General features: G+C 37.7%; 5 protein-coding genes and 1 long non-coding RNA gene across 7 annotated transcripts; 2 read left to right on the top strand and 4 right to left on the bottom strand.

Annotated features, from left to right (window-relative positions):
• Nucleotides 1-33,383: 33,383 nt before the first annotated feature.
• On the bottom strand, nt 33,384-46,386 carry LOC6644392 (ATP-binding cassette sub-family G member 1). Of its 2 annotated transcripts, XM_002066629.4 has the most exons (7): nt 46,102-46,386; nt 41,963-42,433; nt 36,619-36,951; nt 35,239-36,557; nt 35,081-35,181; nt 34,732-35,020; nt 33,384-34,663 (listed from the first exon to the last, which is right to left on the bottom strand). In XM_002066629.4, exons 2-7 carry the CDS (start codon nt 42,202-42,204, stop codon nt 34,452-34,454), a joined length of 2,496 nt encoding a protein of 831 aa, XP_002066665.2. In that variant the 5' UTR covers nt 42,205-42,433; nt 46,102-46,386; the 3' UTR covers nt 33,384-34,451. The 2 variants fall into 2 exon arrangements, with proteins under 2 accessions (XP_002066665.2, XP_023032349.1); XM_023176581.2 differs by lacking the exons at nt 41,963-42,433; nt 46,102-46,386 and adding an exon at nt 37,029-37,290.
• Nucleotides 37,377-39,810, bottom strand: LOC111518806. The gene is made up of 2 exons (XM_023176582.2): nt 39,417-39,810; nt 37,377-37,449 (listed from the first exon to the last, which is right to left on the bottom strand). The coding sequence occupies exons 1-2, from the start codon at nt 39,686-39,688 to the stop codon at nt 37,377-37,379; spliced, it is 345 nt and encodes a 114-aa protein (XP_023032350.1). The 5' UTR covers nt 39,689-39,810.
• A 1,501-nt stretch (nt 46,387-47,887) lies between the features above and the next one.
• LOC6644391 (protein borderless) lies at nt 47,888-61,813 on the bottom strand. Its single transcript, XM_002066628.4, has 6 exons — nt 61,143-61,813; nt 53,255-53,762; nt 52,779-53,188; nt 52,268-52,496; nt 48,776-48,982; nt 47,888-48,684 (listed from the first exon to the last, which is right to left on the bottom strand). Exons 1-6 carry the CDS (start codon nt 61,425-61,427, stop codon nt 48,116-48,118), a joined length of 2,208 nt encoding a protein of 735 aa, XP_002066664.2. The 5' UTR covers nt 61,428-61,813; the 3' UTR covers nt 47,888-48,115.
• Nucleotides 61,814-65,470: 3,657 nt separating this feature from the next.
• Nucleotides 65,471-114,903, bottom strand: LOC6644390 (protein turtle). The gene is given in 15 exon segments (XM_002066627.4): nt 65,471-68,073; nt 68,075-68,122; nt 68,854-68,874; nt 68,876-68,924; nt 69,061-69,223; nt 73,097-73,510; nt 78,935-79,018; nt 79,495-80,385; nt 80,449-80,719; nt 83,279-83,520; nt 84,597-84,879; nt 91,294-91,415; nt 96,583-97,105; nt 112,535-113,141; nt 114,815-114,903. Coding segments are annotated over 13 exon segments (4,812 nt in total). The 5' UTR covers nt 97,016-97,105; nt 112,535-113,141; nt 114,815-114,903; the 3' UTR covers nt 65,471-66,282.
• Nucleotides 114,904-120,972: 6,069 nt separating this feature from the next.
• LOC124460333 lies at nt 120,973-121,379 on the top strand. The gene is made up of 2 exons (XR_006954266.1): nt 120,973-121,079; nt 121,135-121,379. It is a non-coding gene; the product is annotated as an uncharacterized LOC124460333 (long non-coding RNA).
• A 2,343-nt stretch (nt 121,380-123,722) lies between these two features.
• Nucleotides 123,723-125,130, top strand: LOC6644339 (protein arginine N-methyltransferase 1-B). The gene is made up of 3 exons (XM_002066626.4): nt 123,723-124,084; nt 124,140-124,369; nt 124,419-125,130. Exons 1-3 carry the CDS (start codon nt 123,812-123,814, stop codon nt 125,065-125,067), a joined length of 1,152 nt encoding a protein of 383 aa, XP_002066662.3. The 5' UTR covers nt 123,723-123,811; the 3' UTR covers nt 125,068-125,130.
• Nucleotides 125,131-126,198: the final 1,068 nt, after the last annotated feature.

Below are 126,198 nucleotides of genomic sequence, written 5' to 3'. Positions count from 1 at the left end.
AAAAATATGAAAAAACTTGGAACATAAAAAAGGATTGCTGAAATGTAAAGAGCATCAAACAGTTACACATAAAATAAATATGGAATTCCCATCCTAACAATGCAACCTGCAACCTAAAATCTCCTATCAACTGTCCACCAAAAGGAAAAAGAAAAAAGGAACGAGAATTCGTTTCAAATTGTCAAACGTAACAAAGTCTTCAGAGGATACATTAGGAACACACAAGCATGACAATGGCAGGCCAGAGTGCAGAGATTCTAGAGAAGCAGTAGGATGAAGGGGGATTGCACCAGACAATGAGTTGAATGCACAGCTGAAGCTGGATGAGGAGAACGTGGAGATGGAGCTGTATCTGGGTGTAGGGCGACTCTCAACACCGACACATTTTTAACTTTTATGGCATTTTATTATGATTTTTTATGATTGTTTACAAGACAAGCGGCTTTTAAGCAGGCTCCAGCAATGCATAAACCTCTAACCTCTCTGCACCATGTTGAAACAAAATGCTTTTGTTTGGTGACATCAAGTTAAGTACCTGAGACCTCCCTCTATCAGCACTCCGGTTCACTCCGCTTCGCCCACTTACTGAGAACAACTCAAACACACTCAACTTAAGGAGGGTGGCGGGGAGGGGGAAACTCAAGTGGATGCTTCCCTTTTTCCCCATTTCATGTACGAGTATGTATGTGACGTGACTCGAGTTCGTTTTGCATTTTGAAAATTTGCATTTTTAATGAAAAACGCTTTTAATTGCATGAAATTGTTTGACTTTGTTAAACAGAAGCAAAGAAAATAGAAATAGGAAAGAGACAGAGGGTGAGTCGTTGAGTCAGAGAGGATGAGAAATTTACACGCCAATGACTATCAACAGGAAACACAGGATGCAACACTTGGCAGCGCTGCCAACCACACCAAATTATAGCCAGGACAGAAAAATTGGCTGGCAAAAACTTGCCGAAAGTGTAGCAAACAGACAAACAAACAAACAAACAGACAGACAGACAGACAGACAAATAGACAGACACTAGCAACTGGACGCCAACTGATAGCAAATATGTTCTCAAGTACTTTTACCCCCAAAAAAGAACAAGTCGAAGGAAACGTTTTTAAGCCAGCTCTAGACACAAAACTTTTACCTCGACAGAGAACCGGGGACCGACTAGAATTCTGCTGCTCGTTCCTCTGAGTCTTTCACTCGCTAAGCTGCTTAAATCTTTCATGTAAACTTTGTCGTTCAACTCTCTTTTTTCTCTCTCTCTCTCTCTCTCACACTCTTTCTCTGGCTTTCTCTATTTTACTGCTTTTGCCCCGTTCTCTGTATCTGTCTGCTCATCATTTCTATAGTCGATCTTTTGGACTTAGTCACTCATCCGCCTTTAATGAAGCTAACAGCGTTTTGTTCGCTCTTTTTAGCCCATATATGTGTGTAAACATGTATAGCCTGGAATGGTTTGACTAAGATATTTAAAATGTATATAAGCATTGTTTACCTCAAATTTATCCATATTTTAAACTCTGTTTTGACTGCTTGAGAAATGGTTAACCTTTGTTGAGTGTTTTTCATTCGGTTGGCAGCAGCTCTATGATGACAAAAAGGCGACAGGAAGAAGGTTAGAACTTAAATTTCAAAGTTGAAAAATATAATTTTTTATTTTGTATCTACAGATACAAACTATTTGAAATCAAACTCAATTCTCTTAAAGGAAATGTAAAACTGGGCGTTGCAGAACGGAGAGGTTTTTCATATTTTTTGAAGATTTTATCCTAAAAGTGTTATTCAATTAATATTTCTTACACCTTTTTATCTTTGAAGTGTAACTTTTAGGGTGGCTTATATACATAGTATGAAATTTTGATGTTTAATTCATCAGATACCAAAATGTTTACTTCGATCGAATCTTTCTTTTGGAAGGTACATACATCATACAGTTGACAAACCTTAAAAAAAACTAAACGAATGTTGACAAGTAAATCGATATTAAATGTTACATATGAATTCAATAATTACTTTAGGTAGAAGATGCTTTCGTTTTCCCTTCCTTTTATCTTAAACTCTTTCAAGGTTATAAACATTAATCAAACTATCTAAAGAATTGCGATATAAGTTCTTAATACACAGGGATGATATTTTTCAATCCCCACAAAGCGCTGATTGGAATTACATTTCTAATATTTTTGGAGTTCTAGGGACTATTCCAAAGTATGACTTTTTATTTCATGATTTTTGGTGGACGCGAAATTAGAAATAAGTTTTATTATACAACTTTTTGACATCAGTCATGCTATGACTTAAGTCTCCTTGACTTAACTTTCTAAAAGATATAGAGAATCGAATATGGATAGTCCACTTTGTATAAGTTATATTGATTTCGAGGAAACCTAAATTTTGACAATTTTTCGTACGATCTTTCGTTGCATTACCCAGATAAAACATTAACCGATACGCAAAAAATTAACATAATTAAGCTGGTGCGTAGATAAAACATTAAAACCAAGCCGCGACTAAAATGCCACCTGTCAACCATTTGATTTGGGTCAATGTACGCAAATTAAGTGAATGGCGTAAATTTTCATGGCGCTCTTCATTCTTTTGCTTTACGCCCTCAGAAAACACACCGCAAAGGTCGCCAAAAAACGGTCAAATTTTTTTTGAATGGAGTTGCATGGAATGGGCAAGTACATATAGAAAGAAACCGAACAGAAGTGCCAAGGTTTTTTACTCCTTTCGGGTTTCTCTCGTTATGTTGCCCTAATTGAAATTACTTCATTAGGCGGTGGCGGAATTTTAGTTGTTATTTTCCTTACCGCGCAGTGCTTTTGCTGCTGCTGCTGCTCCTGCTCCTTCTTTCTGCACAAACAGATGACAGTTGTAATCAAATTGGACGTGCACCATTAAGAATGCCCTCACCCTTCGGTTGCCCTCCCCCTTCGCCGTACCGCTCCATGCCTAAACGGAAATGGTTTCTCAAGTAGCTTGGAACTTGGCCAAATAAAAGTAAAACGAATTGAAAATTAAATACAAAATTTATAGCATTCTCGCGGGCTCTTGTCACGAAGCAGCACCAACCAGCAGCTCTAACGGGACACAAACAACACAAGTTCTATCTCTCTCTCTTCCAAAGTACAGTTGGCCCCAACATATACTATTGCATTCTTCCATCTCTTTCTCTCTCTCTCTCTCTAGCTATCTCTCTTCTCTGCTCTTCTCTGCTCTGTTGCTTGCAATAAGTGAAAATTTGTTGTTCGTTGCACATAAATTTTATGCCAGTCCAAAAAGCGTATAGCGAAAGAGAATGACAAGAATGGCGGGGGCCAAGTCGGGTATGGGGCTACGGCAAATTAATATTTATTCGTAGACTGAAGGGTTGCAGGGAGGGAGGGAAGTGGGGATAGAAGAGAGGTGGTAGCTCGATGACGGTCTGCTAATTACAAAAGTCGAATGCAGTCATTACACGAGCGATTAAGTTTTTGTCGTGTGTTTTTGTGAAAGAATTTTTCCTGTTTGCCGCTGTTGCTGTTGCTGCTGTTGCTCTTTGGTCGGAGCATTTAGAAGTGGACATGAGTGAACATGAAATTTAATGGCTCTATTAAAGTGAGGAAACAGAAAATACTAGATGTTCTCACTATACATACATATGCATGCCTGTTCTAATGCAAGACATTAAAAACGGAACTGGAATTTCAAATTTAAGAGTATGAGTCACAAAAGAAAGATGATATTTAAAACATCTTAGAGAATGATTAAAAAATACTCAAAGTACTTATTCAATCGTAGGATTAATCCGTTAAGCCACTTCTCCTTGCCTTGTAACGGAGAACAATTATTTTTGTCAATTTTTTCATTTGTCTGTCAAGCGGTGTCAAGCAATTCTTAATCTTGTGTAGAAGTAATAAATAAGTTTGATCATTCAGGAAAATATTTCCCAATGGAAATGTATAAGAATTATCGTCCTTATGCCTTACGCATATATGCCCCACCCTGCGTATACGTAATTCTTGCTCTACATAACCTTTTTGGTGTATTTCTATATGAAAACATTTTTATACCCTTGCAAAATGGGTATATTAATTTTGGTCAAAAGTGTGCAATGCATAGAAGGAAGCATCTCCGACGATATAAAGTATATATATTCTTGATCAGCACGATGAGACGAGTTCAAATCGCCATGTCCGTCCGTCCGTCCGTCTGTCTGGATCAACGCAAACTCCTCCTAGACCGAAAGAGCTACAAAGCTGAAATTTTGCATGTAGGCTTGTATATACTGCAGGCGTTGTATATCTCGGATTCAGCCGGATCGGATCACTATATCATATAGCTCCCATACAAATGGCAAAGTCACGAACAGTGACTTTTCTCAATAACTTCGTTATTTTCTGAGCTGTTGTCATGAAATTTAATATTGGTGAGTTAATTACACATATAAACGACTGTGCCAAATTGATTGAAGATCAAGATCGGGTGACTATATCATATAGCTCCCATAGGAACGATCTTTCGAAAACAGTGACTTTTGTCAATAACTTCGTTACTTTTGACGCGATTGCTTTTAAATTAAACATTTGTTAGTTTAATATATCTGTTAATGACTGTGCCAAATTTGATAAGGATCGGGTAGTTATATCATATAGCTCCCATATCTTCGTTATTTCCTATGCTAAGATTGTAGGCCGTTCTTTCGGACACATTAGCCCTTTTAGCTTAAACGTTTTTCCACTTTGATGGCTATAGGTAAGGAAAAAGTTACCAAAAAAGTTGCAAGGGTATACAAACTTTGACGCGGTCCAAGTTAGCCCCGGCCCTCTGGTTCTATATAAAAACACTACTTACTTCTGGTTGTTGGTAAAAAGAAAGATAAAACATAACGGCTTTATAGCCCTCCGATGTCTGGATATATTCTGAATCTGAATGATTTGAAAATATCAAAGATGTTATCATCGATTCAGTCTTTGACCATTATATTTTTGAATGTTCCACGCTGTTTTTTTTTTGTTTCAATGCATAGATAAATGACATTTGTGCAATATACACAAATACATAATCTTCCAACACTCAATTTGTCCCTTTCTATGGGGATAGAAAATTTCATAAAGATTCTCCAACCACTTCATTTTTCGATTTTTCGCATAGCACTGTTATAAATTTTCACTAAAAGGGTAAAATTATAAAATTGATACCAAATAATGCTCTTTCCTCCCAGAACTGTTTTGTTATAACAACATTTTTAATGATTAATGAAAAATAAAACCGACAAATTGGCGAAAAAGTGTGAAAAACAAACGATTTCTCTTTTACTTGGCCATCAAACAACAATTAATGGCCGATTAATAGTCTTCACACAAACTTCTAATCGAGATGCCTCCTACCAGAACATTTCGTTCAGTCTCGAGTAGTCGTCCAGCAAGTTCAAGACAACGCGAGCAAGAAACAACACGTCAACAAGTAAAACTAATCTGACAGCTAAACAAATAATGGTGATTTTTATATGAAGAGAGGGAGACAGAGAGATAGGAGTGAGGACGAAGCTAGAGAATGAAAGTTGTCTGTCGAGAAGTGAAATGAGACAGTAGCCGAGGAAGGAAGACTAATGATGATAGTATACAAAACGAAGAACTGAGCGATGGGGTCACAGGGAATGGGGTTAGTAAGTCAGGTTAAATAAAGTTAGGTCAGTTAAGGTTGGGCAAGCATGTACATACATATGTATGTATGTATGTGTGTATGTATTTGAGGTTTGGGCTAATCAAAGTGTGTTTATTAATTAAACAAAATAAAGCAAATGAAATCAGCTACAAGCAAAGGCATTGCCAATTAAGGCTCAAGCCTGTTAACAATGCTCACTCGTTTGGTTAACCCCTTTCGTTTTTTTGTATTTGCAGCAAAACATGCAACTTGAAAATGGGGGGAACTTGGAGTTGTTGTTGTAGCTGGAGTAATTTGTGTGTACACAAAGCACATCTACCTACCACCACCACCATATACATATACATATGTACACATGTACATGTATGCGAAAAGGGAAATCTCACTCGGGCCCATTCTTGGACGCCAATTTCTAATTTATGCACTGCCAGGACTGGACTGGACTCAACTTGTTCCTGCAGCCTGCCACTCGAGGCCAAACAACAATTAGAAAACCTAGCATGTTGCATGCAAAAAAAGTATATATGTATGCACATGTCGACAGTGGCAAGGGGAGCGAGCACTGGCAGGTTACAGGCGCTCGAGCGTAAGCTGACAGAAAGAATTAAAACGGCAACAAATTTGTTGCATACTTCGCGGCAACGCGCTTCAAGTGGCCTACCCCAACACTTTACTCCACTCTTGACGGAGGAGGCTCATGACTGCGGCAAATTAACACACACAGAACATCTTAAAGCAAACGGTGACTCCGTGGATTGGTTAGTCACACATGAGCTCTTGCATTTTCATAAATTGTCGCCTTCCAGCCAACTTAAAATCGGCTTAAATTGTACTACTTATCGCATTAGGTGAACAATTTTCAGATTACATTTTGGCAGATTGCTGAAGGGGCAAGAAAAGTAGTTCAAGGACAATTTAGGTAAGAAACCTTTTCAGTAAAGTTTGGCCAAATCCGGACATTATTATTGTAATAATATATTTCGCTTTTTTTTTTTCTTGATTTGAGTTTACTGACATTAGATATCAAAGAGACTCTTGCATTTGGCATTAATTGGAATCGTTACAGCGATATCGTTGGTCACTTTGATGTGTAATTCTCAGAGTAAACAACAATAGCAACTACAAACGATGAGTCCTTCGTCGAAATACTCTTGCTCGTATACAGTATTCAGTGCTCGTTCCCTTACTATATGTTTGCATATATAACAAATAAACACACACTCCAAATACAAACAGATATGCATATTCACACCCAACATACACACATTCACCCACACACACACACACACACACACACACATACACAACCATTCCCACAGTACGGATCCCTGCAACATAACACCCATCTCTCTTCAGTACACAAATAAACTGATAAACTGATTGCAACCACAGTGGCTGGATGAGGAAAAGTTGGTCGAAGCCAGGGGAATGAAGCGCATTCAACCGAAACCGAAACAGTAGCGAAATTTATAACCAAAAAGGGAATTACAAAATCGCGTATAAATTTATGTACGACCAGGGAGATAGGGAACCAAAGAGGAAGTGCAAGGACTCCCAATAACAACAACAACAACAACAGCAACACGAAGCTGATAAAACAGATTTCGATATCAGGAGCGACAAAACGCCAAGCGAAGGACACAAAACGACATCGACATGCGATGCATTGCAATGTGAATGTGATTGTGATTGTGGATGTGAATGTGAATGGGTAAGGCTATAGTTATAGGAAAACGAATATAGGTATGTATGTACATACATACAGAGAAGTGTGCTGAGGCGTTTTGAAATGAAGTGCCAATAGGGCGGTGTCTTTTACAAATAGAGATGAACGCGTGAAGAAGATTAAACAAAAATTGAAATCGATATTTCGCACTTTAAAGTTAGTTAATAATCAACGTAATTTATCGATGTTTTAAACATAGATGTGAGTCTTCTATATATTTCGAATTAATAATTGTCAATATAATTTATCGATATTCTCCAAAAATATTGCTGTTCCTAAAGTAAAGTTTTATAAGAACTATGATCTTAAACATCGATGTGATTCTTCTATCTGTTTCGAATTTCTGAGACAATCGCGCAGAACTAAAAATTGAAAAATCGTTCGTTTGATGCCCTTATAGGCTTTATTCGATATTGAAATCGAAACTCTCCTCTATCGATTTGCTTAGTCGGTTTTGAGAAATTCAAAGTCACACCACCATCTCTTTAGCCAGGATTCTCACTCTCTAGACTCCCATAATTTACTCGCGTTTTCTTTTTTTCAAATTTGCCTTTCGGGGTAGTTACATAGAGTCACACACACACACGCACACGCAAATAAGAAAAAATATCAATTTCAGTGAAAATGCAAATTCCAAAAAATTGAAAGAACTGCCGTTGGGTGGGATGGGTGGATCGGTGGATATGTGTGATGTGGTAGAGGGGGGCTTGTGTTTATTGCTGCCTGGCAGATTGTTTCCGCTGCTTTTGGAGACGATTTTTTTCCTTTTCGTTTCGTTTCCTCCTGGCATTCTTGCACCCTCACATGTCGTGCGAGGCATGAAGCTTCAATGATACGGAAGTAAGTGCGAGAATGTCTATCCCAGTGCTTTACACTCGAACTCTATTTCCCCCTTCCTGCCCATGTATCTGTGTCATTTTCGCAGCTCAATTTGCCCCTCGCCTCGCCGCTTGTAGGGACCTAGCAACCGAAGTGTTAATTTACGAAATTGCAGGAGATTTCATTGAGTTAAGAAGTGTTGCCGAGCCAAGAGTTCTTCTTCCTATCTTTCCCTAACTGTTATTCCCACTCCCACTCCCACTACTTATTTATGCATGTAAATGTTTAAACCCCCCACCTCTCCGTTCTCTATCATTCTCGCTGTCTCTCCCTCTCACACACACACACATAACACATTTATTTCTTTTTCTAAATATTCCTCACTCTGAGCCTTTTCACTAGAGAGCTTTATTTTTAGCTCCATTTTCTCCCTTTTCTTCTCTCGCTTGCTCGTATTTAACTCATGGCCAGACGAAAACAGAGTCCAGGTAACTCCTCGCCCTGGCTTCTCTCCTCTCCCCGCTCTTACCTACTACTGCATGTTTATAGTGTCTGGCCAAGTTGTTGTTGGTCGTAGGTTGGTATCAGAGCGCTTCGATCTTGGTAAATGGAAATTTACACGTTAACACTTTTGGCCGCTTGTAAGTGATTTGGTTTTAATTCGCTTGATGGCATCTGTTGGGTTTACCCTTCATCCCCTACTCCTACTCCCAGCCACCACCTTGTTTATATCTATGCCAAAACGTTTGCGGCCAACAGCAACAACATTTTCGTATTTCGGTTCCTACCTCCTCTTCTCTTCCTCCTGTCTCTTTCTTTCTGTCCATGTCCATGTCCACGTCCTATCCGCATGTGTGGGTTATGTTCTGTAGGTGTAGGCGTATTCTGGTCTATGCGAAACTTCAGTCCTATGTTAATTTCTGGCTTGGCTCATGTTCTTTGCTGTTGTTCTTGTTTATGAAATAAATGAAATGCAGATAAAAATTCAGCTTGAGGAACCAGAATATACCAGGGGCGTAACAAACAAAAGTTAAAGCTTTTCCAATAAGGATTATTAATACACTTTGCCACTGAAATTTTTAAGTCACCTCTATCCATAAAGATAATTAGATAATTCTTTAAAAAAATCTGTTCTTAACCAATCTTTTGTCTTGGTGGCTCTCTTTGTGTTGATTATTTGATCGAGTGAAATAAAAATTGGATTCATTGTCAGATTTTATACAACTCCATCGAAATTTAAAGTCCAAATTCAAGTAATTAAAATAAAAAGCAAAAACAAAACCATTTCTATTGTAGAGTTTTGTATGCCAAATGAAGAATCCATTCAATTTGACAAAATTCATAGAAAATTATCAAGCAGCCCACTAAGATAGAGTTGATAGAATGGAAGCTTTTCTGCTATAATTTGCATATGACTTGGAAAACTGTATTTAGATAGCATTTCATAGAAAATGTGTCAAATGGATATACAGAATAAGAACATGTGCATTTTGGCCCACTTTGATTTAGGCATGCCAACAACGTTTCTAGCTGAGTCTGAGTGTGTGTGTGTGTGTATATAGTTAACTGGGAAAAAAGTCAAAATCTATTTTTGCAGAGCTCTCAAGCCCTAGCCAAAGGGCAATTCTCTCTTCCTCTTCGAGGCAAGTTATTCGAGTTTGAGGTTTTGTCTTGTCTTTCAATTTTTGTGTTTTTCTTTTGGGCTTATCTAACATTTAGCCTCCCCTTCCTATACTTACTTGTATTTGCTTTTGTGTTCTTTGTTTTCGCAGCATAAGGCGACAATCATGGGAAAATTTCATAGCCAGAAGGGGCGTGGCCGCCATTGAATGGGGGACATTTCAACATTTAACTAAATCAAATCGATATCGAATTTAGTTGTCAACGCATTCGCTAGGCAGATAACTTTTTTTTTGTCCTGTCACAGAATGAAGGAACCAAGATATGGCCGAGGTGGGGTGCGGCATTTAGTAGCCCGAGGGTTTCAATTTCTCTAGTGAACTTTGGCCATGAAATCTGAGAAACAGCAGCAGCAAAACGAAAGGCCAAAAGGGAAAACATTCACTTCTTTGTCTTCGTCTTCAACTAACCCAGTTGGAAAAAAATTATTGTTACGTTTGGGTTACTTCTTCTACCGATAACGATGAGAATGTTTGAGGTTTTATTTTTGCATTTCAAAAGTGATAATAAATGTATTAGTGAATTTACTTGTGTTTTCTATTTCAAGAATCACCAAATTCTATCATTAGCTGATTTTTATGAAAACGCTACAACTAGTTGAGAATCATAACTAAATTGCACAACCAAGTTTTCGTATTTTCTCTTTGATCTGAACTGTGAATTATATGGAAGATAATTGTAATATATTCTTCGGAACAGCTACATGACAATGGAAAGTGTAAGTGCCTATTAAAACATTCTGATACTGCAGTTAAGTGTATTCAAAATATAGAAGCTAAGTCAAAAGAATAAAGGCACCAAAATAGATCTTTAAAAAGGTTTAAAGAAAAGAATCTTAAAATAAGATTTGAACCGATCCTGAAATGAATTTCTAATACACGAGCATAACAAATTGTTGGTAGCTTAATTTCCATTGGGTTCTCGCTAGCTTGGCACTCATCTTCGCTGGTTTCCCTTTTGGCACAACTTTCCCTGAGCGGTTGAGTCTGACCGCATGACAGAAAGCCACAGGTTATGAGTTTTTCATTACATTTTAGCCCCTCTAACCCAGTCAGCGAAACCTTCGAGCAAACAACATCTGACACTTAGCAATATGAGCAGATTTTCTTTCATTTCGTTTGTGCTCGTTCTTATCCTCTGGCAAGTCACCAAATTGTTGGTAATTGTGTGAAATTGGTCTACAGTAGCTTTTTATGAACTAAATTCTAGTTGGATGGTTGTTACTAAGAAGATGGGAATATGTATATCTGGTATTTATTTTAAGTTAGAATTCAACTGTTGATATATTTTTTCGATTGAAATCTAAATATCGATGATTGAAAAGGAGTCACAGGAAATGACAGAGTTTAATCGGAAACTTCACTCCTTAAAATGAAAATAATTAACCCTGGGTTTTTTACCGGCTTGAAGCCAATAAATCTTACTAATTAATAAAATAATCATAGGTTGTCTGTTTAGTTATTTTAAGAACCACTAAGTTTGATCATCAGCAGACTTTGTTAAGGATTTGCCAAAAGTAGTTGGGAATTCAAACTACATAAAGCCAAAAAAGGACAGATTTCTAGACCTTAATTGAAATTAATTAAAACTAAGTTTTAGCCGGCTTGAGGTCAATTGAAAATAGTTTATTTATAGAGGTCCAATCAAACACAATATTTTACCACAAAAGCAAAATACGAACTTAAAAGCAATTACATAGCATTGAAAACTTCGGTTATTCGAATAACTCAACAAAACAGTATTTTATTGAAAATTAGGCAGCATTCGTTCCTTTTACTCAATCATTGATTGAATTGTTCCTTTAGTACTTGTTTTTATGCCCCATTTAATAGAATAAATTCTCACATAAAATCAATGAAATAAAAAGTGGAAAGCGAAATAGATTTCTCCTTTTGCAAATAAGGGATTAATAGAAAATTTCAGCTACCCCTGTTATGGGCAAAAACATTTAATTAAGGTCCTAGTTACTAGAGTTAATAAAGCAACTTAATTTAGGCAGTTTTGGAATTTCAACTTGGTGGAGGCTTGAGGTGGAGTCGCAGCAGCAGCAAATGATTCGATGTAAGCACTTTGTGCAATTTAGCTTTTTGGCCCAAAAGTCATTAAGTTTGATGTTAAAGCTTGTTGTTGCTGCCTGGATTTGTGCTGCCAGTCAGTCAGTCAGTCAGCCAGACCGTCAACGAGTCGGGCTTTACAGTCGTTGCTTCGTTCTCCGAGACCAAAGCGGATGCATTACAAAGGACATCAAGTCCAGGGAATATTGAGTTTGTATGCAACAAAGAAATGCGCATACAAAGCCGAGCGCAAAATAAATGCTTCTTTGTTGGATTGCCAAAGCCAAGGATGAGGATGAGGAGGAGGGAACAAAACGAATGAGAAGGATAAAACAGCGAAAGGAAAAAAAAAATTGAATTACATGCGAGTCTTCTTCCTTTTAACGCCTCCCACCCACCGCCAGCCCATGCCAAGTTTACCGCAGGCGCAAAACTACTGTGATTGCGTGTACCAAGTCCCTAGATTCGGTACGACGACGCCGACGACGACGGATATGATGAAGCAGCAGCAGCAGCAGCAGTAGCAGCGGCATAAAAATAAGCACAAAAGCAACGACTCCATGAGGAAGGGACCAAGAAAGAAGCGCGAATAGCAGCAAAGGCAAACGTGAAATGCTCTCCCTCTTCCTGCTTTTCCTGCTGCTTCATAAAAAATTTCCCAAGCGGAAATGCAATTTAATTAAAAATGTCCTGCTGCTGCCAGCTGCGGAGGAGTCGCACTCAGTCTCCGTCGCCAACTGCAACAGCCTGAAGGCAACGCGGCCGGCGCAACTACTACGCAAACATGATGAATCTCTTCCTTCACACAGATTTCCCGCTGGACAGGAGAAAACAAAATCGTTTAAGATTAAAAGCAAACGATAAACAGGCCTCCATTCAGAAAGAAAGGCCTCTCCCTTTTCCGCAGCTAAGTGAATTACCATACTCAATTAACGTTATACTTATTAAGCCTTACTCCATACAGACGTTCGGGCTCCCCGCATTCCATCTATTGCAATCCAAGCCGTGAATAGAACGGAAGAAAAACTTACAGACCGAAAACCAAATTAGGCTAAAACTCTATTGGAAAGAACAAAGATTAGCCTTAAAGCATGACCCCACAGCACAAATGTGCTGTGAAGAGTAAACCCTGGAATAGATTTAGGGGGGACTAAATCCCCGGCGTCTTCCCGAGAGAAATAGGCCCGGCTTAAGACAAAAGCGGAAAAACAAAAAGGGTTAATTTTAGGTCAAAATATATTTATATTAGAAGTATATAGAAGTATTCAAAGAGAGCTCAATTTCGGCACTGAGTATCAAACTATGAAAACTGCTTGGAAATTATGTTTATAATAAAATATCTGTAAACTTAAAAACTTTTACAGATTTTCCGGTCTTTATATGCAAATTGATAAGTGCACTATGTGAAATAATTTTGTGTAAATTTATAAGTCGAAACAGGATACTCTAACACTGATCAGAAATAGAAGCGTTACACATCTCCCAAGTGCGTGGAATTAGAATATAATACTTTGTTGTATAATATAGGACCTATTGATCTGTCTTAAAGCTCTAACAAAACTGAATGTCGAACATAATATTGAATATTAAATTACTGATAAGTTCTTATATTGTATAGTTTAATAAGCTTATTGTTAGGTAGAGGCAATTTCTTGAATCAAATATATGCATATGTAGGAATGCAACCTAAGGTAATCAGATTAACCTTAACAACAATATCAGGGCTAGATTTATCGACATTTTTGAGTTTTTGGCTGCTCGTCTATTGAACGAAAAGGTTGTTGGTTTCTCTATAATTTTCTGAAGTGCCCAAAGAGTTTGTTATTTTCTTTCAATGAATGCATTTATCATTGTACAGTGTACTAATAGTCCGTCTAAAGTTATTTCTGAGCAGTTAGATGAGTCAAGACCGATTGAGGGTTTAACAAAGGTGGTGCATAATTAATAAACAATCTGATAGGATGCATCTTAAATAAACGGTTAAGCCCATTTTAAAGCCATTTTCAATTTAGAATTCTAATTGGAATCAAAACCACATGTTGAAAACAACCCTGATGGATATTTTTGTGACAATGTGTTTCACAATCGTTTAAAAGAAGTATTGACCACCGTACTCTAAGTCAGACCATAGGAAAAGGAATTATCCCAAGTTGTATTTACAAACTTCTTAAAGTAATTTGTCTAAGTTGGCTAGATGACTTTGCAATCTTGAGAACATATGAACTTCTAATTTGAATACCTTTATACAACTGATTTATTTCTTCACTGAAAACTAACGTTTCTAAAACCACAGAACAATTTTTGTAAAAAATTTTACTCAATGTTGCTCAACGATATGAACTAACTTTTTTTTCTGCTGTAGGTAATTTTTTAATTATTACCAAAATATAAATATTTTATTTGTGACGACTGCTGCTGATTTTTTTTTATGAGAATTTTAAGCATTTGTCAAATAAATGTTGTTTGAACATAAAAACTAAATGTTAATAAACACAACGAACTATTTTACTTTTTTAATGTCGTTTTTTTTTTAAATTTTTGTTTTTGATGTCATAATTCAAAATCACCTGTTGTGTTTGGTGTTTGCAGTTGTTGTTGGACTATGTCCTTGTAAATTTACATGTTTACATAGGAATTTCGCATAAAGTTTCGCATCTATGTATTTTCTATACCTTGTATTAAAGAGTCCATTGAACTATAGGTGAAATGACTGTTTAAACTATATTCAATTTTTAGTATTCGATTTCAACAGACACCAAAACTAAGTTAATAGCAATTCAATTTTTGATTTTGATTAATTTAATTAATGTGGTGGACTAGTTTGTGCAGCAGGGTATCCTAATGTCGGCGGTCACCTTAAACGGGGTTTTTTTTTTGCAACCACAAATTGTAAAATGTTAAAGATAGCAGCTAGACCTCCTGCTGTTTTGTGGCTGTTGCTTGCGGTAACTTGACACAACGTTTTGGCCCTGTTGTGTGTCAATTTAATTATGCTATTACTTGAAATCCAGCCATTTGCCCTCCCTCGAATGTCTTCTTAAACTATTGTAATTTAATTTGGTTAGTGGAGGGGGCGAGGGGGGAATAAACAATGACTGGCCACACGTTGGCATATGGAGCTCATTACGCAGCCTTGCATGCCATGTAATTGAGCCATTCCCATCCTTATTTTACCTATCGCCATCCAGCGAGTGCACTTTTGTTAATTACGAAACAACGTAAAAAAAAAATCCCAGGAAAAAGCAAATTTACAGCGCTGCAAACGTGCTGTGAGTTTATCCAGAAGCTATAAGAACGCTATATTGAACTTAAATTCATATAATTAACCGAGAGGCGTGTGTTTGGAAAGGATTTTGCAGTAGATAAAAGATATCACTGGCAAGATGAGGAATGGCACAGTCTGTGGTATATGTCTGAAGTAACTGAAATTGTGGGCATCTCTTCATATTCGTAATTAAGTTGTCCCCTATTTCTGGTTCATTTTATCTCTACCATATGTAGTAACCGTTGCGAATAAAAAGTGGATTTATCACGTGATTTTTGGTTCATGCATCTGCAAATTGAATTACCACTCTGATTCACACATATGTGTTCTTATATGTCCACAGTATGCATTAATAATTATATATATTTATTAATGAAATGAGTGTCCTCCAGCGACATTCAAGTATTGATGCTTTCATTCATGACCAATCGATCACTTATTTATTCATTTTTTTTTTGTTGTGCTTTGCTTTTGTTCAATGCACCGTTTCCGTTTCCGTGCTTCGCTGTATTGTCCAGAGAGAACGAGAATCCAAAAAAGAATAGCCAGATTGAGTGGGCAGTATTATGCAATATAAATATTTTTCCCTATCGCATTAAATGAGTTTTGTGTAAAATTTAATCAACTCATCCTAAATTATGCACTCCTTTTTGCTATTTAATTCAATTAATTTTCGGCTTTTTGCGTTTGTTTTTTAATTGCATTAAAAATTTGTTCGCTAAATTCAAAGCACACAACATGTACAGCATGTCTAAACAATGTCTCTATTATTTTATTAAAATCCGTGCAACAACTAAACAAATAAATAAACATCAAAAATTCCATTAATTTCACAAAGAATTATGTGTATTGCACTTTAAAACCCATAAGTTATATTATTTAATTTTTTTGATTTGTTTCTAATAATTTAATTTTTATGTTTTAGATAAATTATACCCTTCTATTTATGTCTATGTGCTCGTGAAATTATTCAAATTTTACAATTTTTGGCTTATTGTCATTTTGTTTTTAAGGCTAATATGGAACTCAATCAGGAAAATGCAAAGTTTCAGTTATATTCCCCCAGATATTAATTCATTTCAAAATATTTTTTAATTATAAGAGTAGCCCTTTTCCTTGTTATATGTATCAATTATGAATAAACATTTCTTACTAATCACTTTTAAACATTCTAAAAATGTTACTCAATGAAAGGTCTTCAGATGTGTTAATTAACCTACTTATTCAAGATTCCATTACTGAACTAAGGTCCTAGTTTAAACAAAAGCAAGAAATTTATAAAATTTTCGAGAAATATTACAAAAAAAAATGGAAAAAAAGAATGCTCTAGCCAAAAAAATTATCTGATTTTCTATCAGTAAATTGTTGTTATGATCGAATTTAACAATAAATGATTAATTATGCCTTCAATATATTTCTAAAGTTTAATAGACAACTTTTCAAAGTTCTAATCATAAAACAATACAACAATTTTGATTTAAACGCAAGTTACATAAAGCAGAAAAATATATATTCAAATGTTTTTACATTTATTGTGGATTCCGGATCAAGGGGAAGCATTTCAAGATGCTGTTTATTAATTTATGAACATATAACAAATATATACCAGTTAACGGATATGTATAAACATATTGTAAAATTAATTCATGTGTTTGATTAGTTGAGTGTAAGCATTCAATGTGTGAACTGAATTCATAGTTTATTGCCTGGCAAAATGAATGGGATTTCAATAAGTAAGAGGCCAAGTTTCTCCATACTCACTTGGGGAATTGGGGAATCATCACTTTGGATATATCAAATGTCAAAAGGCAATCAGGAACAACAACAATAACTGCACAGATACAGCAGACCTTCATGGTTATGGCAAACTTCAATGCAATTTCCGTAATAGGAACGCGTTGTGTGGGCTGCATCTGGTAAAGGATGATAAGAACATGCGGCGGTATAAGGAGAAGGGGATGAAGAAGGGCGAGAGTGAAGGAGTATGGTAGGAAATGCCATGGCAAACGCATGAATTTAATTACCAAAGGCAAGGAGCGAGCAGGAAGAAGTGTTTGAGGGAGTCTGAACACGAATTGCTGTCGCCGTTCTGTGTCTGCTTGTCTGTCTGTCCGGCGCTCTGTAGGTCTGTCTGTTTGTCGTCGTTGTCGTAGTCATGTTGTTTGTGTTGTTGGTGTTGTCACTCTTCTTGGATGGCAATGTTAATCAACTTCATTACCACAAATTGCTATTAGCATATGTTAGTGTGGCATTGCCCGCCGCCAACGCCACAGAAGCAACACAGAAACATCAGATGCAAGAAGAACGATGGAAGCAACATACATACAAATGCACTTGAATGTCAAGCCCAGCCTCAGCATCCAGCAAACAAGATCAAATGATGCAATTATTACCATAGTGAAGGAGCAGCATCATCATCAGCTTCAGCTTCAGCTTCAGTAGGAAACCAACAAGTCACGCTTCGCTTGAAGTTTTCCCAGCGAAATTTCCTATCGAAATCGACCGTCGCTAATATAATTAAAAAGCCATTAAGCTCAAATAGAAAGACAACCTTGAGACTAAAGCCGATAACCGAAAGATGGGAAAAATAAACATTAGAGAGGGATATCAACAGATACCGACCAAAACCGAGACTGGGCATCAGATTTGGCTTAGCTCTTGGCTTTTCGTTCCATACCCTATAGTAATATCATAGCAGAGCATATTTATCTCTGTAAAGTAGATATAGAGTCCTCTTTTGTTTTTGCTTTACGAAGAATTCATTTAATTATTACGTCATAGAAAATGGACATCAGTTTGCTTTTTCGCTTGAATTTAAAGTTTTGTTCGACTTTGCTCAGGGGTATTGGTAAGTCGACGAACTGTCTGGTTTACAAGATCTGTCTTATCCATTATTAAAAGCGAGAGACACAGATGAAATTCCTATGAAATATATTCACTTGGATTTTATTTTTGAAAACGTCAATATACAAGTCAAAGTCTAAGGTAAAGGTCAACTTTAAATTCATAGCATACTTATTTGCGTCACATTTTGCTTATACGTTCAGCTCCCGGATATCCGTTTAATGTTTGTTGATAAAATGACACAAATTCTTTTAAAGCGTTTATTGCAAAAGTTACATGAAACTTTAAAACGTGATCTTGATTCGCCAATTTATAGAGTATGTGTAGTTTAACTTAGTAGCGCTTGGCATTTTTACAAATGTTAAAATCGGATATCAAAATTACACACTGAAATTATCTACTCCATTTTAAATAACTTTTATTTATTATTTATTTTCTAGGGTATTTCTGAAACGGTGGATCAAGTCGACAGATTTTTCAGTTTGCCAAAAAATGCCAACGTCGAGGGGCTTTCACCATAAATTATAAGTCATTGGCTGGACTTGGGACCTTCTGAATAATGGCGGCGGCGGCTATACGATGACTATGACTTTGAGTGAATGCTTCAAATTAAAAAGAAATTTACCGCTCCCCAACCCCCAACTCTCGCTCTTTCCTTACCACAATGATGTTGACTTGGATTAAAGGGACGCCCGCCAATGACAGCAAAAAAAAAAAAGGAAATAAAACATAAAAAAAGAACAGAAAAACCCAAAGAAAGAAAAAACAGCTGCAAAACGTGGCATATATGTATGTACGTAATGTATCAAAAAGTTGAACGCGCTTGTGAGGGAGATGTGAGGTGTATGTGTATGTAAGTGTGTGTGTGTGTGTGTATTCTGTTTAGCCACAGAAAATGATTACAGGCAACTAATGACGCTGTCTAAAATGATTTATCTCGTTATGCCGGTCCGAGCCTGAGTCGTTTGGAAAAGTCAAAGCCAGAAATGAGAAATGTGGCAAAAAAAAAACTTATTCTTCTTTTACTTTTTGGTCATAATTCAAATGTGTTTATAAACCATATAGGCCGATTTTTGTTCGCCTAGTTTATATCATTGATTGAAGCCAGAAACTTAAATTGCAAGTATGAATAGCATGGAAAGCACTAAAAGAGCTCTGAATGGAGTACTCAATGGTTGAATATCGTCAGTCGACTACTCCTACTACCCATTCCCCCCATTTTATCTTCATGCAGACACTTCTTGGGGAAGGAGAGAAAGACAAGAAGTCTGGCAAACGCAAAGCGTATTAACATTCCGACCAAATATCACAAATGCTTGTCATATACAAATTTGTATACTCTAGTGAACAGAGAAAAAGAGAGAGTGAGAGAAAACGGGAAAGTGTATCACCAGAAATTTTCACTGAACTACAATACATACATTTAACTACAATTTCAATTCTTTCGATCAGGAATATAAAAAATTCCTTAATGAGCTTCTTTAAAAAAAAAAAGCACTCAATAGTTTCTGTTTCAGAATTCATGTGACACAATTTTGGTTGAATAAGTATTTCGGTTTAGAATAATTTGAAAGATGGGAATGGTATCTCGAATCATATTCATAGCTCGGGCGTTGACCTTTGATATGATACTGATTAGGTTGATGGTCAGGGTATATTGGAGTTCGCTATCTTAGGGTTACCATCGTATGATATGTTTTCTTTATATGTATATATCTATACAAAATATATATATGTATGTGTGCACACATATTTGTCTATATATATTGTGCAGAATATGTACATATAAATGACGGCAGCAGCGTGCATATATGCCATTTGAATGTGAAGCTCTGGCTCTGCCTCTGCATCTGTTAGTGGCAGTAGTAGCATCTGTTACTAATGGATAGTAGCAGAAAACAAATGGACAAGCGCACAGATTCGCACACACACACATATACACACACCCAAATATACCCTCTTAGATGGACGTCAACAGCTCGTGCAAACATCTTTGTAGATTTTATTTCTAAATCTCATTACCAAATGGTGTCCCAATGGGTGCAGAGGGACCAGCATATAAAGGAAAGATGTAGAAAGAGAGCGAAATAGACGACATGTACGCACACGTGTGTGTATGTGTGTGTGTGTGTATGTACTTGTGTGTGCGTGTGAGTGACTTACTTACCCACACTAACAGACAGACAGAGGAGAGTTCTATAAATGCAATAAACTGTAAGTGTTTTACTTCTTCTTGGACTTTCGCTCGGCGTGTGTGTCTGTGGAGGGTGGGAGATGGGTGAATGGCTACCTAGGACCTAAACATTTCTCCCCCCATCAATTTACAACAAAAATATCAGCTGTCGCAAATGTTTTTATAATCGCAATGGTAAACGCATGAAATAAATTTGTTCAACTACAAAAAATGATCTTGTAATTGAAACAAGTTATGGCTAAAATTGAAGAAGCACTCTCTCAAAATGAATTTAAAATTTCTAAACCTACTAAAGTTAATCGCCCTTAGACATTAAGTGAATTTATAGTCAGTTCGGTTATAGGTCGACCATTGTACTGCAGTCGACTAGAGGCAGTTAACTATCAAAGGATAGAGATTTGCAATGTTTGAGAGAATAACTTCGTTCTGTTCTGTTAATTCTGATTTTGGGCTCCAAACCCGCTCATCATAATCTGTTGATGCCCGCCCATTCACCTTCCTATCTCTATCTCTCTATATGTTTCTATCTCGCTCCATCACTGTTTGGTTCAATTGTCTGAAACTCTCAAAATCCTGGGCCACAACTCATTTTCCATGCTGTTGCCTCGTTTTTGTATGCGCAATTAAAAGCATTGCCGGAATTACCGTTAATGGCTGCAGTTCAACGGCAGCATCCATGATTTTTTGCTCTAGGCTCTCTACAAGCACCGCTGTTTGTTTGCCTATTGTCCTTGTTGTTGCTGCTCCTGCTCCCGCTGCTAGACAAAACGCGATGCACTCTAGCTCTCTCTCGCCATCGCCATCGACATCGTCGTCGTGGACGTGGACGTGGCCATGGATGTGGATGTGGATGTGGACGTCCGTCGATTTCAGGCGATTTTGTTGATTACATTGTGGGGGCCATTCGCAGGCTTGTCGAACAATCGCTGCAGGAAAGCGGCAGGAGCAAAGGGGTCAGTGGGGTCAGCGGGGGGTAAGGGACAACAGCGCGTGTGTGCGTGCCTAATGAACAAAATCGTTGGCGTTGCAACGGCATTCGCCAATCGCCCCATGTGCGTGTATGTGTCTGTGTGTGTGTGTGTGTGCCTGACCAGAAAATTGAACTGAGGCCAAAAAACTGAGGCTGCGTGCAGGACAAATGACCAACTGAGGGTCTGCGGCACTGTCACTCCTAATGGGCAAAAGCACAGAAACGAACAACGCAGCAACTGGTACAGAAGCAATCGCCGTTAAATTTTGTTTATTACATCCTTTTTCCCAGAAAGGGTACATTAATTTCTATCAAAACTGCAATCTATTGGTAAACTTATCCAAATGGAATCGGTGGAGATATTCGAACTATTCCAGGGTATTAAAAATTCGGTTCAGTTCTCATAGCCCGTCCGGGTGGGTTTCTGTGGTTTTGTCGTTTTCACTGAATTCGACAAATATTTCAATATAAGCAAAATCATTGCCATTGCCTTGAATTGCAGGCAATCGATCAGAATCGTTGGTTATGGCGTTTGATTGCTAATCTATCGACACTTGAAAAATTCAAATAAATTGCAAAGATTCCGTCTGGTCAGTGTTTTCAGAGGCCACTCAAGTCGATTGCAGAAAAGAAGTTAAATCGAGATTCTACCTTCAAACATACACCATTCGATACGAGTATCAAACTCGTTACCAATGCCAATTCATTTTTTATATAATTCAAATGTTTTGAATGCAAAATGCTATTTCGCTTGGCTGCCTGCCGACTTTGGGTGCTTCCTGCTGCTTCTGGGTCTACCCTCCTCTCCTCCTAGTTTTCACCGCCTTCTTTTGGGTCTCCTTCTCCGTCTGGTGGTTATCGATGCTCCGATTCACTGTCAGATTGGCAGACCAACTAATAACATTTTGAGTGTGCGGCTCCATGCAATGGTCCTTTCGGCATATTTGGTTGAAAAATTGTAAGTACCTTGTAAGCTGTTTGCCTCTTTGGATAAATAATGATGTTACGAGGAGTCTACTGATATCTCCCAAATATGAAAACGAAAGTAAAGCGAAAGAATAAAAAGAAAAATTGAAAACACTTGACAAATACAAAAACTTGAAAACGTTTTATGGGTTTGAAATTTATATCTATCTATGGAAAGTTTGTATGTATCAAGCAGGGCTAGCTTGTGGTAAATATTGCGAAAAGGATTATAAAATCATAACTATTAACGATTGTTTCAAAAACCAACACATTCAAGCATCATCAGACTTTCTAAAGACTGCGGAAATCTAATGTTTACACTATAACTTTAACGCTTAAACTAATTAAGATTTAATCAAGATTTTCCTTTTATTATTTTACTCATATTTCAGTTTGGCTTATATTTGATATAGTAGTTAATACCTAGGTATATCTCTGTATTTATGGAAAACTTTAAAAAATCAAAGCGTTCATTTAATATTCAAAACCAATGCGGATTGGCATAATGCCCTCTTCCAATTTTTTTGCCTACCAATGCAAGATAACATTAATAATGTTTTTAATGTTTTTGTTCAAAACTTCTATTAAAAACCCGTAGAAGTTGTAGTATTGAAAAATAATAGAAACTAATAATTTCAATCCCATTCCTAAAGCTCCTCGTCTGCTTGGGTTTACATGTTCATGATGTTAAAACCAAAGTTAAGTCATTTTTTCCGCGTTTGTCCAGAACAATTAACTTGTAATGCCTTGTTCGCTCGTTCGTTGGTTCGTTTTGGCCAAATCAGAACCCAAAACTTTTTCACCTGAACAAAAAAGAGAAATCGAGAGAGGGAGAGAGAAAGAGAGAATGACAATGTGAGAGAAAGAGCTTTGGGCGCTAAGCCTTCGACCGTTACAACAAATGCCGCAGCATCTCGTTCCATTACCAGGGCATGACCAGCGCATTGCGCTATTCCTAACAAGGTGGCAACAGAACTGATTGAAGGAGTGGAGTAGCAGTGGAAGTGGGAGTGGAAATGCGAGCTGGATTAAGACCAGAGGAGAGGCAAAGGACGATCGCACAAAGTACAAGGCAACCAAAACTTGAGCAACCGGAAACACGTGAATTAGCGCAAATCGCGCAATGCGGCAGAGAATCTAGAAGCGACACAATGCAGTGGAATCAGTAGCTGTGGTAGCTGGTAGCAGTAACCAGCTGAAACAATGCAGCTGCGGCTTAAAGTTGCCCAAACAGTTGGAATCCACTGGAGGGGCAACTGGCGGGGCGGCTGTGCAGTGGGTGCGGATTCTGTCTAGTTGGTAACAGCTGCGTAAAGCTCATTAAACGAAGCCAACACGGCAACAAATGCACGCCACTAACAGCATTTTCTCTTTTTTTTATTTTCCTTGCAGACTTATTTCTTCGCGTTGTCGTCGTGTCGTGGGTTTTCATATTTTACACCAACATGTAACAGACGTCTTTTGGCTTCTGCTTCAGACTTCCTTCCTGTATGCAGCCAACAACAACAACAACAGCGATTGCAAGTCGTGAAAGTTTTTTTTCGGCTTTAGTTAAAGACGCTTAATTCTCTAGGCATATCCTTTGCATTTGGGCAAAGGGGAGGGGTATATCTGTACCTGCAAATTCAGAGAATTTAAGACTAATTACTTTGAGTGACTCCAAGCCAAGTCATTTTCTTCTCTGATGTTGTAAGATTTGCAGTAGACTTTAGCTTGGACTCCTTATTGGCCACCTTTTCTAGGGTGTTCGGCATTTCTTGTCCTTAATACTACTTTTGCTTTTTCTTAGTTCTCTATAGTTGCAGTTGTTGTACTGCCGAGTGAGTGGGTTGGTTGGCTGGTTGAGTGAGTCAAGAATCGCATGTAAAACATTCAAGCAAGTGATACGCACCATAAATTCCTGAATTTATAGCGGAAGTGCAAAATACGAAAATACTTGAGAACACTGCAAAACTCTGCAAGCTGTGTTGTATGCAGGAAAAAGTTAAGAAACCTGAAAGGATGGAGAGAGGGGAAGGTGCAGCAGATTGTGAAAGGATAAAGGGCCGAGTGCGGAGTACAGAAGCATCGACAATGTTTTTTTCCATTATATTTTGTGATAAATGCGGTTAATTTCGCCAACTTGGCGGCAATTATGCAAATAATCCGGCGACCAGGTTGGAGGGGAGAGAACTGAGTTGAGTAAACAAGTCATGAAAATCAATTAAATACCGTCGACAAAATGTTAGTAAATATATAAACTAAGCTAAAAAAAAAAAAAAAAAAAAAAAAACGGAAAAAATACTCGAAAAACAAATTAAACTCACCTTCATGGAAATGTGTACACAGATTGAATGCCCTGTAGAATGTTGAAACATATTTTTAATATTCTATTTTTAAAACGAAAAAAAAACTATATTTTCATGCATTGCAGTTTAAGTTTCCTCTAATACTTCCGTTGTGAAGCGATATCTGGAATATATGTAATCCCTTTAGTTTTTAAAACTAAAACATATTTTGCTCTACTAATGAGTATTGCAGAGTAATTCACTTCATTCTGAATAATAGATGTTGGGCATTGAAATTTTCATAAGATTTATTGATAAATATTATTTTGTATCGATTTTGTTTTTGTTTTTTATTGTATTTACTCAATTTATTTATAGCTGCATTTTTATAATAAATGTTTAATTTATTTAAATATGATTAAAAAATCGCATAGTCGATGGTGTAAATCAAAACGTTTATACGCATAAACCAATAAATACGTGTGTGTGTGTGTGTGTGTGTGTGTGTGGTGTGTGTGTGTGGTGTGTGTGTGTGTGCGTACACACTGTAAAGTATTATGTGCGAATATTTGTGCTTGCTGCTGCTGCTGCTGGAAACTGTTTCAAAATTTATGTGCGGTCAGATTACTGGCACTCCAAAACTCGTTGTAATTCTTCAATGGGAATATGAGACAGAAGGGATGGGATCGGAAGAGGTTGGCGGAGGGGGACAATGGGAATATGAGTGGCGCGAATTTTTGGTTATTCTCGTCTTTAACACATTGTGGCAAGAAGAGCAGCGGGCAGGAGGTGGAGAGCAAACAACTTTAGAATTCATTTGCTTGCCCAGCGGCACTCCAAAAAGTATGCTACAGAAATGCGCAATGTGACACAAGGAACAGCCGAAGGCGAACGGAGTGCAACGCAGGCAAGAGGGCAGCCGCAACAGCAGAAGATAAAAGCAGAAGCGATGCGGTTTGCTGCATGTCGTTGCGGTTGAGTGCATCAAACATCAATCAATTCAATGGTACTACAGAAACCAACACACACTCACACACACACACACACGTGCGATTTGAAACAGAGCGAGATGAAGAGTTAGAGAGACAGAGACAGAGATGAGACATGCACAAGGCATTGAAATTTTGGTAGAAACTGAACATACACATACAATGTACGTACATACATACATGTAATGAAAAGTGGAAGACACATATAACCACAATATTTAGTGCATGACTTAAGCAAACCCATAGAAACGAGGGGGAACCCTAGAGTTTCTGAGAACTCACAAATTGGCAAAGTACTCGAGGACTATTTTTGCGGTGACCCTTCACAGAGGAAGGTGGAATATTTATCCACAGGACCTCCTCGCTTGCTTCACTTTAACTCATATAAAGATAGACGCATCAACAACTACTCCTCTTCTCACTGCTATGGGCATTCCATCATGGCAAATCTATAATGACAGCTCTCTTCGATGGCTTTATCGTCTGTCATGTAGGTCGAGCGATGGTGAATGGGACAGGCAGAAAAAAGGTAGAGGTAGAGTACCAGAGACTGAGTGGAAGAGAGATAGAGAAAATATATATAACCTGGAGTCAAGTTCGAGCTCAAGTCAAGCTCGTTCATCTGCCGTCTCTGATAAATGTTGTAAATATGCAACATGGACGATGACTACGACGTCGACGACGACGACGACTACGACGAATAAAGTTCCGTAACGTAACGTATGTTCGTTGCCGTACCGGACTCTTCCTCTTGAGTCTTTTATAATAAAACGTTTCATGATTGCTGTGTTTTCGTAGTTGGTTGAGTTGGTTGGCTATTCAACTTCAACTTCGATAACGGCAAATTTGATAAACAGCCACCTCAAGCAGTGAAGGAGTTCACAGAGTGAGAGCGAAGGACTTCTGGAATGTAGAGATAAGTGTGTGTTGTATTTGACAAGCTGTTAACAGATTCCTTGGTCAAGTCAAAGTGGTGGTGGGTGGCGAGTGGTGGGTGGTGGGTGGTGCGTTCGATGGAAGATGGAGCCAAATCACGTAACTAATCAGTAAGGCGTTACAAACACCATAAATTGCCGCACCGCCAACCAACCGCTGTGCACTGCCTTTTGTCTCTCATAAACCGAAATTGCCGCAAATCTCAGCGACCGCAACTTTTTGGCCGTTTCCGTCGTTTCCTCGGCAACAATTTGTAAATAAAATTGTGGCGCAAATTAAGCGTATAAATAAGCCACATACAACGATAGACAGAGAGAAAGAGAGAGAGAGAGAGAGACAGACGAGCGGACCAGTGAGACATCCGGTCCTAGACCATTCTCTCATCGTCATCGTTATCATCATCATCATCCTCATCCTCTTGATTCCGGGGTCCAACCCTCTGCCACTTTGGAACTTTTGCGCTTTGGCAATTGATGCGGCGCGGTGTGTTAGTGCCGCAAGGTCCTCACAAGGCAGGATACGATGGGATAGGCTGGCAGGACACGCCAGTCGTCGCATCGTTATTAATTTATTATGAAAATCTAAACGACTTAAGTGGAATAATATGGGATAAATTATTAAAATTTATGTCCTTACCAAGGAGTAGCCTATGCTATGCCCTGCAAAAAAAAAAACGAGGCCATTTGAAAGGCAGCCAAAAGTTTTTGTATTCCAACTTGAATTTCCCGTAACGCTGATGCCATTCCGTCTCTGCGTGAGTTAGTGAGGAAGTAGTTTAAGTTGAGTGATTAAGTGGAGCTGTTTTTGTCTCTCTCACACTCTCGAGTCGTTGGTAGTTCGTGTGAAACGTCCTAAAAATACATAAAAATCGATCAAATTATTTGCTTCTTCCATATAAAGACAAGCATTTTAGCATCGTCGTTTATATTTGTTTCCTCTCAACTTTTAATTCAAGATGCTTTCTTATTTTGCCCCTATAAAGATTTAGGTTCTTTTCCAAGATTTTTATGTTCCTCAATGGACACAGCTCTGAGGGAGAGAGTGAGACAAAGAGAGAGTAAGACGGAAGAGACAACAACATATTGTCAACTGAACTGTAGCACTTAAAATTTTCGTTTTATTGAAATTAATCGAATAATGTCCCATCCCAGTCAATCTGAAGAAGGAAAAGAGGATGAAATTCCCTCTCTCTCTCTCTCTATCTCTCCCTCTCTCGCCACAGTAAGAGAAAGCCAAATGAACGAAATGAAACAAAAACGGCAAAAAGGAATCGTGCAAAACAAAAGGCGAAAAGGAACGAATTTTTATGGCGCACTTGTTTCGCGTTAATCGCAAATCGTAAACTAAGCATTTTTACGGCACCTGCGGTAATGGATTACTAAAGCAATCCCCCATTGCTGGCTTCCCCCTGGCACCCTTGGCACTCACTCTCCCAAAGGCTCCGACTCCGCTCTGCAATCGTCATCGGTTGGAAAATTAATAAAGTTAAGTGTCGGGCACAATAAAAATGAAATTTCAGTCGAGCCTCGAGGCGGCTCCTCTTCGTCCTCACCATATGTATAATGTGTGTGAGTGTGTGTGTGTGGAAGAGTGTGTGCTAACAAGTTAGCGAGGCGTGAAATGTCTGGCCGGAGGCAATGTCAAGCACATGGGTGCCCGTACTTTCCATTTGTTCCCCTTCGGGCTCCGGTTATTGCTTTGGTTTGCAATAATTGCAAAAGTGCAATAAATTTTCTTTTATTTGAAGCTTTTAAACTGAAACTTGACGAGGGGAATGGGGATAACTAGAAAATCTGGTCAAGAGTTCACTTTATGACAAATGCGTGCCAAATTTATGCACTTGCTTAAACCTTTGCAGCAACTAACTCAAAAACTAGATGTTAAAGCGAAAAATCCACTGTCCTGGCACAATTATTTTATTGAGTGTTTTAATGGGTACTACTCCTCGACACTTTCGATATTCTATATCCTATTTTTTCGTATATTCACGCTCTCATCTCTGATGGATAGGTAGTTTGTAGCATGCTTAACCCTCGATTGGAATGTGTATTGTTGATTGACAATGGCTTGATTTGCAACTATCTGATTGGAATTTATGGCACGTTCTCGGCTTGATACCATTTTGGGATGCGCGTCATAATGCAGATGCGGCGGTGAGAGCAGCAACAGCAACAGCAACAACAACAATGGAAAAGGCAGCAGCACCGGCAAAAGGCATTCACATTAGCCACCATATCAATGGCCATCACACGTGCTCTTTCCGCTGTCAATTACCATCGACACGGACATGACCATGGCTCGCGAAAAGCTGAGAAATTTAATAAGTAAAACACAGGCGAACCGCCGAAGCCGAGGCCCAGCCCCATGGTGCCTCGTTTCATTTGCTCCTTTTGAAGTCAGTGTGTGTTGCTTGCACTTGCACAAGCAATAAAAACTGTTGGCAATAAAACAAAAAACCAAAACCGAGAGAAAAAAAAAAGAAGAAAACTTCTGCCATTCGACCCGTGGTGTGAGTGAGAGACTTAACACGCAGTCGATGGGCACATTTCCGGCGTAAAAATCTCCGCGCGTTGCCTTGCGCTGCGTTGCGTTGCGTTGCGATGCGTTGCGTGCGGCCATTCGGTCGGCCATTGCATATAAATCACACAATAAAACCCATAAATTTTCGTATGCAGGGGCAAGATGAGAAGTGCGCAAGCAAGAAGCCAAACAACACCACAAACAAAAAGTGAAAAGTGTTACTGAACGTTAAAGAACTAACGGACTGAAAGATAGATCCATCCGCCCGGTGGCTGCAACATAAACTTTAAGTTTTTGCAATCTGCAATTAATGATGCCAAGAGTCCCCCGAGCAAAACGGCAACTGTCCCAGTTACTTGGTTATGCATTGCCTACATTTCATTTGATTTGAACGCCGAGCTGAGCTGGGCTGAGCTGAGCTGACGCCTGGTGCTGCTGAATCTGATGGTGCTGGCCGGACTGGGAAGTTGCAATTGGAGCTGTGGCTGTTGCCACCTAAACACATTGTGCGCAAATCCCAGACCAAATCCCAGATGTACTATGTTGCCTGGTTGCATTACAAAATGGAATTGCAGCATTGGCATGTGAACTGCATTGACAGCATTTTATGGTGGGCCGTTCTGCCGCCTTCAGGGCAGGTGGGCGTGCCATTTTAGTGGCATGTTTGTGCTAATTTATTACGCCTGCGAAGCAGCATAATGCTGCATGCCACCGATTCCTCGTGATACCAATGGGAACGACAACGGACGAAAAACGACAAAATGCAAGCACTGGACATAGTGATGCGCGTTTGTCGATAGTTTTCAACCAATTTGCCAATTAACTAGCAACTAGTGGGGACTTTTAATGAATATTTTCTACTACTTTTATCAGCCGTGGCAACGCTTAAGATACAATATGGTAATATTTATAATAATATTATATGGTAAATTGTAAGTTGGTTATTTGACTGGGCGTATATCTGTCTGACGAATTACTGAGTCTCTATTATTTCGATGGATAATGTTGTTAGAAGTTATGAGCAATAAGAATTTCATAATTGTAAATGATGCTATTAAGATAGATTCAGCCTGTAAATGGTCTGATTTTAGGTCCACATTTGGCCTTTTTTTGACACGAAATATTTTATTATACATTACAGACGGATCATTATTTCTTAATTTGTCGGATGAGATCATAGATTTAAAAATATTCTTCTTAATAATACTATATAGGGTTATATTTTGTTTACAGGCAATGAATATCTTTTCCTCTTTGCTCTGTTAGACCATTGTATTGTATAGCTCTCATTGAAACCATTGATCGAAAAACAGTTTCGGATCATTAACTTTGCTATTTTTCAAGCAATTCTAATGAAAAATGTACTGTTTGTTAGTTTAATAAAATTTTTAGTATCTGTCCATATTCGATAGACTGTCGTACAGTAGATAGCCTAAGAAAAACTATGTGAAAGCATAAAACGTATGCTTTACTTTTAGTTTAAGTATATTTTAGAAGTTTTAAAAATTCTTCCTTCTTGCTCTTAAAATTTAGTGTTTTAAGGTACACTCCTCATCACTTGAATAAAACAGTCTGTACGTTCATTGTATTTTTAGAGTTTTATCTCATTGATCTTGGACTAGATCGTATTGTTCCCATAGAGGCGTTGAGTTCAAAGAATAATATGAGGCAGGAGAACTCGTAAGTCACGTTTTTAAACAACAATTTACAATATACAAATAAATTTTTCATCAAAAAGGTTTATAAATAATGTATAATAGTTATTATACAACAATATAAATTTGGAAAGAATATTACACTGTATAGATTATTGATAAGCATGACTAGGCGAGTCCTTTATGAACACATAAATCTCTGAGACTTTCGGGCTATACAATTTCGTCTCATTTCAAGTTTTAACCTGGTTCGAAAAAACGGATTATATCACAATTTATAACAAATCTTTATTCGTTGTTAATATTAAACAATATTTCAAAATAAAGTAAAAGCTTGTTCAGCTGGGGAACCAGAAGAACGGAGTTGGCCTTTGAACTGTTGAGGCGCTATACCTACAGTTTTTTTGCATGGTGCAAGGTATAACAAAGTCATTTATTTCATAATTTCTTTGTCATATCATTCTTAGTAAAATCAGATTCTTAGTAAAATCACAAATGGCCCATGACCCCAATCCGAACAATGATTTTGGGTTTGAGGTATTTATAGTTATAATTCAGACCATAAATTTTGTTTATATTCAAAGAACTACACAATACATTTTGAAATAAGTATGACTTTTCCGGCGCCAATGAGAACATTGTTTGACTTGTATGAGATATCGTATACCTATATAGTTTCATTCATATCGTGTCACGCTATTATCTCTATGACCAAGTTATCGGCCTACCTGGTTTGCATCTGCCCCTAGGGAAGGGAATGGCTGCTGCAAATGAATGTCTAATTAATTAAAGTGCGAATAGCACTTTGGATGTAGTTGTTGTTGTTGTTGTTGTTGTTATTGTTGCTGGCTCGATTTTGCCTGGCTCGTCCTTTTGGCAGCGGACATTAATTGCCAGGCGCATAACAGTAAACATGTTTAGTTTCCATCCAAAAGCCAAATGTTTGATTTATACGATTTGCCAACTCACTTCCTTCTCTCTAGTCTCTGATGCAACAATATTCAATGCTAACAAACACACACACACTCACTCACACACACACTCCAAAATGCAATTTTATATGGGCAACCCATAAAAAAAATAGATTCAGGACGAAAAAAAAAGAATTTCAATTTCTTTTTTGTCCTTACTAAAAATATTATCATACGGCCTCGCGGGGCATCTGCAGGAGCCCAGCCAAAATCGGCGAAAAATTGTCGCGCAATGTTAGTTTTTGCGCACAAAGCTTAACGGCACATAAATAATAAATTTGTAACGTTTGCATTTTGTCTATGTATGGGTGTGTGTGTGTGTAGTGTGTGTGTGTGTGTCTGTGACATTAACAATTTATCAGTGAATTGCAAAAGCAACAAGCCAATAAAAATCACTCCGTTTGACCGGTGACATTGCCTCTATTCTGCAGACTCCTCTCATCGCCCCCTCCCCTCTCTCACCCACCGCCGCCCACAGTACCATTTTCCCATGGCTCCATTTTGGTTGATTTTTCTGCCTCTCCCGGACCCGTCCGTCAGTTTTCCTCCCGCCCCCGTTACAAATGTCAAATGGCATTGCAATATTGATGTTACAATACATGACTCACTTCTATATGTGCATAGAATTTAGCGTTCTTCTTGTGGGCTTGTGACTTTTACACTGAAAGATTAGGGAATAAGTATGTATATAAAAGAATTTCCAGATTACAAGTGTTCAGAAGATATAAGCTTAAACACGTCAACTTCTTTAAGAGACGATGGTGATACAACTTAATAGTTTGTTGATGCATTTGTGGTATAAGAATCTAAAAACTGAATTGATAGTTTTTTTCCAGAATGTGTGTTCTATTTTATAAGCACCATATTAAATATTTGCGGAAATGGTGTGTATAACGAGAGAAATTGCCCCTAAAGTATGCTATAGCCAGTCTAATAATTTAGTTTTTGCAACAAAGAAAAAACTCCCCGTCGCAAAGATCGCTTAAATACATTTTCTAAGCTACTGAAAGGTAAGTATCTGTTTAATTTTTAAAAAAATATTATACGACTGCCAATTGCATACTTTAAGGTTCAATTGCTTAAGTGTTAACTTTTTACAACTAATTAAAGCTTTTTCTAAATGTGTGGTGGTGCCATCTGTCGGTGTGACATTGCAACCTTGAATTTAGTAACAATTTAAGCGAAATTCTCTTCACTTTAAAGGTCTAAAAAGTCTATATTTGATCTGATTGAAACTTTTAGAACACTTTGCAGCGCCATCTGACGGTGGAAATTTTATTATATCACTCATAACACTCACTCAAACCAACATTGAAGCTTTGACTCAAAAAATATAGCTTTTACTCCAACTCAGACTGCTCGTTTATTTTTGAAATTTAACTCTAGATTGTGAAAGATAAATTAGCAAATAGAAAATGATTAATCAGATTAATCAGATTAAAAATGTTTTTTGTTTTTGACTGATTTGATTTTTATTCGTTTTATTAGTAAAAATATTCTAATATATGGGGTGTTTGTTTGTATGTATTTGTATTGTATGTGTGTTAACTTTAATATACAATTTTAACATGCACTAAAGTACTACTAAATGTACACATATGTATGTATCATAGCTATATAAATATGTATATATGTATATATATTATATATACATTTACTTTTGTATATCGGGGATTATTATTAAATGTTACGATGCTCCTCAAAGGATGCTGAATATGTTGCCACAGTTTACCGTTTATATTAATCGGTTATTCTCATTTGTTTCGTTATTTTCTTGTTAATTTATTTTATATTATCACAAAATCATGTGTTTGGTTTTTATTTGCAAATTTCTCTCTCCCCAGGAAGGATTTCAATAATGTCGAAAATGAAAATGTTTCATCAACTGAAAATGTAATTATTTATTTTGGCCATAGGTAGAAAATAAAATGAACATAAAACTATTTCATTGCTAAACTAAAACATAAAAATCACACATAAATTTGATTGAATTCATTTCGCACACGATTCGTAATAGTAATAATAATAATAATAATAATAATGATAATAATTATAATTGCTTTATATCACAAGCGATCAATTCTCCACTCGATTCAATTCGTCTCTTACTTTGCCGATTTACATATGGAACATTTACAATATATATAAGTATATATATATATACTAAGCTGCTCTTATCACAATAACTATCAATTGCTGCAAAACTAAAAATTCCTTCTCTTTTATATATATTCATTCAACTTAGATTCTAAAAGTAGCAGTTTGGAGTTGATAAAAAAAAAGGTGGTTTACAATTTTGGTTTGAAATTTTCTTTTTGTGTTGGTTAAATCTTTCTTTTGTTTGTTTTGGTAGACATATATAGGGACGGAGTGAAGAGAACGCTGGGAAAGTTTGGGAGAAAACAATTTTGGTGAGTGTGTATGTAAGTGTGTGTTGTGTGGTTGTAAGTGTGTGTTGCTATCAGGACTTGTCCTATAAATTTTCTATAATTTTTCAACCTATTTAAGTTCAGACTCTTTTCTGCTTGGTCACAAGTTTTAATTATGTGTATTTATGCTGTTGTATGTGTGTGTGTGTGTTGGTGTGTGTGTGAGTGAATGGGAGAACATTTAGTCGCGATTTAAACCCTACATATGCATATTAGTTAATATCTATGTATATATAAATTCCATTTGTGTAATTCAAAGTTTGTGTTTTCCTTCTTTTGTTTGTTTTGTTTTGTTGTTGTTGTTTCATTTGGTATGTGTGGAACAGCTACTAATTAGAACTTCTCTATACGTCGACGTATATAATACCAGTTGGAAAAGAAAAAACCAAATAAAAAATATGTATGTATGTATATCGTAAAACTATGAACATGAACATTATTCTCCTGCTACGCCTACTCCTATTACTTCTCCACATATGTTTGTATGTATGTACAAAAAACTTAATTCTATGAACCGTTGCTAACTTAACGTATCATATGCAATTTCCAACGCAACACAAAGTACGCAATTATCCGTAAAGCGAAGAAAATGCCTATCAGGGCCACAGCATCGACCCAGAATAGAGCATTATCCATAGACATTTCCTCTAGAAACTTTTTGGGTACACGATAATGGCAATACATTTGATTGCATTCCATTTTGGCCCGATCCATGCCATAGATGGCTACCATGGCGCCTAGAGAATTGAGATATTGACATAAGAAATTTAGAATTGAACAGAATCTGTGATTTTTATTTACTTACCCTCGAAACCGTAACGCACATAACTCACATAGGTGACCCATTGCAAATAGCCCGGTATGGTATCGAAATTGACAAAGAAACCGGAAAATAATATGGTTGGAATCGTTGTCACTGGACCCAGAAATACCCCCGTTTCGATATTCATGCCGGCACCTATAAGTAGACCCAGAGATTGGGCCACCAGCGAATTAAGCACACAGATGAGCACAAACATCGATATTCTTTCCAATTCCATGGGCTGGGAGGTTAAGTAATAGACAACTAGCACATAAACGCTTGAGAAGACAATCTGCAAAGGAGAAGTGATGAAAATTTACTCATGAAGATGATATGGTTTTGAGATCCTCACCTGAAATGGCATATCCGCTATGGTTTTGGCAAAGTAGAAAGCCTTCAACGAATACCAATAATTGAGATGCTCTCGCACAAACACCGACATCTCGGTTGGAACTACAAATGGATAAGTAATGAGTGACTGCTTATTGAGAAGACATAGAGCACACTTACATGTCAGAATGGTTGGCATCATGGCGGTAAATGTTGTGAAGAGTGACACAAAGAAGATGCAGCCGGCATTGCTCATAATTTTGCTAGCCTCATTGCCCACATCATAGTAGATCATGCCAATTATAGCACCAACAATTATATGCGAAGCCAAACGCATATGGGTGAGCATGCGATCCCGCATTATGGTGCGAAACGAACGCTTCAACAGTATCCAGAATTGGGTCCAGCCGCTGGTGGGGAAACCTGTCTTGTTTGGCAGGGTAATGACACTCTCATGCGAGTCGAGGAGCGATGTCATGCAGCCGGCCACTGCGTTAGTCCCAACTACGCCGCCCACGCCGCACGGTGCTGAACCGCCGGCTCCCTTGGATGAGCTGAAACTGCAGCTATCGTCATTGGCGATTGGCATATTGATATTCACACTGCAGTCCGAGTTCTGAGATTGTTGTGCCTCCAAGGTTTTCGGTGGTTTTAAGGCCGTTAGTTCTTCATCGACCAAGTCGTCGTGTTGAGCATATTTAGCTGGCGTCTTCTCATCCTCCAAGCTGATCGTAGCAGCGGCACTGCAATTACCATTACCATGGCCCTTCGCAATGTCGTTGATCGTCGTGCTGGCCTTGTGATTGTTATGATGATTGCTATGTCCATAGTCCTTGTGGGCATACTTCTTGCAGGCCCCACTCTTGACGGCGTCAACTAGTTTGGGCACCGCCTCGCCGTACTCGCCAGAAGCGACTTCTAGCACATAATCAGCGGGATTGTGGTACGATGGACACTCGTAGCCCAGGGAGGACAGATAGGGCACTAGGCCCCTAACTCGTCCCTCGTACACACACTGGCCCTGGGCCAGCAAATACAGATGATCGAACTTCTCGAATAGACGCGCCGATGGCTGATGAATTGTGCAGACAATAGTGCGACCTCCACGGGCCAGGGATCTCAGCAGTGAAATCAATTGAAAACACGTCGAACTGTCCAAACCCGAGGTCGGCTCGTCAAAGAACATCACCGGTGGATTGTTGACCAATTCGAGGGCAATCGACAGACGTTTCCGTTGTCCTCCCGACAGATTACAGGTCAGCGTATTGACCGACTCCTTCAGGCCAATTGTTTCCAAAATCTCCTCGACCACCACTCGCTTGGCATAGGTGATCATATTTTTGCCCAACTTAAGATTAGCTGCCACCATCATGGCCTCATGTACTGTCAGATTGGAAATTAGCACATCATCCTGCATGATGTAGCACGAAAGTTTACGGAATCTGCGGAGATTTCGTTCTTTGCTATTGATCAGCACCGATCCACTTAGTTGGGATGTTCTGCAATGTAGATTGAATTAAAAACTGTGATCAAAGTGAAAGATGGAACTAGAAAACTCACTTGTAGCCCGCCAAAATGTTCATCAGAGTACTCTTTCCCGCTCCTGATGGACCCATAATGGCTGTGATTTCGCCATTACGAAACTTGCCCGAAACACTCTTTAGTATTGTCTTAAAACCACGGGTATGGCCATCGGCCACTGAATATGATATATTACAGAACTCAATATCCACCGGCGGCCTTTGTGGGAGATGTGAAAGTGAAATGGTGCCCTTCTTTTGGCCATTCGGACTGCTATTGCTATTACTGTTTGGTATCTTTGGAGCCAGCACTTGGGCATTATTGTGATTATTGGAAACGCTAACTCCGCCATTGCACAGATTACTCTGGGATCTGAAAATGAAACGAAAAAAATGAAATTTAAAAACCTAGTTAATTTTCAATTCGTTCGGATGTGAATAAAATCCTACTTGAACCACCCTGTTGTTGCATTCTCCTCACTTCGTTGCAGGGCACTGACACATCCGCTCTTAGTGAGACGCGTCTGGACAAAGGACAATGATCGATGGTGACGAGTCGACTCTGAGTTAGCATCAAAACACGAGTTTTGTATGCCCATTGTCTCCTCAACAACACTATTGCAACGGGTCAGAGTCAGCTCCATTTCGTTTAATTAATATAAGTAAATATATATCACACAAATACACGCATATTTAATATATGTTATTCACACTCCCGCACGTGTAGGTGTTGTCGTCGTCATCGTCGTCGTTTATAGTAATTTTGTTGCCAGAATTGTAGGCCAGAGTTTGCGCTTTTCATTCATGAAATGGTCTAAATGCCGAGTGCATTCTCATTAGGTTGCATGTTTCATTTTCGACGATTGACAAACTAGGCAAAACGACCGCCAATTAATGTTACATTCGCTTGAACTAGTTTAGTAATTGATTGATCGGTGAAGATCTCCCGCCATCCCACACCACGCCCTACATTCATATACACTACAAATGCTATGTACTATGTAAATTTATGGAGTAAAGTTCAGAATATCTGTCAGATAGACTCGTAGAGTAGGCAAATGTGCGTGTTTATCTGCCGACAAAACTATTTGTTTACCACAGAGATCGAGGTCAGAGTCCACAGCAAATCTATAGTCAATTATTGACGAAGAGCAATCATTTAATAGACAACTAGAGAGAGGCACTTAGTGATAGAGATAGACATAGAGAGAGAGAGGAGAGTGAGAGAGGAAAAATGTAATTGTGCACGTTTCCGTATAAACAAAAATATCTGTATTTAGTCGATTCAACGAAAATAAGTATAATTTGGCAGCGTGGCTAATAAGTGAATACAGAGAAAAAGACACACGCAGAGAGAGTGAGAGGGAGAACAACTAAGCTAACAAAAATCCAAATCAGCTGTTGGCCTACTGCAATCGCAGCAAACGCCTTTGTTATCCGACACAAACAAAAACAAACGCAACGTCATCGCCTCTCGCCAATTCTATTTGGCGTTTTGCTTTGTATCCAGCAAATACGATAAAACATGAGTTGTCCCACCCCACCGCAAACCCCTCTACGACTTCGTCACAGACATTTCCCGCGTATATCTCGGTGCGAATGTACTGAAACTTGGGTACATTTTAAGTGCGCATGTACCCAACTCGCACCAAACTCGCAAGTGCACTGCACCGCACCGCATTGGGCTCTGCTCTGTCTCTGCCTCTGTCTCTGTGTTGACGAACCCGAGCGAACTGGTTTTTTCTTTGCAAAATGCATGCGATTTCTTAAAGAAGAAGAAGAAAGAAAAGACTACCCATCTGAAGATAAAAATTGAAGAAAGAAAGAAACAAATAAAGAGCCAAGTGAAGTAAGTACAATTTCGGAATTTTCGCATTCAGCTTTTCAATTGGTTATTAAATGAAGTTAGTCACGCGAACCTCGGTGAACCTTTCTCTGTGTGAACAGGCTTATCACTCTTAATGTCTTGTAATTGTCGCCATCGATTTGAGAGTCGATTTTAATTGATTTGATTAGCCGTCATAAAACAGGTGCTGCCAAAACTACCTACCTATAAATATATATAACTACCGTTTCAGTGGCTTTCAATGTGAAACAATGTTTTGTAATCTTTGAACTATGTCCCGTTTAGTTACAATGATTAAGGCCTACCGGAAATATCAGCAGACCTCAAAATACGAGAAAGAGTAACAACGAGAGACAGAGAGGAAGAGAGTCGCGGGATTAGATCATTCCCGCTTAACGACAATTAAGCGAATTTCTCAAACAGTTGCTCGGTCCGTATTAGATAATCGCACAAAATGCCATATTCATTGTTATTAATAAAACTAAAAACCCACAAAAACACAAAAGCAAAAGCAAAAAACGCTGCCTTAAGTCAAATGTGAAGTGAAGAGGTGGCGATTAAATGTTTGTGGAGTGCTCTATTAGATAAATGAAAAGAGTAACTACTCAAGACTATCTCAAATTAAAATTTTAAAGCTTATTCATAGTTACTTAGATTAGCTTAACTATTTCAAAGATATTTCCCAAACACCTTATGAGTTAGTCAAAGTAACTCAAGGAAATGAAAGAAACAACAACAAAGCAGTTTAGTTCTTGTAATTAAATCGATAATGGACATACAAAAGTTTTTACTTGACTACAGTTGAATTGCCTCAGGGTAAGAATGTGGATATTATTTAATGTTTAAAACATGTCCTTCTCCCTCATACTGTCCTTCCCTCCTGGTCCCCCTTACAGCTTGAAATTTGATAAAATGTACTAAAACATGTCAGTGTGTGTGTGGGTGTGGGTGTGTGTGCGTGTGTGGGTGGGGGCGGTACACGGATTTTATACCCAACGGAGGCGTGTTGGTAGGTCCAGGCCTCTTTGTTGTTCTTCAATGACTTTGGAAAAAGGACAATGCAGGACGTCGACAGACTATTGTTTGCAATCACCGCCCCCGGAGACTTTTGGCGACAAAGGTCAATATGCTTCACAAGGCTGCCGGATAAAACACCTTGAAGCTCTGCCATAGAAATCTCTTCCTTATGTTCGATACATAAAAACGGATATTTCTGGCGTCCATCAGTCTGCGTGAGATACGCAAGGACGTTTCTTTTGGTCATGTACTTTTCTGGTTACTGTTTTTTTGTTTGCCGGCATCAAACGAAATTACATAACAACCGTGTAAAGGACCGCTAACGCAACGTGCTGGCTTCAAATGCTCGGCAAACAAACACAAAACAAAAATCGAATAAGGCTGAACAATTTTACATTGCATTAAATTTCTTTTGCTATCCTTTTTTTCACACTCTTATATTTATTTATTAATGAAGTCAAAAGGCACAAGTCGTCATCGCTCAGAACCCGCCACTAAACTGAACTATGAGGGAAAATATCACACAAACACAAAATATACAGAGAAACTTTTAGACAGCTTATGGTAGCTTGTTCGATTTTTCCCAAGCAAGCGGCGCCGCGAGGTCCTTTCAGTTGTATTGCCTCACAGTCTCGTAGTTTTCACAGAATCAACCGTTTCCCTGTCAGTTGTCTGTGTGTGTGTGTGTGTCTAAGTATGTGTGCCTAGGATATACTCTATAGCAAATGGAAAAAGTTTACCAGCCTAGATCGAACTTGGCGGCATTTTGATTGGATTCATTAAAAAGTTTTTCAGCTGTGGCTTAAAATTTCTGGCAATTTATTTACAATTCCCAACTGGTTCTTGCAGTTTCTTTATCAAGCGCAATGGAAGATGAATAATATGTCTCGATAGTTCACAATCCTTTCCTCTATCCTCTATGGGATTACAGATTTGCTTCATCGTGGGGACCACGCCACCTACATCGGATTAACATAAACATATAAAGTTTGTTTACATTCTGTCGCAAGTTCATTTACAATTCCCAACTAGTTTAAGTAAATTCATTTTTGATGATGAATATATTTTTCGCCATTTACATTTTCTGCACTTATTTTGATTAAAGAATAGATTTTTAGTGTATATGCTAAACTATTGTTTCTCTTCCTATGGAATTACCTACTAGTCTAAGCTTTTATCAATGAAGCACTTCAAGTCTTTTTTTCGGCATTAATTTCTAAACGAGAGTATTGCCTGTTCGGCCCTTGAGATTAAGTTCTGTAGACAATATTTCTTTGCCAGTTTCGTTTCTTTATTGTTTAGTTTGTTGGCCTTTTTCTGTTTGGTGGTATTTCATTCACAGTTACGTGGCTGCTACGTAGGCTCATCGGTTCGAGCACCACCCGGGCCCCCGTCTAAGTGGTCTCCCTGCGCGTGTGAGTGTGTGTGTGTCTATGTGGCTTATTATTTATGTCACTTTATGGTTAAAGAACGAGAGGGTGGCCATTAAGGACGAAGAAACACTGTCGGATGCATTGAGTATTTAAAGCGCTGCTTTTATGTGTCCTTCCTAGCTTTGGCTTTTGTGTGGCGACCTTTGCTCTGATTGCATAGATTGACATACCAGCGAGTGGTTAGTTTAGTCCTGACATGGCGGAGGGAAGGTGAATTGGGTAGAATGGCTTGCAATTTTAATTACATTGTGGGTGGATGATGTTCCTCCGGATAGACCCTTGCATCCCGCCCCTGCTGTGGCATTGATTTGTTTGCCATTCAGCTGCTCTTTCTATTAGATTTTCCCATTAGAATTTAAATTACATACGACTACGGACTCAAGGCTGTACGTACGTTCGACGAGGATTATCTCGCACACACACACACACACACACACACACATGTTGTAGCTTATTAAATGGAATTTATGCTTAATTCCGTGTAATTATTTCTGAAGTAATTTGATCTAATTTTCTTGCTATTCTATTCTTTTTCTGCGGACTTTTCTTGTCTATTGATTTTTTTATATTTAGTCTTCCTTTGTCGCTCCTTTTTTTGCGTGATTTTGTTTTTGTTTTTTTCTCTACGGGATAAGCTAAATTTAGCTTTGTGTCGTTATTAGGGGCCAAACCATTAATAGATTCTATTTCATGGCTAGGATTCTCGTAGATTTGATTAATGCTTCGGAAGGTAAAAGAAAGCATAACAAAGCCAACAATGAAGTGTCGGGGCGTGATTTTGGTGTGACCGATGACCAGATGACGAGACCACCTACTTTTTATCACCTTGGAAAATGTCGATATTTCCTTTTCCGCAAGAAGCAAAGGCAACATTTCAATATGCAATTGGAGGTGGAGCCCCATTTTGGCCCTATTTTCTACGTGCTCAAATGTGGCACTCATGGTTCGCATATCATGTTTCGCACACTCTTATCCTTGACAGTTGATATGTGGTTCTTTCACCCCTCATAGACATAATCTTGGGTAATCCCATTAACGGGGCACTTAATGTGTGTATGTCTGTGTGAGGGCAATGATGAAATACTCACCCGTGGTTGATATTCTGAGTGTTGCACTGCTTCAGGTCGTTGGACATCTTTTGCAATGGCAGAGCTTGAAGTTGATTTAAAAGTGGAACTGGTTCCGATGTCGATGAAATTGTTGTGCTATTATTTGAGCTCTTGTAGAGCACTGCCTGATTCTGGGGAACAGTTGCGCCTCCAGCTGGCACTATAATTGCTGCACTCGGGTTGCTGCCCTTCGCAGAGGTATCCATCAGCGGCACATCCATTACGCGTTGCAGTTCAATACAGTTCAGTTCAGTTCAATTCAATTGGCATTAGATTTTGCGTCAGCATTTGGCTTCTCTTCTGGATTGTTTATTTATTTATGTTGTTTTTGCACTCCCCCCTACATGAACATGATAGTTTTTGAATGCATAATTTATCGCTTCAGTTGTTCACAATTGGCATCTCTGATGGGTTGGGTTGGCTGATAAATAATGCAGTGTATATTCTATTCTGCAAGTAAGAAGGAAAACGTAGAAGTGATGATGGAAAGAACGAACAAAAATTCAAGTAGGATTGAGAAATCCATAACATTTACAATATCTGTATATATAGTCGGATTCATTGCATCACACACACACACTCTCACACACAATTGCTGCAATCTCAGGAAGTAGTTACGACAAGTTCATATTCATGATTCTAACGCCTCCCATAACACAAGCAACAACAACAGCAGCAACAACAACAGCAACCACAGTGGTGCCCAATGTCCAAACAACAATAGAGCACTCAACATGAATTTTTAAACAAAAACCTCATCATGGGCATAGATTGGAAGCGCCGCTCATCTATCAAATTCCCCCTCGGATATCTACATTTACATATATGAAAATCAGGAAATATCCGAAACATGATTTACAATAAATCGCAGTAAATAATTACTCAATTGATGAGCTGCTGATTCAGCTGTCGCAACACAATATAATTATTTTATAAAATACTAATACTACAGAATAAATGAGTTAATAAAATTCATAAAGTGAAAAATTATTTAATTGGCCAAAGACGGAGCAGACGCCTAATAATTAGACTATTTGCCATAATAAACATTAGACCTTAATCGTTTTCAAAATCCGCAAAAATTCTTTTTTAATAAGTGACTTTTCTATGTATAATTCAATCTGAAAACCTTACTTACCTATCAAATATCATATACGTTAGAATAAACAAGATAAAAGTATTGAAAAATTTCAGTTTTCGAATTAAGGACGTTTTATATAACGTTTTAAAGTTAGTTGCTGTCGACATGACAACGGTTGACCTAAACGAACAAAAAAATTTGACTGTCTAGGATTCAGAATTGAGACTTCAAGTTATTTTATTATATTTATACCTCTACTGATATGAGACAGCAATGAATATTTTTAAGTAATCATTTTACTAAGAGAATCTCTAAATACCATAATATAATGTAATTTCTTTAGTTTAAGGCCTAGTAGCTATAGCTAGTAAAAGATTGGCTGTAATTTACAATTACTGCCCAATCACATTATAAATAAATAAATAAATAAAAATGTAATTTATTATTAAAGATCTCGAAAGATCTTAAAATATTTAAAACTAAGGAAGTAAATACCTATGTATAGGTTGGCTTTAAATTAAATTTTCTCGGATCTTTAAACTAGTCAACGGGGAAGTCATTTCTACTAACTTACTAGATACGCTATATTTTTGTGTTCCCTCACGTCGGACCAGAAACTTTTTTCCTATTCACCATAGTAGATGTCTGACTAACTACTCTCTTCACGAACCTCTTCGTGTTCTTTGCCAATCTTTTAACAACCTTTCTCACCTAATTTCTCCTCATCTTTCTGTCACTTCTCTTCGCGCTATACTTTTTAATCATCTACAGCGAAACCAATGAAAATATTCTGGACTTGGATTGGCTGCAACTCATCCCTGACCACATTGGCTGTGAATCGGGACATAGCTGGCACCTTGTGCAGATAAAACACCTCCACCGAGTCGGGTATGTTTAGTTGTGTATAAAGCTAAGCTACCTTCTTCAATTAATTACTATCTGTCTTTAGCTTAAGCTTTTTCGTCGACTGCTGTGTTAGTTGACGTAAATAAATAAATAAATAAATCTGATAAGTCGATGTCATTTAAGAAGGACCGTAATATAGTAAAATTACTTCCAAAAGGATTCTCATGAATTTTTGAAAGGCACTATAAGGATTACTTTAAAAATGCCTATCAAAAATTTACTCCATCTTCTCTGTCTGTATAAACCAAGCAACGAAAAAATTTAAAAGAGACTAAACATATTTGTTTAAAATTACACCAATAGTCGAAAAAATTTTATGGTCAATAAAAATTCAAACTTTTCGGAGGGTGTTTGTGTTTTTCAAAGAAAAAAATATAATTGTATAAACTAGTTGGATTCATTTAACTTTCGTGATTTGCCTTTGAAGATAGTTTTCTAACGATTTCTGCCAACTATTCTGAGATACGCTACATAAAATGAAAACATGGAATGGCAAACCCAAAAATTTTAATAATTGTGGAAATAATTTATTCATATGTACATAAATAGGCATACTAAGCGTGTAAGAAATATCAAATATATAATGATTAAATTAATGATTAGAATGCTGAGAAACTGAAATTTAGTTTGTCTATACAAAACGAAATTGACATTTGAATAAAGCTTTGTTGGCAATTATCGATCAGATTATTGTTGTCAAATTTAAATTAGAAACCCAAAAATATTATATGTTTGTATAAAAAACGATAAATTCAATGTCACATGCACTTAGTTTGGTTGGTCTCTACCTTAAACTATTATGCCGATGGCATATAAATTATTATTTTATTTTCTTTTCGAGTCAAAAACAGCTGTCGCCAACTGCCAATTGCTATGAAAATAAGTGCAAGTGCACTTTTATGAAAGAAACTGATTACTTCAAGTGATTACTTTGTCGTAACTTTCTTGGGTAATGAGCTTGAGTTTACCTGCACCGGGATGCTTTTTGTATGGCTAATTGCTAAGGCTAACGACATTGGCAGGTGTCAGGTCTGCTGCTGCTGCCGCTTTGGCCTTCGATAAGATTTGAACAGCAATTGAAAACGATGAAACGTATTTATTACAGATTTGTTACCAAAGAAAAATGATCGCAAGATAAGCCGCAAAAGCCAACTAACAGCTATTAGCTACCACCAGCTACCAGTTGTATGGGCCATTATTCTTTAGCCAATTTAATCAGAGATGTAAAGTCACCTAATCAAAAGGCATTTGGCCATGTTTAGACGATGGCCAAGTGTTTTATGTCAGACGGGTTGCACACTAGAATCACTCCGTTATCATTTAATGATTTGGCCACAGCTGTGGGCCTCATGAAATCGAATTGTCTGATAGCCTCGAATGTGTGAACCACAAAAAACAAAAAAAAAGGGAAATTCCTATTAACTTAATAAAAAGAAGTTGGAAAACGCAAAAACGCATACAACTAAAACAAAACAAAATCGAGGATTAAACTAGGTCAGTATTTGTTGTTCTAACTCTCTAATTTAGTTAAATTCACTTTTGTTTTTTTGGTTGGAGGTTAAATATTTAGCATAATTATTTATTATATTTCTATTGTTTTCAAATTTCTATATATATGTATGTATCTATGCATGCCGACCGAATAGCAGACAATTTGGCTCACAGATTTATATTTGGCCCATACCTCGGCATTCTATTTCCATGTGTGTGTGTGTGTGTGTATAAACAATTTGTGGGAGCACAAACAAATTGAAATTGTGTGATTTCTGTCTTAAACAAACCAAGAAACATATTACACTGAGAGAACGTGGGAGAGCAAGAGAGGAGAAGCGCAAGCGCTCTCAACAGATACACAAACAGAGACTAGACACAGAGAGGAAAGCCATTTCAAGATACATATGACGTTTTGTATTTTCGTTTCGTTTCTGTATTATTTTCTATCTTTTTTTTTTTGTTCAAATTGGGAAATGTGTTCCCTATGAAGCCGAAAAAAATAAATAAAGTACCAACATCCAATTGGTGGTGAATGCTGCTGCTGCTTCACGTTGGATTACACGCACTTTCGAGGGGAGGTTTTCGAAACTCTGTTACGACGCAATTTTTATTTAAATTCATTCATTATGTGGCTTACCTTTTACAAAATAAAAAAGAGTGTCTAGAGCAAATAAAACGTGTTTTAATTTTTCCTAGATTAGATGATGACGGCGAAAAGTTCACTTGAAACACACTTGAAAGTCCATTCTAAGACATAAAACGTGTTTTTTTGTTACTTTTTTTTGGTTTTATTATTATTATTATTTCGGTTTTTAATTCGCGCGACGAGTCACAAGTCGTGTTGAGTCTATGTGGCCAAGTGTCTTAACCCCATAAAAGAATTTAGAAGAACGGGTGCAACTTTAGCTTAGCGCGAATGAAAAAGAACTGAAAATTCGAGCCCCGCAACACTACGACGACGACGACGATGAAACTGAACGTTGCCAGCTGACATAGTGAGAGAGCGACACACTCTCTCTCTCTCGTTGTATGGATGACTCCCTCAATCCAACTCTCGCAGTTCATCTCTCTCTCTCAATGGTGTTCTCTCAGTCTTTGTCTGTTGTTGTTTTATTTGACTGTTGGCATACAATTTACTTTGTATATACACATGCAGGTATAGGTACATAAGTCTGGCTGTGTGTGTGCGATGCAAGTTGTGGGGGTACGCGCATGTGGCACCGTCGTAAAACAGCTGATTGTAAACACTCAAAACTGAATGCCCCATAGCCAATTTGGATACATATCCATCTATGTGGATGTGCATGTGGATGTGGATGGATGATAAGTCACTTAGGACTGAACTTCGAACTTTTATATGTGTACATGATCACACAAAGAAAACGAAACGGAACAAAGCAACTATTGACAAAACAAAAACAATGAATTCGCAAATTCAAGAGGGGTGGGGGGAGTAGGTGGCTTTAAGAGTTTCAGGAAAATATCAAAATCGGCATGTAACTTACCATCGTGTCCAAGTATTGCTTATAACTGGTTTACACAACTCTCTAATGTCAATGTATACTTATTACCTGTATTCACGATTTAACGAATTAGCCTTCAAAAGCATGAGCAATCCTTACTTCATTCACACAATTCGAGAACTCAAGAATTCGACAACTTGAGAACAAAGCCTCGTTGTCGTGAGCTTACATATTACAATTCAGAGTTAAGTGCGCACTGTAACCCAAACGTCTAATCTCTATCAATGACCTTAGCTCATAGTAATAGTATATAATTTAAAGGTTTTTACTTACTCAATTGATTAAATATTTGTTTATTTTTTGCTATACTTACTCGTGTGGGATGTAAGTGAACTTTGAGAACTTTTTAGGTGCTAATGACCGATACAGTTAAAAGATAGATTCCATTTCAATAATGCCATCAAATATACATATGTGTATTGAATGGGTCTTATCAGTTATCAATTGGCTTGTGGTGCGTCGCTTCGTTTCATGCTAAGTGCAAAGCAATTTTACTAGCGAATTTCACTTTTTGGATAGAGCTTACCGCGGGGTTAAATCAATTGAACCGGCACGACAAAATGAAGCATTGAGGTTGATTGATTAACTCGCAAGTGCAAATGCACGAAGAGAATATTGAATATTATGCAGTTACATAAGCTTTTCGAGCCGAGTGCAAACAGGTGTTTTTTTCGATTCGATTCGATTCAATTTCATTTGATGCCGTGACGTAAGACAAACATTCGTTTTATAAACCATCTGCGATGACGGCAAATTCTTATTAGTTTGGCTAGTTTTCAAAAAGTAACGGCAAAGGATTACCATAAAAGCTTTAAAGCTTTCAGCCGAGCTTTAAGCTCACTGGCCTAGTGCTGCCCATAAACGGGCGGTCAATTCGAAATGGAAAACTTTCATTTGGCTTATTTTATTCGATTTTTTTGGTTTTTCTTTTTGTTGGTTAGACTATTAATAGAAATTTACAGATAAAGACAGTAAGAAGTAGAGATAGGAAGACTGATAGCAGCTAGAATTAAATTAAAATAAGGTCAGTATTATTTGAAAAACATAAACTTCCTATGGAACACTGGAAACTCTGGCCCAATCCTCGCCGTTGGCCGCATCGAAACGCCATTTAATCTGCATTAGCACTCAGGGTGATTGTCGTATTTTCGCAGAATGCTCCTGCTCATCACTGTCACAATCACAATCGCCTCCGGTCTCCGTGGTATCGTCGTCCACTTGGCTGTCCCGACGGCCAGCAAACAAATGCCGCAGGCAGCTACGTTTCACGTATAAAAAAGCGCACAGAGCGCAAAGTAGAAATAGTATCCCGACAGAGCTTCCAATGATTAGCGCTCGCGTTTTTCGCTGAGATGGCACATCGATGAGCAGCACGTCACCGGGCACTTCCTGGGCATCGGAACCCACAGCCAGCACTTGAACCTTGAAGGTGGCATCCTCTTTCAAATGCCGCAATTGATAGAAATTGTCGAAAGTCTCAGCCTGGCCGATTAGAAAATGCTCTGGCACCTTCCACCAGCGCACTATGTACAGACGCAAGGCCTCTAATCCCTGGATGGGATGCTCCCAGTTGAGCAGCCAGCCCTGTTGGTTATTTATGGCACTCAGATTCCATGGGGCACCCACGGTCCCGACACTTGAACTTGCCTGATGCTGCAATTGTTGGGCACCAAAGCCCTCTGCATGTTGGGGGGCAGCTGTGAATGAGAAATTCAATATGTATCAAATTGTGGGCGTCACTGTGTGTGTGTGTGTGCTCGTCTGCCATAATGATGGCTACCCACTCACGTTGTGTTTGAAATCGAAACTGTTTACTAAACATGCCATCGCCATATTTGTCCTGGCTCAACACCATAAACTCGTACTCCTTGCCGGGCACCAAATGCTGGACAGTGGCCTCCATAACGGTCTTATCGAGTACACGCAATGTCCGCCATTCAGGAGCTTCCGTGAGACGATACCATACCGTGTACTCCAAATTGGGTCGAAGGTAGCCTGAGGATAAAAGTAGAAATGATTTTTTATTTATTTCAGAAATGCTGCACTTTTTTTAGGGAACCTTTTTTTTACATTTCTTCCCTTAAGTATCTTAGTAGAATCAGTTTAATACACGGTAACTAACTATTAAGCATTAAATCTCATTATATATCAAACTCATTTTCTGTGTTTTAGCAAATACATATATCAAATAAGTTACTATCAAAATATAATCCAGTTCTGTCCACTACATAGTCACAAAGAAACTTCAGGAGACCCCCCTTGTTTTTTAATACCCTTGCAAAAAGGGTATATTAATTTTGGTCAAAACTGTGCGACGCATAGAAGGAAGCATCTCCGACCATACAATGTATATATATTCTTGATCAGCATGACGAGACGAGTTCATATAGCCATGTCCGTCCGTCTGTCCGTCCGTCTGTCCGTCCGTCTGTCCGTCCGTCTGTCCGTCCGTCTGGATCAACGCAAACTCCTCCAAGACCGTAAGGGCTACAGAGCTGAAATTTTGCATGTAGGCTTGTACTGCAGGGGTTGTATATCTCCGATTCAGCCGGATCGGACCACTATATCATATAGCTCCCATACAAACGGCAATGTCACGAACTGTGACTTTTCTTAATAACTTTGTTATTTTCTGAGCTATTGTCATAAAATTTAATATTGGTGAGTTAATTACACATTTAAACGACTGTGCTAAATTTGATCAAGATCGGGTGACTATATCATATAGCTCCCATAGGAACGATCGGTCGAAAACAGTGACTTTTGTCAATAACTTCGTCACTTTTAACGCGATTGCTTTCAAATTAAACATTTGTTAGTCTAATATATCTGTTAATGACTGTGCCGAATGTGATAAAGATCGGGTGACTATATCATATAGCTCCCATAGGAACGATCGATCGAAAACAGTGACTTTTCTGAATAACTTCGTTACTTTTGACGCGATTGCTTTCAAATTAAACATTTGTTAGTTTAATATATCTGTTAATGACTGTGCCGAATTTGATAAAGATCGGGTAAATATATCCTATAGCCCCCATAGGAACAATTGGTGGAAAATAGTGACTTTAATCAATATCTTCGCTATTTCCTATGCTAAGATTGTAGGCCGTTCTAATATCCCCTTAAATAAAAACTTTTTCCATTATGATGGCTATATGTAAGGAACGAGTTACCAAAAAAGTTGCAAGGGTATGCAAATTTTGACGCGGTCGAAGTTAGCCCCGGCCCTCTAGTTATATGCTTAGTAAGGTTATGATCTATGATTCCAGTGACTATAGAATGTAAGTTAGATCTGGGAGAATGGTGCACGTCAATATTAATAAATTAGGGATACTTTTATCTGCGGTGTCCACAAATATTTTTGATATATCTTGGGCAGAACATGGATGAAGAATATTTAAAGTACGAAAATCAGACACCGATCGTTTTCTTTTTTAATATTTTCCCTAATAAAAAACATTTCTCTTTCGACTAAAATTTTACTACATACATTCGGAATAAAAACATTTTGTCTACCTTTTTTCTCCACTGGCTTTAGTATTGCTTCTTTATGGGGCAAATCCGATTTAGAATTTCAATGGTATAGTTTGTGTTAAAGGTCTGAATGCATGCACTCATCTTCACTTGTTGGACAGTACTACTTATGTATATACATTTAATTAATCTTTCGAATTAGCAGTATCGATTTAATTTTCTGAAACAAACATAAAATTGCTACCAACTTCTCTCATCAGCAGGTGAACCAATCTCGAATTCTTTGTTTTAAGGCCATTCCATCACTTCAACACTAAAACCAGTTGTGAATTGTAACTCAATGAAGCGAATACCAGAGGGCCGGAGCTAACTTCGACCGCGTCAATGTTTGTATACCCTTGCAACATTTTTGGTAACTGTTTCCTTATCTACAGCCATCAAATTGGAAAAACATTTTTTCTAAAAAGGCTAATGTTTAGGAAAGAACTGCCTACAATCTTAGCATAGGAAATAACGAAGAAATTGTTCAAAGTCACTGTTTTCTACCGATCGTTCCTATAGGAGCTATGTGATATGGTCACCCGGTCTTTAACAAATTCGTCACAGTCATTAACAAATATATTAAACTAACAAATGTTTAATTTGAAAGCAATCGCGTCAAAAGTAACGAAGTTATTCAGAAAAGTCACTGTTTTCGATCGATCGTTCCTATGGGAGCTATATGATATAGTCACCCGATCTTGATCAAATTTGGTACAGTCGTTTATAGGCGTAATAAATATTAAATTTCACGACAATAGCTCAGAAAATACCGAAGTTATTGAGTCACTGTTCGTGACTTTGGCGTTTGTATGGGAGCTATATGAAATAGTAGTCCGAGAAATACAACCTGTGGACTATACATATACAAGCCTTCATGCAAAATTTCAGCAATGTAGCTCTTACGGTCTAGGAGGAGTTTGGGCTGATCCAGACGGACGGACGGACATGGCTATATGAACTCGTCTCGTCGTGCTGATCAAAAATATGTATATTTTATATGGTCGGAGATGCTTCCTTCTATGCGTTGCACACTTCTGACCAAAATGAATATACCTTTTTTGCAAGGATATAAAAATAAGGAAAACAGCAATACTTTGAAAAATGTATATTTGAATTGGAAAAAATAAAATAACGCTATCCTTTAATTGTGTTAATACAGAAAGTCATAAAATATTAAAGACCTTAAATCTTACAATATACCTAATTATCAAAAGTTTTCATTCAAACAGAATGAATGAATACAATGAATGGACTGAACACAAATGGACTGTTGTACTCCTGTATTCACAAGTTAGTACAGTCATTCTAAAGCCAAGCCAACATTCATGGACATCCATTAAAAATGAGTAAACTTGAAGACATGTGCTACCTTTTAAAGTGAATAATTAATTTGCCTCTCTTAGTCAATTTAAGCTTTGTGTTTTGTTTAGTTTTCGTGGGTCTACAATGAGTCACCTACTGCATTTTTTGTTCTGTTTAAATTTGAATTGCCTTTGTAACCGTTAAGTTAATGTTGTTCTGAAGTACATCTAAAGTCCTTCATTGGCTTCAATGCTTCATTGTTTGGTTGTTGTCAATTCAACCAGCTTTAACTACAACTGCAACAGTGTGTAATTTAAATCCATCAAAGAGTGCAATAGAGTCCGCTTAAGTAAACGGACGAGGGTTGCGCAGCCGGAACAGAACAGGAACATTTCTCCCCCATTAAGGACCGGACCCCTATGTGTGTGCATATGGACCAGGATACGTGTTTTAGCTCACCTGGCTGCCAGCGTATGGTTATACAGGTTTCCGTGCTGTTCCCTGTCAGATTGAATGGCGGGCGTGGTGTAATATTCTCAATCATTAATTCGGCCTCTGCCGTTATGGTTGCCGCTTCATTGGTTGCTGAGCATTCGTACATGCCGCGGTCCGTTTCAATTAGATTCGTGATGGTCAGATTGCCGCCACTGATGCTGTGTCGGTCCGCTGGCAAGGGTTGGCCATCTTTCTGTGCGTGTAAATGGCAAAAAAACAAAAAAAAAAAAAATACAAAAAATGATGATGGGAGCGCCAGCGACAAAATAAAAGAAGAGCCATGCAAGCATGCATATTTAAAAATGCAATCAAGCCGGTTTGGTCGTTCATTTGACATTCTGGTAATGGTAATGGTAATGGCCAGGGCCAGAGATAGAGCCAGAGCGAGACAAAGCCAGAACCAGGGAGCAACCAGAACTCATTCACAATGACAATATTTCCCACCCATACTCCCCATTTGCACGTTCAAACTCACCCGACTCCATACAATGGATGGCCGATTGTTTCCGTCCCGGTCGATGGCTTCGCACGGCAATTCGGCCGCCTCACCCAACTTTTGTATGTAAATCGTCTTCGGAGTGACGCTAAAAATGGGCGGACGCAGCACAATTACACTAATAATGGGCGAGGGACCGTCCGTGCCGAGGTCATTGTATGGTGTGCACGTGTAGCTGCCCGCATGATTCTCATCTACCTTGGCAAAGAACAAACTGCCGTTCATCTTGTAGAACACGCCGGGCACATTGTACGAGTCGAATAGTAGGCCATCCTTCTCCCATCGTAGATTCTTTAAAGGCGGATTCGCCCGAAAATGGCAATCGAGGACAGCTGGCTGACCATAAGGTAGATAAACTTCGGGCGGTGCATATATCACTTTGGCCTTATCTGTACGAATTCACCAGAACGAGAACAATTGAGTGAAATTACCTATTACCGATGGCATGGACTCACATTGTATATTTAGAAAGGCTTTTGCCGTTTGCAGTTCACCCTCTTGGTTCCGCACCTTGCACTCATATTCACCCAGATCGCTCATCATGGTGGGATCAATGCTAAGACTACCGTCGGGTCCCATATACGAACGTCTCACCAAATCCTGGACTTCTTGCAGCAACACTCCATCCTTGTACCAGGATGCCTGCGAGGAGTCTGGATACTTCATCACACAATGAAAGAATGCGGTTTGCCCCTCCTGAATGGTTTGATTCACAGGTGGTATACGTATTAGCGAACCACCCTGTACGGCCAGATGATAACGTGTGCCATTGTTACGCACACTTGGCGTGCGATTAGGGAATATAACCTGGCAGTGATACCAACCCTGATCCGATTCACGTATGGCTGTCAAATTGGCCGAAGCGCTGCCAAATTCCGGATGATCATTGACCAAGTGTAAGCGTCCAGTGAAAAGTTCGTTCGTTGACGTCTCATTCTCGTACCAAGTGAAGATTTTTTTGTTCTAAAACCAAAGAGATTTGTTTTAGTAAATATCTACAAGTGTTGACTGTTAATAGGGCAAATGAAATGGTTGTTTGTGGAGGGGCGGAAGGACCCGAATAAGCCTGAAGTGATTGGCGGGTGCCAATTTCTGCAGGGGTCTGGTGAGTGAGTAATGCAATTAAAACGCGCGAGAACTTCGTTTAAGATTAATTCTGGTTTATTTCTATTTATGTTACATGTTAGATGTCCCGACACACACGAGAATGTTTCGGGTTGAAAACAGGTATATTATCGAAAGCAATGAAAGAACGGGTGTTCGGGTTAGATGTTCGTACTGGATTGAATATGGCGATTTACAGGAGAACCCTTCGTCACCCTCCTCAGTATGACCGAATTCGGTTTTGGAAAAAACCCTACCCCTCACTCTCTGCTGTTCACCCGGTGGCGTGAACAATGGTGAATGGTGTTATGGCATTGAAAAAAGACAATTTTATAGATCAGGACGATATAAATATCTTATTTGGTATCTTATGATGCAATACTATTTCCATAAAGTATTGCAGACATTGTCCGTGTTCGGGATACTTTTGGTTATAACATTAGAATTCACCTTATAGTTCACATCAGAACAAAATGACTTACTATAATCTTATTCGCGTAAGGGTAAAAACATATTTAAAAAAACTTTTAGTAAGTAATCTTTTAATAAAAGCCTTTCGGATAACTTTTAATTTGTTTGCCAAATGTTTGTGGTTAAAGAAATATTTGCTTAGATACTGATGTGACAGATGTCTTAAAAAAAAAGAGTTCGAATTGAAGTTTCCCTATATTTTTAGAGCCAAATTAGCAGCGCAACGAATAAGCATTTAACATAAAAAAAGGAGGGATATATGGGTATTCTAAGTTACTCAACTGCTTCCCTATTGGTTTATCTAAATTGTTTGTTCCTACCATAAAATACCAAAAATAAGAAGATTTATATATAAATACAAAGGATCTGCGAAGACCTGAAGAGCAAACAGATAAAGATGTTAAGGCCAGATAGGTATAACACGTATTATGGCTAACATCGGCACCCCCCAACAACCGATCAAATGGCTCATTTCTACGGTGGAATCAATCATCATAAAATTTGTTATTTGTTATTGTTTGTGCGTTTATTTCATGAATTAAATTAGTTTCTTATTATACCCTTGCCAAAAGGGAATATTAATTTTGGTCAGAAGTGTGCAACGCATAGAAGGAAGCATTTCCGACCATATAAAGTATATATATTCTTGATCAGCATGACTAGACAAGTTCATATAGCCATGTCCGTCCGTCCGTCCGTCTGTCCGTCCGTCTGGATCAACGCAAACTCCTCCTAGACCGTTAGAGTTACAGAGTTGAAATTTTGCATATAGGCTTGTACTGCAGGCGTTGTATATCTCCGATTCAGCCGGATCGGACTACTATATCATATAGCTCCCATACAAACGCCAAAGTCACGAACAGTGACTCAAAAACTTCGTTATTTTCTGAGCTATTGTCGTGAAATTTAATATTTATTACGCCTATAAACGACTGTACCAAATTTGATCAAGATCGGGTGACTATATCATATAGCTCCCATAGGAACGATAAATCGAAAACAGTGACTTTTGTCAATAACTTCCTTATTTCCTAAGCCGTTCTTTCGCAAATATTAGACCTTTTACACAAAAAACTTGCAAGGGTATACAAACTTTGACGCGGTCAAAGTTAACCCCGGCCCTCTGGTTTATTTGTAAATGACTACTCAGTAGGCACTAGCACATAAACCAGTGACTGAAAGTTGGACTTCTTGAGAATACGTGAGAATACATAGTGTTGAGGATTAAACATCGTGTTCATCTGGTATGGCTTCACCATATCAGATTGACCAAAGAAATATACAAAACGAAAATAAGTCATAAAGATTCATATGACAAGCATTGCTTAAAACCAATTAAAACATGCATCCAAACTCTGCGCAAAACACTTAAGATTATAACAAAGGCGCAATATTAAGTAGCCAACGTTGATCATGAAATATAAACAATTTTCAATCCCCGATAAAGGTGGGTCAGTAGAATAAGCATTTTTCAGAACAATTGTCGCCTCCTAGAGTCTAAGAGTTCATTAATCTATGTATATACACAACACTTTGATAAATAAAATCAGTTCATATTTTTAATTCAACGAGTAAAGATTGGGTTATTTTCCTTTTCTCTGGAATCCCTATTCACATAGTGAGCACAATTACTGGAACTATAAATATATGGTATCCAATATTACTATGAATTATGCTATGCTAGATCAGCTAAACGGGTCATTAATTCTAACTGCCAACCAAAGCAGGTCTATTTACTGATTGATAAGCGATCGATATCTGCAAGACAGTTACTCATTATGTTCTACTTAATCCTAATAAAATCTCTAACATACAAAATAAAATCACATTTTTTCGTACAATATTGTTATGAAAATATTTTCTACAGCAATCCAATCGGTATAATTTGAGAACAAGTTATCTCATTTCTATATATTCTATATTTCTGATAACCTTAGCTATTCATAGAACATTATTGAAAACTTGAGGTGAACTCATCTTTTAAGTTTGATGGAAAGAAATAAAAAACTACTGGAATGTACTAGGTATCGATTAATGTGCTTGTCCCTTTGTTTATGTTTAATATTTGCGCATTTACAACTCAACTAGAAAACTTTTACGAACTTTGCGGTCTTTGAACAATTTTTCATGTTTATTTGACTAAATCTCATTGTTGCAGTTTGCGTTCGTAAATTATTACAATTTTAATTAAAGTTGAATATATTTGTCAATATTTGTTAAATATACATATACATTGCGATGGCAATTATGACCCTAAAAAGAATTAATTGCGTGAAAGTAAACAAAAATCTATTTGCATAGCAATAATATGCGCGCATGCATGCGCAAAAAAAACCGCGCTTCGAAAAAAACAATCTAAGAGATACATAAAGTGGTTACTAGATACTCTTTGGGCTGATCTCATGACATCACTCGGCAGGTGTAACACACACTTTATAGGAAGTGGTTAACGTTTTCTTGCCACAACTTGTCATTGAGTCAAAAGGGTCAGGTGAGCCAGCTGATCTTAACATAATGTAAAATGGTTTTTCTAATCGAATCATTTTAGATCCTAACCAACCATTTGCTTGCCATATGTGTAATTCCCAAATAGGTAGGGTATCCAAATTGTGTTCAATTTAAGTGATTTAAATGCAAATGCAATTGAAATGGCAGCGGCTGCTGCTGCGCTTCTGCGGTTCCGCTTTGTCGTCTAATTGCTTTGACATTAAACAAACGCCTGGACATATTTTGTATTTTTTTCAATATTTTTTGTTTAATGCTGTTTTTTATGCACACTTGACTTTTTCAGTCACCATCATCATCATCATCATCATCATCATCGTCATGAGTCCAAACCACATGTTAGGGATTTAGTTCACTTCACTGGGTGCGCTATTGATAGCTTCCAGTGGAGGCAACCGCAACTATGAAAAGTGCCCGAGAATTGGATACATTCAATTTATGCCACAGCTATAGCTATAGCTTGATATAGTTACTTGATCTATTGACACTATGGATGTTCCATTTGCTTTTAATTGGAATCGGGAATAAGTCATCAGAATAATATGACCGACATCGTTGCGGCATCAATGTCAAACCCCCAATCATAATGCCGACTTACGTTGAGAATTTAACTCGCTATTTATCATACACCCAACTGTTCTTCAGCCTTCAAAACACCACCCCCCGCCCATCCCCATACATCCATAGATCATATCTACACACACATATATGTATATATAGTAGTTCGTCGTCTACTATCATACATTTATCAACATTATCTAACAAATTACAAAACGTAACTTGATTTATCCGGTAATTTTTTTGACGCTCGTAAGCGAAAACAAAAATTCGCGACAGCCTCGTAATGGCCGTGAAAGTAGATTCAGAGGAGAATTTACATAAATATGAATGGAAATCGCACCTCCAATGTCTTCTCTCACCGGGTCAGTACTTTTGCAATTTATGCACATTCCTGAAGAGTTCTTCCAGAGGACGAGTCTGAGAGAACAAATTCCACATAGAGAGACCACCACCCACCTTTTCCATTTCACAGATATTAAATGTTCAGACGTCGTCTTGCCGTTTCAGAGACTAATTAATTTAAAATTCGCTCACTCACAATAAAAATTAGTCAATGTTCGTTTTTCTGTTTCAAGCGCAATTAAAGCGTATCCATTAAAATGACATCATGACCCCTTGACCGAATGGAATTTTGTGCATTAATACAATACAATTAAAGCGTACTGAATGAGGGGGGCAAATGGTAGACGACTGGGGGACGACTTTTTATTTGCGCGCGCGCCAAAAATGGCAACAAAATGAACGTCCAACTAAATAGTTAGGGGTAAACGACGTTGACGACTTGTGCATACTCTATATTTGGGCAGAAAATTCAGGAAGATGAAAATCTTCTCAAAATTGAAAAACATCTATGTTTTAAACACTAATAGGTTTTAAATTTATTTTCTATGCAGACAAAGTTAACGTCAAGTAGATTAGGTTAAAGTTAATATTCTTTAATTGCTCTTGTTTTCAACTAAATTCGTTACTTTTGGCTTATTTTATTTACAGTAACTGTAACATTAAAACTGACTTAGTTAAACGAATCTATTGTTAATTTCACATGAAAACAAGCACAACATTAAATTAAAAAACTTTTCTTGTATGCTCAAAGTGGTAGAAAAGAATTCTAAATATAAATACAAAATTAACTAAACTAGCACTGTAGGACTAGAACGCTCCTTATCTATTACTCCAGCTGGACTTAAACCTGCTGAAATTTATCTATAAAGTTTACAATTGAATGGCTCTAAAGTAACCAGGTCAGGTCAGCAATTTTTGCGGACTGATACATAAACGGCCAAAATATTTTTCGGAAAACTTGGTCGGAAAACTTCCCATCCTGTGAGGGGAAGTATCGCATAGTCTATATTTGATAAACAGGGACTGATGTAATCGATTTTTTTGTAGGCTAGAATGTTGACTAACTCAATCAGATCATAGATTCATATCAACTGATGCATAGGAGAAACATTGTATTGCACTCTTTATAAGCGAGATGGATAGCGTTTTTTTTAGGTTGCGAATCATCGATTTTGATATTAATTAGATCACTTTTAGAATACCCTGTAAATTGAGACTGTGTGTATTTTAGATTATCTTAATAACTTGTCTTGTAAAAAAAAAAGGGTGTACAGGTCCCAGGTAGGGCAGATTGGTTGTCAACATGCTTTAAGTTAGTTTTGAAATAAAATTATTTAAGTTTTGGTTTTTCAATTAGACTACTAACAACGGCTTATACATTTGTTTGATAAGGAGACTAACAGCTTAAATCATTTCTAAAGCATCTTCGCAAGTCTTGAATTGTTGGGTCAAAGTTAAGTAAGTATATTAACGCGAAGATTTCGGTATACCATTTATCAAATGACAAAACTCTTCAAATTCATAAAACCAATTTGATATGTTAAGTACTTTTCACATGACATATAATAAACACAGGCTCTCTCGCTTCCTCCTATGATCAAACATAAATTAACTATTTTGCGTACAATTTTAATAAAATTGTAGTTTATTAGGCCATTAAATACTGATAGCAAATATTTATGGGCCGTATATAAATATATTGCAAAAGTTGAAATTTTGTGTGTAGCGATTCAAAACAAAATCTTGTGGCTTTAACATTTAGAGTCTTCGAGATCTAGGTACTTATACTAGGTATACTTATACTTAAATCATCTCGATTGAATCTGATCGAGAATATTTTGGGTGAAAGGAGACGATTTTCTCTATTTTGACGACATTATCGGTGCAGAGTCGAGCCATCTTGATTTCATGCACAAGTTACTTTAGAAATATATTTCAGTGACGAATTGTAATTCTGATTAAAGTTAATATTTGTGAAATTAAGAGCTTAAATCCAACATATTTCCCAGTGGCTAACCCCTTTTCTTTGTTACCATTCGTTACCCCTTTATTCGATTAATGGGAAAAGTGGGGGAATTAACGGGATTGATGTCGATGACGATAAGCGTGTGCACTGAATAGTAATTCATTTGATATAAATACAAAATGTCGAGCATATTTCTGTGCCCCTCTCTCTCTCTCTCTCTGTCTCTCTCTTTGTCTCACCCTCACACCAAACGATTGTGTGTGAGGACTTTGCATATCTGCAATGAATTTGCAATTGAATTAAATTGCATTACTCACAGTTGTCAACAAAATGCCAGCCATTCAATTTCGATTGAATTCAATTGAAATTGATTTCGATTTCAACTGCCGCCACCTCAGTTTGTCAGTTTGTCAGTCTGTTTGGCCTGTTGACGCTTCTGTTTTTCGTTTGATGTCAGTCACACTTTGCGTGCTCTGTTCACACTTTGCCTCCTTTTTGTTGTGGTGGCAATTTAAATGATTTGGTTTTCTGTTTTTTTTTTTCTGCCCAGTTACCACAGCTTCAAGTGAAATTTTAAATCGGGAAGCTAGCCAAGAAGCCAACGTCCAATAAAGTCTGGCTGTTGCGTTTTAATTAGTAGCGGGGGCGTGCGGGACGGAGCCAAAGTCAAGCTCATCTCCCCCCCATTGACCCTATCCCCCGCTGATAGCATTGCAATTGCATATGGATTGCAAAAGTACACAGAGAGAAAAGTCTACCTAGATTATTCAATTGGTCCATAGACCTGTTTTAAAGGTGAGCTTGTATCGCTTTCTAGATATTGACTTAAATTCCATAGATATTTATGATGGTTAATTGGCTTGAGTCTTGAGTGCGTTTTATGTTGCTGCAACTTTTGTTGGCCTGTGTACTACCCCAAGAGACATCTCTGCGTAGTAGTCGTAGCCCTTGTCACATTAATGAATGTGAGAGTCTCTCGTTACTGCTGCGGTGGCGTTGGCGGTAGATGGGTAGGTGGGTGGATGGGTAGATGGATGGATGCTTGTGAATGGGTGGTTTCTGTGCATTCATTGGTTTACTGTTGCATCCCACTGTTGCTGCTGCTGCTGCTGCTGCTGCTGCTGCAGCCGCAATTAAGGCTAACCAAGCGCCCATGCGCCTGCAGTGCCGCCTTCTACCCAACCCAATCCAATCCAAGCCCGCCTCCGTTCCCATGCGGACACAGAGGCAGCAGACACAGAGGCAAACCGAGGACCACCTACGTGTCTGATAAATTAATAATTTCGACAATTTCATTTAAAAAATTGCGTGTTTGCTCTTGGGCGTGTGTGTGTGTGTGTGTGTGTGCGCGAGTCCGTGAATAAGTGAACATAAGTGGGTTGACTTTGACTTACATCCTTGCTCCAGTGCACAATATATGGGATAGGGGAATCGAATGGAAAATCTATATAGCAATTGAAGACAACATGCGATCCAACTTTGGCCTCCAGTTGCGTCTGTCTGCGATGATCGCGATGATGATGAGCTATCCCCAGACAAGAGGAGAGCTGTAAGAGTATTGCCATAGCCAGATATATCATAGCGGAGGGATAGTAATTTGGGCATCTCTCTGCATAATCGTGGAATGCAGTGTTTGTGCATGATCTTTTGCGTGACGTTGGCATTGTATTTCGTTTCATACTCTTCGTTTGCCGTTTAAGAAATCACTTTGCTCACACACTCACTCACTCATTCACTCACTCAGTCACGTCTTTATCCTCTACACGTTACGTAATATATCTGTTCATTCTTAGTTTTAATGCGCAAAAAAAAAAAAATTGAATTAAATCAGAATCTTTGCTAGAGAAAAAGCAGGTCAATTGTGCGCGAGCGTCTTCCTCTGTGCAGTAATACGATCTCATCCGCTAACCGCCTTCCGAATTCTTCGTTTATATTTTTGTTGTAGTCAAAAATTTTGATTGTTATTATTCTTTTTTTTTTTGTGTTGTTTTTTTTTTGTTTTTAGGGTAGGGTTAGAAGCGGCTGCGTACTGCACACAATGGCTGGAGAATGCCAACTGGCAAATGAATGAAATACGCGTTCAAACTGCAGAACGAGTGACGAACAGATCCACAGACAGGCCGATCATCAACTTGATAATAATCATTTTATGTCGTCTACTAGTTGTGAATGCCGCTCAGCTTTTAAGCTTTACTCTCTCTCTCTTTTTCTCTTTCTCTCTTTCTCTTTCTCTTTCTCTTTCTCTGAGATCATGTTTCTCTATATATATATATATATATTTTGACATTTGACACACGCCCACCACAACAACACATATTTGTCTAGTAGAACTTTTGTCTCCTTTGGCTTTTGGTTTGCGCACTGATGAAGAGTTTTCGCAGCCGTTCATTATCCACTTAAATAATTAGATATTCGCTAAAATATTTCTGCAATATCTGTGAGTACTGAAATGAAGATACCCTAGATATGATTAGTTGGATTAAACTAAAAACAATTTTAATCAGGCACGCCCAAGTCGACGACGCGACAATTCGATTGTTTTCCAATGACTATTGTTTTCTGATCTGGATTATTCCGCATTTGATCTGAGTTTGGCCAAACAACTAATGGCATTTAAAAGATAAACACAATGCAAATCAACTAATTTACATACATCTTCATACAAATCAAATTATTTGATTGATCAGTATTCAGAATTCAGGATTAAGGACAAACGTCTGATTCTAAGCCATGAGAACTTAAAGTATAAAAGGAAAAGCGTATTTAAAGTAGACTCAACAGACCAATTACTAACATAAGCTTCTCTGTAGTTAAAATTTTAAAGAATTACTTTATTACTTTCTATGATATTAAAAATCCAACTATCTAATAACTTAATAAGTAGATTAGTTAAAGCAGTTATGGAATCGTATCAAGAAAGCATTTACAACTTACAGGGTATTCGAAAAGTCGCACGCTTTCATTATAATTGCATTTTCCTAAATTTCATCAGCTTAATTGGTCCGAAATGTATCAATTAAACCATACTTCCGGATACGGGATTAAGCTGGCGTTATCCCCTCCCTCATCCTCCCAGTAAAATGTAATTTCATTTTGTATTTGATCAATTTCAAGTTTTTTATTTATTTATTTATTTTTTTTTCGTTTTTCGTTTTGTCTTTCGTTTTTTTGTAATTTTATTTATTTAAAAATTTTGTTCATTTTGCTAATTTTCCTCTTTATAATTGTGTGTGTGTGTGTGTGTGTGTATGTGTGTGTACGAGTCTTGTGTTTAATTACAATATATATTTATAAATATATATTTTGTTCTAAACTGATTTATTCTGAATTGGAAATCGCTGTGTTTTAGGAGAAGGGAAAAGTTTGTGTGGAATATCAAAGAAGTCAGTTAGAAGAAGAAGAAGAAGAAGTAGTTTGAGAAATCATTAAAAATATAGAAAGAAGGGTGGAGGGGGGAGTGCTGTGGGAAATAGTTTCCTCGCTTTAAACCGATAGTTTCTATTCGGGTCTTAAGTCGAAATGTTGAAGTTGACTGACACACCTTGTCCAAAAATCAAAGTGGCAGACTAAAGCGTTAGATTTACTTAAACTAAATTTCATTAAATTTATTTTGTTTTACTTAATGTACATGCCATTTAATTTTGTATTTTATATATATATATATATACTTCATATATATTATATATATGTTTTTAAAGTCCTTCAAGTTAAGGTTTTTCTCTCAGTAATTATTTTTCGTATATCCTTGCAGAAGAATCTGCACGATCGGTGCGACAAATAAGTTTATCGATAGTTTTCCATCTCTAATTAGATAATATGTGTCTTTGTAGTTCCAACGATCGGTTCCAGAGAGACTGCAAGGGTATAGAAACTTCGGCTTGCCAAAGTTTTTTGTTCTGGGTTTACTCAATTAAAATTCAGTTTTGTTTGGTTTTCTCGTTTTTTGTTCTATTCTCAATTAATTAATTAATTTTCCTTCTAGTTAAACATTAAATGTGTGAATGTGTGTGTTTCATTTTTTTTCTTTCAATTTTTCACTCTCAAATGAAATGCGATTATTGGTGAAAAACCATGAAAGATGATGCTTATTCATCTTCTATATAGCAAGCGCGCCTTATAAACTTTAAAATCGAAAATAAAATTTATAGTTTTGCGCTTACTATATACATATATCGACGACAAAATGTTTTGTTTTTTTGGGCTCATACCATACCATAAGATCATTTTCATACAATTATATAAAAGTTGGAACTTAGGGGAAACCAAATTGGGCAATTGCATAATGAAAAACTTTTTCTGTGAGATCATTAGGTTTGCTTCTCGTTTAAAACATAATGCAATTAATGTATGAATATACTTAATTCATTATATATGTATGTTATATGTATTATTTCGATAATTTACACATCCTTCCATCTCTATGTCTGTCCGTCTAACTATTTCTTTCGCTCTGGCAGTGTTTTGGCGTCAAGTTGTGTCAAACCATTCCATACAATTTGATGTTTCGACTTTTTACAAAATCAAATCAAACTCAAAACGCATTCTCAAGTACCGTATAAATTTGATCGAAAAATCGAAAACGAGATGAGAGATTTTGAATTTAGCAATTGCAATGAAATAATACGGTAATTTGGTATTTTTATATAAGTACCTAAATCATTTCAGATCAAATCCAATCACCCCACATGGTGTAATGCTCTCTCGCTTTCTATATGTAATATATAAGTATATATATATATATATTTATATAGTTGTTCTTTGCTTTATTTTTAAGTGTTGGTAAATATCATAAATACAGTTGTTGTGTTGGTTGTGTGTAGTTGTATGTCTGTGTGTGTGAGTTCGGAGATGTCATTATCAATTACCATTACATGTAATTCAAGTTTGAACTTGCTGGGTAATTACTTTATGAAAGTAGTTCTTTAAGTCGAAAGTATCTCGAATTTTGTCAACAAATATTGTTTTTATTTCACTTTAACAATTACTGGTATAAAATTAAATTAAATTTTCCAGAACAATTACTGACGACTGAATGAAATGAATATTTCTGGAAATAATTAATTTGTGATAACAAACTTGAAGTACAATTCAAACAATAATGGTAATTGCAATGCAAATAACTTGATTATCGAATGTACTTGAGTATTTAACAGCTTCTTTGTGGATTAACTTCAAGTTGATTTACCTTTTTCATTACATTCCTAATCAAATGTTTGATTTTAATTATTATTATTATTTCCTGTCTGTGTGTTTGTGTGTGTGGTTTGGGTATGTTTCAGTGTGTGTTTGTGTGTGTAGCTCAACAGTAAACATATATGCAGCTGTTATATATATATTTTGTCTTTGTTTTTTTTCGTTTTTCTTTTTTTGTTAAACTGTTAATTTGTTAATTATGAAACAATATTTCTCTATATACTTGATTTTCGATTTGCTTTATTTTTTTTTTTCGTTTTGTTCGGGTTTATTAAGTTTCATCGCTGATTTTAACAACTAAATGCTTAACAGCTAGCATATTAATTTTTGTATTTATGTTTATTTTTGTTTTCTTTGCATTAATTTACGATTTGAATCTTTTAGTGTAACATAATATTAGGTTTACGTTTTTAAATAATGTGTACCATATAAATCTGTGTTGTGTTTATTTGCCTCATAAATATCTAATACGTTTTGCTGTTGCTTTTATAAATAATCATAATAATAGTATATATATATATATATTTAGTGTATATATATATATATTTGTATTCCATGTAATAATATGTTATAATTGCTATAGTTTTGTTTTTTTTAATTATATTTTATACTTAAGTTTTGTTGCTGTTGCTGCTGCTTTTTAGGTGTTTCTCCTAATCATATGTACAACATTTCGTTTTTTCTTTAATATACTTATATAGTTTTTAGATTTCTTTTCTGATCATAAAAACTACTAATTGTTGTTGTTCAATTTTTGTTTTTGTCTCTTAGGGGGCGGGGAAGGGGGACCAAAAGGCAGTTACTGCCGAATTTGCTTGAACGAAAAACTTTTAAAGTTTATATAACGCTTGAATGAAATACACATATTTGTATTTGGAGGTGGTGAGAGGGAATGAATGATACATATGTATAACTATCGCTATGTACTACATAACTGGGATCTAACATGGAAGAGGGAGACAGAGAGAAAGTGAAACGCTTGCCTGCGGCTGAAATTTCAGCATTCATCTTCATTCATAAGTGTATAACTATTGATTAATGCGGTTTGTGGTCAATATAGGAAACCTAGAAACATTTGTACATATATCTTTCTCTATATATATTCATAATTCCTAGATGAAATGGAGTCCAATTTGATAAAAAAAAATAACAAAATTCCTAGAATTGTGGAAGTGCGGCAGTGCCTATCGCTCATAGCTGTTTGGGCACATTTCCCATCGGTGGCTGGTCTTCCATCTCTGGCTTAAACGTACCCAAGGAGAAGAACACTAATCCTTATACAAAATATGGAAGATTTGAATAAATGGCCGCTTTTTCTTGGCTCGCTCCCTCTCGTGTGATTTAGCATATGCTCTCCATTTCGGTTGGCTGCTGCAGGGCTTGACGTTTGCGATAGGCATAGAACTCCTCCCGCATGGCCTGCAAACGAACTTCAACATTGTCATAGCGAGGCAGAGTACCCCCAATGCTCCGTATTCGTCCCCCTGCTGCTCCTCCGCTGCCATAGTGGGAGCTCAGCTGATGTTGTGGGTGATGATGATGATGATGATGATGATGCGTGTCTATGTGCAAATTGAGATCGTCGCGGAGTAGTCCAACCATGCCGCCAGTGGGCGTTGAAGCACTTGGAGTCGGTGTAATGGCCGAATCGAATTCATAGTGGCCATCCACACTGCCCACATCCACGGGGCACACCTTATTGTGATGCTGATGCTGATTGCTGATGGGCAAATTACTGTCCGTTGCGGCATTAAGTCTTGAGATCATTTCCAGCCAATGGCTCATTGTATAGGGAGGCGTGACAGATGACCAGTCTCTGTCCAGCCTAAAGTGATGGGGCGTCTGACCTTGAGCTTGCTGTTGTTGGTGCTGAAGCTTTGGCGGCGATGGTGGTGCCCTGTATGGGGGCAATAGTCGCCATTCGCTGCCCGTACTGCCTGGATGATTCGAAGTGTTTTTCGATCCAAAACCACTTGAGCTAGAGCGTGACTCTGGCGATGCCTCCAGATGGTGACCAGAACCCACAGTAGATCCGTGACGCAGTGAAAGATTTAGATCAGGCAAAGGGGAGAAGAGGCGCGAATAGTGACGTGGATACCAACGCGTACGCGGCCTATAACTGTGATAGGGCAATTGGCTGTGGTAGTAGCTACGCCAGGACGGCGGGGATGGCAACTGAAGTGGCACAAAGTGATCGTCAAGATGGTGGTGTTGTTGCTGATGCTGTTGCTCATGCTGGCGACGTGTCTCCTCTTGAATTGTTCTCAACGAGGGTAGTTCCTGTGAGTAGTAGCGATAACGACTCACATTGCCACCCGATTGGGTGAGCGAACGTTCCACGGAGTTGGGATAGACTGTACTCAGATCACTGAAATGTGAAATGTGATTGGCAGGCGAATATGGCAATGACAATTGGTGATGCTGCTGCAGTTGCTGCTGCTGATGATAGTGATGGCTGGCCGGGGAGCTGGAGAAGATTCGCGATACTCTGGATGGTGTGTAAAGATTATGCTGCTGCTGGCTTAAATTTCCGCTAATCGTATTGATATGCAACGGACGACTCCGATCCCTTGCATTACCATACAAGTGATGGTGCTGCTGTTGTACATTCTGATAGCGTGCCCCACTCACAGCAGCAGCAGCAGCTTCGCCTCTGCCACCGCCCCCGCCTCCACCTCCAATTTTAAGCAAACCTCCCAGACCATGTAGAAAACCACGAGCTGAATCCGCTGCTGATTGTAGACTTAGCTGGCTACTGGACGAAGCCATGATGAGGGGACGACGCCAGGAGGCTCGTGCAGTTATGAAATTGCGACGCGATAGAAAACCACCATCATCGCTGGATGATTTTTGTGAAACATTGCTGTTCCGTCGCTCGAAGAGAACACCCCCACCATCTGCCGCCTCAGCATCGTTTCCGTCCACCATATCGAGGCTGCTGCCGTGCGGATAGCCAGCCACTCCAAGTTTGGCGGCATCCAAGACAAAGCGACCATCAAGACTGCGTTGAATGCGGCTGACAGAACGTCGACGCTCCCCTCTTCCACTGCTGTCGTCACTATCGTCGAGATTGGGTGAACTGTAGATTGAATGACAGTTGGTACAGCGATCAGGTGGCCAAATCCAATGTAAAATGGCAATAAGTATGGCAGTTAGACTTGATATTCGGGTTTGTTTGTACCTAAGCAGAAAAGAAACCAAATAGTAAACGTAAGAATCAAATGCGTAACAAACAAGAACAAAAGAAAACTGTAAATAAAATTCATTGAAAACGAAACAAAAAACCAAAAAGTGATACAAAATATGTTTTCTAAAACAACTAGTTAAATATTAAAAAATTTCGTAAATCCTTCTTTGCAACGCATTTTAATATTTTACAGGGCGCCTTCGACAATTAAAAAATTGATTGATAGCATAAACGATAAAAAAAATCGTCTGGACCTGCGCTTTTAAAAAATGTTTCTATTTGAAAGTTATAATTAGAGTATGTCAGCAAAAACATAACAAAGTTGTGTTATGCTTCTGACATTGCAATTAACGAATTTATTGCCCGCTAGCTAAAGTTGGAAAAACAAAAAGTTTAGTATCATTTGAAGGACATGTCAAAAGCATTGTAAAGGAGCAATAAACAGGTTGAAATGTTAAATGTAATATCTCATCTTCCTATTCACAGATGAAGCCACCATCTTAGTGGTCTTTGCGCTTCAAATATCAAAAAGGACATTCCACTTACAGCTTATTGCCTTCATTGTACTTAGAAATTAAAACACAATTGTACTTGAAATAAGGAATGAAATGAAATTAATAAGCATAAGCTATTAGATGAAAGCAAAATAACTTAAAAAATTGAAACGAACGGAAATGAACTGAACTGAAACAAAATGCTTAGCATATTTGAATAGTTTTGCTTACGATTTTGATTATGACAGGATGGACCTGGAACTATAAAAACGCTTTCATAATCACGGTAATGTTCAGTATTGCTATATAGATAAGATTAAAGATGTGTTGTGTTAACCAATCAGAGAGATCATTAGAAGGATAGGATTGATAGATAGACAAGATGTGCTAATTTTGACAAAACAGATTTCTCCATTAGGTGAGAGGAAGGATGCTTACTTTTTTAAAGGCACTTGACCAGAGGAAATTGAGCCCGTACTACGTTGGTGCAAATGTTGTTGCTGTTGCTGCTGCTGCTGTTGATGTTGTTGGTGATGATGAAGATGATTATTGGTTGCAATATTACGAGCGTCCGTTATCCTGCAAGCTACCATGTTGAACTCTGTAAACGTATAATTTCTAAAATTAATTTTGGCGTGCAGTATGAAGCCTTCCTATCCAATAAATAAAATACATATAGATCAGCTACCAAGCACACACTAAGTATATATATGCATATATATATATATATATGGGTATATTGTATATTTATCTACAGAGGGCGAAATTCTTTCAAAACGATGAGGGGACAAATTGGCATAACACACACATAGACGACAGGAGCTTAGGTTGTGCCAATTTGCATGCGCCCAACAACGTAGTCATTGCATTTAACTAGATACAATATTGTAGGTGGAATATTAGCAGCAGTAGTAACAGTAGTAGTAGTAGTATTATTACTAACTAGTAACTAAGAGGGCAGAGTACAGCGTTACAGAACAGAACAGAACAGAGCAGAGCAGAGCACATAGGGCATAGGGCAGAACACCATTTAAGCTATGTTGTTAGTTTGTAGTTTTAGTTGCAGTTAATTAGAGTTGCAATTACATTGCATATGTAGAGCATTATAATTAGATACAGTACAGTTGCAGCAAACTAATTTCACTTTCAATTAATTGATGGGACCTAAATTGCTAATCGAACATGGGAGAAGAGCTTTCCTCATATCGAAATGCACCCCTACCCCAGGGGGACACAGGAATCGGACTACAAATGGAGATCCTCCTTAAGCCTAACACAAACGTTTTCTATATATGTATATACACACACACACTATCTCGCATCCTTTACGTGTGTGTGCTCTTTGCCGTATTTTATTTAGGATAAGGCTACGAAATGTTGGAAATAAAGTAAAAAAAAAAACACACAATGACACGTGAAATGGCTTTTGAATGGGTCAGTTACGAATTGTGCCGGAACGGAACGGAACGAACCAAAACAGAGAACGATATAAAGAGAAAGAGAGCGAGCGAGCGAGCGAGGGCGAGAGAGACAGAGTAAGAAGATGAAACGAAACGAGTAAATGCAATATTGCAAAAACCAAAAAAAACGTTCAGATTATGGCAACTAAAAAAAAAAAACTCAAGTAACAACCGAAAAGTGTAAAAAACTTTGTGATGGTGTATAAATTTAACGGTATTTTTTTCCTTTTCTCAGTGTTGCGTATGAAAAACTTTGGAATGACTTTTCTGATTATGTATTGTGTGTTTGTATGTGTGTGGTGTGTGTGTTCGTGTGTGTGCAAAACTTTCGCTGACATTCGACGATAGAAAGAGAGAGAAGGAGAGAAAGAAACAAAATGGAGTTAGCCTGATGAAGTGGACGATTGTGTAGTACAGTTGTGTTTTTGCATGATGCTAGGTTATGTGCAATCAGGAGGTTGTCATTTATAGGTTATACATATGTAGTTATTAGGTACTCGTCTGAAATAAACCTTTTGTTTTTTTTTTATTGTATTGTTCATCATCATTATCATTTGATTTGTAATGGTGGTGGTATGGCACACACGACATCGAATTTTAAATGAGTTAACTTGGAAAAAACTTACCCGGCTTGTTGAGATATTACGTTTTTCGTTGGCTTATTGGGGGGCAATGACGCAGCAGATTTTGCAAGAACAAATGAGATCGTTTACATAACTAAATCTAACAATTTGTGCTTACAAATGCTGGCCAATATTATAGATTTCTGTATTTTTTGTTCATAACGAAGCCTGTTTGTTTGGGTCGCAGGGGGGGTGGGCCCTATTTTACCATCTTTGTGCGTGAATTGTTTACAAAAAACGTCTGCCCAGTATTGCTTTCTTTATATTCATTTTCTATATATACATATATCTATATATATGTATATATTTTGAAAAAAAAATACCTTTATCCAACATGAACTCAGCCCTGGGCAGAAACAACGACGATTTGGCCAAGAACATGCATAACATTTCAATAGAGATAAAGGTATTTTTGTTGTTTGCTTGTTTTTTTGTTAATTTCATTGTGTCTACTCATTTTTTTGCAGTGTTTTTGCATTATTTTTTGTTCTTTTGTTACGTTAATCGCAGAGAGTTGTGTCATTTTTGTGTTAAAGAGCTCAAAACAAAACTCAACAAAAGAGAACAGAAAAAACAGTAACCGAAATGCATAATGGAAATAAAAATAATAATCATAATAATCATATTTCATTTTGTTAATATGCTCTGTAAGTTGTTTGTGTCTGTATGTGTGTGTGTGTGTGTGTGCGGATTCATAAATAATTGATTTAAAACAACGCAACATTAATTAAATGCAGTTAAATAACCATAACAAAAGAGCCAGACAAAGGTTTGAAAGGACATTCAGCAGATTCGATAGAGATGTAGCCACATTTACAGTCCTTGACGTTTGCAATTTCCCGATGATAATGACGACAACGATGATCATAATGATAATGAGAGGAAACAAAAAAAACATGTGATAGCGCACGCGAGGGGCAATGGTCACGTTCTCATGGTGAGTTTTTTTTGCTGCCTGTCTAGTAATGATGCAACTACAATACCATAATGCTTCATGCAAGAACGAAAAACCAATGCTAAAACAAAATGAAAATGCGATTATAAGGCTCAGATTGAACGAAATTTAATTCAAAGAAATGAGATTTAAAAATAATGAATGATTGGCCAATTTCGAGCTGAGATATTGAGAAAGCAAAATTTCAAATATATCCTTGCAGATCTATTTTCAACTACTATGGAATCAATTGTTTTACAAAGAAGATACTTTAGATGAATGAAATTCAATGTCAGATTTATCTTCTGTAAACTTTTCATTCTCACAGAGACTACTGTGCGTATGATTGATCTTAATTTCTTGTTTCCAACAATCTGCAAGGGTATATATGTATGCATATGTGAAAATTTCTTGGCAAGCCGAAAGTTTGCTTTCGTTATCTTTTGATGTATTTTTTTTGGGGGTTTCGGGGGACCGGGGACATAACCGAAATGAAAATTTTACTCAACCGAAATAACAAAAACAGAAAATTAACATAAAAAACCGAAAAACCAAACTGAAAACATAATTAGTATGCAAATATATACAGAAACGAAAAATTTTTGTCATAATATATATAGTCATTTGTCAATTTTTACTTTTTGTTTTTTTTGTTTTTGGTTTTGCTCACAACTACAACAAAAATGTACAAATATTTTCATATTAAATGCCATTTTCTGTTTTTTTTTTTTTGTTTCTAGTTTGGCCTTAGCAAAATCATAATTAATTTCAAATGCAAATTTTGGTATATATTTTTCTTTCTTTTGTTTCAATGTAATTGTTGTTGTCCGAATAAGCCAATGTGTGTGTGTGTGTGGTAAGCCGCAAAACTATATATATGGCACAAGGAGTATATATAGAAACGAACGGAACGTAAAACAAATTTGTTGTGCGGAAAAATTCCGCATAAGCACAAACTCATATATAATATAATATATGTACACATACAATTGTGTGTGTGTGTTTTAAATGGGGAAATAACAGGAAAATTAATACATTTTTTAATAATAGTTGGAACACGAATAGATAAGAGTTATTAGCCATCAAAAAGAATTGAAAATTAACCAGGTCATTATAACGAATTATCACCGATTAGTTATTGATAGTATCACCAAATATTGAAAAAGCTGCCAGACAGTTAAAATTAAAGATCGAATATATGTTAAATGGATTTTCAATCAATTGAGTTTGCCAGATTTGTTGATAACAAATTAGTTTGACAGCTTTAAGTGTCCTGGAATTTGATTAGTCAGTTAATTGCACTTAGCATCGTCTTTAATCGTCAACAACAACAACAACATCATTATTAATCATCATTATTAGTATTATTAGCATTATTAGTTTTTGTTTTTTCAAAAAAACCATTTCAAGTGTTTTTGTGTATTTTTTTTTTTAGTAGCTTTTCGCCTTAGTGTTACCTTTTTCCTGTTTTCGTCGTTTACGTTTATTGCAAATTTTTACGGCACAAACCGATAAAATGATCGCAACAATAAAAAACAGGATGCCCCCAACGACACCGGCGGTGATAGCTTTATGCTTGACACGTGCCGGCACTGGGAATTTCACCTCATCACTGGACTCGTACGATTTCTCCGAATTGGCCAATACCCGGAAATAGTATGTGCGACCGCCCACCAAATTCTTCACCAAATATTGTGTCTCCTCCGGTCGAATTTGGCCCCGATTGAGTGTTTTCCATTGGGCATCAGTTCGATACTTAATTGTATAAAATTTGACAATATGTGCACGTTCCAGCGGCGATTGCCATGTTATTAGAAATCCATTGGAGACCTCTGTGACAGACACATTACGAGGTGGTCCAGGCTTGGGACCTATATCACAAACAACAAAAATTATAAAAGGAAACGAATTAGTTTTTCAAATAATTAATATACTTTAGTTATTTTCTAAAAAAAATGTCTCGTACTTGTCCTGGTCCTAGCCTAAATTGGTCGGAAAGAATTTTTATATCTTAATATTTTAATCAAGTTTTGTTTGTATATCGATTTGTGTCGTTTCAAGGTGTGCAGGTCTATAGATATAATAATCATTAGCTTATGGTTAAAGTGGTTTGATAGATCTTTTTTGGGTCACAGACGAAATCAGGGACTAAATCCAGTGTTTGTTACCTTTCGATATTCCTTTGTCGTTAGCTTTGATTTTTAATGTATCATGTAATGCGAAATGACTAAATAATTTTCTCACATACACACACACATATACAAAATAGTCCTTAATTTAGAGATTGTCACAAATGAAGCAAATTAGAAAGTTTTACTTAACCTACGAGGATCAAAGTGGAGGACGTTGATTTCATCTGCGGCCTGGATAATCCATAAGCGAAAAATATATATTCTTTTAAAAAGGATATTTAAGCATAAAAATATATATTTTTAATTTTAAATGGTCTCGCCAAACATTAAACATTTTCATTTCTAGACCACCGTCATTGAAAGTTGCAAAAATTTTGACATGGCCGTTAAAATTTAACCCGGTTTAAACTTTTACAGACACAATTGCTTGTGTGTATTACCAAAATTGGTTTTCACGGAAGCGTAACTGCTAAAATCTGCTTATTATTCACTTGACGCTTTTGCCAAATCTTCTAAAATTTTCAATGCAAATTCACATTTAAATATATGTGTGTGTGTGGCTGTTGGTGGAGGGGTGTGAAGGGGGTGGAAGCGCATGAGACGATGCGGTAAGCTGAGGTGAGGGTCGGCAATAAGTGCAAGCCATTTATTATGACAGTTTCTCATTATGTATGTAGATATATGTTAATTAAAAATGCTTTTAAAGAGCTCTCGGGAGATTTTGCATAGCACATATCAAAAGTTGATTATGCAAGGGGCGAAATGAACACGTGTATCTGAGTGTGTGTGTGTGTGTGGGTGGGTGTGTGTGTGTGTGTGCCTGGTCGGTAGCCGACGAAGCTTAAATGAAATGAGCAGCAACCCTTTGACATAAAAATATGCGCGCAGATTTGACATAAACATAAACGAGGCAAGTGACAAACATAAAACACAACAACAACAAAAAAAAAAGAATATAAAATCCTTAAATAAAAAAAAACAACCTTGGTAGTGGGCTGGGATTGGAGCAGTCCTAAATGAGATGGGGCCGGCGTCAGACACAGTAAAAATGTCAAGTGTACACAGGGAGGGACACGGAACACAGACACCGGGACAGTTAAATGTTATTTATGACTGCAGCAGGTCGAAAGCCACCAGAAAAGTGGCCAAGAAGCGAGGCAAGAGAGGGTAGTTAATTTTGCATTTTTTAGGCCGCTGCTGCACTTTAATAAATTTAATTTTTTCTGAAATTGCTCCCCATTATTTTGTTTTAACCTGAAAAGGTCAAACGCGTGAACTAGTTAAAATAAAAGTGTTTAAAATTCTGATTAAAAAAGGTCAATTAGTTATTCAAATTAGTCTTTCAGACTTTGATTAATTTTCAAAGCGATCCTAGAAATATTTTTGAGACTGCCTTAAGTATAAATAAAAAGACTAACATATTCAAATCATTGAAAAAAATAAATAACTGCCCTGCTGAATTTATTTCTCAAGAAAACGTAGAACTAAGGAGTATAACGATTTCATTAAGTCGTTATATTTGCAAAAAGGTATTAAAAGTTCGGCAATGCCGAAGTCAGACCAGGATTTGTTTTTTGATATAATCTTTTATTTAGTGCTTTTCAAAAAGCTTTTAATCCAATATATAAGCAAATACCTTTCATTCGCAATTTCGGTGGGGAATAAACTATTTCGCCTCTCGAATCGGTATGAAAGTAAATGTCAAAATAGGCTAAAAGGTCTGCAAATAAAACAGAACAGAATACCAAATAAAACATAAAACAAAAAAATGATGCAAATTATATGTAACCTGAAACAAATAAACAGTGCAAAAAGTACAAAGTAAATGTGAAAGAAAGTGCAATTGACGAAAAGAACCAAGAAGCCGATAAAAAATTAAATAGTTTAACAATCTACAATGAGCCCATTTATCCCATTCTCTTGACCCTTTGAGCCCAAAGCCAGTGCCTGCATCTTGGGCAATCATAGCTCAAATCTCATTTCAAATTATCGATTGATTAGTTAACCTTGTCATCACTGGCAAGTACTCTAACTACTTAAAATGCTCAGCATGTGTGTGTGTGAGTGAGTGTGTCTGTGTAATAGTGGGGTGGTGAGTAGGTGGATGTGTACATGAAACACAACAATTATCGAGCGACGAAGAGTGATATGCATTCAATATTCATAAATGCAAAGAGTATTGTGTGTGTGCCTATCGCTATGTCCATATGTCTATATTTATACCCATTCCTAGAAGGCCTGTGAGTGTGTGTGTGTGTGTGTGAGCCTTGACACGCTTGTTAAATATCTATTCTTATTTTCCCTTTCTATGGAAATTTTGCAAAATATTTTACTGCAATCGCAAGTCTTACTTCGATTGGAACTAAAGTTTTCATAACGATGACAGATTTTTATCAAAATTTTAGTTGAAAATATGTTAAAATTTTTTAAAAATTATGAGTCTCCTCTCGCTGTATTCTACTTTATAATGTGTATTCAGTAAGAATAACTATTAGTGCGGAAGAATATTTGGACATATTTTATTTTAACCATAATATATGTAGGTACTACAAACAAAAAGAGTTATTTATGCACAATCCACAAACAAAAAAATACTTGTTCTGTGAGAACAAATGTAGCAAAAAGAAAAAAAACATAATTTTTAAAACCAAAGTTTCTAGTATTCATTTATATTCATGTGATCAATTAAAAGCATATTCAGCGAGAATATGCCAAAAGCTAAGGTTAAGGATTCTGTTTGATCGGCCCTTCATTTGCTGGTATGCTGAGTCATCGGGCTCAATGCGAACTAAGACCTTGCAGTTGTAATGTAAATTTATGGATAAATGTTCGTATAACTAAATTTAAGTTTGTGAATTCTCTTGAAATGCAGCCTGCGTGGTGAAATTGTTGTTGGTTATAAATGTTTAAGCGGTGCAACAACAATAATGCAACAAACGCCATGGTCATGCCACACACGCGTAACACAACGTCAGAATTCCTTGACAGAAACAAATGCGGCACGCGCAACTTAAGCACATACACACACACACACACACACACACACACACACACACACACACACACACACACACACATTGAAGGAGACAGGGAGAGAGGGAGGGAGGGAGACACTCACATGTGCATACAGCTGTTGGGTGGCAGGTTGAGTAGGTGGGAGGGTTCTCGGCCGATGTTTTATGCACGATTTAAGAAAAATATTACAACAACAACAAAAAAAAAAACACAAAAAATATACAAATAAATAAAAGCCAAAAGAAAATACGATTTCTGCTTTTGTTGCTCGTATGCATGTGTGTGTGTGTGTGAGCTGCTGCTGCTTTGAATGAAATGAGGCGCCTGGTGAGGGGTGAGGGTGAGGGGGGCGAAGGGCGAGAGAGGTGAAAGACGGGTGGATGGGTTGGGCTTTTGTTTCAATTTTTTTTTTATTTTTAGGTGTTTGGCATTATAAGCACCAAAAAAACAAAATGATGATACGGACGGTAAAACACACGTACACGAAATCCAGGGTTGCAAACACACAGAAATTTGTAGATTTTTTGTTGTTTTTGCTGTCAGAGTTGCCGCCTGCCGTTGTTATTTGTTGTTGCTACTTGTTTGTTAGCGTCCTTATTTTTTTTTCTTCTCTTGTTTTTTTTTTCGACTTTTTTGTTATTTCTGTTGTATTTTGAACATACGCGTGCGCCAAAAACACGTACACGCACACGCACACACGAAGGAAAATTAAATACGCTAAATGGGAGGAAAACATTTATGTCCGTGTGTTGGGTGTGTGTGTGTGTGTGTGTTTGAGTGTGTACAGAAAGAGACAGAGATAGTGCGAGAAGTATAAAATTAACTATTATCGCAAAGCGGTTGGAACAAACACGCGGCATTCAAATTGCCGCACCTAGAAAATACCCGCATGGGAGGGCGGGGGTGAAACATTCGAGCAGCGGTTGGCAAGGTGAGGAGAGGAGTGGCAAGAGGGAAGTTGGATACTATGTTGAGGCCAGGGGATTTAGTAATATGGTTGTTTAAATTACGCCACCCTGTGTTTTTGTGTTATTGCTGCTGTTGTTGGCGTGGGCGTTGTCATATCGACCGCACGACACGAAACAAGAGTAGAACACACACACACATTCACACAAAGACACACACACAAACACACACACACACACACATGCATATGTACATGCAGTTGGTAGAGGTTGTAAAAACAGTTCAATTAATTTAAATAATTAAATGTGGGACAAAATGTGTTTTAATTACGCTGCGCAAAACTGTTGAGAACCGTAACGAAACGAAACATGGTAGAAGTAAAATGTAATATTTACAGGCACAAAAGCGAACACACACACACCAAATACCGCACTCACACACTAACCAACGCCACACAACACACACAAACACACACTCTACATACATTGTATATGTGACCATAACTCATGCTCCCATGAGAATTGTGTCTGGGCAATTTTTGTAGCATACTTTTTTGGGCGGGTTGCAAGGGCAGCTCATAAAGCAAGCGGCAAACTGATTAAACAGTAAGAGAGGGAAAGAGTGGGGAGTGTAGCCAACGCTCCTGTTGTATAATTGGCTTGCATATTTAATTGTGTTCATGAATTATTATTGAACTCTATTTTTGGTAGCTACACACAAAAAGGCCTCAATAGAAATTCTAACATTTGCCGCACGAAAGGTTCGAATGACCATAAAAAAAAGTCTCAAGTGCAATAACTTTTCATTTGTATTCCTTGTAGGCTTGGAAACAAATGCCCCAAAAGAACATTTTTTCCCTTTGACGAAACATAAATTGTAATCACTTGTCAGTGCTTTATAAATAAAGCTAATTAAAGCTATAATATCAACTTTTAATTATTGAGTGAATGAAAAACTTTTGACTCTGGTCTATTTATAGTTCTTGAATATTTACTTTCCACTCTTATCAAAAATCAATTGTTTCAACTAGGGTGTTAGGTGTGTGTGTGTTTCCATACAAATTGTTGTTTTTTATGGTGTTATTCTGCGTTTTCTGGTTTAATGTTTCTGTCAGTCGCTTAAGTGCAGTTTTGTCGTACGTCGTCTGTCAGACATATGTTACAATCTATATGGTACAACTACGGAGGAATGGGGGAGAGAGGCACTAAGGAATTCTTGTTGATGTTGTTTTTGTTTTCTTACCAGCTTCGTCTGGCATTAGCTGAAAGAAGTGATCGGGCGGTTGTGTTGCAGCCTTGACATTACGTGGCGCTGCCGGAGCGTCTTCTAATTGAATTTGAATTTTTCGCAGCGCAGCATCATCATATATATCCGTCATATATATATATATATATTTATATGTATATGTGATTAATTTATACATATATTTGTCCATCAAAACGTCGGCGGGGAAAAATTCGAAATTCAATACGCGATTTGATTGAGTTGAGTTGATGCGATGATTAGTATGATAAACAAATTAGAGAGAGAGAGAGAGAGAGACGATAGTATCGTATGAGAGAGCGAGAGAAAAAAAGAGAGAAAAAGAGAGAGAGAGAGCGTTATGTTAGAGCCAATCCAATTGTAAATTTGTGCAAAATTCGTTTGGTTTTCTTCTTATGAGAATATGTGCAAGGCAAAACCCAAAGAAAAACAAAACCAAAAAAAAAAAACGTTTACAGTTAAAAGCAAAAAACATAGACAAAACATAATGTGGAGAAAAGGCTAGTTAGGATATTAAATTGGGTTGTTGGTGAACTTACCGAGGGTGCGCACAGTCATCACCTTACTCATCATACCATCGCCAAGGACATTTCGTCCTACCACTTGAAATTCGTAAGTGGTCCCCGAGGCCAAGCCATTGATCGTCACCTGAGTACTGCCCGACGGTGTCACCGAGATCGTTTGCCAGTCATTTACACCAGCCTCGCGATACCATATGGTGTAGTCCTGTTTATACTCTGACCCGCCACTATAGCCAGGCAGCCACTGCAGCGTGATGGAGGATTCGGTTGCCTTGCCTGTGATATTGTAGGGGGCATGCGGCTGCGTACCCTCTATAACAAGTTGAGTGACAGCCATTAGGGTGGCCACCTCATTGGAGACAACACACTGATAGTAGCCAAAGTCTTCGCGCCGTAAATTCTCAATGGTGATATTGCCGCCGCCGGAGATTTTGATGCGGTTCCGTTGCTCTGAGGGTGGTCCACCCGGCCCGCCTGCCCCTAGTTGTTCGCCCTCCTGGCGCTGCCATTTGATTGTGGGCCGCTCAGTGCCCTCGGCTTCGACAGCATCGCAATGCATCTCCACACTGTCGCCTACTTTGCGCTGATAGAGGGTCTCTGGCTCCACTGTGAAGGTCGGGGGCTTGCGTACCAGAACCTCCATTGTGCCAGATGAACCTTGAGTGCCTTGAGCGTTGTACGGGGTGCAGGTGTAGCGACCCTGATGATCTTCATTCACACGTGTAAAGAGCAGTGAACCATTTGCCATTACCACAATATCCTTCATTTGATAAGGCTCCAGCAGTCGTTTATCCTTGGTCCAAGTGACATACTGCAGTTGGGGATTCGATTTGATATAGCACTGAACAACGCCAGCAAGGCGGAAGGGTAGGTATTGCACTGTAGGAGTGAAGGTCACTTTGGCTGGATCTGGAAATGAAGAAACAATATGAACAACTGGATGGGCAATTTACTTCTCTGTCTTTTCCTTACATTCCACACTGAGATAGGCCGATGCACTCTGTGGATCACCGATGCCATTTGTCACCTCGCACAAATACTGCCCCGAATCGTCGGCGCTGATGGGATTAATGATAAGCGAGCCGTCCTTTCGTATGGTCACTCTCGTCTCCAGCGAGGCCACTTCACGTACGGGTGAGCCCTCACGGAACCAGCGGACAGTGACATTGCCCGGCATGGCCTTAGCCTCGCATGAGAATATTACCTTTTCGCCCTCCAATTTCGTTTGATTGGTGGGCGGCACCTGGGACGACAAACAAAGGGAGCAGGGGTTAAAATAAAGGATTCCATTTAAATCCGGGTAATTGGGTATTAAGAGAAACTTATTCACTGAATTCAAATCATGAGCGCTGTTTGTTGCGGGAAGTCTCTGTTCATCTTGAGATAAGTAAGGATAAGTCAACTTCTCCTAAACGTGATGGGGCAAATACTGTAGAATGCAGTTTCTTTTTTTGGTTTTATTATAAAGATATTGTCAAACTTCTGGGGTATCCCTCGTATGCGCTCATGGGTAATAACATTTTTGCTCTCCGCTGTCACTACTAGTATGATATGTGAAAGTTTAGGGTTCGTTTTGTATTCCTCGACTTCACTCACTGCTATTGACAACTTGTCAGTCAAATGTCAAAAAATGAGAAAAAAAACCAAGAGAAGAAGACGAAAGGAATACTGTTTTTTTTTGCCTTTTCTACTACATTTCGTTCGTCAGAGTAATTGCATGAGTGCATTTGGCCTCTTCGGTTCAATCTCCTTTACCTTCTCCTTGCCTGACTGACTGCCTTCGATTCGTTTGGTTTATTTAATGTCTATCAATTTGCTTTCTGGCCAATTTGCTTGTGGCAAAATGTTTCTCTGCAATTGATTTAGTTTTAGTTATGAAACCCAAGCAATTGTGATATGGGTTTTTGTTTCTTCTCGTCAAATTGAAATCCTAAGCAAATTCTATACGGTTACACTATACATACGTATGTATGTCGCTATGCTGTTTTGTAGTCGTGTGTAAGTACTGTACTGCTGTTCTGTTCAGAAAACCGCCAAAAAGGTCAAAGTTCAAGTTGTTGAAGCTTAAGCCTGCTTTGCTTCCGTTCGAGCTGGCTTTTTCCTCCATCCCCATTTCCCGGGCCTCACCTCAGCAGCTAACTGTAAATAACCGAAATGCAAATGCATTAGCGGAACTCGCAAAAAGTATGCTACGCTTTTCCACATACGCTATATACAAAACGTACTCACATACATATATGTACATACATATGTATGTACCTCACATAAGGCCAACGACAACGGCATATGAAACGACGCAAGGAGCGGGGGCATATGTATGAGACGATGCAGAAAGCAGAGCACTAAAAATGGAAGCAATGTAGGAGGGTAGAAGGAAGTGGCTAAAAAGTGCCTGTGCAGCCCCTATGCAGTGTATATGAGAAGGATGTGTACTTGTATGCACATAGTAAATAGTCGAGATTTCGGTGGGGAGGAATAGAGACTTAGGGGGAATGACCATGTCAAGTGTTTGCCTCGCGGGCTAGCTGTTATATACCCTTGCAAAATCGTATGGCTGAAAGCATTTTTGGCCAGAAGTGTTAAGCAACAAGAAGCCAAAACCGAATTCAAAACTTGAAGAGATGGAAAAAGTAAAAAACTATAACCTAAATTGGCAGCGTTATATCTATCTACTTAAATTTGTACTTGCTTATGAAAAACAATTTTCCATTATCGGCTTAAATTTGTTTCCCTCTCTCTCACACTCTCCCTCTATCGAACAACGCAAAAAAGTATGCTAAATTATTGATATTAATATCTCTTTACCAAAGAGCTTTGCTTTAAATAAGCAGATAATTTATCCATTGCAAATGTTGATCCTAACTAAGAGTATATTAATCATTACAAACTTATTACCACTGAAATTGAATTATTTTCATCATAGCAGATCAGAATTGGACACAATCTATTAAAACTGATAGTTGATTGTGCGAATTCAAGAGAGATTTGCTTATAAATTTAAACTTGCTAACATATATGAGGATTACTCTTTAATTTATGTACCAAATTTATGTTTATGGGATTAGCTACGAATACTAATTCCAGATAAATCTATGTGGCTTTTCTATATATAGGGTATATCGACGTTGTCGCTCCCAATTGGCCTTCTTCATGTTGGGAAAAAATTTTGTACATTTTTTGTTTGCGCGCTTTGAGGGTTTAAGCCAGTTTTTCCTGTAGGCCAAACATTGTATAGCTCGTTTCACGTCTGCTGATTTATGAAGTGGCCCCAAATATGTGTGTATGCGTGGATGTGTAGGACCTACACATATTTGTATTTATAGTAGGTATACATATTGAAAGTAATTATTTGATTTTTCCATTTGATGTGAAAGCGTTGAAACGAAATGCTGTTTACTTTTTGTATTTGCTTTATATATGCAAAATGCATGAAAATATGCGAAAATGATGAGTGGAATAGAGTATAGAAGAAAATAACAAAGGGAAAAATCGCACAAAACTTACTGTTATAGTAAATTTCTCATTGATAGCATTGGGATGAGCCGCTGCTTTATCCTTCTAAATTGAATTGAAAAGCTATAATTAGTTATTTTTGCAAGGCAACTAACATGAAATGAACAATTTGGTTAGCCAATGTTCGGTTATGCCATTCATTCCCCATGTTCTATTGAAAACTAGCACTTTTTTCTTATCTGCATGTATTTTTTTGTATCTGAATTTCTAGTTTTTGATCTTGGTTTTTTTTTTTTTGTTGGTTTGATTGATTTTTAATAATCTCAATTTAAGTAATTAGGGTTTTTACCATGATTACAGCGCCGCCCGCAATTATAACACGGGCCGTATGGGAGACTTGTCCCTCACCATTGCGTGCAATGCAAGTATATTCCCCGATATCCTCGTGGCGTATTGTTGAGATCCGTAGTTCGGTGCCATCATTGAAGATGCCCACCGTGGGCGATGGATCCACAGGATTGGCATCCTTGTACCAAAGTATTTCCGGTGTCGGCGTGCCATCGGCCTGGCAATTGAGTATAATTGAATCACCTGAAATGAGACAAAATGGGGCAAAATGAGAAGAGAAGAAATGTCAAATTAGTAAGTAAGATAAGTGCCCCATAATTATAACGCTTTTTTTCGAGAATGGCGAGAATGCAAAGGAGAAGGACAAATGCATTTTCATTCCCCACTCTGCGTTCCCCCCACATCTTCCGTTGTGTGCGAGTGTTGCCTCTTTGTCTGTGCCAACTGTCGCGTGTGTAGACAATGGGGCTTAGCTTTGTTGCACTCACCACCACAGAGCACTGTGAATGGAGGAGCGCGAAGGCTCCCATTGTTTGGCCGTCGGGTAGTGCTTTGTCTTGTGCCATTTTCAGGTGACGCATTTCCGTCGCCAAGTTGAGCTACTTGGACGTTGATTAAGTGGCGGAAATTTGATTCGTTGTGATTGCCAAACATACAAAAGGCTTATCGATTTATTTTTCATTCACTTCTTTTTTCAGTTTTTTTTTTATTTCTCTTTGGTTTTTTCCATTTTGCCATTGGCCAAAGATGACAAATGTGAGTAGAAAGGGAAAGTAAAGCAAAGATCTAAACTGGATGTAACTGGGTGCTAGAGCAGCAGCAAACATCAAGAACAAGTTCAGTTCATTCAAAGGTGACAAACTCATTTGGGGGCACTGCAACAAATTGCTGGCCATTTGACACAGTCAAAATTGCTTGAGGTGAAAAGGTTTTGGGGGGACGGGGAGGTAGTTACGTACCGGTTCGCTCTACTTAATCTGTGAAATGCCATTTACTTGGCCCAAAACAACTTGGCCCAAAACAGACCAAATTGGAAAAAAGAAAGAAAAGAATGACCAAGTTATCAACTAGTCGAAGTCTGTATACCCTTTGATACTTTTCGAAAATTATATTAACCTTCTTTTCAGTTCTCTTGATGGCAAAATGTACATACTCCTTTTTTACTAGGGTAGACAAAATATGAGAGAAAAGTCGTGCCATTTCGCTTTATTTATGACTGGCCATTTGTTTCTTTGCTCTTGCGTTGCGTCGCTTTGCGTTCTGTTCTGTTCTGTTTTGTTGTGTTGTGTTGCGTTGCGTTGTGTCGGGTTGTTACTCACCTAAATTAACATATATTATATCCTCTGGTGTAACACTAAAGCGCGGCGGTGCATGTACATCTAAGTGGAACCATGTACCATTCTTGTGCTGCTTGGGATCACGATTGAGGAATACGACCTTGCATTCATACCAGCCCTGATCCGATTCCCGTATATTGGTCAAATTGAGCGAGGCCGAGCCGAAGGGCGAGTCCTGCGATACTCGGGACACGCGTCCCTTATAACCTTCTTCGATGTGTTCCGGATAGCTTTCGTACCAGATGTATATGGGCAGATCAGAGCCCTGATTAAACGATGTGGAAATATATAAGATTTATTTAAATTAAGTTAAAATTTTCATATTCATGACATTTTAGTTTCGTTTCGGAACTAACTGAATTGCATTTTTGAATGTTCGATTTATATTTTACATACTCTGCGATATGATCGTTCAGACAATATTTATATCTATGTAGTTTGGATATGGATTTAACATGCGCTGGTTGGACTACGGGTTAAACGCGAGACATGACAAGTATTTACATAGATATGCAACATGCAAGCTAAACATTTCAACTTGTATTAAGTGAGACATGCAAGTGAAATCATACAAAATAACACACAAAAGCAATATTAAAGAACAATTTAAAATAAGGTAAAACAAAAAAGTGTAAAACCCTCTTATTAAGGTTAATAGATGTCCTTTCTTTGAATTAAAAATTCATTTTGCAACGCTTAATCTTACAATATTTTAGGGCAAATTAAATTTAAAACAAACAAAGCAGAAATAATAGAGAATTAAAATATTTATGTGAAAGAGAAGTTCTAGACGCCTAAGGGAGTGCCTAATGGAAATCTAATTAACAATATTAGAGTGTTAGCTATATATTTAATGAATAATACTATCTTTTATATGTCCGTTTGAACACAGTTTCCCTTTAGCGTTTTTAAAGGCCATGGAATGGTCATTTTCGGAACCTGCTCCCTTCGAATCTATCTAAGAAAGTTGCTGTTAAATGTTAATGTGGCGTATCCCAAAAGTGCAAGGATAACCCTATTTTTCTCTTTCTAAAAGGTCTATTTATCTCTTTCTAAACGGTTGAGAAGTGAAGGCTGTTGATGTTGAAGAGTATATGAAAAACCTTTATGGAATCTCACTTTTGTCTCTTTTTTAGATTTGGAAGAATACAAAATTAGACTGCAAAAGACTTGTAAAATTGTTTCCGTTTCTAAATATTTGTTATTTGAATTAAACATATTTTCCCAAATCACATTTTAAGAAAAAGGCCTTGAAAACTAAGATTGAAGGTCTCTTCCGTTACGAAAAGTGAATAAAATTATAAACTAACTGCTTTTTGATGATTTAATTGATTTTTCCCCAAAGTTTAAAACTTGTTTATGATACCAAACAACAACAAAAAGACAATAAATGATTGAATTTGTATCTTTTTGTCACAAATAAATTAAGTTGCATAACTGGTTTATATTTTCCCTTCTTCTTCCTCTCTCTCGCTCCCACTGTATGCAAGTAAACATGTGTGTGTGTTTGTGTGGGTGTGACAGTGTGTCGTTAGTTTGTTAAAGTAAAATCTACAAAACAGCCAAAACAGACAAAAACTCATCACGTTAACGTGTAGAAATTACTTTCGGCCTCTGTTGCCGCATGGTAAATATACCAACTTTTACACACACACACACACACACTCATGCGCACACACACGCAGTCACATGAGTAACCATAGCAAGATATGGTCAGGCATTTTCACTGTCAACGCGAGGAAATTGTGGCCTCTTTCTCTTGTGGCCCCTTCTCCCACCCACCATCCATTACCTCCTTCAGCAGTGTGCAAGCTCATCAACAGCATCCGCCCAGTTTCAGGGACGTTTGCCAACAATAAATCATCTGTGTGTGTGTGCTTGTCTCCCCTTTACCCCCTCTCTCCTGTTCACTCTATCGCTGTCTATGCCTCTGTTTGAATGTGTGCGAGATACATTTGAAATTCTAGCTTCTGTGCAGATAAAAAATATGCATGTCAAATATTTTTGTTTCTATTTTTTTCCTCTTTTTCTTCTATGTTTTTTTCTGTGTTGTTGCTCGACGAAAATTGGGGTTAACCTGCAATCGGCCCCAAAATCGTTGGCACCGCTCTGTATCTCTCCCCTCTCATTCATTTTTCCTGTTCAAAAATATGGCATATATGCACATATTTCGAGTTATTGTGTTTGTTTTCGCAAAACAAAGCTCGACAAAACAGCATAGGAACGAATATGAGAGTGTAACTGGATTTGTGCCAAAAGTAATTCTTTTTTTTTTATGTAATCATCAACATTAACCGTGGAAACACAATCGAAAGATGCTTAACAGATGTTGTAATTGTTCTTCTATATGGACAAATAAAATTTGATCCGAAAGCACTGTATAAAAAAGGTATAATCTTAAATAAAACGCCAAGTTAACTGAAATGCTGTTTATTTCATGTACATATTCAGGATGAAACTGTTTGCTTTTCATTGGGAGAGATCGCTGAAATTATATGATTTCTATACATAGAGACCTATTAATTAACAAAGATCGATCTGCAAAAGTAAAGCCTAACCGTAGTCACTTAGTTGATGGTAATCAATAACCATAATATCATTATCCGATAACCTTAATTTAAGGAAAATGCTACGGTAATATTATGGCATATCCACTGTGTATGAAAATGTTCTCAAAGATTATGGTAAAGAGTCCTGAAATAATTGGTTTGAAAATTACTTATGTGTCCATGCCAGAGACATCTAGAGTTAATCGATTTATTTATGTAATTAGATGTGGGGCGTGCAGATATATGACCTCCGCTCCGCTCAATGTTGTCTCCAGTTTCCTCCCTTCTTGACTCATATTGCTTTGGTTATTAAAACTTATAGACATTTTAATAATAATTTTCTAGGCTGACGTATGAAATAATTTGCTCTGGCATATACACACACCGCTCAGATACCAAAAACATGTCAGCAAAGGACATGAGAGTCAAGAATGGTGGTGCGGAATGGAAAGGTTGGAAGGGAAGGGTCCTTCCTTTGTGGAGGCCAAAATTAATATTCGCACTCTCTCGCACAGCGAAGCGTCATAAGTTGGCTCAGTAAACATTTTTCCGCTTAATTTATTCAGTAGCAATTAATTTAGATTGCAACTAAGGCAACGCCAAGGGAGCCAGAGAAAGAGATGGACGGATAGACAGACAGACCGACCGACAGACAAATGGACGCCTGACAAGTTGCTCTTTAAAGCGAATACCCAGAGAGAAGGGCAATCTTTAATAATGGAGACAGAGAGACAAACTGAACTAAATAAACTTATGTGTGTAATTACACACACAAATAGAGCAAATACGGAAAAAAGAGAGACAAAAAGCGAGGGAGAGAAAAACGAGGGCATAAATTAAAAGCTAAAGCCATGTTTAATCCCTTTAATTCGACCATTTTGCCAGATGCCTGGATGGCTTTTGTATGTATTTTTTTATCGCAAGAAAACATAAACTTGCTTTTTGTACTCGTTGCCCATTTATAGTGGGGGAAGCATGCACGGCAGGAAGATGGTTTCACCCTCTCAATCCGGGACTCGAGCATATGTTTTTGTCCCCTTTAACCGTAACTACAGATTCCTCATTGTTTCCATATCAATCCCCCGATTCTTTCAACCGTTATTTTCCTAACTCTAATTAAATCAATCAGTTTAATTACCCTTTAATCGATAATTAATTGAAGAAACTATGAATTGTTATTAGATTTCCCAGGATGGACATATTGAAAGAGTTTTTCATCATATCTTTATTGTTCCAAACAATTACTGTTTGATTAAAGTCCTTTATTCTCTTCATATCCTAATAATGGGCATTACAAAGTCGAGCAAGTTGAACTTTAGTGTACAGAATTGTTAGTTCGTGTTGCTGCTTTTTTCAGTACTTATAACTTTGTTTGGCATTAAAATTGCTTGTAAAACTTTTCACTTGGCACAAAAAGCGACGTTATCTAGCCCAACACACACACACACACACACACACTCACAGAGGGGAAGGGCAAGGATGAAAGATGGGAGAATACTATAACTTTGACTGCATTCCGTGACTTTGACGTCATCCTCATCCCTCTCTAGGCCACAGTCACTTTATTATCCTTGCGGTTTTTTCTTAGTTTTTGCTTTTTGAAGAAAAGTTAGCTTTCTGCCTGCCTGCCTGCCTGACTGACTGACTGACTAACTCCCTACCCATCGCATAGTCTCCCCTCCAAGTCAGTGGGTGTAGGCGCGCTATGAAATTATGGAAAGTAAGCTGTTTCGAGGTTGAGGTTATTTCCAACTTAGTTAGTCGGTTTCATCAAAGTTTATCTTCCACCACTCCCCAGATAAGAAATAGCTATTGTATAGTAATTTGCACTGGTCAATAATCAAAACATGCAACAAAATAATTACAAAATATTAACAAACAAAAGTGAATTCTAGTGTACAATTGAAAATATGTATAATTTCACGTTTCTGTGTGTGTGTGGGCATGTGGGATGTAGAGGGCTGGTGGAGTCGGTGAGATTGTTGTGCTAACTAAATATCTGATTTGATTTCAAAATATTTGCATAATAGAAATGGCAATCATTTCGAGGAATTTGCAGTGGTTGCCGCTGAATTGTGGCCTAGTGAAATTGTGTAAAGTTCAATAAAGTCAGAATGGGCTGTGGTAGGTAAAACAACGAATTCTCCACAAGATTCATTTCAATTTGTCTGTTGTCGACATCCGCGTATTGCCAAAGGTCGACTAAAATCACATTGGTGGTGAAAAGCCGCATTATGGAAATTTTACATTTCCCGGGAAATGAAACAGACTTTGAAAGACATTTTAAGGTACACATTATTGTTCCTTGAAACAGTTGAGCACGAAAGGACAACAGTCTGATCGATACAATGCGTTAAATATTTCGTTAAATGATTGCTTTTTAAATTTCGTGATCGCGGGGGATCAAGTTAATTCCTTACTTAATGTTTTGTAAATTTTACTCAGCGAATTATTGTCGAAATATATGTATTTACTTTCACCAATGATGGGAAAAAAACAAGAGAAAAGTTGCGTTTTTCTTTTTTTAATCACAGACACGAGTTTCGTGCGATTATGCCAGCATTTTCTTTTGAAAGTTTCAGGGAATTTGCATATGATAGTACGTTGTTCGAAATATTTGCATTTGGTTTATCTCTGACCGGCAAATTTGCATATTATCTTGGGCGAACTCTGTTGCGCTTCAGCTTCATTTCTGTCTCTTCAAAAATGTGTGTACAATTGAGTGTGTGGGTGTGTGTGTGTGTGTGTGTGTGTGAGTGTGTGCATGGTGGGGGTGGGTTAAGTGGTTGGGTGGTGGTATAAAGGCGTAACGTGGCGGTGGTGGGCGGTGCAGCGGTTTGCATTTGAATTTTTGGCTCGCAACTAAAATCTTGACATAAAAACGTGTCGATATTTTCAATATTGTTCTTTTGATAACATTTTTGTTTTCAATATTATTTTTGCTTTTCTATGGCGACTAATTTGTGACTAATTTTTTATTGGATGATAATATATTCAATAATTGAAATTGGTTTTTGTGAAAGAATTGATATTTTTTGATTTTTGGATTTTGATTTGATTTGCAAATGGTTTGATTGATTTCTGTTTCTTCTCTTTCGCTCTCTTTGGTTTTTGTGGGGTTTCTCTTTCGATTCCCATTTTCTTCAATTGTAAATAAATTTTATTAGCAATTTTTGTTTGTTCGTATTTTTTTTTTTCGCAAAAATATTTCTTTTTATCTAGTTATGTGTATTTGGTGTATTTTGTGTGTGTTTGTGTGTGTGTGTGTGTGTGTAAGAAAGAAAAATTCAAGTGAATCTGAATTCTGCCCTAAAGCTTCAGCTGCAAATGAATAAAATTATGGCTACCATCAAGTTGGGCATTTTATTAAGCACTTTTTCAACAACTTGTGGCACGGAGAATACATACAATCAAATGGAACTCAAACTCGAAGATTTCAAATTATCGAACTGAAATTCAAGAAGGCGTAATGCCAATTTCGGGCAAGAAAAATGAATAATGAAATCAAAAATAAAATAAAAACGTATAAATCACACTGGAAAAATAAAAACAAAACACTCTTGCTAATGCCAAATATGAAACATATTTGTACGAAATTGTTTCTCATTTCAAGCTAAATCGATACACACAAAACATGAGCAATATTTATTGATATACAATTATTAGCAGCAGCAACAGCAGCAGTTTTAATTAACTTTGCTAAAGCCTGAAGCTTTCAATACCATACAGAAACAAAAACTGATAACCGAAAACTGTATACTCTTAAAGGGGATGCTCATCGTTAATTGTTGTTAATTATAATTAAGTATAATTGCTTGTATTGAGTGGAGTAGCTTTTTGTTTTTTAATTAGTTAGTTAGTTAATAGATAAGTTGAGCAAAAAACATTAATTATTGGGGGGATAGTAAGTTGCTTTTTCTTATTTCGTTGTCTGTCTTCTGTTTTCGGACTTCTGTGTTTCTCCTTACATTCTTTTTGTTTGTCTTTAACACTTTGTTCTTTCTTGTTTGTTTTCGTTATGTTTTACTTTTTTTTTTGCTTTTTTGTTCTTTTTGCGTATCTCTCAAACAACAATGTAATATATAAAAAAAGAGAGTTTAGAGAAGAAATGTTATCTGGTGATATCGTACCGTTTCGCTCACCTTCTTGTCCCACTGCAGGACATACGGCACCGGATGGTCGTGGGGGAACTCAACGTGGCAGTTGAAGATGACTCCCTCGCCCAGTATGGCTGTGATATGCACAGCATCTTCTGCAAAACAAGAACAAAATTTAAGAGATTAAACAATTGGATTTGGTTTAACTTAACACATAATGGAAATTATTTTCAATATGTTGCATACTTATGAGAGCTAACTTGGGTCCTTCCAAAATTTAGATATTCAACTTTCTATTAAAAAAGCTTAAGTTCCCAAAGCTAGGATTACACTTTGTAAATATATTCGTTTAAGTGTTCTACATCAATCAAGACAACAATTGCATACTTTTGGGAGCTCAAGTTACCCAATTCACGATTGTCTGTTGTTTTTTGGCCATACGTAGTATGTAAATGTTGAAAAATTGAATAGCATTCCTATGATAGTAGATTTTACTAATTTGATTGAACTAATTTGAACCCCTAGACAATTCACCATTAAGATGGGACTCCTTTGTCATTGAGGGTCTTGCAAGTTCCTTTACACTTTTTTCTTTATCATTTTCTTTCATATGTTTTGTAATTTTATCTGTTTGGTTTTTTAATTTCTGTTGTCGGATAAATTAGTTTTCCATCATATCAAAGATGTTTTTACTGAGAGATGTTAAAACTTGTTATATGCCGAAGTTTGTATACCCTTACAAGTTCTTTGTGTTACACTTTCCTATCCGGTAGGCATAAAAGCAACAAACAAAACTTTTCATCCAAAGAGTCAAATTTCCACCGAAACAAGGATATAGAAACTCGTCTCATCGGGTTAATCGAGAATATATGTATATACTTTAGATAACCGGTGATTCTTTTCTTCACATGTTGCACCCTTCTGACCAATATTAATACGGAGCAACAAAAGAGCAAGAGAAATTCTTTTTCTATGGTCTACGTCAAGTCACATGTCGCATGTCAAGTGCTGGTCATTGACTGATGTTTCCGCAGCAGGTCAAACTCTGATGACACGACCGGGACTTGGGTTGAGTTTTTCTCTCTGTGTTTTTTTGTGTAGCTTGTCTTAGACATCAGTTACCTGCCATAAGAAGAAGAAGGACTCCAGCAGTCTATTGACAGTGTCTATTCCCACTTCTCTTCTCTAACCAGGCTATCACACTTGATGACGAAACGTGACATTTCATTAGCGTTTGCCTCTCGGCGCCCGGATACTCGAAACCAGACTGAGACTGTGCGATATGCGGTGAGTTTGCTGTCAGTTTCAGTGTCCATGTCCGTTTCAACTAGGCACCCGCTGATTAGCTTTGCTTCTCCCAGGTCAAGAGAAGTGTTAGTTATGCATGCATGTAGCTGTGCATGCTGACAACCTTTTAATTGCCAAAAACTGACTTAAATTTGGCCAAAGCAAAATACTTTTCGGACACAATTGTTTAGAGAACGCATATGTAAATGGATTGTCGGAAGAACAGGACAAGTAAGAACAAATGCAGTAACCAACTGTTTCCTGTAGCAAACTCACAACACTCACGCATATGTGGACTTTTGCAAGGGTTGTTTAAGAAGTTTGTGAAAACAATGTCAATATGAATATGTAATAAAGTACCATTGTATGTGCTTCTATTTGAAGTTTAGCACATTTTCCAATTGTTACACACTCTTAATTTTCTTTCATGTCCTGAAATAGTGTGCACATTCATATCAAAGTGTCGATACTTTAGTGATTTTGCTAAAACTTCTTGTGTCGACCCCTCCCTTTCTATACATACATATATATATAGAGCTGATGCCGTAGATGACTAGTTGTGGTCCTGGTCCCTAGTCTCTGCCAGAGCCTGTCTGCCCTCCTTTGGCATGACACTAAACTTGTTAACAAACAACTTTTGACCCGCACATGGACCTCTCTGTCAACTGCATTGAGCGAAACGAGGAGAGGGGATGCTGTTGCATTGTATCGAACGGAACATTCTCTATCTGTCTCTATGGCAGCTGGTAATAAGGTTAAGCAAAGTGTTGAATGGTAAATTGGTATTGGAAACGGAATCTAAACCGGAATTGGAATCGATGCAAGCTAGCCAAACGAAATCAAGTTAATGTATTTTGCATAATTTACTTCCTTCAATGTTTTGTTGTGTGTGTAGACACACACAGCTGCAAAAACATCCACGCCAAAGACAATAGTAGCACAAAAATGATTGAGAGAAAGAGAGAGAGCAAGAGAGTGATAAAGACAAAGATGAAGCTGTCTGTCAGACAGAGGCTCTCGTCAAGGACTTGCAGTCTAAACATTTTATGCACAGTGTGCACGCTTGTTGACTTTGGGCATTTACATAAATTTATGTTAACTTGGTCAGGCTTTAACTATGAAAGTGCCCTCACTCTTAGAATTCTTTGCCTCCTCGTATATTCACATCCACTTCCACTTGTGCGTCTATTGCCCTTTGTTAATGTTGTAGACATGTCGCCTAGTCAACCCTCATAGGAGAGAGAGACAGAGAGTGAGCATAAGCTAGGCTGGCAGGCTACTACCAGCAGGATGTCAAAAGTCCCAGCGTGTGTTTCTGTCGTCGCAGTCGTCGCGCTTTTTGATGGCGTTAACATGCAAAAGTGGTTTCATTATGCCATTCGCAAAATGTCCTTCAACCCAAAGGCAATGCCAACGGCTCAGCCGGGATAGCATTGGAGGAATGGAGGCTAAGCAATAGAATGGGGGAATGGAATGGACTCCTTACTTCAGCTTGAGTTATTCAGCTGCGTACTTCAGTGTTTTCATTGATTCAAGTTAAGTTGAGTCGTTTACGAAGAAAAACTCATTTCGGCTTCATCGGCGAATGCTCGGGGCAAGTGATAACCTTTCGACCGCGCCTCAGCAGCAGCACTAGCAAATTGGCCATCGTTCTAGGAATCTGAAGAGGTTTTTCCAATTTTCAACTAAATTAAATTAAATTAATTCAATTTAATTCACTTCAAGCACTTCACGGTACATTGAACGAGATGCTTTCAAAACCGGACCCAGCGCCAAATGGCAGGAGTTACATTTAATGGACATTTTTGAGCTGCGCGAACGAAAAAGCAAATACTCGTCGAAAATACCTTAGAAAATATTCACATTTATCAGCCGAGCAGAGCTCTTACCCTGGGTAAGAGACTTTCGATTTTTAGCATAGCATTTCACACATTTTCGGTAACCAACCATTTGGCAACTAATTGTCAAATGTAATCAGCTTTGGCTGCACATAAGCGGCTTATGCCTCTCTGCACCATTTCATTTTCGCGTGTAACAAATAAAAATCAAGCGAATTATTCCACATATGCCCTGAATAGAAAACAAAAAAAAAAAACAAAACAAAAACCAGTGACGTCCATTTAAAAGGGGTATAAAAACCAGAGGGCAGGGGCTATCTATACCCTTTCATGTTTTTTGTGGAAAAGGTCTAATGTTTGCGAAAAAACGGCTTAGGAAATAACGAAGTTATTGATCAAAGTCACTGTTCATCACCGATTGTTCCTATGGGAGCTATATGATATAGTCGCCCGATCTTAATCAAATTTGGTAGAGTCATTTATACTTATGTTAAACTGAGAAATATAAATTTTTATGGCAATTGCTTCAAAAGTAACGAAGTTATTGACCAAAGTCACTGTTTTCGACCGATCGGTCCTATGGGAGCTATATGATATAGTCATCCGATCTTGATCAAATTTGGCACAGTCGTTTGTTAGTGTAACAAATTCATAAATATTTAATTTCACGACAATAGCTCAAACAATAACGAAGGTATTGAGAAAAGTCACTGTTCGTGACTTTGACGTTTGTATTGGACCTATATAATATAGTGATCCGATACGGCTGAAACCGAGATATACAAACTGTGCAGTATATACAAGCCTACATGCAAAATTTCAGCTCTGTAGCTCTTACGGTCTAGGAGGAGATCACGTCGATCCAGACGGACGGACGGACGGACGGACATGGCTATTTGAACTCGTCTCGTCGTGCTGATCAAGAATATATATACTTTATATGGTCGGAGATGCTTCCTTCTATGCGTTGCACACTTTTGACCAAAATTAATATACCCTTTTTGCAAGGGTATAATTCAAGGATGGGCACGTAGTGGCTCTTTTGGCTCCCGTGGCTCTTTACCGGCAGAGGCTGGGCAGAGAAAAAGGTCACTTTTGCGAGTCGACGCACCCAAAAATTTGGGTGCTCGAGTTTTATGACGGGTCATAAAACGACCTTTTTTGGGTCGAGCGAGCGATCGTCGTCGAACTTGTAGGCAGAGAGACGGACAAGTCCCGAATTTTACGGGGAGGGGGAAAAAGGTCGCGATCTCGAGCTCGCAACTTGTAGGCAGAGGGAGTGAGGGACAAGTAAAAAATAAGGGTTGTTTTGATGAGTGCTCGAGATCGCGTTCCTTTTTCCCCCTTCCCGTAAAATTCGGGACTTGTCCGTCTCTCTGCCTACAAGTTCGACGACGATCGCTCGCTCGACCCAAAAAAGGTCGTTTATGACCCGTCATAAAACTCGAGACACACAAATTTTTGTGTGCGTCGAGACCAAAAAATAACCTTTTTCTCTGCCCAGCCTCTGCTGCTGATGCTCTGGCTCCCAAGTTAAATTCTCGTGCCCACCCTTGGTATAATTAATCATGTTTTCAATGTAGTAGTACTTATTGTTCTTTTAACTGTCGTAGGAAAGTTTAAGTGCAATAAAATTAGATTGAGGCAATATATACCTATTTCCAAAATATATGATAAATGACACCTATTTCTAAAATAATTATAAGTGGACTTCACTTTTTTTGGTTGAAACTTGGAGCAAAGTCTGCTGAATTCCTAACTGATCTGTTCCATTTTAACTTAATGGGACTTAGAGAGAGACATGAGTAATCTAAAACAAAGATTTGTGACCCAATTTAATGAGGTTATTCTTATGAGAAATTGTTAATTTTTTTTTTTAATTGTTCCTAGGAGCTAAATTAAATATTTCGTAGTTATATTGGTCTTATCGGCAAATCCCAAGTTTCATCGCATTATCTCTAAAACTGAAAGACACTGATGGAATAAGGATTGAAACTTCAGATGCAGGACTAACTCTGATAACTATTAATTTCTTTTGATTGGTCAAATGATTTAATAGGTTTTTAGTGTACTTGTGATTTTATGCTTTCAATTGCATAAATCTAAGAGTGAATTTTTTTCTTTTTGCTTTTTGAATTAAGCCGTTTTGATCGAATAGAAATTGCTCTTAATTGAATGAAATGATATTTTAACTGACCTGGAATGTTGTGCGCTTCGGCATTCTTGCCAAAGAGGGCAAACCAGAGGCAAATCAATACAAATTTTAGAACTTGTATCGATCTCTGGTTGCTGATGTTCGGATGGCAGGTCCTGGAGCTGCTGCTGCTGCTGCTACTTCTTCTTCTTCTCGTTGCTTTCACTGTGAAGGCAGCCGTTTTCGCAGGTGAAGCAGTCAGCGTTGAGATTGTTGTTGGAATCGTTGTTCTGGTTATTGGCGCTGATTTAGTTGTTAAACGAATCTTGCCGTTTTTATGTGATTGTTGATGCTTTGTCTGTTGTTTTTGTTGTTGTCCGTTTTGATGTTGTTGTTGTTCTTGTTGTTGTTGGTGGTTGTGGTTGTGGTGGTGATTTGTGGCGGTGCTTAATGCCCGACACCATCGATGAGACCCAAGGTCCGCACACATGCCCATGCCTCTGGTCCCATAGTCAATGCCCGGAGGCCGGCCCTAACGAAACCTCCTCCCCGCTTTCACTTTCACCGGCAAAGGTAAATGCGTCATCTGTAAATGAAAAGAGTATACGATTAATTTACAACAATAAAATACTGTAAAATCAAATGAAGACCAGATGCATCAACGAATAAACCTCTTAGAGTATGTACATTTTACGTGCTGGTGACACACACAAAGTCATTTCATTTCGCACCTGTCTGACCTCACTTGATGAGCTGCTTGTCTCACTGCCGGCCAGTCATTCAATCAGTCAGTTTTTCAGTCCATCACATGTCTTTAAAATGTCAACTCAGGGGGCCATGTCAAAATTGGACAAAAATCTTCGAACAAACTTTCAAGCAACAAATGAATAAACAAAAGTTTTCCGTTTCAACGCCCAACCACAAACCCACACACACATACTCGTGCACACACACACGCGCGAGCACTGTGATTGCCTGAGGGAGGGGTATGGTTAGGAGGGCGACGACGACCATGAAATTAAGCAGCTAATATGTTGTAGCTACACAATTGATAAGGAGACACTTTTGGTGGTGAAAGAAAGAACAAAGACAGAAAACATATCCAAAAACCCAAAAACTTATAAGAATCCTATACAAATAAAGCAAAACTTTTCCCTTCGCAGGGAAATCCAGAAACTTTACGTTTTAATGTAAAACCCATGTTCGAGTGTTGTCATCGCTAGTTGCCTGTCGTCTCGTTCCTTCTTTTTGTTGTCCTAGCCATTGTCTGATAGTTTTTCCACTTATTCGCTAGCCATTGTGAGAGTGTATGGCATTACGAATCAATATATTTTTAGTAAAACCATAAAAAACAAGGATTTGACTAGAGTAGAGAAGGAAAAATCGATTTCCCCTTTCCAAATGTGTTTAGTACTTCAGTTAAAATCAATTGCATACTGTTCGTTTATAATTCTTATATGTACTAGCAGACTAAAATTTCTTATTTTTTATGAACTCAACTACCAATTAACTTTTAGTTTATACTTTGTCTTAATTATTACTAAATTTATTGGGATTATTTTTTGGTAAAATCGTGTACAATATTCAAAGTAATCAGGCCGACACAAAACAATCAAAACAATTAACTGTAATTTTTTTTGATTCACTTTACTTTATTAAATTGTAAAACTCCAAGCATGCAATTTCAAAGGGCTATTTCACAGTGGAAAACAAAAACATTTTAGTAAACTCAACTAAGTGTAAATAGAGTCCGCACTGCAGTTGTACTTCTTATACTTATATCGGACTTAGCGAGGTGCTACAAACTAAAAACGTTGATTGTCCATCCAAACTAGATAATTAACAGATGCGCAAGTTCTAATTCTAATTCTTATCAATATATATCACGATTTACCCATGACAAGTTGGCATGATAGTTAAACTTTGGCAGATATGTAAGTGATTTTTCTCTAAATTCAATGTATAATATATATCTATAGATTCTATTCTGTAAGGCAGCAAGTTAAGGCGAATGTAAATTTGATTCACATGAATTGGCTTTATATGTATGGCGAGTTTAGTTAATTAAGAGCAATTGTCGTCAGCCCCCACAAGTATGCAATGCGCAATGTGTTTACCTTCCCTGGGAATCAGAACAAAAATGTCTTTTTAATTAAATTACATTTTTAGCAAATGCCTTAAACGGAATTTGCTTAATTTGTTAAGGGAATACATTCAATGGGAGAAAATTACAGACAGACGCAGAACCAGTAAGGCAAAAAGGATTAAGCGAGAAAAAATAAAGAGAGAGCGAGAGAGAGAGGAGAGAGAGAAAGAAGAGAACACAGATAAAGTCAAATCCTAAGCATTTGAAAAGCATTTTTTTCTTTTTCTTTTTTTTTTGTAACGATTTGTTGGCTTCCGTCACCCACCTACACACACACACACACATACACATATATGTATACAACATAAACTGGTTAGGGATAAAGCGGGGAATTTGAGGTAGGGAATGAGATGTAAAATGTGTACAAAGAGTTTACTTTTTATGTGCTTTATTAAATGTTGTCACTGCAATTAAGTAACTCAGGCAGAGGTAAAGCCATGAGACAGTTGACAAGGCAACCATTTTCATCTGTGTGTGCGTGTGTGTGTGTGTGTTATTCACACATGAGGATGCGGATAGGGAAGAGGAAGGGAGTGCCGCAGGAAAAAAGTTTTCTGTGCTCTATAAACGTCATTAGTGCCATTTTAATGCATAACTTAATATATCCGTTGGGAGGTGAAGAAAGTTGTATTTGTGCATGATAAATCCCTTTCACACACCTGGGAATACTCTTTGCCAAAAAGAAAAGGAGCTCGGCAAGGAATTCCTAGCACAAATAACATGCCAACAGAATACTAATACACATTTTACAAGTACATTTCGGTCTTACAAATAGTAATTAGCTGTTTGAGAGTGAGGAATAAATCATCCAAAATAATATTTTTAAATACGTTGCTCTCTAAAACAGTGTTGATTAACGAACTATGAACTTCCATTTTGATGATGATTTGAAATAGCTTTGCATAATCGTTGTAAACGGAGATACTTTTGCTTGTTACATATATTTTGACAATATTAATATACCCTTTTCCTCCCTCTCCCTAGACATAAAATATATATGAAACAGAATCTGCAAGAACTTGAAGTCTGTTTTCGCATCCTTGTGCCGAGGCTTGTGCGTTGAATTTAATCCTTTTTCTCTGGCCTGACATGTAAAATTTTAATAACACGTCAAGGTTTTTATGCAGATGTGTTTGTGTGTGTGTGTGTGTGTCTGAATATGTGGAGCGTTATTAAAACTTTTTTTTTGGCGCTCGTTGCCATTATGACAAGTTTATTAAAACGAAATTTATTTATGGAGAGAACGAGAGACAGAAAGAGCAACATAGGGAGACTGCGAGTCGCACTTGGCACTCGTCAGAAATCGCATTAAATATGTGGTTTTTCTACCCATCTTCAATCTGTTGCCCACCCACCGCTGCTCTTCATCATCATCAACAACCAAACCAAACCAAACCAAACCAAACCAACCTGCCTGCCTGTCATCCTGTCTGTGGCCCGAAAAACTAAAATAGAACAAAAGCCGGAAAAATGATTTCCCTTATGGCTGAATTTTCATTACCCAAAATGTTGATGATGCCCGGCATGGCGTATGATTTCATTTGTAAATCAGCTCAAGTTGAGCTCGAACATCGTATCATCATCATCATCATCATCAACATCAACATCAACATCGACATTGTCATTATCATCATCATGGACGATGGACCACGAATGTCCAATGATATGGGAATGGGTGTTGCCCACTCTGTTATGGTTGTTCTTGGCGTTTTTGGCAATGGCAAACAATGACAAATCAGCAAACGAATTGCATTTGCAGCGGCATGGTTAGACGAATGCAAAGCATTCAGTTTGGGGGGGAACTAAATCAGTTGATTGGTTTGGTCGATATAGAGACAGATACATATATATAAGAGTGTACGTGAGTTCGTGCAAATGTGTGTGTGTATGTGTGTGTGTATTTGGCCTGTGTCATGAGACCCATAACTGAATTGACGGCAATGTCGGTTCGCTCGTTGTCATTAAAATGTGTGCACAATTCGACGTCCTAGAGATGAGCATTAGATATCCGATACCAAGAATTAAGCCGATAGATCACGATTAAAAATATTTTTATAAGATTAGGCTTAAAAAAGACTATCACAAAAAGGCCAATGTTGTCCTGATTACCATCCAAGAAGCTCTCCATAGGTCCAATAGGAACAAAGAATTGTTCGATCTACCAACTTCATGAATGGCTTGACATCAACCACATTAGATCCCATTGGGTTTGGATTTAAGGAGTTTAAGTTAATTATTGAATTTGACTACTGAAAACGTGTAGGGAAATTGTTAGTTAAAACTACGTGAGTCGTATTAAAGACAAAGAAATCCATCACTAGCTATATCATATCAGCAAATCGGCGCCCGCACATGCTGCACGTTTCGATGGCTTTGCCTCAGTTGATGGCAGTGAGGCTGACGAGTCGCCATTTTATTTTTGGTATCTGTGTGTGTGTGCGGTGGTAAAGCACTTTATGGCATCCGCTTCCGCACGTTCGTTTGCTGGAAGCTTTTTGGTTGACTGCACACCTACGCGAAAGAGAAGAGGACAGACTGAGGGACGGTCAGATTACCGGGTCCGGGACCGCCACATGATCTTTCACGAGGAGCAGCTACTTGGCGCTCATTTGCATTATGCCGACCCGACCGATTCCATCGTCCAAGTCCATGTGGGAAGGCACTTTTAATTAAAAATCCACCTCCTGCGCTTCCGCCTTCTGCCTCCCGTGTTCTTCTACCATCATCCCGCAACGCTGGCCACCAACGCATTCAAAAACCGAAAAAAAAGACAGACATCGTAGCTACCAAAAAACCCAAAAACTGCCAGCCACAAATTATTTTCATTTTCCCAACACACACACGGTCATGGTGGGTTGGAGGTGTAAGAGTCTGGTGGGTGGGACCTGGAATTGTGGTTGGGCCTGCTCCAAAAAACTAATTAAGCATGTTGTGCGCAACAACTTACAAAAGTTCCTACACAAACCACCCACCCACCCACCACTTGGAATCAACAATAACTGTGAATGGGATGCTTTTGCTTCTGTTACTTCTGTTTCTCTCTGTTACTCGTACTTGTCACAGTTACTTCTCAGCAACGCCCCAAAGACATTTCGACAGTTTTCCCCATACATGCATGTGTGTGTGTGTTTGTAGTGTAGAATGCGCCCTTAAGCTCACAGCAAAAATTTTACAACTTAAGCACAATGTGCGGGTGCTACGGAGAAATGCCAAGAGAAAGAGTCGAAGGAGTACACTAAAAGAAAAACAAAAATACAAGTTTGTAAGCTCTTAACAGGGAAAAGAGTCCTTTTCCTGTTTAAGAGCATACTTCAAGCCCCAAAAAAAAGTAATGTTCAATTTAATATAGCAGCTGCCACCCACATTACATTATTTCTTGCATTCACAATGCTAAATACAATAAAGTATTTTGGCAACAAACTAAGAATGCAGCGACAAGTCACTTTTAAGTCACTGTCAGTAGTTTAGCTTTCTGAGATATATCCTTAACTAGAATCAATAAGAATAACTTTCATTTTCTTTAGGAATCATTCATTAATTTATTATTAACTCTTAACGAAAATGTCGACTGTTCGTTCCAGACCAGTTTATATCCACCTTTATCTGAGTCGGTTATCAAATTTCATATGAAAGAAAACAGTTTCATGTGAAAGGTTATACATAGTTTTCTATTTTACGATTAGAAAAGTTGCTGGCTTTAACTTTTGCCAAGTGCAGCAGAAGAAGCCTGACAGCAGCTCTCGCTAGCTATCTCTTTATCTCCCTAGCTAGCTGGCAGTGTGTTGTGTTTCAGTGTCTTCGCTTTCCGTAAAGTTTAATGAAATAGGTCATACCTCCGGGGGACGTAAAGGATGAGTGGGATGAAAGAGAACGAAATAAACTTGTTAGCGCATCAGCAAAGAAATAGAAAAGACAATTCAAAAAACTTTAAACTTTAACCCAATTTCATTTGATGGACTTCGGGGAGGACCCCCCCCCCATCTCCAGCCATTGCATTCTGGGCCGAAAAGATGCAACAGCCATTAAGACAGACATTTAATCGCCCGAAATCTAATGAGTTCCTATTTTACCTACCTGCCCACGGCGGGCAATTAGCCGGAAGTTCATTTCCAACTTTTGACCATTAAGCAAAATGGGGGGGAAAAAAACTTGGCCCAAAGTCAATATATCATTAGGCACTTTACCTTAAATGATCTAAAAAGCAAAAATGCGGCCAAAATAAACTGCCATGCAAATGGCATGGCAAAGGATGGGGGCATACCCCCAGAAGAACAAGAAGAAGAAGGACCCGAGACCCATTGTACAATTTTAATTGCTCTAAAATGTTGTAATACAACACGAACCACAAATAAATAAAATTTGCTGACATCAACAGGATGTTTGTGGGCAACCTAATGGCCAGCCGACTGGACACGGACCCGAACCCGTACCCGGACCCAGACCCACGCTTTCACGATTTCATGCCAAAGGAATGAGGAGTCAGTCAGGGGAGAGGCTGGAGGGTATGGTTCATATCAGGAAATGATATGAACATTGTCTGCAAGGGGAAACTTTCAAACAAGGCAAGGTCCCTGTTTCCACACAATGAGTGTGTTTCTGTGTGTGTGTGTGTGTGATCTAACTACTCATTTATATTATTCACAATAAATTTCTGCTTTTCATTTAGTTTTCACTTTTACCCACTTTTTCACATCATTTTTCCATTCGTCCCTCCCTTCTTACACTCACTCGTTTCATCTTTCCCTTTAATTTTTTCTTTATTTTTTTGTTGTTGTGTTATCAGTCAGTCATTACGCAACAAATTTTTCAATGTATGTGTGTGTGTGGGTGAGAGATGAACGGGGGAGAGGCGAATGATTCCATAATGGATTGTGTGGGTAATTTATTGGTCATTGTTCGGATCTGTCTCTGATAACTGAAGGTTCAACTCAACCATGACTAGGCATAAGTGGCCACGGCATCATTGCAATTTCTTATTTCAAATGATTCTTATTGTTCACAACGTGAGAATTGAGTGTTCTCTCTTTGAGTTATCCTCATTCTTAATTCAATTCTTTAGCATAATGTCAAATAAATGTCTTTTAGGTCTAAAGAAACTGCTGATGTTTTTCTATTTTTCCATAAAAAAATTAAAAGAGGGTTGTTTAATAAGTTAACCTTCAATGGGCCCCTCTTGTCTAATGCCGGAAATAAGGTTATGGACATCCTTTCTCCTTTTAATACCGGATATAGATTTTGCGACGTGATAAATGATAAATTTGACAAAACAAAGCAATTGACAAACCATAAACGTTAAGCCAAATTACGACACAGAATATGCCATAGTTCGATCTATTGGTATTTCTCAACTGGTGGGTTAACCCTCGCGTATGTAGGTAAAGTAAAAGCGCAAAAATTACTTCCACAAAGTAAACTTCGCCAGGCGTCAGGGCAGAAGAAAGAGCCCAGAAACGAAAGAAAGAAAACGGAACGGAAACGGATGGAAAGCAAAGGGAAAACTTTTATGCTTCATGCCTAATTGCGGCATTTCGATTAAGCAAAATTAATAATAAAAGTTTTTTTTCGGTGTTATTATTTATGCAGTCACAAAACGAAAGAAAAGCTAAGAAAACGAACGAAACGAGAGTAAAATAAATTTCTATCAAAGACTTGGCAAGGACGCTTTGGGCGGAAAGGGCGTAAATTCTTAGACGGAAGTCGAAAATTTAGCTAAGGCAAACTTTTTGCCATCTTGGTTTTGTCCGCCCGTCCGTCCGATAGACAGCTATCTGCCTGGGCAGTGGTTTTTCAAAATCTTCCGATTGTAATCCATATATAGTGATGGCAAAAACTCTGGCACCGCAAAATTTTGGCTAAGGAAGATTGCAATAATTAGATATTTCATGTTCTGTCTCTCAAAAAAAAGATAGTTTATCTTGTGTAAGAATAATTCTAAAGTCGTTCTGTGTGTGTGTGTCCCTCATTAAAGTTTGTTTCTCAAAAACTTGTTGAAACTGAAAAACCAAAAGTGGACTTAAGCCTAGACTTTTGGCTTGCACTGTTTGCGGAATAAAGAAGGGAAACCAAGAGAGAGACAGAGAGAGAGAGTGAGACCTCGGGGAAGTAGATACGGACAGAAGAAGATATGCGAGTGTTTTTAGACATCCTGAACAGAATGAAGAAAAATAAATAAATGTAATGGCAACGCTAATGAACGACCGCCACCCCGTGGACTTCCCCACCGTCTCCCCGCATCCAGCACCCTGTCAGCGGACATGACCATAAACTTTGCTGCTGCCTCAAACAAAAGTTGATTTCTACTCGGCGTACTCGGTACAACAAATGCGGGGAAAAAAAGGCAACAAAAAACACTCTGCCAGGCGAAAAAGTTTACCACTCGACGATTCTACGCTAACCGTCCTGTGTTTTTTACGCACGTCTTTTGCTTGCTGCATTAAATGGGAATGAAGGAACCAAGTCGAAGCAGAACCAGCAACAGCAACAGCAACATCAACAGCAGAAGAGAGCCAGAGTACAATGAAGAAGCAGATGAAAGCCAAATCATGACTGAAGTGCGCAAAACTTTTCCCATTATGCAATAAATAAATTTCCATGCTTTAAATAAAACAACAAAAAAATAAAAATAAAGAGGAACAGGCAACGACAAAAAAAAAGGCAAACCAGAGTCAAACTGTAGAGATATTCTAAAGTAAAGCTGCCAAGCACTTGCCACCCTCCTGGTAGGCCCCATATCCTTGACTCCATGTATCCTAACCACGGCCAGTTCAAACAAGGCAAAATTAATAACCAACCGATGCTTCGCCCAAAAGCAAGCAGAGTCAACTAAATGTAGGCGAACTGACTTTTATTTTCGCCCTCCAAGTATCCACTTTTTGTCAAATTGACCACGAAACACGACCACATCAGGATTGGAATGATGTTTAGAAATCATTTTCGAGCGTAAGTCGATAACATTTCGTCACCATTTTCGAATTACTTAGGTCTAAATTTGTTTTTTACATGCAAAAAGGTTGAAATTTCAGACTAAATTGTTTCTAATCGAAACCATTAAATCTTGTCGATTGAGAACTTTGAAAAACAAGAACGATTCGAACGAGTCGATTTTATTTCGATTGATATCTTATTGTTATGTACATATGTATATTCTATTTTATAATTAATATGTTTGTATAGTATCTATTTAAGAACATTGGAATGAAGCAGATGTAATATGTGGAAACAGGCAGTTATTGTAATGAAAGTAAATGAAATGGAAACAAGTAGAAAATAAAGTAAATTATACATGAAGAAGACAAGAAAGAAAGACGGATTTTTAAATTGGGTCTTTATTAAGACACTACACTTATGTTTATTCTTATTTAATTATCTGAACTGAATTCTTCAAAATTAAATTTATTCAACTTATGAGATAAGGTATTAAAACTAATCAGTGAGATATTAGCATTTCAGTTCAGAATTTGAAACAATTCAAATTTTAATAATTTGGCTCTATTTTGAAAACAGGAATTCAGAATCCGATACAATGGCAGGTCTGATTATATTTTTAAAAATTTTAATGTTCGTTTTGAATTAATAATTTACGAAATAAGCGGACAATTTGAGGAGTATTAAAAACTGTTCATTGATAAAGCAATTTTTATTTTTGTAAAGTTTGCTTTTAAAAATTTCTCATTTATTTTATTTTTTACCATTCGTTGATTTGTCCAAAGTTTGTTCAAAATTTTAATTAGATATTCGATTGAACATTTAAAATGAAAGCAGGCTAAAGAAAATCTAACAAACTTGTTTGAAACAAAATGTTAATGGAAACATGAAAAAGAAACCATTCTCCTTTGCTCTCCCTCTCTATCGATCTATCTACTTCCCTTTTCCACATTTTCCATTTGCTTCCTCAATTCGCGTATCCTTGATATTTATATTCGTTTGTAGATACTGGGTTACTACATTTATTTTAATATTTTCCACAAACAAAAGAAAACCCCCCAAGCCAAAACAGCTAGTGTATTGATTTTTCAGCTCTAGTCGCTGTTTAAGGCTAAGCCAAGTCTTAGGTTTCACACAGAACGACAGAGAGAGAGAGAGAGAGAGAGAGACAATGTGTGTGAGAGGGAGAAAAATAAAAAGAAAATGCACAGCGGAGCACGGGGAAACATTGGCGGGTCCATTGAACTATATATAAATATAAATAAATTTTTATAGGGGATAGGCAACAATGAATCAATTCGTAAATGGATCTGTTGAAATTGTACGCAAGGACATTTTTAGGATGATTAATTAAAAGTTCTTGAAGGGGAGATAAAGAAGGGAGGGTTGATTTTCCCGCACTACAGGTGAAACTTTTTTCTATCACAGAAATTATATAAATATATATATTTGTAGCTCAGGTGTATCGGCGATTTCTCCCAGTTACAAGGAGTTGCACAGCCTTTGGGGCAATTAGGGTTCAGTTTTTTCTTTCTTCTCTCCTGGCCCTATTTTAAACACACCCAAACATTTGCCACATCTCTCCTGTCGATATCTCAAAACTAATAAAAAGGGTTCCAAGCAGAAAGTGAGAGAGGCTGACAGAGGGGGAACTCTTGGGCAACTTTTGGTTCGTTCTTAAATTGATTCTCAAGAAGCAGCAGCTTTCTGATTGCGCTTTAATGGGACCTAATGGCCGGCGACAAGTGTGGCAAATTACTTTAATGGCCACTACGAAATAATGAACATCGAACACTTTACAACACAGTTCAATGAGACAAACAGAGAGAATGAGAATGAGAGACAGAGAGAGAAATAGAGAATTATTGAGGGGTTCTGTAAAGAGGAAAGGAACAAATGTGAAGGACAGTGCCATCACACCGACTGTGAAGTGCAAATTGAGTTGGTTGTAATTTGCTGGGCGGGTGAATGTGCGTCGTGTGCGTTACTTATTTGTGGTTACTGTTACTGGTATTGGTATTCGTATTGCCATTGATATTGGTTAGCCATTATGGGTCAGAGAAACAGAGTCACGTATAGCAATTTTTAAAGTTTTCTCAAAAGAAATAACAAGTTCCCTTATTTTAATTTGTTTCCCTTGCTAAGCCCTTAACTTTGCCAGCAGAACTTATTTTTTTTCCAAAAAGGCATACGACGAAACAAGGGAACAAGGGAGAAAAAGGCAAAAAAAAGAAGAAAATAATAAGAGCTTAAGACATAAAACAGAAACTCAAGAGAAAGGAAAATTGAAAAGTAGCCCCCACTGTCTGTCAAGTCTTTGGGGCTCCTTTGCATTTGCATCTACTTTACACTTTGCCTCTCTACTTATTTTGCCAGCAATGAAAAATTTAAATGCCAAAGTGAAATATACTCGTAAAATCCAAAAACAACAGCAAAGGAAACTTTCCACTTTATGGTAGTTGCAAAAAATGATTTAACTAAAGCTAGTTGGAAAATGGAAAACATCCTAGAAACTATTCAGACATGGGCTCGTAAACTGATCTACAAGAGTGCAAATGGCGATTAAAATAGTTCGAAAGTTCATTCAACAGAGAGAATCTATCTTCCTGTTGTTTGTGATCTCAAACACAAATTCCCGGCCCTTTTGCCAGAATGGATTTTGTTTAGTGAAAATAAATAAAGCAACTGGGTCAATTTGAACGCTTCACTTGCTCCATGGGCCCAGAACGGCATTCAGTGGCAAATGCCGTTGGTAGGAAGGTGCAGGTATATAGAGATGTATTCCAGGTACATCAGCCCAGTTAGGTGAAGAAGCCATATCCGTGTGAAATTCAATAAATCTGTACACTCTACTTCACTCTACCTAAAAAACAAAAAAAAACAGATCGTTGTCAGCAAATTGCAGACGGTTTGTTAGTTGGTTGGTTGGTTGGTTGCTCCCCTCGTTGTAATTCAAAGGGGGAAGCCACACGAATTCAGCTGCTGCTGGTGCTGCTGGTGTGGCAGGAAATTCTGTGTATCTATCGATAGTCAAAAAGCAGGTTCCCATTCGCCATTCTCTTATACGTCATTCAAACTCCGATCTCTTACTCCATTGTGGTGAATAACTTCAGTTATCTCATGTCCAGCTTCTTCTACTCCACTCCACTTCTATACTGGCTTACTTCTTCTTACCACCTATTCAAGTTTGGTCTTATGTTTTGGGCTCAAGTTTCGCATCATTATGCGCGCCAGTTTTTTTGGGCGCCACTTTTTAGTGTAGATGTGTGTTTGTATGTGTGTACCTTGTTGGTATACCAAAAACTTCAAATGGAGAGTTTTCTAATGATCGGTTCGGTTCAGTTTCCAACATTATTAAATTTATAACTCTCCATGCCCATCGTTTGTTTGTTGTGGTTCCCAGTTTTTCTTCAACTTCATCTCTAAGCAAGAAATTCCAATCTCTGACCCTCCGCTCACTCTATTTATCTATCTCTCTCCCTCTGTTTCCCATCTCTCCATGTGTCACTGTCTCTCTCTATTTCTCTCTCTCTCTGTCTATGTAAGTGACTTGTGCGACTTATGTAGGCATTTATGCTGGTTATGCTTCAAGCTTTATTGTATTTGTATACCCTAGCCATTAAAGGGTATATTGACCGTTTAGATAAAGTACATTCTATTGATCAAATCTTCTTTTAAAGGCTATGAAAAACTAGTTCCTAAGTTTGAAATCTAAACTACTATTGAGCTGAAGTTATATCAATGGATTCTAGTTTTTCTTGAAATTACTTTGGGTTTAACTATCTTTAATAAGATTTTGTAGTTAGTAAAACCGATTGAAGTCAAGAAATCCAAAAACAGTAGATGATGCATTTTTTAGATCTATACTTTTTAGCTTGTCTCCCCGAAAATCCGATAAAATTTGATACCGAAAAGTTTTAATTATTGATTTTGTTTTTGATATCATCTATTTATAGGGTATTTGGAGTTTGCGGCATCTGATTATATTATGGCTCCTTGGTGTTTCAACAGTTATTGCGCATTTTGTTTTGTTTCAATGACTTCTCGTTGCATGCGTGAGAAACAATCGTCAATTAAATTTTTGTTTACTCATGTACGTCATCAGTTGGCCGAACCAAAGTGAACTGACCGTAATCCAAATAGAAACGAATATACTTATGTATACATAAATATACTTTGAAATCGCCCAAATTTTCGAAAAAAGGCACAAACAGAAATAAACTAAATAACAAATTTTGTTAGTGGGGCAAAATTGTATATTGGAATTTCCCAATCCGATTCTATACATGACCTTGGAACATTATTGTGTCACTCGATACAGAACGCTTCAAGTTTATTTGGATTAAGTACTCAAAAACAAATCAACTGTTTCACATAGAGTATAACTCAACAACTTTCCATATAAGGGACAATCTTTAAAATCAGTTTTTCCTTATACATGTGTGTAAGTAACTCGGAAATGCATGATTGAAAGACATCTGAATACCGCACAGCCAAAAAGGGCAATAGAACGTTTTGATTAAGATTTAAAAACAACTTCAAATTTAGACTTGTTTTGTTAGAAACAACAATGATTATCAAATCCAAATGAAGAAGTTATCGGCCCAAGAAACGTAATGAAACACCGGAAGCTATGCGAATCGGAAAAGGGAAGGAAATTTAGGTGCTATTCTCAATGAAACTTTTGTTTCATCATGAAATGCATTCTTTTTCTTGATTGACACAACAATTTTGTGTAAACCTCAAAAAGATAAATATTCAAAATATATTTGTGATTCCTAATCGATAACTCTTAACAAGTTATTGATGACAAAGTGAAACCGAAGGAGAAAATTGCTCTTGAAGTTAGCACATAAATCGTTACTCTTCATTTGAAGACACACACACAGAATGCGCATGAATGAAATATTTGTTGAAATAATCCTTTAACATTTTTTTTTAGGGCGGAGGCCTTGGCGTTGGCAGTCATTTATCAATATCGACAATTTGTTTGTTGTTGATACAGAGAATCGAGTCAGAATGTCTGACTGTCTGACATGCACACACCCAATGTGTTTGCGTGTGTGTGTGAGTGAATGCTCGTAATGATGGCAAAGGGAATTTAAAGCAAACGACCTCAGGGGTCGAAAGAAGATGGCAAACAAATGGAAAATGATGACAAAAGTTTAGTGGAGCGAAAAATGCAGACAACACGACTAGAAGTCGTTTTTGTTTTACCAAAAAACCCCCAACCCAACTATCTTTTTATGCCTCCCTCCCTTCCTCTCCCACTGTCTCTCTCTCTCCAGCTATCTCCTTTGTTGTCTGTCTCTGTCCGTTTATGGAAATTTCAATTTTCTTTAGCAGTTTTGTTGCCCCCAATAACTGTGGACCCTTTGTCTTCATCAACTCCATCGACGCAGTCATCGGTTACACATGTTTGTTGTTTCGCCATTGCCAATTGCAGTCAACCGAAGACCGTCGCACAGTGGCAAACTTCACTGAGGTCACTGACAAAAATCTATAACTTTTGAACGGAACCAGAATCAATATGGGCTTGAAATTTGTTAAATAATTTGATATACCTTTATGTTGGTATATTAAAACATTAACCGAACTCAAAACAACATATTGTCCTAAAATTATAAACCTTTTCGAAACTGGCAGCGACAGCTTTAATATAAATTAGATTAGTTAGTTTATATGTACCTTATGTAAAGGTATTTTTTTCGAGTTGGATCATACCCACTTAGAAAATTGATAAGGATTAAATTTAATTCTATATCTTACTATTCTAAATCATTAAAATTTGTTGTTTTTAGATTCGTTTTGGCGTTGGGTCCTTTCTTACAAAGGCTACCAGAAGTCAGCGGGATGAATTAAAACAAGGTAAAAATCTCAATTCGGACAGAATAGTCTCAAATGTTTTTTCGAAATATTTTCTTGAACATTCACTGAATTTTTAAGTACCAAATTGGAATATTCTATGTAGAGATATTTGTTTTCTTTGATTTTGACAAGCTGGTATATATATAATGAATCAATCAATTGATTGTTTAAATTTCAAGATCAGTTCTTGATTGAAAAGTATTAAGTACAGTATAAAACGGATTTGGTCCACTGTGCATCATGTACGTTAGGAAAAAGGATGGGCTAAATGGGTTAGGAAATGCCGACCAAAAGCCACAAAACCAATCAAACTCTAACTCGTTGACTTCAACTCACTTTACTTCTCGATTCCAATGCAACAATTGCTCGATCTGCTGCTGCTGCTCCTTCACCTCCTCTCCATTTTGCCCCATACATTTTTTTTGGCCCAGTTAGTTCTTTTTGTATGTATGAATGTGTTTGCCTGTGTGTGTGCGAATGTTTTCAGGCCCCTAAACATTGTTGTAATTGAATTGTGCCCATAATACTCAACGCATTCGCACTTATTTACACTTGGCCATTGTAATTGAAAATTTCATAAATTTTAATTAAATTTTCGCCTCCGGACGGACTTTGGCATATTTGATATGGAGCTTTCCGTTTTATTCTATTTTACTCTGCTCTGTCCTCCTTGGGTCGTTCTGTTGTTAGTTTGTTTGTGTGGTATTTTTTATTTTTTTATTTTTGCTTTTTATTATTATTGGCAATTTGTTCTTTTTCAAAAGCAATTTATTTAATTTTAGCTAGAGCAATTTAATTTAAACTGGTTGAAAACCACAACAATTGTAAAGTCTGTCAAATATCATAATATCTTCTGGGCTCTTGGCATTTTAGTGAAACGAATATTTTAAATTCAGACATGAAATCGTCGTTAGATTTTCTTGAGTGAAACTCACATCATTCTCAGATTAATCTGCTTGCCAAAATGATTTGACATTTTTCAATTGATAATGGGCACAGGACTAAGACTCAAGCCTCAGTGGGCAGCTAAAGTCTATCAACTAAGATATATTACATTAATTTTTGATTGAAACTCACCTCATTTGGACTCTCATTCTAGAATGTATTCAGTGCTCCAATCGAATGTTGAATGATATTGATGTTCTTGCCGGACCACCGATGTAGAAATCGGACACCCACCACCGGGAGGAGGAGCAGGAGGAGGGACAACAAACAAACCAACAGAAAAAAAAGAACAACAACCGAAAAAAAGAACCAAACACCAGACTCAGCAAAATGAAATGCTCAAGTCATAAAATACAGGAGATTGAGGACGATGGAGGCGGCGGTGACTACAGGGCTACAGGACGACCCCAGCTTAAGTTTCGGTTTCTTTTGGCCTGTTGTTTGCTCTTGACTTTTTTGTTGATGTGTTGTTGTTGTTGCTGTTGTTTTTGTTATGCAGTAAAAATGGCGTTTTATTAGAGCAGGAGCCTTGGCCGTTACCGTTGTCGTTGTTGCTGTTGTTGTTACGTTTTACACTTTGTTTACAGGATAATCGCTTGATTTATGACACTTTCTTTTCAAGTATACTTTGTGTATGTCGTCGTCGTCGTCGACGTCGACGTCGTTGCGTACGTCGTATTTTTTGATGAAGGACCTTTGAAACCGTTTCGCCGTTTGCCGTTTGCCGTTTTCCGTTCGACTTTTCGTGAGAAGAGAAAGAAAAAAAAAACACCAAGAACAACAATGAAAATTGTTCAAAAAGTAAGAACCAATTTTTATGTTATGGAAAAGGAAAACATAAGAGAAACCTATGGCTACACTTTATGAAGAGCAAATAAAATCAATATGGCATAAAAGTAAAGTAAGGAAAATCCTATTCGCTTTATATGTATATTTCTTGATGTTGTAATTTCGCGTTGCCTTGTCCTGAACTAATATATCCTTCAAATTGGCTTTAACTGAAATGTTGTTGTTCTTAATGGAGTACGGAGAGGGGCTTAAAGAGGGGGTTGGGGACACAGTTTTGGACGTCTTTTTTTCACTTTCGGCTCACGTGACTCATTTAATCGAATTACAGCCGCTTTAACTAATTATATAACTGTCACTTTAGGCATTGTTTATTATGACTTTTATTTTGTTTTTTTTTTTAAGGATTTTGACAAAATTTTACATTTGTTTAATTTGATTATATTTTTACTTGTTTTTGTTTTATTCTTTTTATTTTTGGTTTTCAGGGAGAGCTCACAACGTTTTTTTGGCTATACCACACCGAAGCCAATTGCCGTCGTTTTGAACGTTGGCAACTGTCAGAACTTGCTGTCGGCGGAATTGACTCTCTGCTGCTGCCGCTGCTGCTGCTGCTGCTGGAAAACTCGCTGCACAGAGCGCTAAACAGAGTGTGATACCAGTTTTTGCGAGAGCACAGAATGATTGAATGAAGGAAGGAACGAAGGTAAGACCAAATATTGAGGTATAAAGCATACGAAAGACACTTTAAACTTGGCTTTTGTCTTTCGACTTAATTGATAGTTCAGAAATCAACACAACATCAATTGACAAAACATTTGTCACAATGTTTCTCAAGTTTCAATTGTCCTAACAGCTGATGCATGACGGTGGCACAACGAATAGCGGGAACTTGCGCAACTCTCGTATAAGTGAAATGTCCTGTACAGGAGTTTACCCTCCCCTTCGTCTACCCTTTAAATCTCTGGTCTCTGTCACGGCAATTCCACTTCCACTAGTAGAACTTCAGCTTCGTAACAGTTGTGAGTTGTGAGACTCCTTCCAGTTGGTCGCTCGCTCTCTCTCGCTCTTGCTCTCGCTCTCTCTTTATGTGATCCTTCGTCCCATGGCAAACTGGAATTTTTCTTACAGATTCTGTGTGCTCCGCTCTGGTAGTAGCTCTGCGCTGTTTTGGCTGTTTTCCTTAGGCTTTTTCTTGCTAGCTTGCCGTTTTTCTTTTTTTTTTTTTTTTGTTTTGGGCGGGTGTGGTCTCTGTTTAACTAGGGAAATTGCAAAAAAAAAAAAATAGTTTTTTTGTGGATTTTTACAGAAGATGAGAGTGGGCGAGCGACAAAGAGAGAGGGAGAGGGAGAGAGAGAGAGAATGCTGTTGTTTTTAGTTTTGTTATAATTTTTGAATTTTTCTCACGCTCTAGCCACCCTTACACTGGGAGGTTTTTAAAATTTGTAATTTATTTTTTTTTTTGTAATTTTGAGCGTTGTGTGTTTTTTTTTTGTTTCGATTTTAAGAATTTCGCATTTTATTCCCACACACAGGAATTAAGAGCAGGACAGGTAGGTAGAGAGGCAACGGCACTCATACACGCACACACACACACACACACACACTTTTGTCATACACACTTACTACTACACCAAAAACTGGACCGTTATAATGTTGCGTTTCAGTTTCAGAATTTCCACCGTTCGCGTTCAACAACAATTGAGTACTAAATCTGCGTTGAACTCAACGTCAGGGATAAAGCCCGACGACGACAACGACGACTACGACGAAGGCAACGATGAGTGCAGCCCCCACATAACTTCCGGAGAGAGAAACAGCGAGAGCGAGAGCATGAGAGAGCCATTCCCACAAATAGAGAGACGGAGAGAGAGAGAGCAAACAATCATTGGCCTGAGAGAGGACGGGTTCACAGCATGCGTTACTCTTATACTGCACCTCAATCGGCTCACCTTTTAGCTTGGCTAACCTGTCCGTCTGGAAGGTCTGTCCGCCGAGCGGTCCTAACCCTTTAGCATGGGCCCTTTCTAGAGCGACGGCCACTCGTCGCCGTCATCGTCGTCGACGACTTCGTTGCTGTCGGCTTCATTGAATAATTATTATTTAGAGTTTACCTGTTCCGCTGTTGGCCCTTTTTTCGCTTTTTGACCCAAAAACCAGTTTTTGGTTTGTTCTTTTAACTTGTTTCGGGCGCACAGAAAACACTACGCTACGCTTGCGCCGTACATCGTGGACAACCCACTGATGTGGAAATGTGTTAAACGCCAAACGCCGAACATCAAACACAGAACCAGAAGAAGAAAAATAGTTTTGTTCAAGAACCGTAACACAATCTGCGTCCCCCTGCGTGCGACCTAACTGATAATCGCCCTTTTTGTCTAGTTGTCTAATAAATTGCCTTTTAATTATGTGGACAGCTCTAGCTGGCCAAGCAGTGTCTTTTGACTGATCGACCATTTCGGGCTAACTACCTGGCCCTTAGAGATTTCATGGCTTGTCGTCGAATGCATTGCTGCTAGGGCTAGGGCTGCCTTGTGATTGGTTTTTCTTTGATTGTTTCTATTATTATTTCGAAATTTTTGCCAAGTCATAAAATTCTCACGACGACGACCGGGCTGACACAACTGACCTACGGTGTAATATTTTAATTAGCCAAGCTGCCGCATTATCGGACATCTGCTGAGCACCCAAATTCCCGGTTTTCGCAACTTTTCCATTCTGTCTCTCTCTCTCTTTCTCTGTTTTTCTGTTTCTCTCGGCGGAGTCACTGGAAAATGGTATGCAAAAAGCGCCTGCGCTCTTTCTCGTTCTCTCTGGCTCTTTGTCTCGCTCTCCACAGAGAATTCGACGCCCTTTTTGAATACGAAACCCTTACTCCATCCAAATGTGCCACCTTTAACTTCGTTGTCGTTTTTGGCAAAATGTTTCGTTTTCACTGAATTTGACTTGGCTCACATGTGGTGAACGAGGGACCAAACCCCTTGACCCCCTGCTCGCTGGTCCCACCTCGTCATCGACAGCGACATCGACATCGACAATGTGTGTGAGGATGGTTGGAGTATATGTATATAGTGTATTTATACCCGATTCAAGTGAATATATGTTGACTTAAGCAGCCTGATTTATACATTATATTAGCGTTGATTTTTAGCTGCCATAAATCTGCAAATTTAGCCCGATTTACGTGCCATAAACTTATGCATGTCTCTTTTACTTTGTCGTAAAGCGCATAATTCACATGGCTAAATAAAAGGATAAATGTCGACTAATATGAGATGTCCTGGCACTTAAATTTACTTACAAAACATTCTACTACGATGGCATCATTCAGTCCTGCCGTTTAATCTGCCATGTTGGCTAATTGAGTCCAGACATTTGAGTGGCAGACTGTCAGTCGTTCGTCCTTTTTGCTTTTTTTATGGAAAGGGTTCGAAAACTGCCCAGCCAGCGTGCCATATGTTAACACATAAACCCAATACCCATTATTCTATCACAAGTTCGTGCACCTGACACGCCCTTAAGGGACAAGGACAATACACAGCGAAAATATTAAGCAAAAGTGCTCCTTCTGCTTTTGCTTCTGCTGGTATGTGGTATGTGGTTGATTCGATTGATCGATTAACTAACTACTGATATGTAATATCATTCACAATCATAATTATCTGAAAATCAAAATAAAAGTTACACAAAAGTGAGAAAATTATCGTGTACCTGTGCCCGCATTAAGGACTAATTTCACAGAGTGCCAATCTGAGGGTAACTGGCAACTATTAATGACCCTCACGACAAAGGGCCAGAAGGATATAAACCACATACGGAGAATGAGAGAGAGAGAGAACAACCAAAAGTAGAAGGACACAAGAAGGTAGCTAAGCGACAGGCGGCAAGACAATAGGCGAACAAATGTTCAGCCACTAGCACAATTGAATCCCATGATGAAATGGCATGGAGTGGAGAGTGTAGTGGAGTGGAGTGGCACAGTAGCCGGGCGCCATGTGAGTGAGACGTGCTCTGACTGGCCAACTACTCACAAGGCAATCGCGTGGGCTTGACTCGAATGAATGGTATGACAGAAGAAACAGAGAACATGACGGAGACTTGACACAGTTAATCCCCTTGAATACTAATATTTACCCTTCCAAAACAGAAAACCCTCCCAAATAACTGGATCAACAATTGGCTGCGCCAGTCTAACATTTCCCAGCTGATGAAACCTCCAAATGGCTAAATTATCAAACAAAAAAAAAAACAAAAATATATGAATAATAAAATCAAAACCAAAAAAAGAGGCTTGATAAATGGTGCAGATTACACAATTGACCGGATTACTTTTTTAATATAAAAGTTATCAACGCAAGTAGGGCCACAAGTGAGGGTCAAGGCATCGATCTATCATTAGACACACAGTCCAACAAAATATAGAATATTCCTAACGTGATATATTGACCAGACTGTAAATTATTGCCGAACAATTTAGTACCAATTGAAACCATTATCTCAAATTCAAGAGACTGTAAGTCATAGCTATTAGTTGCAAATCAAGAGTATACTTTTGGGAGTCCAAGACACTTCTTTTTTACTTAAACAAACATTTTGGCGACTTAAATATACAGTTTCTTTCTATTGGTGCATCTGCCCTGAAGGATAATTGCCTAATTGTAATCAATAAGTGCATCGAATGAATTGTCTTAAACAACCAAAGAAATTAAATGTTTATAACTGACAGCGTGATTCAAAGATAGCCCAAGTCAAGCCAATTGAAGAACTACTAGAGGGACATGAGTACCTACAAAATTCACGTCAGGAATGTTTTACGGCCAAACAAATTATATAAACTAAGTGCTTAGATAATTTACAGGTGGTTATAAAATATGCAAGATTCTTTTTTTTTCCGTCAAAATGTTTTTGCCACAAAAACTCGTTTTTAGAAGCGTAGTCCCTCTTTTAACCAACAAAAAATATTCATTTAAATAATTGCTACAAACTACATATTTCCCTTACTTGAAAAATTTCATGCGATGTAAACAGCTTCCAGTTGACCAAGACTTAAGATGTTTCAGACACTTCAAATAAGAAGTTGATACTTAAACCAATTAAGTCCTTAAGAATTGAAGTAGATTTTAAATACAAACATTTAAGGGGAAAAAATGAAAGTTAAAAGCAAAAACCTTAGACGGTTTCTTAAAGTCTTTCGCTCAGTGTAGCGACAATAGGTTCTCCTGAGACTTGAATATAATTTGCTGGCGCGTAGGAAAATAAAGGTGTTCATGTGATCGTAAAAACAATAAAATATTTAACACAAATTTTAACTTAATGCTACCAGTCATAAAAATGTATGAATGTTAGATGGGCATGGGGTGGGTGGGTGGTGCAATGTGCCTTTGTGTGGGTGAAAGGGTGGTGTGCGATGTGAGGTTGAGTGTATGGTGTTAGGGTAAGTCCGCAGCAAATGTCGCCTCATTAAACCACAACGAACGGATAACGCAAAGTGTTCCCTCTTTTTTTTTTTGGCTCTGTGTCTCACTTTGCCACACTTTTAGCTTAAAGGCATAGAAATAAAAAATTATCGCCCAAGTCCAGGACGACGACCGACTTTGCCATTATATTTTATTTTTGCGCAAATTTTTTTTTTTTTTCGTCACTTTTCGTCTCGCACTTTGTTTTTGTTGGTTGTTTGTGTGTGTGTGTTTGTTTTCTGTATTTACTGTGTCTTATATACGTCATATGTATGTATACAGATTTCTATGGTATATATGTAATCCTTGCCACTGGACCATCATTGTCTTTTCACGCTGTGAGCGATTCTCTCACCATCTATATATATTATATATATATAGACATATACACAGGTTTATATTTTGGTGTGTGTGTGTGTGTTGGCTGCTTCCTGTTTCATCTCTGGCTGCTTCCTGCTCAGCTTTGCTCATTTCTTATGTGTATTTTTACTGACGCCTGATTTTTATTTCTTTGCAGGATGTGATATTTCATTCAGGGCTAAATGCTGCGCTGCTGCCGCGTCTCCTAAAGGTGTATGAGTGTCTGTGTGTGTGTGTGTGTAAAGGAGGGGGAAGGAAGCGAAAAGATAATCATTTCTCATCTTTATGATGTTTTGTTTCACTCTTCTCGGTTTTTTCCCCATTTTTTTTGTTTTTGCTTTTCTCACTGTCTGATGGGTCAAAACTGAAGTCGAGATTTCATACTTTAAGCAAAGATAAACCCAAAAACAAAAGCCAAAGAGTTGAGAAGAAAAACAGAACTCTGATTGGGGCAAGGAGAGTAGAGTAGTGTGAAAGTGAACGATATGTCCGACTTCTTTTCTTAGAGCCCTTTCTTTCTTTGGCTTCTGCTCCTTCTTTCTCGTTTTTTGGCCGTTTGTTATCTATATACCAACAAGAACAACACAAACAACAACATGAACTCAGTCGTCCCTAGCGCATTGTCCTGCCGGTTGGTTGCTCCTGCACTAGGTCAGGCCCTTTTAATGGGTGTAAAAATGAAATTTATACCCGCTGAACACAGATTTATGGCACGCTAATGAGCTTTTTAATTAGTGTTTTAATTAATTAATATTACACAAGCAAAAAACGACGAAAAAAATATATGAAAATTGATTTAACCAACTAATGGATAAGAATCATTGCAAAAAACTAAGAACTTTTGCCTTTTTTTGCATTGACGCGACAGGTGAACCGAAAGAACAACAGTGATTCAGAAAAGTATTTGTCTCATATTGTTAGGAGACAGAAATGTTTAGACTTTCTAGCAAAAGAACGATATTTTTTGAACAGCTTCTTTATTCGTTTTCAAGTGACCAAAGGCAAAAAGCGAGAAATAAGCTAATATACCCTCGAGTATATGGGTCGAATAAATAGTAAAAATTGCATCGTTTTACAAATATTTTATAACGTTTTTCTATATTATGGGAAATTTCTCAATACTTTAAGATGTTTATACCCTTGCGAAAAGGGTATATTTATTTTGGTCAGCAGTGTGCACCACATAAAAGGAAGCGTGTTCGACTATATAAATTATATAGGTAAATAAATAGAGAGTGGTCAATTGCAAGGGGCGTCAAAGAATATTTCTCGTTTTTAGTAATATTTACGGTAAATGACATATACATAGCATGCAATTATATTGATTTCCGTTTAATTAAACGACTAAACTGTGTTTAATTATTTTTTATGAACGTGGTAATCATATAGTTTGGTAACAATTTAAAAAAAGTAGCTTCCTGACTAAAAGTATTTTTCGGAACGATCGTTTATATAGGACCCATTTGATATAAATTGTGTAAACTTATATAACAATCACATAAAAATTAAACGTTTGTTAGCTTTATAGACTCAAAAAATTGAATTTGTTTCTTATACTGCATTTCGTCACCTTAATAAGAGTCGCACCAGACTAGACTTGAATCCGTTCAAAAGCGGTAATTGCTATTTGTTCTTCGTGGCTTAAGCTGGAATCGAAATGTCGTGCAGTTTGTACTTCCATCCGTCCGTATGAAGACTCGGATATTATATGACCAGAGCAACCAAATTCGTATATAGACTTATGTAAAGTAAAGTTTGAAATAAACTTCAAGTTTTTGCCTACATCTAGCGTGCTCGTGTAAAAACATATATATACAAAATTTTTCTACTTTGAATCTGATGGTCTAGTAAGCTATGACTTCAACAGTTTCATTTTTTGTTTAACATGGATGAAGTGAACACCAAAAAATATTTAGTTTTCTTTGTTCAGTCGTACACAACAAACAAAAAAAAACCCAAAAAAAAAAAAAATAAATAAAAAATACAAAAAAAAAAATTTTAACTTTTTTACTCTTAGGTTAAGAATAAAGTGATGAATTAAATACACTCCTTACACATCATTTCCGTTGAATAAGGTGAGTATATATCTATGATTTTAACCAATTCTAATTAACCTTGGAATGCATTCAGATCCTTTTCAATCATAGGACAATGGATACAAGGTCTTCAATTATTGGGCAATGCTTGTATGGTTCTTCAATCATTGGACGATGGATACAAGGTCTTCAATTATTGGGCAATGCTCGCATGGTTCGTCAATTATTGGACAATGGTTACGTTTTTATTCCATTATCTTCAATCAATAACACTAAACTGATCTGAGCTGCTCCGGTTGTAACTGATTTTGATTATATTTATTTTGATACTAATCGCAACTTATAGAATTTGTATTATTTAACAAAGGTACTACAGTCGGGATCGATCGAAAGTGGCATGGTAAAGCATTCCGATTTCAATTATTATTCTAGTGTTCTGCAGAGAACTGCATCGGGTCATAAATTTTGCGATGCACTCAATCATTGAGCTTGATTTTGTTCGATTCCTTTGCAAAGAGTGATCGCTCTTCACCGGTTCGAAACAAATGCTCACGGAAGCTCACCAAACGATGTCTTGTACTTGATTCTGTATGACCGCATTGAGCGGATCGAACCTTTTGCTGATTAACCTTCCCTACATAATTAAACTTAGAATTATTGGTGTTATTTTTGCCGAAAAAGACACGTCTGAGTTATTGACTTTGGTTAATCTGTCAGCACCATTATCCCTTTAACCCTTAACCGCTGTTCTAGTAACTATGCCTTGTAGACATTTTCTGCTCTGATTCTATTGCCTGTAATCTACTCAGTCTTCATTTACTTTACTTAAAACATCTATCTGCACCAATTGAGCCTACTGCGCCTTCTCGTCCACGTCCACTATAACGGTTTCCAACTTTTTTGCACCTTTTATATTTCTATCTGTCAGATGGCAATTTATCAGAAGTAAGAAAGCCACGACTGATAAACTTTATCGAGGAATATGTAGCAGTCAAGTAAATCTTGGGCACGATTCCGGTATACCAAATTTGATTCCGTGAGTATAACAATTGTGACACCTGTTGCATCAATCTTCGATAGTCTAAGAAGCAAAAAGCAATGTGTAGAACAAGAAGAAAAATATCACCTTCAATAGAAAAGGGTTTCTATGCTTTGTAAAGTTAAAATACATCTGGAAATAGTTTACCTAGTGTTTGGATGTTTAGATCAGAACTATCACAATTAATTATATTTACTTTGTAACGACTTTGGACAAACGGTAAAGGAAACAAACAAGCACTTAAATATTCAACTCTTTCCAATCACCTTGCAGAATTCCCATAAGCCAGTTCAAGATCCTCATATTTGTAATTAAATGCTCTCAACCAATTGGCGATCGATTTTGTACTTTTAAAATGGAGATCTTGCTTGGCTGACTCGAATATGCGCTTTTGGGTCTAAAAAACTTGGAAATTGATTTCAATTCTAGGGAAACCGGAACCAATATTTTTGCGGCTCTCATAAATATATTTTTATACAGTTTACTTTCAATACAACTGCAAAATGTTCTACCAACTTTTTTTTCTGCTGATGTCTCTTTATTTCGCTGAAAATACGGATGCAAAAATCCTCCAGATATATGTGCAAACCACACAGTCCTTGAAGGATTGTGACTTGACTACTTCATTTAAAATTCGCCTGTCAGTCGATATATCATCTATATTTCCAATCATCATCAAGCTACCGTTGGCTCACATCTGATTAATATACACGATTTTAAAGCCTCGATACCGCTTTATCGCAATCAATTATATTAAATGTTCAGCGTGCATGTTTTCTTAATATTTTGATACCCTTAAAAAAATGATACAAACATTCAAGATCAGCACGACAATAATTTCGTTATTTTTCAAGCTAGTGACAAATTGTGATTTTTCTCACTGCCACTCATCAAAATTAACAAATTTGTCAATTTAATACACCTATTAATGATTGTGCAAAATTGCATAAAAATCGGATAACTATTTTATATAGCTGTCATATAAACTTAAATAGCATGTTACATGAGCCGCATTGCTCCAGCCTAAGACTCTAGGACGTTCTTTTGTGAAAATTTGATTTTTTAAATAATGTACTACCCTTTAGACATGATGGAGTTTAAGGAGAGTCAAATTAATGCATAGTCATCACTGAATCTTGGTATATCTTTATACAATGCACCCATAGAGTGAAATGGTATATTAAAGTCGCCAAAATGTATGTAACAGGCACACGGAAGCTTTTCCGACCCCATTAAGTATATATATTCATGATCAGCATCAACAGACGAGTCGATCTACCCATTTCCGTCTGTCCATCCGTCTGTCCGTCCGTCCGTGCGTCCGTCTGTCCGTATGAAGACCTAGATCTCGAAGACTGTCAAAGCCAAATTTGGTGTGTAGACTCGTGTAGTATGTAAAGTGATCAAGTTTATTTCAAATTTTTGCCACGCCCCTTTCCGCCCCCGGAATTTAAAACAAGGCCGGAGTTGGCCATTGGCAGGTGGGGGCGCTAGGGTGCTCGTATGCTTGAGTGAGCGATATACTAAGATATGCTTGTAAAAATTTGTTTAATAAATTGGTATTTCTAAGTCGGCGAGACGACTTACTTCATATTTTATAATAGAAGTCAATATGTAGTAAGCTGTGTGAATAATAATTTCGAAGATTTGAAAGTAAGGTGTAGCGTTTTCATTTCAGTTGCTCGTTTCGTTTTGGAAAGTACAATCTCAGAACTTTACAAATTTTTGAGAAATGGATAGATTAAGTTCTAATCAGTTAAACGGCGAGATTCTTGATATAATGCAAGTGGGTAACGATGGCGATGGCGATTATGTCGAAAGCAAGGCACGAACATTACGTCTTAACGAAGTCCTTAATCGAAAGCGAGGGCAGGAAGGCTATGATGAGAATTATTTCCGTATGTATGGACGCATCGAGCTGCACGAATGGCTACTGAAGGATTCTGTGCGCAATCAGGCCTACCGTGCGGCGATTTTACACAATCAAAGTAATTTTAAGGACAAGGTTAGTTAGAGAATCTAGTCTATTCAGTGATGGTGATCAATGTATTTACCCATAGATTGTGCTCGATGTGGGCTGTGGCACTGGGATACTCTCGCTATTCGCAGCCAAGGCAGGAGCAGCCCATGTTATTGCAGTTGATGCTGCCAATATTGTGGAGTACGCTCGTCGTGTTTTCAAGGATAATGGCTTTAAGAATATCATTTCAGTGGTGAAGGGTAAAATCGAGGAGATTGAACTACCCCATGGCGTAGAAAAGGTCGACATCATTGTATGCGACTGGATGGGGTAGGTTGTGTCTCCATTACAAGGGTTTAACTTTAATATTTGATCACAGAAATTGCCTGTTTGCTGAGGGCATGCTGGAATCACTGATATTTGCCCGGGACAAGTGGCTGAAGCCAAATGGACTGATCTTTCCCGACACAGCTCAACTGTATCTAACGGCCATTACACAGAACATGCATTCGGAACGAGATCTCACCTATTGGAACAATGTCTATGGCTTTGATATGAGTTGTATACGTCGCTGTTTCGAGTCGAAAGCTGTGGTGGAAGCCATCGAAGAGCAGCAACTGATGAGCGAGGTATTCTTAATCAAATCGATCGATTTGTATACTGCCCGCTATCAGCCAACAGTTAACTTTCGATCCTTCTACGAACTGAAAATGACACGCAGTGGCCCAGTTCACGCCCTTTTGGCCTACTTCGATGTGGGCTTCAGCAAAACTCCGGATCTTGTCAGCTTTAGCACTTCGCCTCGGAAGTCCTGGACACACTGGAATCAAACTGTCTTTTATTTCAAGGATCTTCTGCCCGTGCGAGCGGGTGAGTATATCAAGGGTGTATTCGGCCTTAAGCCAAATTCACACAATAAACGCGATCTGGAATTCGACATCTACATCGATTTCGAGGGCAAGGAAAAATGCATTACAAGCAATCAGTCGTATATATTATGCCATGCCCCAGCCGTGGAAGATGTCTAGAGAGATGACTAAATATATTTGGCAATGAAAAGTTTTTGTATAAAAAATAAACTAAAAAATAATTTGTCACAACAGAAATCAATGAGTTAAACCTTGGTTGTTTGCCTATTAGCCAACGTTAAAGAGATAACATTATGCAATCCATTACGATTCGGTTAACCCAGAATTTCTTTCAACGTTTGTACTCAATTCCTAGAAGTGACAGGTTGTGCCTGAGGCTCACAGAAAAAGTGTATGTTGAATGGTTCAAGCGAATTGGACACCGATGTCAACCAAGACCAAAATGTTCAAAGATGAATGTATATATAAGTTGAGAAATGCAAACGTAAGCAAGTAAATTTAATCAAACTAAAAGGATCCTTTACAAATGCATTTAAATAAATTAACAAGCGAAAAAGGCTCGAAAAATTTCGATAAATTTACTTGCTTTAATTCCTAATGCTGATCAGTATTATATAGGCAGCCGATAAGCAAAACAGGTAAACTCTTTGAAAAGGCATAAGAAATAAATATTTCAGTTTAATGCTCGACTAGTTACGCAGAGATCGCCTGCAGCCACTTTTTTCCATTGAATTGCTTAAGGCAGGGTTAAAAGAATGGAATGCTTCACTAGATAAAATCCACTCTCCCCTCTTTTAAATCCTTCAACACGTTCGAATGAGTTCCTTCTATGCTTCAATGATATTTAAATATTAATGCTTCAATTATTGCTTATATTAATTCTGAACTGAAATTTATGAAATTGACTATGTATGTTCCCGATGTGGAAGTCTTGATTTAAGTTTGCTTCTTTTTTGATTTGGTTAAAGTTTTTAGCTTTAAATTACAGTAATGGTTTGTTTACAAATGAATGTTAGTCATAGAGGTTATCATTGGTACTACATAAGTATATACTACTTTTGGCTAAGTCGGCTATAACTAAAGACCAGCAGTTTTCTCTTGTGTTTTAAATAGTTAATAGTTTTACTTTTTTTAATAGATGAACCCATCATTTAGCAATTTATAGTAAACGGTTGCAATCCTATATTATTAAAAAGAAAAACTTTTATATGCTCCATAAGGTGGATATATTTATTTAGAAGCAAGTTTTCAACTCAATCGCTTATTTGTAGGCTTAGTTACATAGTTTGA

The sequence above is a fragment of the Drosophila willistoni genome, assembly GCF_018902025.1.
Source record: "Drosophila willistoni isolate 14030-0811.24 chromosome 2R unlocalized genomic scaffold, UCI_dwil_1.1 Seg167, whole genome shotgun sequence".
Classification (NCBI taxonomy): Eukaryota; Metazoa; Arthropoda; class Insecta; order Diptera; family Drosophilidae; genus Drosophila; species Drosophila willistoni.
The sequence above is the reverse complement of the archived record's forward strand: the minus strand, read 5'-3'. Positions and strand labels throughout refer to the sequence as shown.

Excerpts from the sequence above, each read along its gene's own strand:
- LOC111518806 (XM_023176582.2), bottom strand. The coding sequence starts at position 39,688 with ATGACCAAAAGAAACGTCCTTGCGTATCTCACGCAGACTGATGGACGC. Across the intron at positions 37,450-39,416 it reads TACCAACACGCCTCCGTTGG|TTTGTCAATCGTCGAAAATG; the intron begins GTATAAAATCCG and ends CGTTTTGCCTAG.
- LOC6644391 (XM_002066628.4), bottom strand. The coding sequence starts at position 61,427 with ATGAAACGAAATACAATGCCAACGTCACGCAAAAGATCATGCACAAAC. Across the intron at positions 53,763-61,142 it reads TTGTGCACTGGAGCAAGGAT|AACAAAAAAATCTTCACTTG; the intron begins GTAAGTCAAAGT and ends CTTTGGTTTTAG. Across the intron at positions 48,983-52,267 it reads AACCATACGCTGGCAGCCAG|GCTACCTTCGACCCAATTTG; the intron begins GTGAGCTAAAAC and ends TTTTATCCTCAG.
- LOC6644339 (XM_002066626.4), top strand. The coding sequence starts at position 123,812 with ATGGATAGATTAAGTTCTAATCAGTTAAACGGCGAGATTCTTGATATA. Across the intron at positions 124,085-124,139 it reads AAAGTAATTTTAAGGACAAG|ATTGTGCTCGATGTGGGCTG; the intron begins GTTAGTTAGAGA and ends ATTTACCCATAG. Across the intron at positions 124,370-124,418 it reads ATTGTATGCGACTGGATGGG|AAATTGCCTGTTTGCTGAGG; the intron begins GTAGGTTGTGTC and ends ATTTGATCACAG.
- LOC6644392 (XM_002066629.4), bottom strand. The coding sequence starts at position 42,204 with ATGGATGTGCCGCTGATGGATACCTCTGCGAAGGGCAGCAACCCGAGT. Across the intron at positions 35,021-35,080 it reads TAGCGGATATGCCATTTCAG|ATTGTCTTCTCAAGCGTTTA; the intron begins GTGAGGATCTCA and ends TCTCCTTTGCAG. Across the intron at positions 34,664-34,731 it reads TGTGCGTTACGGTTTCGAGG|GCGCCATGGTAGCCATCTAT; the intron begins GTAAGTAAATAA and ends TCAATTCTCTAG.